Source organism: Pleurodeles waltl, chromosome 1_2 (assembly GCF_031143425.1).
Source record: "Pleurodeles waltl isolate 20211129_DDA chromosome 1_2, aPleWal1.hap1.20221129, whole genome shotgun sequence".
Taxonomy (NCBI): Eukaryota; Metazoa; Chordata; class Amphibia; order Caudata; family Salamandridae; genus Pleurodeles; species Pleurodeles waltl.
In genome coordinates this window covers 1338354102-1338498280 of record NC_090437.1, presented here as the reverse complement: position 1 = coordinate 1338498280, position 144179 = coordinate 1338354102, and the positions used below count along the sequence as shown (strand labels likewise).

Sequence of the window (144179 nt, the reverse complement as noted above, 5' to 3'; positions counted from 1 at the left end):
GGGCCCGAAATCTAGTCCCACTGTGTTCCCGGGCCAAGGGGCTGGCACGGCCAGACCGCCCCCCCTTCAGCATGGGTCTTCCTCTCCTCTGCAGGTCCGAGCGTGCCCTCAGGGGTCTCAAGTCTGCAGGCTGTCCTCAGGTCCTTTAGGTTTAGGGCACCCCCAAAAGGCCAGGCATGGTGGGGAGCCTGGTAAAATCCCTCCCGCAGCTGGGCAGCCACGGGGTCTCCAGTGCCGAATGCGCTTCCAGCACGGGCCACTCACCAGTCCATTGCCCATCCAATCCCCAGGGTGGCCTCTGCCATGGACTCAGGGGTACCGCCGCCCCGGTCGTCGATCTGCAGTCCGTCACCGTCCCTCCAGACAGCTGCGACCGACCAGGCCAACGCCAGTCCACTCCTGCGCCGTGCTTCGGCTTCCCGCGCCAGCACACAATCTGGCCGCTGTCCGCCACGGCAGGGGTCCGCCTCCCAGGCGCCCACGAACTAAAACAGATTTTAATGATGGAAAAAACAATATTTCTCCCCACTATATTACTGAAACAACATTAAAAATATCAATATTATTAAAAACTATACTTACCTAAAAAAACAACATTCTTATCAACAATACTTATGCATCACAATATTTGTGTATCACAAATTTGATTTTCCAATATTGTTTCCTCCAATATTTTGTACAAATATTGTCAAAAGCACCCAAAGCAGTATGTCCAGCACTAGACAAAATACTAGTATTATTGTGACTTAGATGCTTACAATCCTATAAAAGCACTTACAGCACCCTTAGGTACAGTTGGCTCACGTATAGTAAGGGTAATAGAACAAGAGCGATGGAAGCCTTTAGCATCTATGAAAAACCAAGATGTGAGAAGTTGCATCAAAGAGTTTGCATGCTGAGGAAAGTCTTTCTTGTAACAATTCATTTGTGGGAGAAACGATGGACTGAGCCCACGATTAGCTACCGATTCCCTATTTATATAGATGTGGCTCACCAGACATATGTTGCGATCCTCGGGCCAGATGGACGATGCTCGTGATCCTTCCATTCATCATAGTTCACATTCTGAGATTTGGCAGGGTTCAGTTTCAGATGGTTCCTCAGCATCCACTGGTGGACAGCTTAGGGGTAGTGGTGTCTAGATCTGTGTGAAGTCAGCAGTTGTAGCTACGGATGTTGAAGGACTTGATGAGATTCCATAGGGGCACTAGAGATTCCATAGGTTGGCACTAAAGAGGACAGAGTGGATGATTGACCCTTTGTAGGAAGCTGGCCTGGCTTGTAGTGGGTACCAGAGGTACTTACACCTTGTGCCAGGTCCAGTTATCCCTTATTAGTGTAGAAGAGGTGTTTCTAGCGGCTTAGACTGATAGAAGGTAGCTATGGCAAAGCAGCTTAGGCTGAACTAGGAGACATGCAAAGCTCCTACAGTACCACTGGTGTCATATGCACAATATCATAAGAAAACACAATACACAGAAGTACTAAAAATAAAGGTACTTTATTTTTATGACAATATGCCAAAAGTATCTCAGTGAGTACCCTCAGTATGAGGATAAGTTATATACACAAGATATATGTACACAAACCAAAATTAGGTAAGTAATAGCAAGGAAAGTAATGCAAGCAGTGTAGAATTACAGTAGATTGCAATAGGAGCACATAGGTATAGGGGCAACACAAACCATATACTCCAAAAGTGGAATGCGAACCACGAATGGACCCCAAACCTATGTGAGCTTGTAGAGGGTCGCTCGGACTGTAAGAAAACAGTGAGGGTTAGAAAAATAGCCCACCCCAAGACCCTGAAAGGTAGGTGTAAAGTGCACCTACTACCCCCAGAGAGCACAGAAGTCGTGATAGGGGGATTCTGCAGGAAGAACAAACACCAGCAGTGCACTGACAACGGATTTCCAGACCTGAGTACCTGTAAGACAAGGGGACCAAGTCCAATAGTCGCGACAGTGTCGAGAGTGGGCAGGAGCCCAGGAAATGCCAGCTGAGGGTGCAAGGAAGCTGCCACCGGATGGAAGAAGTTTGGAGTTCTGCAAGAAAGAAGAAAGCTAGGGACTTCTCCTTTGGAAGACAGATGTCCCACGTCGTGATGAAGCTTGCAGAGGTGTTCCCACACAGAAAGACCGCAAAGAAGCCTTGCTAGCTGCAAGGCTCACGGTAGAGGTTTTTGGGTGCTGCTGTGGCCCAGGAGGGACCAGGATGTCGCCACTTGGAGGAGGAGACAGAGGGGGTGCCCAGCAATTCAGGGAGCCCTCACAGAGCAGGCAGCACACGCAAAAGTACCTGAACAGGCACTTGGAAGGAAAGTGAACCGGAGTCCATGCGAAGTCACAAAAGGGAGTCCCACGACGCCGGAGGACAACTCAGAAGGTTGTGCACTGCAGGAAGGAGTGTTGGGGACCTAGGCTCAGCTGTGCACGAAGGAAATCCTGGAAGAGTGCACAGGAACCAGAGCAGCTGCAAATCTCGCGGTACCCAGAAATGCAGTCTAGCGTGGGGAGGCAAGGACTTACCTCCACCAAAATTGGACTGAAGAGTCACTGGACCGTGGGAGCAACTTGGACAGTGTTGCTGAGTTTCAGGGACCACGCTCGTCAGGATGAGAGGGGACCTAGAGGACCAGTGTTGCAGTCTTTTGGTGCCTGCGTTAGCAGGGGGAAGATTCCGTCGACCCACAGGTGATTTCTTCAGAGCTCCTGGTGCAGGGTGAAGGCAGGCTACCCCCAGAGCATGCACCACCTGGAAACAGTCGAGAAAGCCGGCAGGATGAGGCGATACAAGGTTGCTAGTAGTTGTCTTGCTACTTTGTTGCGGTTTTGCAGGCGTCCTGAGCAGTCAACGGTCGATCCTTTGGTAGAAGGTGAAGAGGGAGATGCAGAGGAACTCTGGTGAGCTCTTGCATTCGTTATTTAAAGAATTCCCCAAAGCAGAGGCCCTAAATAGCCAGAAAAGGAGGTTTGGCTACCAGGTTAGGAGGATTGGCTACCAAGAGAGGTAAGAGCCTATCAGAAGGAGCCTCTGACGTCACCTGCTGGCACTGGCCATTCAGAGCAGTCCAGTGTGCCCCCAACACCTCTGTTTCCAAGATGGCAGAGGTCTGGTACACACTGGAGGAGCTCTGGGCACCTCCCCTGGGAGGTGCAGGTCAGGGGAGTGGTCACTCCCCATTCGTTTGTCCAGTTTCGCGCCAGAGCAGGGCTAGGGATCCCTGAACTGGTGTAGACTGGCTTATGCAGAGATGGGCACCATCTGTGCCCATCAAAGCATTTCCAGAGGCTGTGGGAGGCTACTCCTCCCCAGCCTTCACACCTATTTCCAAAGGGAGAGGGTGTAACACCCTCTCTCAGAGGAAATCCTTTGTTCTGTCTTCCTGGGCCAGGGCTGCCTGGACCCCAGGAGAGCAGAAACCTGTCTGAGGGGTTGGCAGCAGCAGCAGCTGCAGTGGAGACCCCAGAAAGGCAGTTTGGTAGTACCCGGGTACTGTGCTAGAGACCCAGGGGATCATGGAATTGTCCCCCCAATACCTGAATCGTATTGGGATGACAATTCCATGATCTTAGACATGGCCATGTTCGGAGTTACCATTGTGAAGCTATACATATGTCGTGACATATGTATAGTGCACGCGTGTAATGGTGTCCCTGCACTCAGAAAGTCCGGGGAATTTGCCCTGAACGATGTGGGGGCACCTTGGCTAGTGCCAGGGTGCCCACACACTAAGTAACTTTGCACCTAACCTTTACCAGGTAAAGGTTAGACATATAGGTGACTTATAAGTTACTTAAGTGCAGTGTAAAATGGCTGTGAAATAACGTGGATGTTATTTCACTCAGGCTGCAGTGGCAGGCCTGTGTAAGAATTGTCAGAGCTCCCTATGGGTGGCAAAAGAAATGCTGCAGCCCATAGGGATCTCCTGGAACCCCAATACCCTGGGTACCTCAGTACCATATACTAGGGAATTATAAGGGTGTTCCAGTAAGCCAATGTAAATTGGTAAAATGGTCACTAGCCTGTTAGTGACAATTTGGAAAGAAATGAGAGAGCATAACCACTGAGGTTCTGATTAGCAGAGCCTCAGTGAGACAGTTAGTCACTACACAGGTAACACATTCAGGCACACTTATGAGCACTGGGGCCCTGGGTTACCAGGGTCCCAGTGACACATACAACTAAAACAACATATATACAGTGAAATATGGGGGTAACATGCCAGGCAAGATGGTACTTTCCTACACCCTTGAGGAATGTCAAAGTTGCTGGTGGGGGGTGATATGAAAGGAAGTGATGCTGGATCTGTCAGCAAGGTAGACAAAATCCAGTCTACAATGGCTACTTTGCTGCTAAGCCCCTCCAGCCTCAGTATGAGGGTATAGCAGCGGTCGGGGTCAAAGGCGGCACAGAAGCCCATTAGTATTATTGAAGCCACATCCTTCTGTTGGCATCCGGTCTTCACAATTTGAGATCAGGAAAGAGTCGGTACCTCTGCTGTGGGGGAAACCCATTTGATGGTAGATGAGGAGATTTTTTTTCTTACATGAAGTTGCAAATCTGAGTTCAATCCGTTTTCCTAAAGATATGCCATTTAAGATCTGGTGCTTTCTGGCCAGGTGGATGTGGGGCTTTTACTTGATGGATGGCCTAATGTTTTGAGGATGGAGGGGACGTTCTCTGAAGTTAATTGATTCATAAGCATAATTCTTTCTGGTGTGGCACCAGTAGTTGTGAGTGGGATGCTGGTGGGGGTTGGTGCTGGATACAGGTTTGACAAGGAGACAACTGGGAAGCTAGCCTTAACCAGTTTGGTATATTCAGACTTGGAATGTTGACCTAAGGAGGTCAACATCTGGTGTCTCTCTGTGGAACTAATCTAGTACATCTTGGTGTAAGTACTTTGGCTGTTGAACATCATGATTCCAAGGTGTTGTTCCAGGGTCTCTGCTTTTGAGGAAAGTCAAAGAGTAAACAGATCATGGAAGGATTAGGAGTGCAAGATCTTGTCCAACGTGCTCTTTCTGTGAATATCTGAAGTTGTGCTAGAAGGACATGTATCTTTGGAGATCTCCTGCCATCCTAATGGTTGATTTGTAGATGCTTTTATAGTACTGCAGACATAGTTTATAATTTATCTTTCTTCCACTGTTGAATGTTAAAAAGCGACCACTCCACAGACTGTTGAGGTGAGGGGGCCACGAGGAACCTGTGATTAGTTAGACAGGGTATCCAACGGAAAGAAAGTGTTATCATAGGTAAGTAATTTATTCTTTTGATGAAGACTTCTAACCATAAATTACTCAGCTTAGAACACATACCAAAGCAGCATCTCCCCAAGGTGGTGGGTCTGTAAACTTGGCTCAGACTAAAAGGTCCTGCAGACCCGAGCAGAGAAAGTGCCCTTCCCACCAGACCCGGCTGACAAGGCAGTACGAGTGCTTTGTGAATGTGTGCACTGATGCCCATTTCACAGCCTGGCAATCACACATAGGAAAGTAACATTGTCCTCCCAGAGGAGAACCAGGTATAAGAATGTTCCGTTGTACAGGACCATGAGAGTCGAACCTGAGAACTAAACATGGGAATGTACCATTATACCGTACCATCAGATCCAAACAAGAAAAGTGAACGTGGGATCGTACCACTGTGCTCTTTCATGAACTGAACATGGGATCTAAACATGGGAGTATACCACTGTATTTTGAACATAGAACAGTGGAATCTATCTTTGTGCTCTACAATAAGTCTCCATCATGGGACTGCGCTAGCGTCAACCATGAGACGTGATCATGGGAACATATCCTTGGAAGCTATGTTGAGAACTGAGCATAGGCATGTACCACTGTACTCCACCAATAGAATCAACATGGGAATGTACCATTGTATTGTACTAAAAGAAACAGGTAAGGGGATGCACCACTGTGCGGTACCCTGACATGCACATGGACGTACCATTGTACAATCAAACAAGCATTTACAATGCAAAATTAAACCTGGGAAGAGGCCATTGCACTGTAGACGAAATTCAAACATGGAACTGTACCGCTGTACTGTATCATACGAATAGAACATTTAGGGCCAGATGTATAAAAATATTTTGCACTCGCAAACGGTAAAATTGGCCGTTTGCGAGTGCAAAATAGTGGTCTGGAATGCATGAAAGGCATTCGCAGACCACAAAGTAGAAATCGTAAAAATTTCGATTTTTAGCGTTGCGACCTGGATTTTGCGAATCGCAATTTGCGATTCGCAAAATCCAGGTCGCAAGGCAATGCTGCAAAAAATCGCAAATTGCGATTTTTCGCAGAATGGTATTTTGCACATGCAAAATACCATGATCTGCAACCAGGTGGTAACCTGGTGCAAAATTTAAAAATGCAGTAAAACTGCATTTTTAAATTGAACATGTAAAGCACACATGCCCTTTTGGCATGTGTGTACCTTACATGTTAAAAAAAAAAAATTGGGGTGCAGGAGAGCGGGCCTTAGGCCCCCAGCACCCTGGCCTTTTGCATTTCCAAAATTGCGATTTCTGGTTCAGAAATCGCAATTTTGGAAATGCAAAAAATTCGCAGCTATGGGCCAACAGGCCCATAGCTGCGAATGGGGCCGGTATCGCAATTTGCGATTCGGTAATAGCATTTGCGATTTTTAGGAAATTGCTATTACCGATTCGCAAATGTGATACATGGCCCTTTGCGAGTCGTTAGTAGCGATTTCTTAAAAATCGCTATTACTGAATCGCAGTGGGCCGTGATGGTACATCTGGCCCTTAGTCCCAGATTTACAAGAATTAGGCGCATCAATACTGATGTGCCAGATTTATTTCAACCCCCCCACCGCCACCTAATGACAATACGTATTTACAATACGGTGCACCATGGCGCACGTTGGGCCAATAGCGTCCACATTTTTGATGCTACTGGGGCACTTTGCTCCACTAGTGTCAAACGATTTGACACTAGTGGAGCAAAGTGCAAGGAGGCGCATTGATTTCTATGGGTGCGTCCTCTTAATGCATGCTTTAAGGAGGCGTTACAAAGGAAGCCAAAAATGGCGCAATGAAATCTTGTAGATATCATTCCGCCATTTTTGTGAGCTTCCTAACACCGGATTGCCCCCCTTGCATACATTATACCTGGTGCAGGGGGCTACAAAGCATTGCGCCACTTTGTAAATATGGCACAGTGATCTTCGCCTTGTTGAGCCACATTAGCGTAAAATAATGACGCTAATGTGGCGCACGCTAGCGCTAGGCCTTGTAAATCTGGCCCTTAATGTATAGATGTAGTGTTCCAGAAGACACACATACATGTAGCATTGTACTGTACCATGGCAATTTATATACGAATGTACCATTGTACTTCAGCATCATTTCCAGACATGGGACTGTGAGTAGCACAGAGGGATGCACAGGTGTGCTGCACCATTGTACTGTATGAGGGATGTACAGGTGTGCTGTACCATTGTACAGGCGTGCTGCACCATTGTACAGTACGATAAGAATAGCACAGAGGGATGTACAGGCGTGCTGCACCACTGTACCGTACGATGAGAACAGCACAGAGGGATGTACAGGCGTGCTGTACCACTGTACTGTGTGATGAGAATAGCACAGAGGGATGTACAGGCGTGCTGTACCACTGTACTGTGTGATGAGAATAGCACAGAGGGATGTACAGGCGTGCTGCACCATTGTACTGTACGATGAGAATAGCACAGAGGGTTGTACAGGCGTGCTGCATCATTGTACTGTATGATGAGAATAGCACAGAGGGATGTACAGGCGTGCTGCACCATTGTACTGTCTGAGGGATGTACAGGAGTGCTGTACCATTGTACAGGTGTGCTGCACCACTGTACTGTACGATGAGAATAGCACAGAGGGATGTACAGGCGTGCTGTACCACTGTACTGTGTGATGAGAATAGCACAGAGGGATGTACAGGTGTGCTGCACCATTGTACAGGTGTGCTGCACCATTGTACTGTACGATGAGAATAGCACAGAGGGATGTACAGGTGTGCTGCACCATTGTACTGTATGAGGGATGCACAGGTGTGCTGCACCACTGTACTGTATGTGAATAGCACAGAGGGATGTACAGGCGTGCTGCACCAGGATGTACAGGTGTGCTGCACCATTGTACTGTATGATGAGAATAGCACAGAGGGATGTACAGGTGTGCTGCACCAGGATGTACAGGTGTGCTGCACCATTGTACTGTATGATGAGAAGAGCACAGAGGGATGTACAGGCGTGCTGCACCACTGTACTCTACGATGAGAACAGCACAGAGGGATGTACAGGTGTGCTGCACCATTGTACTGTACGATGAGAATAGCACAGAGGGATGTACAGGCGTGCTGCACCACTGTACTGTACGATGAGAATAGCACAGAGGGATGTACAGGTGTGCTGCACCATTGTACTGTACGATGAGAATAGCACAGAGGGATGTACAGGCGTGCTGCACCATTGTACTGTGTGATGAGAATAGCACAGAGGGATGTACAGGCGTGCTGCACCATTGTACTGTGTGATGAGAATAGCACAGAGGGATGTACAGGCGTGCTGCACCACTGTACGATGAGAATAGCACAGAGGGATGTACAGGTGTGCTGCACCACTGTACTGTACGATGAGAATAGCACAGAGGGATGTACAGGCGTGCTGCACCACTGTACCGTACGATGAGAATAGCACAGAGGCATGTACAGGTGTGCTGCGCCATTGTACTGTACGATGAGAATAGCACAGAGGGATGTACAGGTGTGCTGCACCACTGTACTGTACGATGAGAATAGCACAGAGGGATGTACAGGCGTGCTGCACCACTGTACCGTACGATGAGAATAGCACAGAGGGATGTACAGGCGTGCTGCACCACTGTACTGTATGATGAGAATAGCACAGAGGGATGTACAGGCGTGCTGCACCATTGTACTGATTAGAATAGCACAGAGGGATGTACAGGTGCACTGCACCACTCTACTCTATGATGAGAATAGCACAGAGGGATGTACAGGTGTGCTGCACCAGGATGTACAGGTGTGCTGCACCATTGTACTGTATGATGAGAAGAGCACAGAGGGATGTACAGGCGTGCTGCACCACTGTACTCTACGATGAGAACAGCACAGAGGGATGTACAGGTGTGCTGCACCATTGTACTGTACGATGAGAATAGCACAGAGGGATGTACAGGTGTGCTGCACCACTGTACTGTACGATGAGAATAGCACAGAGGGATGTACAGGCGTGCTGCACCACTGTACCGTACGATGAGAATAGCACAGAGGGATGTACAGGTGTGCTGCGCCATTGTACTGTACGATGAGAATAGCACAGAGGGATGTACAGGCGTGCTGCACCACTGTACGATGAGAATAGCACAGAGGGATGTACAAGCGTGCTGTACCATTGTACAGGTGTGCTGCACCATTGTACTGTATGATGAGAATAGCACAGAGGGATGTACAGGTGTGCTGCACCATTGTACTGTACGATGAGAATAGCACAGAGGGATGTACAGGTGTGCTGCACCACTGTACGATGAGAATAGCACAGAGGGATGTACAGGCGTGCTGCACCATTGTACTGTGTGATGAGAATAGCACAGAGGGATGTACAGGCGTGCTGCACCAGGATGTACAGGTGTGCTGCACCACTGTACTGTATGATGAGAATAGCACAGAGGGATGTACAGGCGTGCTGCACCATTGTACTGATTAGAATAGCACAGAGGGATGTACAGGTGCACTGCACCACTCTACTCTATGATGAGAATAGCACAGAGGGATGTACAGGTGTGCTGCACCAGGATGTACAGGTGTGCTGCACCATTGTACTGTATGATGAGAATAGCACAGAGGGATGTACAGGTGTGCTGCACCAGGATGTACAGGTGTGCTGCACCATTGAACTGTATGATGAGAAGAGCACAGAGGGATGTACAGGTGTGCTGCACCACTGTACTCTACGATGAGAACAGCACAGAGGGATGTACAGGTGTGCTGCACCATTGTACTGTACGATGAGAATAGCACAGAGGGATGTACAGGCGTGCTGCACCACTGTACTGTACGATGAGAATAGCACAGAGGGATGTACAGGTGTGCTGCACCACTGTACTGTACGATGAGAATAGCACAGAGGGATGTACAGGCGTGCTGCACCACTGTACCGTACGATGAGAATAGCACAGAGGGATGTACAGGTGTGCTGCGCCATTGTACCGTACGATGAGAATAGCACAGAGGGATGTACAGGCGTGCTGTACCACTGTACTGTGTGATAAGAACAGCACAGAGGGATGTACAGGCGTGCTGTACCACTGTACTGTGTGATGAGAATAGCACAGAGGGATGTACAGGCGTGCTGCGCCATTGTACTGTACGATGAGAATAGCACAGAGGGATGTACAGGCGTGCTGCACCACTGTACGATGAGAATAGCACAGAGGGATGTACAGGTGTGCTGTACCATTGTACAGGTGTGCTGCACCATTGTACTGTATGATGAGAATAGCACAGAGGGATGTACAGGTGTGCTGCACCATTGTACTGTGTGATGAGAATAGCACAGAGGGATGTACAGGCGTGCTGCACCACTGTACTGTGTGATGAGAACAGCACAGAGGGATGTACAGGCGTGCTGTACCACTGTACTGTGTGATGAGAACAGCACAGAGGGATGTACAGGCGTGCTGCACCACTGTACTGTGTGATGAGAACAGCACAGAGGGATGTACAGGCGTGCTGCACCACTGTACTGTACGATGAGAACAGCACAGAGGGATGTACAGGCGTGCTGCACCACTGTACTGTACGATGAGAATAGCACAGAGGGATGTACAGGCGTGCTGCACCATTATACTGTACGATAAGAATAGCACAGAGGGATGTACAGGCGTGCTGTACCATTGTACTGTACGATGAGAATAGCACAGAGGGATGTACAGGCGAGCTGCACCACTGTACGATGAGAATAGCACAGAGGGATGTACAGGTGTGCTGCACCATTGTACTGTACGATGAGAATAGCACAGAGGGATGTACTGGTGTGCTGCACCACTGTACCGTATGATGAGGATAGCACAGAGGGATGTACAGGCGTGCTGCACCATTGTACCGTACGATGAGAATAGCACAGAGGGATGTACAGGTGTGCTGTACCATTGTACAGGTGTGCTGCACCATTGTACCGTACGATGAGAATAGCACAGAGGGATGTACAGGAGTGCTGCACCATTGTACTGTACGATGAGAATAGCACAGAGGGTTGTACAGGTGTGCTGTACCAGGATGTACAGGCGTGCTGCACCACTGTACTGAACGATGAGAATAGCACAGAGGGATGTACAGGTGTGCTGCACCATTGTACTGTATGAGGGATGTACAGGCGTGCTGTACCACTGTACAGGTGTGCTGCACCACTGTACTGTGTGATGAGAACAGCACCAGCTCAGCCCCGAGTGCTCCTTGAAGCCTCAAGCGCTGCATGAAGAACCGTTCTGCTGCGGCTTGAGGTACATCTCTCCCCCCGATGCAAGGGGCACGGGGCCCGGGGCACGTCAGGGCAGCCGGCAGAACATGGCACACCCGAGCGGCCTTTTCCCACCAGGTCATGGAAAGCTTGGCTGCGGAGGCCCCTGACTGCGCCAGCTCTGCCAACCCTGGCATGGAGGGAGCCGGGCAGTGCCAGGCTGGAAGGGAAGCCATGCGCAGCCAGTGTTGACACTTTTACTGCTTTTCTGGGAACTGGGCTCTTGTTTGGAAAGGGCCTGAATGCGCCCCCATCGCATCCAGGTGTGAGCGCCGCCTCATGGCGCTGCCATTCCAGCTGGAGCCCGCTCCCGTGTCAACAAGGGTCGAGCATTCCCCACCGCCCTCCACACGCCCCTTATTAAGTGAAATTTTTTATGAGCTGCTGAACTCATCATAAAAGCTTGCCATGAGGTCATTTTTCCAGTGTGAGTCTGACTGTGGGTTCCTCATTGGAGGAACATGGGGGGCTGTGGTTCTTGACCGCAGCCCTGGAAGCGTTGCCAAGGTGGGCATGCCACAGGTCCACGAACAAGGAAACCTTTATTTCACTGGTCCCACTTTAAACCTGACACCTGTACAGAGCCAGCACTCCAAAAATAGGCTGCAGCTGAAGGTGCCAGAGGTGGGGGAAGATTTCGCTCTTTTTTTAAAAATGGCACCATGTCATGAAACTACATAAAAAGCAATGGTAAAATAGGTTATATGTTGGGAACATGGAATCCCAGAGGCACGACATGGACACTTACAAGACAAGATTGTGAAGATTCCCAGGGAAGTTAAGAAAACACACAACTGAAAATATATTTCCTTCTAGTTTCCAAACTAAGGGCCACATTATGACTTTGGCAGTCCCACCACGGGACTGCCAAACTTAAAGGGGGGATGCCACAACCATGACGGTGACCCTCCCCCCGAGCGTATTACAATGTTCCCGCTGGGCTGCCCGGCGGACACGGTGTTAGAATATTGGCCTTTAAGGGAGACGAGGCCAATATCCTAACACTCCAGCACCCTCGGAATGGGCACTGTCTGCAAAGCAAAGCAAACAGTGCCCATTCTGAGGGTGCTGGGCAGGGGGGCCCTGCACTGGCTTTCCACCAGCCTTTTCATGATGGGCTACCCACCGCAGGAAGGGTTGTAAGCACCCAGGCAGTGCAGAGTTAAGTGCCGCCATGGCTGTTTACAAGCCCAACCGTCATCACCCCGTTGGCATCTTTAATCCTGGTGGAGACGACGGTCTTTAGGCCGGTCCGCCTTCCAATCTTGTAATGTGGCGGTAGGACCGCCACGCCCACAGCGGTAGGACCGCCACAGCGGTCCAACCGCCATCACGGGCCTGGCGGTCCTAGGATCGCCAGCCTCGTAATGAGGCCATAAGTGGATGATTTTGATTTTGGAGGGAGGAGGTTACTCCATTGGGATGATGGAAGACTTGGCTTCCTGCCGATCTTGAGGAACCTCTGCCTACCAAATCTGAGGTTGTTCACCAATCGGACAACTCTAAACAATTGGCAGGAACCTCTGTGATGGTGGTTCCTGTCAATGCTGTAAATGTTTGATCGCCAGGTCTGTCAAGCAACACACTTGCCTATCAAACTTTTATAAAGTTCTTCATTTTTCAAAAACAAACCCCAAAGGTGGGGTAAGTTTTGGAAAAACACACAAATCATTACCCTCACACCATGGGAGTTTTCTCCCATGGTGTTGGGCTCATTATTTTTTGTTTTACTGACTAACTGTAGGAGGCTGGCCTGGCTTATAGTGGGCACCTGATGGTACTTACACCTTGTGCCAGGTCCAGTTATCCCTTATTAGTAGATTGGTAGTGTTCCAGCAGCTTAGACTGATAGAGGTAGCTATAGCAGAGCAGTTTAGGCTGAACTAGGAGACATGCAAAGCTCCTACTATACCACTTATATCATATAGCACTATATCATTAGAATCACAATACTCAGTGTTACCAAAATTAAAGGTACTTTATTTTAGTGACAATGTGCCAAAAATATCTCAGAGGATATACTCCCTTAGGAGGTAAGTAAAATACACAAAATATACACACAAACCAAAATCAGGTAAGTAAACAGTTAGAAAAGTAGTGCAAACACTGTAGAATACAATAGGATGCAATAGGCCTAAGAGCAACACAAACCACATACTAAGAAAGTGGAATGCGAACCACTTAGGGACCCCAGGCCTAGTGTAGTGTATAGAGGGTCGATGGGAGTGTAAGAAAACACTAAGGGTGTCTGTCCAACATACCCCAACCCAGGACCCTGAAAAGTAGAAGTAAACTTACCCTACTTCCCTAGAAACACACTAAAGTCGTGATAGGAGATTCTGCAAAGACCACAACAGACTGCAAAGCACTGAAGACGGATTCCTGGACCTGAGGAGCTGCAAAGGAAGGGGACCAAGTCCAAGAGTCACAAAAGTGTCCGGGGGGGCAGGAGCCCACTAAACCCCGGATGAAGGTGCAAAAGGGCTGCCTCCGGGTGGAAGAAGCTGAAGATTCTGCAACAATGGAAGATGCCAGGAACTTCTCCTTCGCACAGAAGATGTCCCAGGGTGTGCTGGAGGATACAGAGTTGTTTCCATGCAGAAAGACCGCATACAAACCTTGCTAGCTGCAAAGCTCGCAGTTGAAGGAAATGGGTGCTGCCCAGGCCCAGGAAGGACCAGGAGGTCGCCCCTTGGAGGAGGAGACAGAGGGGGCGCTCAGCAACACAGAGAGCCCACGAGAAAGCAGGCAGCACCCACAGAAGCACTTGAACACGGGTTCAAGAAAACTGAGCATGGCAGTCGTCTCAACACTACAAAGGAGGGTCCCATGAAGCCGGTGGTCAACTCAGTGAGTTGAGCAATGCAGGACGGAGTGCTGGGGACCTGGGCTGTGCTGTGCACAAAGGATTCCAAAAGTGCACAGAAGCCCTAGCAACTGCAGTTCACGCAGTACACAGGATTACTGTCTGGCGTGGGGAGGCAAGGACTTAACTCCACCAAATTTGGACAGTCTGGGTCACTTGGATCCAGCTCCTGTGTTCCAGGGACCACGCTCGTCACGATGAGAGCGGACCCAGAGGACCGGTGAAGCAAAAGTTTGGTGCCTGCATTAGCAGGGGGAAGATTCCGTCAACCCACAGGAGATTTCTTCTTGGCTTCCAGTGCAGGATGGAGGCAGACAGCTCCCAGAGCATGCACCACCTGGAAACAGCCGAGAAAGGCGGCAGGATTAGACGCTACAATGTTGCTGGTAGTCTTCTTGCTACTTTGTTGCAGTTTTGCAGGCATCCTGGAGCAGTCAGCGGTCGATCCTTGGCAGAAGTCGAAGAGGGAGATGCAGAGGAACTCTGGTGAGCTCTTGCATTCGTTATCTGAAGAGAAGCCCACAGGAGAGACCCTAAATAGCCCTCAGAGGAGGATTGGCCACCTAGTCAGGTAAGCACCTATCAGGAGGGGTCTCTGATGTAACCTGCTAGCACTGGCCACTCAGAGGCCTCCTTTGTGCCCTCACACCTCTGCATTCATGATGGCGGAGGTCTGGGACACACTGGAGGAGCTCTGGGCACCACCCCTGGGGTGGTGATGGACAGGGGGGTGGTCACTCCCGTTTCCTTTGTCCAGTTTCGGCCCAGAGCAGGGGCTGGCGGATCCCTGAACAGGTGTAGGCTGGCTTATGCAGAGATGGGCACCATCTGTGCCCTTCAAAACATTTCCAGAGGCTGGGGGAGGCTACTCCTCTCCAGTCCTTAACACCTATTACCAAAGAGAGAGGGTGTAACACCCTCTCTCAGAGGAAATTCTTTGTTCTGCCTTCCTGGGACTGGGCTGCCCAGACATCAGGAGGGCAGAAGCCTGCCTGTGGGTTGGCAGCAGCAGTAGCTGCAGTGAAATCCCCAGAGAGCTGGTTTGGCAGTACCCGGGGTCCATGCTGGAGCCCCGGGATGCATGGGATTGGCACCCCAATACCAGATTTGGCATGGGGGGGACAATTCCATGATCTTAGACATGTTACATGTCCATATTTGGAGTTACCATTGTGAAGCTACATATAGGTATTTACCTATATGTAGTGCACGCGTGTAATGGTGTCCCCGCACTCACAAAGTCCAGGGAAATTGCCCTGAACTATGTGGGGGCACCTTGGCTAGTGCCAGGGTGCCCTCACTCTTAGTTACTTTGCACCTAACCTTCACTAAGTGAGGGTTAGATATATAGGTGACTTATAAGTTACTTAAGAGCAATGTAAAATGGCTGTGAAATAACGTGGACGTTATTTCACTCAGGCTGCAGTGGCAGTCCTGTGTAAGAATTGTCTGAGCTCCCTATGGATGGCAAAAGAAATGCTGCAGCCCATAGGGATCTCCCGGAACCCCAATACCCTGGGTACCTAGGTACCATATACTAGGGAATTGTAAGTGTGTTCCAGTGTGCCAATACGAATTGGTAAAAATGGTCACCAGCCTGCAGTGAAAATTTTAAAGACAGAGAGAGCATAAGCACTGAGGTTCTGATTAGCAGAGCCTCAGTGACACAGTTAGGCACCACACAGGGAACACATTCAGGCCACAACTATGAGCACTGGGGTCCTGGCTAACAGGATCCCAGTGAGACAGGCAAAAACAAACTGGCACACAAGTAAAAATGGGGGTAACATGCCAGGCAAGATGGTACTTTCCTACACTAACAGCAAAAAAACAAAAAAAAAACATAACTCAGTTCACTGTAAATAGGGCAGATGATGTTGTGTTAACCACTGATGGCCACATTCCACAGGACTGTCAGGAGAGTTTGTCAGCAACTGAGCTGGAGTAGACTCCGTCATCGACACTCTTAAGGTTCATCCATCTCTAAGTCAGGGGGGTGGACCTGGCGTTTGTCCGAGAGGGGACTCTATCTCTGTTGCACCGGAGTGCCATCTTGGCCACCCCCTCAATGCTGTTGAAGCTATAGAAGAACTGAGCAGCAGATGTGGTAAGCAGCAGCGGATCTGACCTTAGCATACATTGAAAAGGCTACAGAAGGCTGCTTCTCTTAGGCCTTTATACTTTTTGATGCTGAACTGCGCTAACGCAGTTCAGAGTCAAAAAGTTTACCGCCGGCTAGCGCCATACCAAGACGCCGGTCGGGTGACATATTTATGGTATGACGATAGCCGCGATAAGGTCCGGCTAGCGTCATAGAAAAGGATGCTAGCCGGGTACGGGAGGCATAGGTGGAACGGCGGTTTAGCGTCAAAGGATGACGCTAGTACGGGCAGAGGCAAAAAAATGCCTCTGCCCAGACTAGTGTCATTTTTTTACGTTAAAACCCCATGGACATGACTCCTGTCTCAGGTACGACAGGAGACATGCGCCCCAGCCCAATGGCCATGCCGAGGGAAATTATGTCCCCTGGGCATGGCCATTGGGCACAGTGCCATGTAGGGGGGATCAAGTTAGCTCCCCCCCCATGGCACTTTGAAAAAAAATAAAAAATACTTACCTGGGATGGGTCCCCCAATCCTTAGGTGTCCTCCAGGTGTGGGTGCAGGTGGGTGGGTGTGTCCCTGGGGGCAGGGAAGGGCACCTGTGGGCTGTTTCCATGGTCTCTGACCATGGAAAAAGGCCCACAGGTCCCCTAATGCCTGGCCCTACCCAGGTGTTAAATAATGGCACTAAGCAGGCTTAGTGCCATTATTTAAGGCCCTCCTCCTCCTGTGCGTGATTTTTGTATGGGAGGATAAATAAGGCGCTAAGCCTTAGAGTCGTTTTTTGCCTGGTAACGCCTACCTTGCATCTCATCAATGTGAGGTAGTTTTCGGCAGGCAAAAAATTACTTTAACTCCAATATTTTGGAGCTAGACATGTCTAGCGCCAAAATATAAATATGGAGTTAAGTTTGCGCCGGATTTGAGTAAAAAATAAATGATGCAAATCCGGCGCAAACAGAGTGCAAATATGTCCCTTAGTATCTCCATGGAATGAGGGATGGCTTTCTTTTGGGCACCTGTGAATATGACTCTGTTTGGAAAAAAACAGCCCACAATCAGCGTTTTTAAAGTTCATCTTGAGACCACGAGTCTGATTTGGAGTCTGGCGAATGGGGTTACTCTGTCACAAAAGTGACGGATATCCCATCCGCTGTATTACAATTCCATTATATCCTCTGGACATTGTGAAATTGTGAAATCAGGCCCTAAGTGTCTGTCTCCTTGTGAGGCTCTACAGGGCTCACCCAGTGGTAGGTACCATATCAATTTAAGATACAGGGGCTTTCTCTTTGTCTTCCAGTAACAGCTGGCATAGCATTTTTTGTATAATTTGAAAGGAAGCACATTCAAAAGTGGGGGTGTCTTCAGCATGCGCTCTGGTGACCCCATCCCCTAGCATCCCATCACATGCAGATGCAGAGAAAACCTTGCCAGCCTTCTCTGTTGTAGTGTATTATGTGAGGACCATTACATTTTAAACTCAGACCAGATATCTTTGAGGGGGCAAAGTTTGCCTAAGGAGCCCTCCATTTCCTTCATCGATCAATCAAACAAGCAATCAATCAATCAGGATTTGTAAAGCGCGACTAATCACCTGACGGTGTAGCCAGGTGCTTGCAGGTCCTGAAGAAAGCAGTGAAAATGAAGGAAAAGCATGGGAAGGGCTCACAAAAAAGGGGGGAAACGCAAGGAGGAACCAGTGAAAATGAGGGAAAAGCAAGGAGAAGGCACACAAAAAACGGTGGAAAAAGCAGGGAGAAGACAGAAGCAAGAGCAATGCAGCAGCACAGGGGGAGCTGGGCCGGGGATGTGTGGTGCGTGTTACTCTATCTTTAAGAAGAATAAAATGGAAAGATGCAGCTGTATCCTTTGAAAAGTCCTCGCACTCCTCTGGATCGACCAGAGCTAACCCTGGTCCTTGCATGTGTTGTTTACTGAAATACTATGTATTCTGTGCCTTCCAAAGAGACTAACTGCCAAAGTCCAAAGGCTCCAGAACCAGACAGCCAGGCGTTACCTAAACCCCTATAAGTGGGACAACATCAAACCCGCCCTTGTGGCTCTCCACTAGTCCCCTCTTGATGCCAGGATTGCACGTAAGATCTTGGGCTCCCACCATAGAGCACACTGAGTCAAAGACCCTCCATATCTACAGAAAGTTGCACTGTGTAACCCCAACCAGAGCTGTTCATTCAGTGTCCACCTGTTTGATGAATCGAGGGCCATTCAAGCAATCACGGAGGAAGATCATTGGGCGTATACCTAATCTGGAATGGCCTTAGTCCAAACCTGAGATCCCGTCCCAACTACATTCAGTTCACAAACTGTATCTTTAAAAAGAGATGGCCACTGAAGAAGGTCAGATGACATTACCTACCCGTGTGTCTAGACTCCACCTGCTTCCACTACATTGAGCATCTTCCACCAATCTCTCAAGTGCTCGGAAGGAACAGACTTATAGGCCTTTAGAAAACTCCTTAGTAAATAAATACAGACAGGAAACTGTGGAAGTGGCGGCTAGCCCGCCAGGGGTAGTCTGTGCAGCGGAGCAGCACCTAGTGCAGTGCTAGCAGCAACTGTGATGACCACATGTACCCTTCTGACACCAGGTTGGATCATGTCTTGGGTGACTGTGAGAAAAGGCCTCTTTTGTCATGGTTAGCCCCCACTTCTTGCCTGGTATTTGATGTAGTCTCAAAGTTGTTAGTGCCCAGAACCCCTTCTAACCAGGTGCCCTGGGCCAGATCTCTTTCCTAAAACTGTTGTGATCCATTGGAACAATTGGCAATAACCTTTAGCTGCCACTATAAGTCTCTAGTAAATGGTAGTTAGGTACCCAGGGCATAGGGTACTAAGGGTAGGCCCTTGAGGGCAGCAGCACAGATTGTGCCACCCTCTAGGGCCATGCATCCAGATGCACCCAGCACTGCCATTGCAAGCTGAGTGTCCTGGTGCAATCCTAAAATACAAACTCGACATTGCACACTCCCTGTGTGCCCTGACCACCCTACACTGCATATGTTATGGGTAAGTCACCCCTCTGGCAGCCTTTCCAACCCTAAGGCAGGGTGCACTATACTGTATGTGTAGGCATAGCTGCATGAGCAATGTGCCCCTACTGTGTCCTTGCCAAACCTGGGACATAGTAAGTGAACAGGGCAGCCATTTGAATGCATGTGATAGACAATGGTCAGTATGAGTTTCACAGCCACGTGATGGCCACTCTAAACCATGGGTTGTCTGGTATTAAACAACTCAGAATGATAAACTCAAACTGGCTTAGTATTGGATTTATTACCAAATGTACCCAGGGGTCACCTTAGAGGTGCCCCCTGCAAAAGCTAACTACCCTGGCATGGTTGCTGGCTGGTCACAACCAGCCTGCCATGCCAGACAAGATTTTGAAACCCTGGGGTGGGAGATCCTGCTCTCTAGGTCCCAGAACAAAGCCCTTCCTGGGTGAAGGTGCAAACACCCCCTCCCTCAGGAATATGTACTGCCCTGCTAGCGAGCTTCAAAGGGCTTACCGCCCTTGAAACTCGACCCCCAAGCCTGCTGCTAGCAGCAGATGACCACCCCCATTGCAATCCCCCATTTTTGGCAGGAGCAACGGCGGGAAAACATACAAAGGACAGGAGGAGTGGTCAGCCCCAGCTTGCACCACCCCTAAGGTGTTGCATGTGAGGTGACCCCTCCATTTAATTTTCCTCCATCTTGCATGGAAGGAAAAAGGCCTATCACATGTAGGGAAGTGACTGCTGCCCACAGGAACTGGTCACTTAGTGGGGGTTGCCACCCTGAGGTATTTGACCCATTGGTCACTACTAGGCACTCCCTTAAACGCAACAAAGAAGACCCAAAGCTTGAGAACTGAAGTCCTTCTGCACCAAGAAAAGGCGCCAAACCCTGCCTACTTCACCCAGGACTCGACAATCACTGCTGAGGGGTCGCTTGGACACTGGACAGACTCTACAAACCCCCAGAGAACCTCCACACTTCGACACTCACCAAAAGATCTCCCTCCAAAGTGAAGGCATCACTCTCCTGCAAACAAGACCAAAGACCCAGTGAAGGCCTCTTTACTGACCGGCTGTTGACCAAGGAACGGGATGCTGCAGCAACACCAAACTCCACCCAACGGACTGTGAGGACAAACCATGTATGTGTGCCAAGTTCGGTGGCACAGCACCCTCCAGCGGCCAAACCGCACCTTTGCGTACAGCTCCTGGCTCACCGATTCGCTCTGCACTCGGCTGCCCTGTGCGCTGCACCGAAGAACCAGCTGTGCCATAAGGGTCCCCCACCCCTTGCGACCTCGAAACTCCAAGGGAACCCACTGAAATTACCCTTAAGTCCACCTGTTCCTTGCTTTTCTAAGTGGACTCCGGCAGTGGCCTGGCACCAGCTCCAACAACTTTCTGCAGCTGCCCCAGCCGAAACTGGGAATGGCCTGAACTTCTCCAGCTGGTCCATAGTGCCCACCGACGACATTGACATACCTGCAAACTGAGACACTGGTAAACGCAATGCTTGATTTTATAAGCATTTTAAAGTATTTCTCTATTGTTTCCTTAGGTGCGTGATTATGCACAAAAAGACTATTTTTGCTGAACTTTAAAAATTAAATAACTTAAAAACTGCTAACCCAATTTTGATGATCTTGATCTTAAAAATGTTATAAAAAATGTGAAGTATTTCTGTACATTGGTCTCGAGTTATTCTTTTGAGTGTGTGTCTTGCTTTATTGATAAGGAGTACAAAAATGCTTAGCACATCTCCAACATTAGCCTAACTGCTCGACCAAGCTACCATACAAATCAGAGTATTCAGTGGTCTAGCTTTTACCTCTGTAAACCCACGTGTTGTTGTCCAAGCAAGGACAAAAGACAGACTGAAATCGCTGAATTATTGAGTTTTGAGACCCTTTTTAAATGCAAGATGAACGAGTTACTTACCTTCGGTAACGACTTTTCTGGTGGATACATTAGCTACCTGTGGATTCCTCACCTAATGAATACTCCCATGGCGCCGGCATTCGACGGAATACTCCCATGGCGCCAGCATTCGACGGAAATCTTCTTACTAGTCTCTGCACGTCGACGAGGACGTCACTCTAGCCCACGCGACGCCGTCTGACGTCATACAGGCAATAAGAGGTCCTCGACGACGTGCGGACGTCAGTACCAATCATTTTTTACGTGCATGAGAACAACCAGGCAATGCAATGAAAGAGCAAGGCAGCATCCCATTACATTGTAAAAATACACAACATTGCATGAATAACTGTAAATCTTTTATATATATATATAACTCTCTCTTTTTAAAAAAAAATATATACACATCAAGTATATACACAAAGATATATACATATATATAAATATAATATATACAACATCTATTGCACCCTCAAAGACCAAGAGGAGCGTACTCAAGGATTACTTGGTAAGACCAGAAAGGCAACGGGGAGGCGGGTGGGACCGTGAGGAATCCACAGGTAGCTAATGTATCCACCAGAAAAGTCGTTACCGAAGGTAAGTAACTCGTTCTTCTGATGGATACAACTACCTGTGGATTCCTCACCTAATGAATAGAGTCCCAAAGCAGTACCACGCCCGGCGGTGGGTGCCTAAATGGTCAAACCAAGAAATCCTGCAGCACTGACCGTGCAAAATGGCCGTCCCTTCTAACCTCAGAATCCAAACAGTAATGTTTTGCAAAAGTGTGAAGGGACGACCAAGTTGCGGCCTTGCAGATGTTGACCACAGGAACACCTCTGGCCAAGGCCGAAGTGGCCGACTTAGCTCTGGTGGAATGAGCTCTAATGCCCTCAGGAGGATCCTTCTTTGCCAAAGAGTAACAGATTTTAATGCAAAGAACAACCCACCTGGATAGTGTTCTCTTGTGGACTGCCTTTCCTCTCCTCTTGCCCACGTATCCAATAAACAGCTGATCCTCCAGCCTGAAATCCTTTGTTCTATCAATAAAGAAGCTCAACGCTCTCTTTGGGTCCAGACGGTGCAGTCTTTCTTCCTCTTTGGAAGGATGAGGCGGAGGATAGAACGTGGACAAAGTAATTGCCTGAGCCAAATGGAAGGGTGAAACAACCTTCGGGAGGAAAGCAGCCTTGGTCCTCAACACCACCTTATCCCCATAAAAAGTTGTATAAGGGGGCTTTACTGATAAGGCCTGCAACTCACTCACTCTCCTTGCTGATGTTATAGCTATCAGGAAGACTGTTTTTAAAACCAAATACCTTAAGGGGCAAGAATGCATAGGTTCAAAAGGGGACCCCATAAGGAAAGTCAGGACCAAGGACAAATCCCATTGCGGCATAACGAATGGCTTTGGAGGATATTTATTTAGAAGACCTTTCAAGAATCTGATAACAATAGGGGATTTAAATAAAGATGGTTGGTCTGGAAGACATATGAAGGCTGACAAGGCCGATAAATAACCCTTAATGGTAGCCACTGCACAACCTTTCTGCGCTAGAGACAGAGCAAAAGACAAGACGTCCGATAGATGAGAATGCAAAGGATCAATCTGCCTCTCTCCACACCACGCAACAAATTTAGACCATCTATTAGCGTAGATAGATTTAGTGGAGTGTCGCCTGGCCACTAATATAACATCCACTACCTCAGGCGGGAGAGAGAAGGAACTCAGGTTGCCCCGTTCAATCTCCAGGCATGTAGGTGCAGACTCTGGAGGTTGGGGTGTAGAACCTGCCCCTGCGACTGCGAGAGGAGGTCTGCCCTGAAAGGGAGACGGAACGGAGGGCACATTGAGAGTTGGAGAAGGTCGGAGTACCATACCCTCCTTGGCCAATCCGGAGCTATTAGGATGACTAGAGCCCGGTCCTGGCGAATCTTCCTCAATACTCGAGGAATCAAGGGTATGGGAGGAAACGCGTAAAGCAACTGGCCGCACCAAGTTATTTGAAACGCGTCCCCCAACGCTCCCTGCATCGGATACTGGAGGCTGCAGAACAACGGACAATGCGCGTTCTCTCGAGTGGCAAACAGATCTACCCGAGGAAACCCCCACCTCTGGAAGATTAAACGGACTTGATCTGGATGGAGACGCCACTCGTGGTCTGCCGAGAAATGGCGACTGAGACTGTCCGCACGCACGTTCAAGACTCCGGCCAGATGATTTGCTATCAAGCAAATCTGATGGTCCTTTGCCCAGGACCATAGTCGAAGAGCTTCTCTGCAGAGAAGGTACGACCCCACTCCTCCCTGCTTGTTTATGTACCACATCGTGGTAGTATTGTCCGTTAGGACCTGTACCGACTGACCACGAAGGGAAGGGAGGAAGGCCTTGAGAGCCAGACGTACAGCCCGTAACTCTAACAGATTGATGTGAAACATCTGTTCCTCTGGAGACCAAAGACCTTTGATCTCCAGGTCCCCCAGATGAGCTCCCCACCCTAGAGTGGAAGCATCCGTTATGACTGTGGCCACTGGTGGCGACTGCTGGAACGGCTTTCCTTGCGAAAGATTGTTGCTTGCAATCCACCATCTCAAATCCACAGCAGCATCTCTGGAGATCTTGACAGTACCCTCTAGATCCCCTTTGTGTTGAGACCACTGCCTTCGAAGGCAACACTGAAGAGCCCTCATGTGCCAGCGAGCATGCGTGACCAACAGAATGCAGGAGGCAAAAAGACCGAGTAGACGAAGGACCTTGAGAACTGGAACTACCGCTCCATTTTGAAACATTGGAACCAAATCCTGAATATCTTGAATCCGCTGAAGCGGAGGAAAGGCCCGACCCAATGTTGTATCCAGTACTGCCCCTATGAACAGGAGGCGCTGAGAGGGCTCTAGGTGAGATTTGGGCTCGTTCACCGAAAAACCCAGGTCGAACAACAACTGGGTTGTTGACTGCAGATGATGCGACACAAGCTCCGGGGACTTGGCTTTGATCAACCAGTCATCCAAGTAAGGGAATACTGCTATCCCCTTCCTTCTGAGTTCTGCCGCAACCACCGACATCACCTTCGTGAAGACTCGAGGTGCTGAAGTAAGACCAAACGGAAGGACCGCAAACTGATAGTGTTGCGATCCCACCACAAACCGGAGATACTTCCTGTGTGACTTGAGTATCGGGATATGAAAGTAAGCATCCTGCAAGTTGACAGACACCATCCAGTCTTCCTTGTTCAACGCCAAAAGCCCCTGTGCTAGGGTCAGCATCTTGAATTTTTCCTGCTTGAGGAACCAATTCAAGATTCTCAGGTCCAGGATTGGTCTCAAACGACCATCCTTCTTGGGAATCAGGAAATACCTTGAGTAACATCCTCGACCCCTTTCCTGCTCTGGGACCAACTCCACCGCGCCCTTGGAAAGGAGGGCTTGTACTGCCTGTTCTAGCAACAGGAGGTGTTCTTCTGAACAATAAGAAGGGCGGGGCGGGATGAGGGGCGGGAATTCCCGAAAGGGAAGGGTGTAGCCTTTTCCCACAATACTGAGAACCCAAGTGTCCGTTGTAACAGTCTTCCATTTGGTGAGAAAATGCTGTAATCTTCCCCCTACAGGAGAGGAGTGAGTGGGAAATGGTGGAAGCCTAAGGCTGCTTTCCCTGCTGCACCCCGCCAGAGGATGAGGAAGAGGCAGAGTGCTGCTGAGAGGCTCCTCTGGTGCGGACCCTACCTCTCCCCCTGAAAGATCTATAGGGATGGGAAGAGGCAGGTTGCTGATATCTTCCCCGAAAGGAAGAGGAGGAAGAGCCACGCCCAAATCCACGAAACCTCCTAAAAAATCTGGAAGAGGCCATGGAAGAAGGAGCTTGGAGCCCCAACGACTTAGCCGTGGCCCTGCTTTCCTTAAAACGTTCCAAGGCCGAATCAGCCTTGGCTCCAAACAGTTTGTCCCCATCAAACGGGAGATCCAACAATGTGGACTGTACATCTGCAGAAAAGCCCGAGTTACGGAGCCAGGCCTGTCTCCTTGCCACCACAGTTGTGCCCATTGCTCTGGCTACCGAGTCGGTGGTATCCAGTCCCGTCTGGATAATCTGGGTCGCAGCAGCCTGGGCATTTGAGACAAGATCCAAAAGACCCTGGGGAAGCTCTGTAAACGATGAGGAAATGTCATCCATCAGAGCATGAATATACCTCCCCAGGATACAGGTTGCATTGGTAGCTTTTAACGCCAGACTGCAGGACGAAAAAATCTTCTTCGACTGCGCCTCTAGCTTCTTTGAATCTCTGTCCCCAGGCACCGTCGGGAAAGAACCAGGCGCTGACTTGGATGAACAGGAGGCCTGCACCACCAAGCTCTCCGGCGTAGGGTGCCTAGATAGAAACCCAGGGTCAGTCGGAGCCGCCCGATACCTCCTGGCCACGGCTCTGTGAACTGCTGGGGAAGATGCCGGCCTCTTCCACACCTCTATCACCGGATCCAGCAGAGCGTCATTAAATGGCAACAGAGGCTCCGCCGCAGCTGAGGCCGGATGTAGCACCTCTGTTAAAAGGTTTTGTTTAGCCTCCACCACCGGCAAAGGCAGGTCCAAAAAACTAGCTGCCTTCCGTACCACTGCATGAAAGGAAGCAGCCTCCTCAGTATATTCCCCCGGGGACGAAAGATCCCACTGGCCGACTCCAGTCCACGCAGCCCATCACCCGAGTCCTCTAGCTCTCCTTCCTCCAGGGCTCGTTGGTACTCCTGCTCTTCTAATACACGGAGAGCACGTCTCCTGGAATGAAGTCGCTGTTCAATACGCGGAGTCGACAATGCCTCCGCCGAAGTCGAAGATCGGCGCCGATCTTCAGAAGCCACCGACGCCGCGTCTGGCGCCACAGGTAACTTCGGCGCCGAAAAAAGAGCAGCTGAAGCAGATGGACCCACCGGAGTCACAGGCCGAAATCCCGACTTCGACGTCGACGGGATGGAAATCCCCGGGGCCAATCCTTCTGAAGCCACCGGAGCGGCCACCGGCGCCGACACTGGCGCCGAGCCCACGTTCCCAAAAGGGAGAAAGGGCATAAAGGGTGCCGGCCGAAGAGGCGCAGGATCACCCAAAGAAAAGGCCAAAGGCCCAGCCGGAGCACCCCCTGGAGCCATCTGTTGGAAGATGGCATACATCGCATTCAAGAATGCGGAACTATCGGCTCCAGGGGTGGGAAAAGCCGGATACTGAGGTGCCTGTCTCGGAGGCGACCCCGACGCCGGCCTCGGCGTCTGCGCCGGAGAAAACACCTGAGGCTCCAATACCTCAATCACCGACGCCTGTCCAGGTGAAGTTGGAGACGCCGGAGAGGGCAACGGCGTCGAAGGATGCGGCGTAACCGTGGGACTGATCTCCCATGTCCTTCGGCGCCGATCCGAAGACCTGGAACGAGTCTCCTTCGAATGACGCCGAGAATCTCTACGGCGCCGGGAGTCTCGATGACGCCGATGTCTTGGAGAAGAAGACTTCTTGTGATGCTTCTCCTTCGATTTAGCCATAAACAGCTTCGCCTCACGTTCCTTGAGGGCCTTTGGATTCATGTGCTGGCATGAATCACAAGTCGAGACGTCGTGGTCGGAGCTCAGACACCAAAGGCAATCGGAATGAGGATCCGTCACCGACATCTTGCCTCCACACTCACGACAAGGCTTAAATCCAGACTTTCTCTGCGACATTATTACCACAGCGAAAGACTACGCAGCAAAAATACACTGTAACCAAAAAAGTAACAGTTGCTCCCTCGAAGATAACCGTTTCGAATGCACGGAAAAAAGGGAACTGACGTCCGCACGTCGTCGAGTACCTCTTATTGCCTGTATGACGTCAGACGGCGTCGCGTGGGCTAGAGTGACGTCCTCGTCGACGTGCAGAGACTAGTAAGAAGATTTCCGTCGAATGCTGGCGCCATGGGAGTATTCCGTCGAATGCTGGTGCCATGGGAGTATTCATTAGGTGAGGAATCCACAGGTAGTTGTATCCATCAGAAGGTTGTGCATACTGCACAATGGTACAGGAAGTTCATTCAGCCTATTTGGGCTGAGATGGCTAAGCTGGTGCTTTCTTTTCAGACAGCACAGCTCAGAAACAGAAAGAGGTAAACCCTGCCCACTGTTTCCGAGCTTTACTATCTGAAAATAGAACACTAATTAAAAACAATGGGTCAAATAAATTCATTTTATGACCTGTGACCCCATAAAGCAGGCCCTTGGCTCTCTGCAGCATCAAAAAAGTCCATCTTAATATGGCCCCTGGTGGTAGTACAACTGTGGAGACTGCCTTTATGGTTGGACTGTTCACACCCACTAAATATCCTATGTGTCAAGCTTAGGACCTTAAATAGAACGCTCTGCCTGATAGGAATCCAATGTAGGTGCCTTCTAGCCACACAGATGAGGTACACATTTCCTCAGACCTGTGTCTTTCCTCGCAGCAGAGTTTTGGAAAGGCTGCATTTCGGCCCCATTGCAATAGTCTATGCGAGCGAGCACACCATCAGAGACAACCTTGGAGTGGTTTTCTCTATGCAACAATCTACAGGAGAAAGTGCACAAGAAGAGACTGCAACAGAATGGTATTCTATCTGAAATAGCCTATACGAGAGAATGCAGAACAAAGATGACCCCAGCATGAGGTTCTCTACGCCGTAGTCTATACGAGGCCGCACACAAGCAGAGTTGGCTCTGGTGCAGTGACCTCCATTTCCATAGTCTATATGAGAGAGCACGCTGTTATGAGGTTCCTACTTTGGCAATAAGACTGCATGTTTAGGACGGCAGAACAACAAAGTGTGGGAGACTGAGTCTACCCATGCATTACTCCTGGCTAGCTCACAGTGCCTGAATTCCAGCCTCCACACCCACCGGGGTAAAAGGTGACTGCGGCAACCTGAACATGGCACTCCGACTCCCCAGGGAAGTCGTGGAAACAGATCATAACCCCTTTTGTGATGTCACGCATGTATGCCAAGGCAGGACACAAAAGATGGGAGATTAAGTTGAAAATACATTAATTGACATTTTCGCAATATAGCATATAAGGAGTGAGCTGCGCTTTTTAGGCAGGTGGAAGAAAGCAAAGTAATCAGCATTAGTGCATTACAGTCATGGTAAATAAGATAAACAACCCCATCATAATGAATGTGGTTTTAGATGTTCTAGAGGTTCCTATCTAACCCTACTGTTTGCAGCCCGACAACAGCATGTGAACATATTGTTGGTAGCATCCTTGCCCCTCCTTTGGGGCAGGACATGTAAAACAAAATAGGCAAATTAGCCTTTCCAATTATGGGAAGCTCCAGGCCTGAGAAATGCATATTCTGTGCTTGTTTAGTTGCATCCTAGCACCATGGTAGTTCCTTTGCATTCGCTTCAATCTTGGGATCGTGGGCACCCAGGTGCTGGTAGTTATGGTGGAGGCAGCATGGGGAGCCCACGCCTGGCTACCCTGCTGCCTCCTAGCCCGTGCACGCACCTCGGGTGCAGTGCATGGCAGTCGGCGGTTCTTTGGCTGCTAACGCAGTGGGAGCAGCTTGACGCCTGCTCCCACCTGCAGCAGGAGCAGCATAGTGTGGTTAGGAGCGTCTGCCTCCCCCCAGAAAACAGAGGGGGGTGCCAACTTACCATGCAAGTGTGTCCTTGCCTACAGAGATAGGGTCCTTGAGACAAAAAAAAAGAATGTCTGCCCTGGCCCCCAGGGGATGGGAGTATAACTTAGTATGCAGAGAGGGCCCCATGCACACCCCTCCCCAAAAGAGAATAATGTTGAAACAATACCTATGTTGCGTCGACCCCCGGGTCCTAGCCCACCCTGGGGTAATGCTTGGAAGTACGGCAGAGTGCCAAGTGCTTGGGTTTCTTTATTTTTCTGTTTTGGGAAAAGCACATTTTTACATCCACATATCTCTGGCCCCACTTGGCCGATTTTCTTTGTTTCTGGCTCATCTTTCCCCTGGTGGACAGGCCTGATCACCATCATCACTTTCACCAGGTCTTTTGGTTTCTGAAGGGGTCATTTTGTGTGGACCCAGGTTTTCTAGTTCTGAGTCAGCCTTCTCCTCTGCCTGGCTTTTGGTGCGTCTCTCATGCAGCCCCTTCACGACCAGCCAATAAAGCACCCTTCTGCCTACACTTCCCGGCCCCAGTGCCTCCTAGCTGTCCTGCAGAGCTCTCTGGGGGCAGTAGAGTCCAGGTCCTTTCTCTAACTGATCCTCATGGAGCTTATGGGGGTCTGAGCTGCAGGCCCTGGAGAGACCCAACCTAGTCCTGGAGGTCAGCTGGTGACAAAGTCCTTTGTCAATCTTTGCAGGATTCAGGTGGCTTCCTTAACCAGCTGAGCTCCTTTCTGCTGTTATTGCCTCCCAGGTCCAGGGTCTTCTCAACCGTCTTTCCCTTGTGCAGGGGTTTCCAAGTTGTGGTGAAAAGTTTTAGATGCCAGGCATGCCTGGCCAATTCTAGGATGCCACATTATCCCTCCATCCATGTCCCAACCCTCCTGTACAGCATTCTGGATCACTCAATCAGGGTGATGTCACCCTTTCTCTGGAACAATGTCCTCTGAGTACCTCTGCTTTGTCCTAGCTAAAATAACTGCCAGACAACTTCCCAGCAAAACTTCAAAGGCAAACCCCTTCTGTGTTGACTCCAGAGGACTGGGTTCTTCCTTTGTCCAGTGGGCCTGGGCTGACCAAGCCCAAGTGCAGTTTGCAACCTAATTATGAGATGCAGATTTACCCCACACTCCTTTCCTCTTCCATGAACTGGGTCATTTACAGCTATTTGCTCCTTTTGCGAGGAGCCCACTGTTAGAGCAGAGTAATTAACGTGGCCCAGTACAAACATCTGAAATCTGCTTATCAGCGAACTAGTGAAATATGACAATTCTTGAAGTCCCACAAGATATGGATGTGTGTTATTGGAAATTGCAAATTCAAACTCTGCATGCATACTGTACCCCAGTTTGATACATTATTGGACCTTGTAGGCCTAGGTTGAGCAAAACTGTACTTTGGGGCAGATTTTGTCTCTATACAACTAATACAGTGAGCCCTGCAGACCTATTAATGAATGCCCACTGATATTATAAGGCCTACCCAAGGTCAGCACCAGTCTTGCAGATTCCCCTTGGGGCGAGGCTACCTGTGCACAATTAAAGGCTGCTCAGGACGGTAGATTCACATGCACAACCCACACTAATGTTGATTAGTAATCACCTGAGTTCCCATTCCCTTAGCTGTGCCACAGTGGCATTATCTTAAAAGGCGGACACTGTTGGTAAACACGCTCAGCCCAATTGCTGAGAATTTACCGTGGGATAGAGGCTCAGGTACTGACACTTACTTATAGTAAAAGTCCAAAAACTAGGTAGTCAAAAGGAAAAAATCCTGGTGGAACACCCTGCTATCGGCACTATGTATTCATACGCAGCTTCTACAGGAGGCTTTATCAACCATGGGCATGGAGTCTCTGGAGAAAGAGGTGGATTCCCACATCTTTGCTGCAGGAACATCTTCTTGGTTGAGCCATGTGTGGGGACACAATTATATGTGATGAGTTTGGCTAATAATCTGGGGAAAGAAAGATGTGCTCTGCTGACTTGAACCCCCTACTCACTGCAGTCATCAGAGCTCACTGCTCCTTCCCACCCCCGTCAAACCTTGCCATGGTTGGCCCCATTCAGAAGAACCTAGGAGTCCACCAACAGATGTTGTGACAACTATATTTAGTTTGCCCCATGACCTTGAAGCACAGCGAGGTTGTGACGGGTGTCTTCATGGGGGTGGGAGGCGTCTACTCTTAAGAAAAGGGAAATGTATATTTTCGAAAAAGACAAGTGAGTGACTTATCAAAGAATCATACAGTCAAGTGTCCTGGTTTCACCTGTTTACCAAACTGTTTGGATCTTCTAACCTCCCTACACATGAAGCAGGTGTAAAAATGCTGTGCCGCCGATACAGAGCTCTAAAATAAATTGTACATTTGACCAGAGTGAGCCATAGTTGGTCCATGTCGTTTATTAGCACCAGCTGCTGACCGTGATGAAAAGATATACAGAAAGAATCCAATACACATTGCACTGAGCATAGGTTTCTAGTCGGAGGAATGTCTGAAGACCCAAAGGTCTGTAATATTCGTATGATGGACACCGAGACACCTCAAGGAAAAAGACAACCCATATACGCTGACTTTAACAAGTGTGCTGCTTATTTCCAATAAACCACAGATCATTGCAAAGAATAAGGGTTGTACATCTCACTGGAGGTTTTGGAGTAAGCCTTGAAGGAAATGCTCCAGGAAATGTGGCTTCCTAAGCGAGAATTGCTGACGTTCCTCCTAAGCTTCAGATCGCCTTGAAGAAATGCATCAGAAGAGTTTGCAACACTTATCTGTTATGCAGAATATTAGGCTACTGTCTCATTAAAACATTGATCAACGGAACATTGAGGTCAGGCAGTATGGAAGAACGTGGCCGACATCACAATGGTGATAACCAATGGTATCAGATGTTCACTGAAGTGCTTTGATGGGATCAACAAGGAATAATAAGTAAACGTCACTGTAGAAGGACAGAGCATGGAGTGATCACACATCCTGCAAGGGGTAGGACACGGAAGATGCTTGAGGAGCAATTCACAGAACAGAGCATTTTTCTTCATGTTGGGCATGTTCACGTTCAGGCACAGGGTTGCGAGGCGGTAGACGGTTTGTAGGAGCTTATACATTGGGGTGAGTATCCTTGCTACAGGACATAAATGAGTTCATATATGTGAGTATAAGCTTGATGAAGGTGAGATGGGGGAAAGATTTTGAAGATGGGTTTTGGAAGTTTTGCACATGAGGTAAACTCCCCTAAAATGGGGTAATTTCAGGGTGAGCTGCATATATTTCAGGGTGGGTTGCTGATAGTCATCTGTCAGGGACAAAGAAAGACAAATTTAAATGAAAATATATTCAGTGACAGTCTGACTGCCAATGTGGAAATAAATGAAAGACACTTTAAGATGCACCTGTAACTAAGTAGATCTCCCTCTGTGCTCTTATGTTCAAATAGTGTTGACTTCTTGGTTGACTTGGTTCAAGAGGGATATAAGGGGTCAGGCTGTTGGATGTTCTGGACAGATTCTCCAGGGTGCATGGTGTTGGTTCATCCAAGTATCCATTGACAGGTGTAGATTAGGCGGAACTGTAGAGGTCAGGCTGCTGGATGCTCTGGACAGATTCTCCAGGGTGTAGGACTTGGGTTCATCCATGTATCCACTGACGGTTGTAGATTAGGATGAGCTGTAGAGGTCAGGCTGTGGGAAGCTCTGGACAGATTCTTCAAGGTATAGGACTTTGGTTCATCCATTAATTCACTGACAGGGGAGAGTTAGGATGGGTTCTGAGGATCAAGAAGTTCTTGTTTCTAGGTTGGGGTAGTTGTCCAGTGTATAAGGAAGTGGCTTATCCATGTCTTCTGTAATGGGCAAGTGTCAGGAGAGGCTGTGGAGATCAGGAAAATCAGGCTTGCAGGTGGGGGTAATCCTTAAGGGTGTGGGACTTTGGTTCATGCATGTACTCACTGATGGGTGAGGGATGAAAGGTGCTCAGAGGATCAGGGAGTTCATGTTTATAGGTGGAAACAATCCTCATGGGTGTAGGGCATAGGTTCATCCATGTTGTCACTGATAGGCGTGGGTTGAGAGGTGCTCTGAGGATCAGGAAGCACTGGTTTATAGGTTGGGGTAATCCTCAAGGGTGTAGTAGGGCATAAGTTTATCCATTGATTCAATGATGGGTGTGGGTTATGAGGTGCTCAGAGGATCAGGAAGGTCATGTTTATAGGTTGGGGTAATTCTCCATTGTGTAGGGCATAGGTTCATCCATGTATTCACTGATGGGCGTGCTGAAGGTTGCAGACTTCTTAAAGGGAGTGTCTCTTGTCCTGATCGCTGAAACTCCCTGTAAAAAAAAGAGAGAATCGCGTGTCACTGAAAGAGGAGAAAGATGATTACTGCACATCAGGAACAATTTGGACTCATGAGCTAAACATTGCAACTGGTGCAGGTGCCAGGCATGTGGGTACAGAGGACACAACTATCTCTTCCTTCCACCAGCCAAGAGCACAGACGGACATAAAGACAAATCCTACTAAGGACACATTGGCACCAAGACAGACTCCCCCACAAAAAGTTGTGGTGAAGGTCTTGTGATGGAGAACAGAGAATGAGCACCTTGTAGAAAACACCTATGATACGTTCTCGAAGAATGGGAACTGGGAAATTTAAACCTGCGGCTGCTATGGGTTTGTTAGTGTCACTCAAGAGCTTACCCCACCCCCGCTCTACATTGTGCCCTCACCCGAGGAGTGGGAGTAGGGCTTCCATGACAGGGTTTGATGCTTCTGTTTTTCTAGGTGTATGTTAGGTGTGTGGGACATTACCTAGAAACATACATTTTTCATGATCCTTCATTTTTTTAATTTACTTTTATGAATGATCAATCTGCTGTAATGAGGTGGGCAACATGTTCACTACAAAATTACTACAATCAACCTTAAGCATTAGTATACACGCGTCCTTATTGAGTGCGGGGGGAAGTCAGGGGAGTAGTCCGTGGGGGGCAGAGGATGTGGCATCATAGGAGGAGGCCTTCAGGTCACAGGCTGATGTCATTGTTCTGAGCCTATCAGGCTGTGGCTGGGGCTGACGTACTCAGAGTAACCTATCAGAATAAGGCAGGAGTGACGTCGCAAGAGAATCCAATATGGAGACGATGTCAACAGAGGAACCTGTCAGAGGGGAGGGGGATAGTGTCTGGGTGGGGGTTGGCGAGTGACGTCATGGGAGGAGACCATCAGAGTAGATGCATCTCTCTGAGATCCCCACTCTTAGAGGGTAGCAAACCATGCTTCATTAGCACTGCTGCCAACTGTCCTCAAAAGGAGAGGGAGAGGGGGGGGCAGTGAGAAGTAGAAAGACATAGAAATAAAGAGAAAGGGTCAGAGAGGCAGAGAGAAATACAGAGGGTGAGGGAGAAAGGAAGAGAGAGACAGAAAGAGGGTGTGTCTGTCTGTCCCTTCCCTCTGCTCTGGATATCCGTGTGTTGCAGCCACTAGGTTAGCAACTAATGAAATTGGAATTACTAATTTCTCACTAGCCCAATATATATATGCTTGGGAAGTCCACAAAATATGAGAAAGGTGTAGATACACTTCTCTCAGGTAGACTGAAGAGCATGGATGTGAAAAATACAACACTTTCATTGGTCACACTTCCACTCTTGGCAACCAGTTTGATAAATACTGTCTTCCTAGAGCCAGTATATGATACATCAATTGGAACTCCAGAGCAAAGACATTACCAGGAATGAAACCTCGGCTGGTTCAGTTCTACTCAGGGTTGGGGTGACTCCTGGAAGAAGCTTTGCTGATGTGACCTGTTGCAGGAAGAGAGCCAGGCTTTGCGTGCAAAACTGCATCTGGAGCACAAAAGAAAGGACAGGGGCTTTTCTGATGCTGGCTAGTTCTGCACAAGACCCATCGGACTCAGGTTACTGGGGCTGCCCAGGACCGACAAGATCACAAAATCCCAAGGCAAAGAGTTGCTCATATCATGGAGACGTTCAAGTCACCACAATCTCCTTATGCTTAAGGTGCCCACCATGATCAGGAGGCCTGTGGTTTACACAATGTGGTTTCAGTCCCACGGACTGGGGAAGGTCATCTTGATTCTCGAGCCATCTGACTCATCTCTTGTGCTCCTACAAGACCACAAATATCATCATCGTGAATGCAGATGGCCACTAACCCTGAAACAGGAACTAATGAAGCCTCAGGTCAATGGGTACACTAGTCCTGTGAGGGCTCCAAGCACTGAAAACTTCCCACTACAACTGGTAGTTTCATACATAACATCCCCTAAAGTTAGCTGCTTCTGGAGTCCTTGGAATACCACACTGACCACAATCTGCGGGGCCATTATGGCTCTGGGTGTTGAGGTTCTTGGTTTAAAGTGCTTTTATACACTGAGTGGGCTTTGGGTCGGCCTAGTCAACAATTGGTTTATTTGGATCCACCTTGTTCCACCACTGCTTAAGACAGGGTCCATCAAATTGTTTATAAGTCCAGAGCATAACTGCTCTCTTACCTCATGCTTTTGGCTGTTGCTGGGTATCCTTTCACCTCTTGTGGAGTGCTTGCACTGGAGCGCACAAGGGACTATTTCACATCTAAAATGTGAGTTCTCGGTCTCACTCATGCCTTGTATTCACAAAACAACCTTTTTTAGCCCTTTTACCGGAAGCTTTTCAAGTTCAAGCCTGACCCTAGCATGGCCTCATTAAAAAGTGTTTTGTTTGTGGCATCAAGATGGCCATCTTGGACTCAGGCTGCCTCAATATGATGACATATATACAATTGTCTTCGTTACATAAAAAAACAGAAGCAGGGCTGTAATAAGGGGTCTCATGCTCTCCAGAGTCACAGAGAGGACTATAATGGCGTCTTCATTATATTCCTTTAGGAAAAAGAGGTACCCTTTTAGGTTTGAAACATGTACTCCCTCTGGAGAGATGCTCTCTCATAGAGCGAGGCTAATATTTAAAGAGCAGTTAAGGGGTTTACTGCTTCAGATGCCGGGCTACGGAGGAGGAGGGACATTTCTATGACTGCCTCTAGGTATGAGAAACTGATGGTTCATTTGAAAAAATATATAAATGGTAAACCCTTTCAACATGCTGTTGCTGGCTCTAAATTCTGGACTTGAGTAGGTTTACTTTTCTTGGCGTTCAGCCTCTTTCCATCTAAACGTAGAGCTAGTCAGCTCATAGACATGACCCTGTTTGCATAATTGCAAATCTCCTTTTAAACACAGCTGCTTTTCTCCCGTAGAAGCGGCACTCTACACCTTGCATCATTTTAAAACCACCACATGTAAAACTATGTAAGTTAAACAAGCGAGCCCAAGTGTTTGTGTAACAGGCTGAGAAGAAGAGGCCTGGTCAGAGGCTGCTACAGGTTAACAGCAAACAGCTTCTCCCAAACAGCAAAGCGATGGGTCTACCCAGACGAAAGGCCTGATTTAGAGTCTGGTGGATAGGTTACTCTGTCACACGTGACGGATATCCAGTCGGCCGTATTATGATTTTCATAGACTATAATGTTTATGATGGAGTCACCCCCTCTGCCAAACTCTAAATAAGGCCCAAAATAACAACGCCCTCCACAACAGTGCTAAACGATATTACTATGCCATTGAACTGTATCATAGCACTACACGTGGCTTGCACCACAGTGACAAACCACAGCACTGCACCTCAGCATGGCTGTGGGGCACCTCACTATAGCACTGGAATATAGTACTGCCCCACACTCCTGCACAGACGCTTGGAAACACTCATTCTGCATGCCTGCCCTTGCATGCTTTGTCACATTAAACCCTGACCTATTGGCTTTGCCAATGCTTGTAATTATTTTTTGAACAACTGAAAGGTAAGCAGCTGGATTATCAGCCCAACGTGTATTGTGGTCCTGCGGCCAGGGTGAGAGTCTCTGAAACTGATGGCCCAACATATAACAGTGTGATTACTACCATGCTTCGTTAGGTCGAAGCCTACAAGACAGCACAGCTGTCTGGTTTGCCAACGACATCTTGGGGACATTTGGGAAGCTTTTGTGGGAATGCATTCCCCCCATTGCTTACCACTGGCTTTGTAGTTTGTAACTCACATATGTTTGCTTCCTATTTGCTGGTGGTTTGTAACTCAATTTTGTTTGCTTCCTATTTTCTGGCTGTATTTGTTTTAGGCTGTCCATTTTGAGTTTGTCCCTTCCCTTGCCCAAACTCTATGTACTGAATTTCTCCACCAGTAATGGATTTCTGTAAACAGGCCTTTAAATCTTGTTCTTATCCTGTAACATTCACTGTGCATTCAAAGACAGAGGTCAAATGTCAGGCTCTGTCTTTAAGGTGTTTACTTTTCTTCCTCTGACGTCAAAGTGAAATGATTCATGTGACAATTATGCTGGCTAATGGCTACTGGGGGAGTGCTTGAGGTACGCGCCAGGATGTTTTATTTTCTAGCACATCAAATTTAGATATCTGTAAATGAACTGTGCAGATATTTCAGAAAATTTGTGAATTAGAAAAGCACAAATAAAGCTAATTTTTTGGTAATCCTGAAGTGTGAGGAAAGTAAATATTTTAATACGATCAAAGCAAATCAAAATAGGTGATGATATTTCCACACATTATTGTTTGTGCATTGTGTACTTTTATTAGTAAAACTGTATGTCTGTACAAGCGTGATGGTCATTTCAATTGAAGATGTATTGTCTGTAGTGGAAGAAAGCCACCACACCACACCATGCATACTTCACTTTACCCCCACTTTACTCTGCACCACTCCACACCATGCAACTCCACTGAAAGCCACTCCACGTCACTGCACTCTACCCTGTCCCACTCCACTTCAAGCCTCGCTACTCTACACCACGCCACACCATGCAACTCCACTGAAAGCCACTCCACGTCACTGCACTCTACCCTGTCCCACTCCACTTCAAGCCTCGCTACTCTACACCACGCCACACCATGCAACTCCACTGAAAGCCACTCCACGTCACTGCACTCTACCCTGTCCCACTCCACTTCAAGCCTCGCTACTCTACACCACGCCACACCATGCAACTCCACTGAAAGCCACTCCACGTCACTGCACTCTACCCTGTCCCACTCCACTTCAAGCCTCGCTACTCTGCACCACTCCACACCATGCAACTCCACTGAAAGCCACTCCACGTCACTGCACTCTACCCTGTCCCACTCCACTTCAAGCCTCGCTACTCTACACCACGCCACACCATGCAACTCCACTGAAAGCCACTCCACGTCACTGCACTCTACCCTGTCCCACTCCACTTCAAGCCTCGCTACTCTGCACCACTCCACACCATGCAACTCTACTGAAAGCCACTCCACGTCACTGCACTCTACCCTGTCCCACTCCACTTCAAGCCTCGCTACTCTACACCACACCACTCTATGCCAATGCATTCTACTCCACACTACTCTAATGTGCACCACTGCATTCTGCACCACTCCACTCTATCCCACACCACTCTGCAACACTGCACTCTATGCCACTGCACTTTACACCACTTTAGTCAAAGCCAAAGCATTCTACGTTACTGCACTCTACGTAAATCTACTCTGTACCACTTTGCTTTATACCAGTTCACTCTAGGTCACTCTACAACACTACAAGCCACAATACTCCACTCTATGATGCTCTACTCCATTAAACTCGGCTCCATTCTATGACACTCTACTCCACTCAAAGTCACTCTATGCCACTCCACTCTATAACACTTTATGCCACTCCATTTTATGCCACTCAACAACATTCTACCCACTCTATGCCATCCACTCTTCTACACTACTCCATTCTACAACATTCTACTCCACTCTACGCAACACCCTCTATGCCGCTCCACTCTGCTCTACACAACTCCATGACACTCTATGCCATTTCCCTCTACTCTATGACACGCTACTCCCTCCACACCACTCCACACCACTCCATGACACTCCAAGCCACTCTATACCTCTCCACTTTATGCCACTTTAGGCCACTCCACTCTATGCCACTCCACTCTATGCCACTTTATGCCACTCCATTCTATGCCACTCAACAACATTCTACCCACTGCATCCCATCCACTCTCCTACACTACTCCACTCTATGCCACTCCACTCTACTCTACAACATTCTACTTCACTCTGCGCAACACCATCTACGTCACTTAATTCTGCTCTACACAACTTCCCTCTACTCTACGACACGCTACTCCCTCCACACCACTCCATGACACTACACAACACTTTATGCCTCTCCGCTTTATGCCACTTTAGGCCACTCCACTCTATGCCAAGCAACAACATTCCACCCACTCTATGTCACTCCACTCTACAACATTCTACTCCACTCTACGCAACACCCTGTGTATTACTACACTCTGCTTTACACAACTCAATGACACTCTATGCCATTTCCCTCTACTCTACGACACTCTACTCCCTCCATTCTACTCCAAGCCACTCTATGCCACTCCACTCTACAGCATTCTACTCCACTCTACGCAACACCCTCTATACCACTCCACTCTATGCCACTCCATTCTATGCCACGCAACAACATTCCACCCACTCTATGACATCCACTCTCCTACACTACTCCACTCTACGACATTCTGCTCCACTCTATGCAACACCCTGTATAGCGCTCCACTCTGCTTTACACAACTACATGACACTCTGTGCCACTTCCCTCTACTCTACGACACTCTACTCCCTCCATTCTACTCCAAGCAACTCTATGCCACTCCACTCTATGCCACTCAACAACATTCTACTGCCACTTTATGCCACTCAAAAACATTCTACCCACTCTATGCCATCAACTCTACAATACTCCACTCTACAATAATATATTCCACTATACAACACTCTACTCCACTCTAAGCAACACTTTCTATGTCACTTCACTCTGCTCTACACAACTCCACAAGGTAATGTATCATGGTGCACACTTACAGTCAACATACAAGTGGGAGAGGCAGATAGTTCACTTGCAGCCACTACAAAGCTAGGATAGGCAGATAGTTCACATGAGAAATGCAGAGCAGCGCACTTATGGCACAGCACACAGGAGGGAGGCAGGATAGAGCTGTAGGGCACTGCTTGCAGGAGAAACTACAGATACTGAACTTGCAGTAATTGCACAGATAGAAAGGCAGAGCAGTGCACTCACAGTGACTGCACACAATTGAAAGGCAGAAATGTGCATTTCCAGATGTGGCACATACAGGAAAGGCAGAGCAGTGCACGTCCTGTCACTACAGGCGTAGGAAAGACCGGATCATGCACTTACCGTCACTTCGTGCTTGTGCTCGCTCCAGAAGGTTGCTGGTTGTTCTTTGCGGTAATCGTGGTCCTGGAAAGGAAGAGGTAATCAATGTGTATGTTTCATCATTTTCGAGAAAGATATTTCAAGCAACAGCCAATAAATACAGAGGACGTGCCCGTCCCAACATCATCAAGAGTGATGCTCATTTCTCTAGACCACTCCATGTACTAGCTGAAATACGTGCTGGCAGAAGCACTTGTTCCCTTTTCACCAAAACCAAAAGAAATGATAAAAAAGGTCTTCAGATCTAAGACCTAGTTTACCAACAGGTGGAGCTTAGAATAGAGGCCCACCTAAGAGGTCCCCTCAGTGTATTAATCTGGTGGGGGGTTAGTGGAAAGTGGCACCACCCTTCCACCTCAAGAGCCCCAACAGTGTCCGTCTCTCACGCAGAAAGTGACGACTTCCTGTGTCAGTGAGAGAGCCCTCACCCCAACTACCCATCAAACTAAGGACTCTTTCATGATTGGGCCACCTGGTGGCATGAAAACGTCTACTTCAGATTGTGGTATGCAGTGTAGGTAGGGTGGTAGGTTTAGTTCCCTTAACAAGGTGCGGATAACAAACTTCTGGACCTTTAGGGATATCCAGCATGTTGAAAATGGTAAACCGCTCTCAAAGCCAAAGCCTGGTTTCAGGGTGACATCAGCTTTGAGTGAGACAAACAACTAATGGCAACAGATATGTAAGCACAGCTCCACCAGGCTGTCTGGACAGTGTTATGTAGTTATGCAGACATGTTGCAATAGCTAAGAGGTCTCCTACTGCTGGCTCACCACCAGCCAGGCAATATACACAGGCACAATGACCATCTTCAAAGCACCACACACACAACTATTCCAAGCTGAGGTGGAGCCGGAGTGGTGCTTGCATCTCTTTTTACTCTATCTCGAAAGGAAGGTTTTCTGTAATGGGGTCTCTGTAAATTACTGGACAACGGCCTGTCCCTCTGCTTCTGGTCAGTATGCAAAGGTCGTTTATGAAGGACTGTGCACTTAAAGGAGTCAGCCTGTGGTAGAGTGCCTGTCTTAATTAGCCTGTGTGTGGGAAGCTGGCCTGGTGTGTGGTGGGTACCCAAGGTACTTACAGCTTATACCAGGTTCTGGTATCCCCTCTTAGTGAGGTGTAGGCTAGAAGCCAGGATCTCCACAGGTAGCTGTGGATGAGCAGCCAAGACTTATCTAGGAGACATGCAAAGCTCATGCAATACCACTGTAGTCCTACAGCACTTACACGCATGAAAGAAAAACATGGTGTTACAAAAATAAAGGTACTTTATTTTAGTGACACAATACCAAAATTACTAAAAAGGCAATACTTCCTTAGGAGGTAAGTAAACAGACTAATTACGTACACTAGTAATCGGAAATAGGCATAGAAATGGTTAAAGACAGTGCAAATAGCAAAAGGAAAAAGTGACCCTAGGGGAAGCCCAAACCATAGACTACAAAAATGGAATGCGAACACAGGACCCCCACCTAGGTAAGTGGAATGTGTAGAAGGGAGCTGGGGGTACTAGAGAACCACAGAGGAAAGTAACACAGCGCCCCCACCCCCTGCGGCCAAGAAAGCAGGAGTAAATTGCTGGAATTTCCCCAAACCACCCAAAAGGAAGAAAAAGAAGACACCCAGACAAGACTGCAAGAAACCAGCGGTGGATTCCTGGAGAAGAAGTCCTGTGGGGAGAGGGGACCAAGTCCAAAAGTGTCAGCAGAGTACAGGAGAAGTAGGAGCTACTACCCACCCAGCTGTACTTGCAGGAGTTAATCGATGGTGAGGAAGAACAGGTCAGCACTGCAGCCCTGGAACCAGGGAAGAGTTCCTGATGGATGCAGAAGATGTCCCACGCTGGAGTGCAGATTGCAGATGGGTGTCGGTGCGGAAATTTCAGCAACAGGCCTCGGCAAAGGCAAACTCTCGGTTAGTGGAAAAGTGGTGCTGCTGGGGACCAGCAAGGCCCAGAAGGACTCAACCCAGGAGGGGGAGTCACAGGGGACCCTCGGCATTGCAGAGAGTCCACAGGAGCAGAGACAGCACCCATAGGCACTCCACAGGACGGGGACACAGAAGTTGTAGATGGAGGCCACGCAGCACTACAGGAAGGGATCCCACGACTCAGGAGAACCACGCAGAGGACTAACTGTAGCAGGAAGGCTTTCTGAGGACTGGAGCTACATGTCTCCTGAAGATCCTTTGGAAGAGATGCAAACAAGCCTTGGCAGCTGCAAGAGATGCGGTGCAGGGGGTACTGTCCTGCGTGGGAAGGCAAAGGCTCACCTCCATCAATGTTGGACAGCTGGCAGAGAGGACCAAGAGGACTACTCCGGACCACCACCCGTGATGCTGGATCCACGCAAATGAGGGGAGGTCCATTCAGCCGGTCGACGTTGTAGCAGGTGCCTGTGGATGCAGGGGAGTGACTCCTTCACTCCAAGGGAGATTCCTTCTCCTGGTGCATGCTGAAGAGCTGTTGTCTTCTGAGGATGCACAGCCAGGGAAATGTTGCAAAGCTGGCAGGAGCAGTGGAAACAAAGTTGCAGAAGAGTCTTCTTTGTGGATTGCAACGTTGTCGGTTCCTGGAGGGTCCAGTCGCAGTTCCAGTGGCCAGACGTCAAAGTGGAGGTTGCAGAGGAATCCTGCTGGAGTCTTGCAAGCCGAATCTGAGGCCCCACCCAAGAGAGAGACCCTAAAGAGGGATTGGTCACCTAGCCAGGTAAGCACCTATCAGTTGCGGGCTCTGACGTCACCTGCCTGGTCTGGCCACTCATATGCTCCCAGAGTTCCCTGCCAACCTTGGAAACAAGATGGCAGAACACAGGGACCCTTTGGAGGAGCTCGGAGCACCACCCCTGGGGTGGTGATGGACACTAGAGTGGTCACTCCCCTTTCCACTGTCCAGTTTCGCGCCAGAGCAGGGAATAGGGGTCCCCGAACCGGCATGGACTGGTTTATGCATGGAGGACACCAAATGTGCCCTTCAAAGCATACCAGTGGCTTGGGGAGGCTTACCCTCCCAAGCCACTCACACCAACTTCCAAAGGGTGTTACCTCCCTCTCCCAAAGGAAATCCTTTTTTCTGCTTTCCTGGGTTTATTCAGATCAAGCAGCAGGAGGGTAGAAACCTGATTGAGGGGTGGCAGCAGCTTGGGCTGCTCAGAAAACCCTGTAAGACTGGTGTAGCAATACTGGGGTCCTCTAATGAGCCCCCAGAGTGCATGGAATCATACTTCCAATACTTGCAACAGTTTTGGGGTATGATTCTAACATGTTTGATACCAAACATGCCCAGGTTCGGAGTTGCCAATATGTAGCTGGACATAGGTAGTGACCTATGTCCAGTACACGTGTAAAATGTCATCCTCGCACTCACAAAATCCAGGAAAATGGACGTGGAGTGTGTGGGGTGCCCTTACACACAAGAACCTGCATCCTGCCCACTGGGCTGAGAGGGCCTACCATAGGGGTGACTTATAGTGACCTGGTGCAGTGACCTGTAGTGCAAACGTGCGCATGCACCCAGAGAGCTTACCTAAGTTGGTCTACAGTAGGGCACTTACATAAGTCTGTCTATAGCAGAGAGCTTACCTAGGTTGGTCTACGGCAGGACACTCACTTTAGTCAGTCTACAGTAGACAGCTTACCTTGGTTGGTCTACAGTAGGGCACATACTTTAGTCAGTCTATAGCAGACAGCTTACCTAGGTTGGCCTACAGCAGGGCACTTACTTTAGTCAGTCTATAGTGGACAGCTTACCTTGGTTGGTCTACGGCAGGACACTCACTTTAGTCAGAATATAGCAGAGAGTTTACCTTGGTTGGTCTACGTCAGGACACTCACTTTAGTCAGCCTATAGCAGAGAGCTTACCTAGGTTGGTCTATGACAGGACACTCACTTTAGTCAGTCTATAGCAGACAGCTTACCTAGGTTGGCCTACAGCAGGGCACTTACTTTAGTCAGTCTATAGTGGACAGCTTACCTTGGTTGGTCTACGGCAGGACACTCACTTTAGTCAGAATATAGCAGAGAGTTTACCTTGGTTGGTCTACGTCAGGACACTCACTTTAGTCAGCCTATAGCAGAGAGCTTACCTAGGTTGGTCTATGACAGGACACTCACTTTAGTCAGACTATAGCAGAGAGCTTACCTAGGTTAGTCTACAGCAGGACACTCACTTTAGTCAGTCTATAGCAGAGAGCTTACCTTGGTTGGTCTACGGAAGGACACTTACTTTAGTCAGTCTATAGCAGAGAGCTTACCTTGGTTGGTCTACGGGAGGACACTCACTTTAGTCAGTCTATAGCAGAGAGCTTGCCTAGGTTGGTCTACGGCAGGGCACTCACTTTAGTCAGTCTATAGCAGGGAGCTTACCTAGGTTGGTCTACGGCAGGACACTTACTTTAGTCAGTCTATAGCAGGGTGCTTGCCTAGGTTGGTCTACGGCCGGACACTTTCTTTAGTCAGTCTATAGCAGGGAGCTTACCTAGGTTAGTCTACGGCCGGACACTTACTTTAGTCAGTCTATAGCAGGGTGCTTGCCTAGGTTGGTCTACGGCCGGACACTTACTTTAGTCAGTCTATAGCAGAGAGCTTCCCTAGGTTGGTCTATGGCCGGACACTTACTTTAGTCAGTCTATAGCAGGGAGCTTGCCTAGGTTGGTCTACGGCAGGACACTTACTTTAGTCAGTCTATAGCAGAGAGCTTCCCTAGGTTAGTCTACGGCCGGACACTTACTTTAGTCAGTCTAAAGCAGGGAGCTTGCCTAGGTTGGTCTACGGCCGGACACTTACTTTAGTCAGTCTATAGCAGGGAGCTTCCCTAGGTTAGTCTACAGCAGGACACTTGCTTTAGTCAGCCTATAGCAGACAGCTTACCTAGGTTGGTCTACGGCATGACACTCACTTTAGTCAGTCTATAGCAGAGAGCTTACCTAGGTTAGTCTACGGCCGGACACTTACTTTAGTCAGTCTATAGCAGAGAGCTTACCTTGGTTGGTCTACAGGAGGACACTTACTTTAGTCAGTCTATAGCAGGGTGCTTGCCTAGGTTGGTCTACGGCAGGACACTTACTTTAGTCAGTCTATAGCAGGGAGCTTCCCTAGGTTAGTCTACGGCCGGACACTTACTTTAGTCAGTCTATAGCAGGGAGCTTCCCTAGGTTAGTCTACGGCCGGACACTTACTTTAGTCAGTCTATAGCAGGGAGCTTGCCTAGGTTGGTCTACGGCAGGACACTTACTTTAGTCAGTCTATAGCAGGGAGCTTACCTAGGTTAGTCTATAACAGGACACTTACTTTAGTCAGTCTATATTAGAGAGTTTACCTAGGTTGGTCTACGGCAGGGCACTCACTTTAGTCAGTCTATAGCAGGGAGCTTCCCTAGGTTGGTCTACGGCAGGACACTTACTTTAGTCAGTCTATAGCAGAGAGCTTACCTTGGTTGGTCTACGGCAGGACACTTACTTTAGTCAGTCTATAGCAGGGTGCTTACCTAGGTTGGTCTACGGCAGGACACTTACTGGAGTCATTCTATAGCAGGGTGCTTACCTAGGTTAGTCTACGGCTGGACACTTACTTTAGTCAGTCTATAGCAGAGAGCTTACCTAGGTTAGTCTACGGCCGGACACTTACTTTAGTCAGTCTATAGCAGAGAGCTTACCTTGGTTGGTCTACCGGAGGACACTTACTTTAGTCAGTCTATAGCAGGGTGCTTGCCTAGGTTGGTCTACGGCAGGACACTTACTTTAGTCAGTCTATAGCAGGGAGCTTGCCTAGGTTGGTCTACGGCAGGACACTTACTTTAGTCAGTCTATAGCAGGGAGCTTACCTAGGTTAGTCTATAGCAGGACACTTACTTTAGTCAGTCTATAGTAGAGAGTTTACCTAGGTTGGTCTACGGCAGGGCACTCACTTTAGTCAGTCTATAGCAGGGAGCTTCCCTAGGTTGGTCTACGGCAGGACACTTACTTTAGTCAGTCTATAGCAGAGAGCTTACCTTGGTTGGTCTACGGCAGGACACTTACTTTAGTCAGTCTATAGCAGGGTGCTTACCTAGGTTGGTCTACGGCAGGACACTTACTGGAGTCATTCTATAGCAGGGTGCTTACCTAGGTTGGTCTACAGCAAGGCACTTACTTTAGTCAGTCTATAGCAGAGAGCTTACTTAGGTTGGTCTACAGCAAGGCACTTACTTTAGTCAGTCTATACCAGAGAGCTTACTTAGGTTGGTCTACAGCAAAGCACTTACTTAAGTCTGTCTAGAGCAGAGCACTTACTGGAGTAAGTCTGTAGCAGATCACTTACTTTAGTCGGCAGCCAAGGGGTGGGCTTGAAGCACTCTGCATTGTAGTCCCTGTGCGTGGTGGATGTTTTCACTGGTTCGGGTGGAGGTGGGTTCAGTTCATCAAATGATTCCTCACTGAAAGGAAAAAAGCACAAGACATGAACAAGAGGGCCAGTACTGAGAAAGCCACAAAGCCTGGAAGGAGGCAACACACTGGGCAACTTTCATGTATTTTATTTATTTCATTGCCACTTTGAAGCCCTAGACACAGGTTGGTTCCTGACCATAACATCCAGTTTTCAGTTGGAACAGGTGGGGCCCAGTGACGACTACGAGTCCCATGCGTCCCCACCACTCTTGTCTACGCATCGTGATTTCAGAGACACAGACACTTATTGTTTGGGGACTTTCGCAGCGCTTAGCTTGAGCAGATTTTCGCCAGGGCTCAGCAGAGAAACTCAATGTAGATCGCCAGAACTCAACATTCATGATCGTCCTCACAGGGCAGTAGGCAGACCATTCTATATGTTGTATTAAGAAGCCTTTGCTGCTGTAAAACCTTTGTTAATTGGGAGTGATCATCACACATTTGCATTGAGAATGGCACTGATACCACAGCAAAGTGGTAATGATGCAAGTGGCAGTCAAGGCATCTCTCAGTACCCCGCAGACCTCAAAGCATGGACAGGCACTGGCTTGCTTCCTGCCACAGCGGGCCTGGCCATGCTCTCCTTTCTGCACACTTCTCGATGAATTATTCATCGGTGTGGGGCCAGCATGTTGCTCTGGAGTTTTTGTGTGTTCCCATTTAAATACATGTTCAAAAAGGCAGCCAATGCATGCAAGAGCTCTCAGGCTCCAGGCGTGGGGCCTGATTTAGATCTTGGAGGATGAGTTACACCATCACAACGGTGACGGATATCCCATCCACCGAAATATAAACCCCATCATATCCTATAGGATTTATATATTGGAAGACAGGATATCTGTCACAGATGTGACAGAATAACTCATCCGCCAAGATCTAAATCAGGCCCATATTTTTCTCATTGAATTCTGGTACTTGTAGGACAGTTTGTTCTGTACTATAACTGCAAGACTACAAGTGACAAAAGGAAAAGAAAACCTGCATAAGCTAGTCAGACCAGACAGGGGCCAAACTCCGGATCTTTCCATCTGCGCATAAATGGGAAACACTGCTAATTTGAAACGTACAAATTCAATGTATACATTACAATTTCTATAGTATTATGCATCCTGGGTAGGTATTGATTGGTCGCTGAGTGAGGACCTGTAGAAAGCAATGTATTCCAGAGCAGTGAACAAAACAGAAAGGTGATTAGGGGGGTCATTCCATAGCTGCAAGTTACGAGCTGCATGTTGAAAAGCTTGAAGGCATGGCCTCCAAGCTACATCCGCCTATACAGTGGAACAGTAGAAAGAGGAATGGCTCTTGTATGCAACAAGCTGCATGTTGTGGCCTAGCCTCCAACCCACACCTGCCTGTACTGTGGAAAAAACAAAAATAGGAATGGCTCTTGTATGCAACGAGCTGTATGTTGAAGATCTCAAAGGCCTGGCCTCCATGCTACAGCCGTCTGTACAGTGCAACAGCAGAAAGAGGAAGGGCTCTTGAATGTAACAAGCAGCAGGGAGCATCCCCTCTCTTGTCGATAAAGTTAAGTCGTGTCCACAAAGAGCTCGATGAGTCAAACAAAAAGCCTTGTACCAGGTCAGTCAACAAGCAGGAAGCCAGCAAAGCCGGAGCTTCACCCCCGATGCATGGTTGATTTTACGCAGATTAAATACCAGCCTCTCTGCCATGCCCTAGTCAACTGGTAATTTAAGAATAGTGCCAGAAGAGAGCCACAAATACATGTCATCAACATAATCTAGCCACAATAAAACCTCTGCTACCACAAGTGTGGTTCGGCATTGTTGAGACACAAAAATAGACTCTCTTATATCATTATCATCCACTAAAAATAAGAGACCACATTGAATTCACCCGTCATCCACTAAATACTTCTTCACCACTGGAGCAGTGGGGATGCCCTATGAGTTAGTCAGAAAACATTGTCCACTGATTGTCCTGGCCACAATGAAGGCTGACACAAGAACTCCAGCTAGTAAGGGGCGGCACCAATACTAGACTCACCGGACATCTATGGGAGATGGCACGTACTCTTGTATAGGTGAACCACTGGTCTTTAGGGGATGATTCCCAACACATCTGTCCCTTAATAAAAACTCATCTACATAAAGAATTTAGCAGTGCTTCCTACACCTTGTACAGTGACTCTCCGATAGTTCACTGTACTTCACACCAAGACCATTGCCACCCTAAAAGGGGCACCACTGACTTTGTACGAGGGAAGGTATGTGAGACGCCCTTATTGTTTGGTTGGTGGGTTTTTGGGTGAAGGGATGTTTCTGTTTCTCCTCAGCAGTTGGGGCTTCAGGGTTCTCAGTTGTCCAGGTTTGTACCCACTGACACAGAGGGCCAGTAGTAGCAGGAATACACACAGCAGGGCCCGTATGGGAATGACACAGTGGTGTGTAGCTACAGTGTGCCTTCAGCAGGTGCAGAACGCATCAGGGCACACACCTCTGGGGCCAAGATAACACAATGTGTACACAGAACATGGTGATTCCCTGAACCCCTCCCATAGGAAAATGAGGGAGGGTAACTTTTACAGAAAAATCATTCCAAATAAAGTTATTTATTGTCAGACCCCAGGTAACATTAAGTGCACAAATGGAAGGGGAGGTCTTGTTGTTTTTTTAAATTAATGTAGTCAATAATAAGAGTGGTTGACACTCATGATGCAAGGATTGGGATGAGGGTGATGGCCAAAGTAGTAAAGCATGAGATGCTACTGGCACCCGCTGTAGTGATTGTCTAAGTGCAAGTAGGATGCCGGTTGGGTGGTTGACTTTGGAGTCTTTGGCAACATCCTACACAAGCAAAGTCAGAAGAGAGAATAAAGGACTTGGGTATTTCACAGATTTCAAACTCAAAATACAAATCTGAAGCAAACCAGAAATCAAAATAGTGAATTATCAGTCACGAAATATGCAACAAAACGAAGCTTTATCTAGTTGATAAAGAGCGGTCACCAGTGAAAAGAAGCTAAGGAAGTCAAACATCGGGACAGGAGTGAATATAGCGAACAAGAGAGGAAGGGAACTCCAGAAGAGGTTACAGCAAGACAGAGAGTACAGATGACCAGCGACTGCCAGAGAAGGAAGTTATGGAAGCCATTGCTGGGAGTGGGAGTCAACATAAGGAACAATGCAGGAAGGGAACGCCAGAAGAGGTTACAGCAAGACACAGACAAGAGACGGCCAGCGGCTGCCAGAGAAGGAAGTTATGGAAGCCATTGCTGGGAGTGGGAGTCAACACAAGGAACAATGCAGAAAGGGAACGCCAGAAGAGGTTACAGCAAGACAGAGACAAGAGATGACCAGCGGCTGCCAGAGAAGGAAGTTATGGAAGCCATTGCTGGGAGTGGGAGTCAACACAAGGAACAATGCAGGAAGGGAACGCCAGAAGAGGTTACAGCAAGACAGAGACAAGAGACGACCAGCGGCTGCCAGAGAAGGAAGTTATGGAAGCCATTGCTGGGAGTGGGAGTCAACACAAGGAACAATGCAGGAAGGGAACGCCAGAAGAGGTTACAGCAAGACAGAGACAAGAGATGACCAGCGGCTGCCAGAGAAGGAAGTTATGGAAGCCATTGCTGGGAGTGGGAGTCAACACAAGGAACAATACAGGAAGGGAACGCCAGAAGAGGTTACAGCAAGACAGAGACAAGAGACGACCAGCGGCTGCCAGAGAAGGAAGTTATGGAAGCCATTGCTGGGAGTGGGAGTCAACATAAGGAACAATACAGGAAGGGAACGCCAGAAGAGGTTACAGCAAGACAGAGACAAGAGACGACCAGCGGCTGCCAGAGAAGGAAGTTCTCGGAAGCCATTGCTGGGAGTGGGAGTCAACACAAGGAACAATGCAGGAAGGGAACGCCAGAAGAGGTTACAGCAAGACAGAGACAAGAGACGACCAGCGGCTGCCAGAGAAGGAAGTTATGGAAGCCATTGCTGGGAGTGGGAGTCAACACAAGGAACAATACAGGAAGGGAACGCCAGAAGAGGTGACAGCAAGACAGAGACAAGAGACGACCAGCGGCTGCCAGAGAAGGAAGTTATGGAAGCCATTGCTGGGAGTGGGAGTCAACATAAGGAACAATGCAGGAAGGGAACGCCAGAAGAGGTTACAGCAAGACAGAGACAAGAGACGACCAGCGACTGCCAGAGAAGGAAGTTATGGAAGCCATTGCTGGGAGTGGGAGTCAACACAAGGAACAATACAGGAAGGGAACGCCAGAAGAGGTTACAGCAAGACAGAGACAAGAGACGGCCAGCGGCTGCCAGAGAAGGAAGTTATGGAAGCCATTGCTGGGAGTGGGAGTCAACATAAGGAACAATACAGGAAGGGAACGCCAGAAGAGGTTACAGCAAGACAGAGACAAGAGACGGCCAGCGGCTGCCAGAGAAGGAAGTTATGGAAGCCATTGCTGGGAGTGGGAGTCAACATAAGGAACAATACAGGAAGGGAACGCCAGAAGAGGTTACAGCAAGACAGAGACAAGAGACGGCCAGCGGCTGCCAGAGAAGGAAGTTATGGAAGCCATTGCTGGGAGTGGGAGTCAACATAAGGAACAATACAGGAAGGGAACGCCAGAAGAGGTTACAGCAAGACAGAGACAAGAGACGACCAGCGGCTGCCAGAGAAGGAAGTTATGGAAGCCATTGCTGGGAGTGGTGTAGGAAAGTACCATCTTGCCTGGCATGTTACCCCCATTTTTCACTGTATATATGTTGTTTTAGTTGTATGTGTCACTGGGACCCTGGTAACCCAGGGCCCCAGTGCTCATAAGTGTGCCTGAATGTGTTACCTGTGTAGTGACTAACTGTCTCACTGAGGCTCTGCTAATCAGAACCTCAGTGGTTATGCTCTCTCATTTCTTTCCAAATTGTCACTGACAGGCTAGTGACCATTTTTACCAATTTACATTGGCTTACTGGAACACCCTTATAATTCCCTAGTATATGGTACTGAGGTACCCAGGGTATTGGGGTTCCAGGAGATCCCTATGGGCTGCAGCATTTCTTTTGCCACCCATAGGGAGCTCTGACAATTCTTACACAGGCCTGCCACTGCAGCCTGAGTGAAATAACGTCCACGTTATTTCACAGCCATTTTACACTGCACTTAAGTAACTTATAAGTCACCTATATGTCTAACCTTTACCTGGTAAAGGTTAGGTGCAAAGTTACTTAGTGTGAGGGCACCCTGGCACTAGCCAAGGTGCCCCCACATTGTTCAGAGCCAATTCACTGAACTTTGTGAGTGCGGGGACACCATTACACGCGTGCACTACATATAGGTCACTACCTATATGTAGCTTCACCATGGTAACTCCGAATATGGCCATGTAACATGTCTATGATCATGGAATTGCCCCCTCTATGCCATCCTGGCATTGTTGGTACAATTCCATGATCCCAGTGGTCTGTAGCACAGACCCTGGTACTGCCAGACTGCCCTTCCTGGGGTTTCACTGCAGCTGCTGCTGCTGCCAACCCCTCAGACAGGCAGCTGCCCTCCTGGGGTCCAGCCAGGCCTGGCCCAGGATGGCAGAACAAAGAACTTCCTCTGAGAGAGGTTATGACACCCTCTCCCTTTGGAAAATGGTGTGAAGGCAGGGGAGGAGTAGCCTCCCCCAGCCTCTGGAAATGCTTTGTTGGGCACAGATGTGCCCAATTCTGCATAAGCCAGTCTACACCGGTTCAGGGACTCCTTAGCCCCTGCTCTGGCGCGAAACTGGACAAAGGAAAGGGGAGTGACCACTCCCCTGACCTGCACCTCCCCTGGGAGGTGTCCAGAGCTCCTCCAGTGTGCTCCAGACCTCTGCCATCTTGGAAACAGAGGTGCTGCTGGCACACTGGACTGCTCTGAGTGGCAAGTGCCACCAGGTGACGTCAGAGACTCCTGCTGATAGGCTCCTTCAGGTGTTAGTAGCCTTTCCTCTCTCCTAGGTAGCCAAACCCTCTTTTCTGGCTATTTAGGGTCTCTGTCTCTGGGGAAACTTCAGATAACGAATGCATGAGCTCAGCCGAGTTCCTCTGCATCTCCCTCTTCACCTTCTGATAAGGAATCGACCGCTGACCGCGCTGGAAGCCTGCAAACCTGCAACATAGTAGCAAAGACGACTACTGCAACTCTGTAACGCTGATCCTGCCGCCTTCTCGACTGTTTTCCTGCTTGTGCATGCTGTGGGGGTAGTCTGCCTCCTCTCTGCACCAGAAGCTCCGAAGAAATCTCCCGTGGGTCGACGGAATCTTCCCCCTGCAACCGCAGGCACCAAAAAGCTGCATTACCGGTCCCTTGGGTCTCCTCTCAGCACGACGAGCGAGGTCCCTCGAATCCAGCGACACCGTCCAAGTGACCCCCACAGTCCAGTGACTCTTCAGCCCAAGTTTGGTGGAGGTAAGTCCTTGCCTCACCTCGCTGGGCTGCATTGCTGGGAACCGCGACTTTGCAAGCTACTCCGGCCCCTGTGCACTTCCGGCGGAAATCCTTCGTGCACAGCCAAGCCTGGGTCCACGGCACTCTAACCTGCATTGCACGACTTTCTAAGTTGGTCTCCGGCGACGTGGGACTCCTTTGTGCAACTTCGGCGAGCACCGTTTCACGCATCCTCGTAGTGCCTGTTTCTGGCACTTCTCCGGGTGCTACCTGCTTCAGTGAGGGCTCTTTGTCTTGCTCGACGTTCCCTCTCTCTGCAGGTCCAATTTGTGACCTCCTGGTCCCTCCTGGGCCCCAGCAGCGTCCAAAAACGCCAAACGCACGATTTGCGTGTAGCAAGGCTTGTTGGCGTCCATCCAGCGGGAAAACACTTCTGCACGACTCTCCAAGGCGTGGGGGATCCATCCTCCAAAGGGGAAGTCTCTAGCCCTTGTCGTTCCTGCAGTATTCACAGTTCTTCAGCCTAGTAAGAGCTTCTTTGCACCAACCGCTGGCATTTCTTGGGCATCTGCCCATCTCCGAGCTGCTTGTGACTTTTGGACTTGGTCCCCTTGTTCCACAGGTACCCTTAGACAGGAATCCATCGTTGTTGCATTGCTGATTTGTGTTTTCCTTGCATTCTCCCTCTAACACGACTATTTTGTCCTTAGGGGAACTTTAGTGCACTTTGCACTCACTTTTCAGGGTCTTGGGGAGGGTTATTTTTCTAACTCTCACTATTTTCTAATAGTCCCAGCGACCCTCTACAAGGTCACATAGGTTTGGGGTCCATTCGTGGTTCGCATTCCACTTCTGGAGTATATGGTTTGTGTTGCCCCTATCCCTATGTTTCCCCATTGCATCCTATTGTAACTATACATTGTTTGCACTGTTTTCTAAGACTATACTGCATATTTTTGCTATTGTGTATATATATCTTGTGTATATTTCCTATCCTCTCACTGAGGGTACACTCTAAGATACTTTGGCATATTGTCATAAAAATAAAGTACCTTTATTTTTAGTATAACTGTGTATTGTGTTTTCTTATGATATTGTGCATATGACACTAAGTGGTACTGTAGTAGCTTCACACGTCTCCTAGTTCAGCCTGAGCTGCTCTGCTAAGCTACCATTATCTATCAGCCTAAGCTGCTAGACACCCTATACACTAATAAGGGATAACTGGGCCTGGTGCAAGGTACAAGTACCCCTTGGTACTCACTACAAGCCAGTCCAGCCTCCTACATTGGTTGTGCAGCGGTGGGATAAGTGCTTTGAGACTACTTACCACTCTTGTCATTGTACTTTTCATAAGAGAAAAATATACAAAACAAGGTCAATGTATATACACATAGACAAAAAGTTTTGCATTTCCTCTTTTCACTCTTTTCTAAGTGCTGAAAAGTACTTCTAAACTTTCAAAAAGTTCTTAAAAGTTTAAAAAAGTTTTTTCTGTCTTTCCAAAAAGTTCTGAAAACTTTTTTCTCTTTGTCTATCACTTTAACTCTCTCTAAAAAATGTCTGGCACAGGCCAAAAAGTTGAACTGTCCAAACTTGCATATGATCACCTTAGCTGGAAAGGAGCAAGGAGTCTCTGCATAGAGAGAGGTTTGAGTGTAGGGAAGAATCCTTCCTTAGAACTGTTAATTAATATGCTTAGAGTACAAGATAAGGCCATAAGTGCCCAATCTGTAGAAAAAGTAGCTAATGGTTCTCAATCTGATCCAGGGACTCCCCCAGGAAAAGGTTCAGGAAAGAAACTTCTCAGCCTGCCCATTACTAGACAGTCTAGCATAGTTGGTACAGAGGTTGAATCACATCATACTGATGATGTGCTCTCACATTATGCTGGTAGCCAAGCTGTTAGGGTGCCCTCTGTAAGGGACAGGTCTCCTTCTGTTCATTCCCATCATACCTCTGTATCTAGAAATGTCCCTCCCACCCACCCTGATGACAGATTGTTAGAAAGGGAGCTCAATAGATTGAGAGTGGAGCAAACCAGACTGAAGCTCAAGAAGCAACAGCTGGATTTGGATAGACAGTCTTTAGAAATAGAGAGGGAAAGACAGAAGATGGGTTTAGATACCCATGGTGGCAGCAGCAGTATTCCACATAGTCATCCTGCAAAAGAGCATGATTCCAGGAATCTGCATAAGATAGTTCCCCCTTACAAGGAGGGGGATGACATTAACAAGTGGTTTGCTGCACTTGAGAGGGCCTGTGCTGTACAGGATGTCCCTCAAAAGCAGTGGGCTGCTATCCTATGGCTATTATTTACTGGAAAAGGTAGGGATAGGCTCCTTACTGTAAAAGAAAATGATGCTAACAATTTCCAAGTTCTTAAGAATGCACTCCTGGATGGTTATGGCTTAACCACTGAACAGTACAGGATAAAGTTCAGAGATACCAAAAAGGAGTCTTCACAAGACTGGGTTGATTTCATTGACCAGGCAGTGAAGGCCTTGGAGGGGTGGTTACATGGCAGTAAAGTTACTGATTATGACAGCCTGTATAACTTGATCCTGAGAGAGCATATTCTTAATAATTGTGTGTCTGATTTGTTGCACCAGTACTTGGTGGACTCTGATCTGACCTCTCCCCAAGAATTGGGAAAGAAGGCAGACAAATGGGTCAGAACAAGAGTGAACAGAAAAGTTCATACAGGGGGTGGCAAAGATGGCAACAAAAAGAAGGATGGTAAGTCTTCTGACAAGGGTGGGGACAAATCTAAAAATGAGTCTTCATCAGGCCCACAAAAACACTCTGGTGGGGGTGGTGGGCCCAAATCCTCCTTTAATCAGAACAAGGAAAAGAAACCATGGTGCTATTTATGTAAAATAAAAGGCCATTGGACAACAGATCCCAGTTGTCCAAAGAAAGGCACCACAGCTCCTACCACTACAACCCCTACTGCTACACCTAGTGTCCCTACTAATAGCAGTGGTGGTGGGAGCAAACCTACTAATAGCCAATCCAAGGGAGTAGCTGGGCTCACTTTTGGTAATTTAGTTGGGGTTGGTCTGATTAGGGAGACCACAGAGGCTACTTTAGTCTCTGAAGGGGCTATTGACTTAGCCACTTTGGTTGCTTGCCCCCATAACTTGGAGAAGTACAAGCAACTAACCCTAATAAATGGTGTTGAGGTCCAGGCCTACAGGGACACAGGTGCCAGTGTCACAATGGTGATTGAGAAACTGGTGCACCCTGAACAACACATACTTGGACACCAGTACCAAGTAACCGATGCTCACAACATAACACAAAGCCACCCCATGGCTGTTGTAAATCTCAACTGGGGGGGGGTATCTGGTCCAAAGAAAGTTGTGGTAGCTTCAGATTTACCTGTAGACTGTCTATTAGGGAATGATTTGGAGACATCAGCTTGGTCAGATGTGGAGTTGGAGGCCCATGCAGCAATGCTGGGCATCCCAGGGCATATTTTTGCTTTGACAAGGGCTCAGGCCAAAAAGCAAAAAGGACAGGGAAGCTTGGATCCTGGAACAATGGACCAAGTGCTCCCTAAAGCTAGGGCTAGTAGAAGCAAACCACTTCCTACTATCCCTCCCTCTACAGTGGATTCTACTTCTGAGGAAGAAGAATTCCCTCCCTGTGCAGAACCTACACCAGAGGAGCTGGAAGCAGACACTGCTGAGCTTTTGGGTGAAGGGGGGCCTGCCAGAGAGGAGCTGAGTGTGGCACAGCAAACCTGTCCCACATTAGAGGGTCTCAGACAGCAAGCTGTCAAACAGGCTAATGGGGATGTCAGTGACTCACACAGAGTTTACTGGGAGGACAACCTCTTGTACACTGAGCATAGGGATCCTAAACCTGGAGCTGCCAGGAGATTAGTGATTCCTCAGGAGTACAGAAAGTTCCTCCTAACACTGGCACATGACATTCCCTTAGCTGGGCACCTGGGTCAAATGAAAACTTGGGACAGATTGGTACCATTGTTTCATTGGCCTAGGATGTCTGAGGACACAAAGGAATTTTGTAAGTCCTGTGAAACCTGTCAAGCCAGTGGCAAGACAGGTGGCACGCCAAAGGCACCCCTTATCCCACTGCCTGTGGTTGGGGTTCCCTTTGAAAGGGTAGGGGTTGACATAGTTGGCCCCCTTGACCCTCCTACTGCTTCAGGCAATAGGTTTATCTTAGTGGTAGTGGACCATGCCACAAGATATCCTGAAGCTATTCCTTTAAGGACCACTACAGCTCCTGCAGTGGCAAAGGCCCTCCTGGGAATATTTTCCAGGGTGGGCTTCCCAAAGGAAGTAGTATCAGACAGAGGAAGCAATTTCATGTCTGCATACTTAAAGGCCATGTGGAAGGAGTGTGGTGTAACTTACAAGTTCACAACACCCTATCATCCACAAACAAATGGACTGGTGGAGAGATTTAATAAAACTCTCAAAGGCATGATTATGGGACTCCCTGAAAAACTCCGCAGGAGATGGGATATCCTTCTACCATGCCTCCTTTTTGCCTACAGGGAGGTACCCCAGAAAGGAGTGGGCTTCAGCCCCTTTGAACTTCTTTTTGGACACCCTGTTAGGGGTCCACTCACACTTGTAAAGGAGGGTTGGGAACAACCTTTAAAAGCTCCTAAGCAGGATATTGTGGATTATGTACTTGGCCTCAGATCAAGGATGGCTGAGTACATGAAAAAGGCCAGTAAAAACCTTCAGGCCAGCCAAGAGCTCCAGAAGCAATGGCATGATCAGAAGGCTGTTTTGGTTCAGTACCAACCAGGGCAGAAAGTGTGGGTCTTGGAGCCTGTGGCCCCAAGAGCACTCCAAGATAAATGGAGTGGACCCCACACAATTGTTGAAAAGAAGGGTGAAGTCACCTACTTGGTTGACTTAGGCACTGCCAGGAGTCCCCTTAGGGTGCTCCATGTCAACCGCCTGAAACCCTACTATGACAGGGCTGATCTCACCCTGCTCATGGCAACAGATGAGGGACAGGAAGAAGACAGTGATCCTCTACCTGATCTCTTCTCTTCCACAGAACAAGATGCTCTTGTGGAAGGTGTAGTTTTGGCTGATTGTCTTACTGCTGAGCAGAAAGATAATTGCATAAATCTCCTAGGACAATTTTCAGAACTCTTCTCCATTGTGCCAGGCACCACTTCTTGGTGTGAGCACACTATAGATACTGGAGACAGTTTACCTGTCAAAAGTAAGATCTATAGGCAGCCTGACCATGTCAGGGACTGCATAAAGCAAGAAGTTCAGAAGATGTTGGAACTAGGAGTGGTTGAGCACTCTGACAGTCCATGGGCTTCTCCTGTGGTACTGGTACCAAAACCCAATTCTAAAGATGGGAAGAAGGAAATGAGGTTTTGTGTAGACTATAGAGGTCTCAACTTGGTAACCAAAACTGATGCTCACCCTATACCCAGGGCAGATGAGCTAATAGATACACTGGCATCTGCCAAGTATCTAAGCACTTTTGATTTGACTGCAGGGTATTGGCAGATCAAAATGTCAGAAGATGCTAAACCTAAGACTGCATTTTCTACCATTGGAGGACATTACCAGTTTACTGTAATGCCTTTTGGTTTGAAAAATGCACCTGCCACTTTTCAGAGGTTGGTGAACACAGTCCTGCAAGGGCTGGAAGCTTTCAGTGCAGCATATTTGGATGATATAGCTGTCTTTAGCTCCAGCTGGGATGATCACCTGGTCCACCTTTGGAAAGTTTTGGAGGCCCTGCAAAAGGCAGGCCTCACTATCAAGGCTTCAAAGTGCCAGATAGGGCAGGGTAAGGTGGTTTATCTGGGACACCTTGTTGGTGGGGAACAGATTGCACCACTTCAGGGGAAAATCCAAACTATTATTGATTGGGTTCCCCCTACCACTCAGACTCAGGTGAGAGCCTTCCTAGGCCTCACTGGGTATTACAGGAGGTTCATTAAGAACTATGGCTCCATTGCAGCCCCTCTTAATGACCTCACATCCAAGAAAATGCCTAAAAAGGTATTATGGACAGCAAACTGTCAGAAAGCTTTTGAGGAGCTGAAGCAGGCCATGTGCTCTGCACCTGTCCTGAAAAGCCCTTGTTACTCTAAAAAATTCTATGTCCAAACTGATGCATCTGAATTAGGAGTAGGGGCAGTCCTATCACAACTTAATTCTGAGGGCCAGGATCAACCTGTTGCTTTTATTAGTAGAAGGTTGACCCCTAGAGAAAAGCGTTGGTCTGCCATTGAGAGGGAGGCCTTTGCTGTGGTCTGGGCTCTGAAGAAGTTGAGGCCATACCTGTTTGGCACTCACTTCATTGTTCAGACAGACCACAAACCTCTACTTTGGCTAAAACAAATGAAAGGTGAAAATCCTAAATTGTTGAGGTGGTCCATATCCCTACAGGGAATGGACTATACAGTGGAACATAGACCTGGGAGTAGCCACTCCAATGCAGATGGACTCTCCAGATATTTCCACTTAGACAATGAAGACTCATCAGGTAATGGCTAGTCTTATTGTCCTTCGTTTGGGGGGGGGGTTGTGTAGGAAAGTACCATCTTGCCTGGCATGTTACCCCCATTTTTCACTGTATATATGTTGTTTTAGTTGTATGTGTCACTGGGACCCTGGTAACCCAGGGCCCCAGTGCTCATAAGTGTGCCTGAATGTGTTACCTGTGTAGTGACTAACTGTCTCACTGAGGCTCTGCTAATCAGAACCTCAGTGGTTATGCTCTCTCATTTCTTTCCAAATTGTCACTGACAGGCTAGTGACCATTTTTACCAATTTACATTGGCTTACTGGAACACCCTTATAATTCCCTAGTATATGGTACTGAGGTACCCAGGGTATTGGGGTTCCAGGAGATCCCTATGGGCTGCAGCATTTCTTTTGCCACCCATAGGGAGCTCTGACAATTCTTACACAGGCCTGCCACTGCAGCCTGAGTGAAATAACGTCCACGTTATTTCACAGCCATTTTACACTGCACTTAAGTAACTTATAAGTCACCTATATGTCTAACCTTTACCTGGTAAAGGTTAGGTGCAAAGTTACTTAGTGTGAGGGCACCCTGGCACTAGCCAAGGTGCCCCCACATTGTTCAGAGCCAATTCACTGAACTTTGTGAGTGCGGGGACACCATTACACGCGTGCACTACATATAGGTCACTACCTATATGTAGCTTCACCATGGTAACTCCGAATATGGCCATGTAACATGTCTATGATCATGGAATTGCCCCCTCTATGCCATCCTGGCATTGTTAGTACAATTCCATGATCCCAGTGGTCTGTAGCACAGACCCTGGTACTGCCAGACTGCCCTTCCTGGGGTTTCACTGCAGCTGCTGCTGCTGCCAACCCCTCAGACAGGCAGCTGCCCTCCTGGGGTCCAGCCAGGCCTGGCCCAGGATGGCAGAACAAAGAACTTCCTCTGAGAGAGGGTATGACACCCTCTCCCTTTGGAAAATGGTGTGAAGGCAGGGGAGGAGTAGCCTCCCCCAGCCTCTGGAAATGCTTTGTTGGGCACAGATGTGCCCAATTCTGCATAAGCCAGTCTACACCGGTTCAGGGACCCCTTAGCCCCTGCTCTGGCGCGAAACTGGACAAAGGAAAGGGGAGTGACCACTCCCCTGACCTGCACCTCCCCTGGGAGGTGTCCAGAGCTCCTCCAGTGTGCTCCAGACCTCTGCCATCTTGGAAACAGAGGTGCTGCTGGCACACTGGACTGCTCTGAGTGGCCAGTGCCACCAGGTGACGTCAGAGACTCCTGCTGATAGGCTCCTTCAGGTGTTAGTAGCCTTTCCTCTCTCCTAGGTAGCCAAACCCTCTTTTCTGGCTATTTAGGGTCTCTGTCTCTGGGGAAACTTCAGATAACGAATGCATGAGCTCAGCCGAGTTCCTCTGCATCTCCCTCTTCACCTTCTGATAAGGAATCGACCGCTGACCGCGCTGGAAGCCTGCAAACCTGCAACATAGTAGCAAAGACGACTACTGCAACTCTGTAACGCTGATCCTGCCGCCTTCTCGACTGTTTTCCTGCTTGTGCATGCTGTGGGGGTAGTCTGCCTCCTCTCTGCACCAGAAGCTCCGAAGAAATCTCCCGTGGGTCGACGGAATCTTCCCCCTGCAACCGCAGGCACCAAAAAGCTGCATTACCGGTCCCTTGGGTCTCCTCTCAGCACGACGAGCGAGGTCCCTCGACTCCAGCGACACCGTCCAAGTGACCCCCACAGTCCAGTGACTCTTCAGCCCAAGTTTGGTGGAGGTAAGTCCTTGCCTCACCTCGCTGGGCTGCATTGCTGGGAACCGCGACTTTGCAAGCTACTCCGGCCCCTGTGCACTTCCGGCGGAAATCCTTCGTGCACAGCCAAGCCTGGGTCCACGGCACTCTAACCTGCATTGCACGACTTTCTAAGTTGGTCTCCGGCGACGTGGGACTCCTTTGTGCAACTTCGGCGAGCACCGTTTCACGCATCCTCGTAGTGCCTGTTTCTGGCACTTCTCCGGGTGCTACCTGCTTCAGTGAGGGCTCTTTGTCTTGCTCGACGTTCCCTCTCTCTGCAGGTCCAATTTGTGACCTCCTGGTCCCTCCTGGGCCCCAGCAGCGTCCAAAAACGCCAAACGCACGATTTGCGTGTAGCAAGGCTTGTTGGCGTCCATCCGGCGGGAAAACACTTCTGCACGACTCTCCAAGGCGTGGGGGATCCATCCTCCAAAGGGGAAGTCTCTAGCCCTTGTCGTTCCTGCAGTATTCACAGTTCTTCAGCCTAGTAAGAGCTTCTTTGCACCAACCGCTGGCATTTCTTGGGCATCTGCCCATCTCCGAGCTGCTTGTGACTTTTGGACTTGGTCCCCTTGTTCCACAGGTACCCTTAGACAGGAATCCATCGTTGTTGCATTGCTGATTTGTGTTTTCCTTGCATTCTCCCTCTAACACGACTATTTTGTCCTTAGGGGAACTTTAGTGCACTTTGCACTCACTTTTCAGGGTCTTGGGGAGGGTTATTTTTCTAACTCTCACTATTTTCTAATAGTCCCAGCGACCCTCTACAAGGTCACATAGGTTTGGGGTCCATTCGTGGTTCGCATTCCACTTCTGGAGTATATGGTTTGTGTTGCCCCTATCCCTATGTTTCCCCATTGCATCCTATTGTAACTATACATTGTTTGCACTGTTTTCTAAGACTATACTGCATATTTTTGCTATTGTGTATATATATCTTGTGTATATTTCCTATCCTCTCACTGAGGGTACACTCTAAGATACTTTGGCATATTGTCATAAAAATAAAGTACCTTTATTTTTAGTATAACTGTGTATTGTGTTTTCTTATGATATTGTGCATATGACACTAAGTGGTACTGTAGTAGCTTCACACGTCTCCTAGTTCAGCCTGAGCTGCTCTGCTAAGCTACCATTATCTATCAGCCTAAGCTGCTAGACACCCTATACACTAATAAGGGATAACTGGGCCTGGTGCAAGGTGCAAGTACCCCTTGGTACTCACTACAAGCCAGTCCAGCCTCCTACAAGTGGGAGTCAACATAAGGAACAATACAGGAAGGGAACGCCAGAAGAGGTTACAGCAAGACAGAGACAAGAGACGACCAGCGGCTGCCAGAGAAGGAAGTTCTCGGAAGCCATTGCTGGGAGTGGGAGTCAACACAAGGAACAATGCAGGAAGGGAACGCCAGAAGAGGTTACAGCAAGACAGAGACAAGAGACGACCAGCGGCTGCCAGAGAAGGAAGTTATGGAAGCCATTGCTGGGAGTGGGAGTCAACACAAGGAACAATACAGGAAGGGAACGCCAGAAGAGGTGACAGCAAGACAGAGACAAGAGACGACCAGCGGCTGCCAGAGAAGGAAGTTATGGAAGCCATTGCTGGGAGTGGGAGTCAACATAAGGAACAATACAGGAAGGGAACGCCAGAAGAGGTTACAGCAAGACAGAGACAAGAGACGACCAGCGGCTGCCAGAGAAGGAAGTTATGGAAGCCATTGCTGGGAGTGGGAGTCAACATAAGGAACAATACAGGAAGGGAACGCCAGAAGAGGTTACAGCAAGACAGAGACAAGAGACGACCAGCGGCTGCCAGAGAAGGAAGTTCTCGGAAGCCATTGCTGGGAGTGGGAGTCAACACAAGGAACAATGCAGGAAGGGAACGCCAGAAGAGGTTACAGCAAGACAGAGACAAGAGACGACCAGCGGCTGCCAGAGAAGGAAGTTATGGAAGCCATTGCTGGGAGTGGGAGTCAACACAAGGAACAATACAGGAAGGGAACGCCAGAAGAGGTTACAGCAAGACAGAGACAAGAGACGGCCAGCGGCTGCCAGAGAAGGAAGTTATGGAAGCCATTGCTGGGAGTGGGAGTCAACATAAGGAACAATACAGGAAGGGAACTTCGGCAGAGGTCTTATCAAGACAAAGCGACATCGTATGGAATCCGCAGAAACACAGTAATTGTATCCTATTATGTCACCATTGGTGCAGGTGTCTGAAGCGAGAGGACACTGAGACTGCTGCCACCTGCTCGATCGCGCAGCACATCCGCTACGAGTCACTTGGCTTTCACAGTAGCACATTGTCGGTGCTCGATCACCTCTGGAGCACATTTTCTTATTTGCATTGTGATGCTGTCCTTGGAGGGAACATGAGTGCTTTTCACAATGAAAAGAAAACAAGCCCTACAGCTTGGGGGCTTAGGGAAACCACCAGCAGTGGCAGGTTCATTGCAGTCGTGATGACATGCTTGAGACTGAGAATTGCTTAACTAGTCAGCATGCGGGTACAGACCAGGGCCCTCCCATGTGGGGTGCGCTCCTTGGATTACTGATAGGTAAGTCCTCCTAGGCTGCACCTGTGATGTGATGGCGAGCTCCAAGTGAGGATTCCGCTACCACAAGGAAGTCATTCAACCCTCTATGCTAAGGCAGGCTAGCAGCCATGCACACTACTACATGATCTCAAGACGTTATCTCTGCTATGGCCCAACCTAACTTCTTTTAACAATGTGTAAGATCACAAGAAGTTGGGAATTAAGAGATGGACTCACAGATGAATCTGCAAAAAAAAAAAAAATCTATGTTCCTGTCTACAAATAGACTGCATTTAAAACATATAGGGACCAATTCACAAAGGTCAAGTTAGACCAAAAATCTAACTTAGACCAAAAGTCTAAATTTGCTTCTGGTCAAGTTTGACTTTGGATCTAACTTTACCTTTGTGAATACCGAAAAGTACTAAAGTTAGACTTTTGGTCTAAGTTAGACTTTTGGTCTAACTTTCTCTGTCGATGAATGATTTTTGGGTTTGTGTGTGGGTGTGTGTTGTAATGGTTAGGGTTGTTTAGCATGTGTGTAGCCCGAATTCTTTATGGGGTATATCCCACCTCCGAGCACCACTATGTGCATTTCCTCGTGAGAAGTATGTGCTTGTGGTAACTGAGATGATGGCATGTTATTAGGTTCCACAGTATCCCTTTAAGCCAGGCCAGCTATGGGCTGTTGGACAGGTTTTGGGTAGTGTGCTACAGCAGCTATGAGGAGTGGAGTGCTGAGGTCAGATCAGTGATGTCCAACCACATACACACTGCCACTGGGCTGTGCGTTGTTCTGAATAACATCTTCTGAGGGGCTGAGGGGTTGTAGCTGTTTGTTTATTGTTGTGGTTGGTTCTGTTGTGACCTTGGTGATAGCCAAGAGGGATCTCCATGTTGTGGTGAGTCTGTGATCTGTCTAGTGTTCTGCTGAATGTTGTGTGCCCAACAATCAAATGTTGGGGCGCAAGCAGGTACAAGGTGGTCAATGCGGGAGGTTCTTATATCCCTAAAATTGACATTTTCACTGCTGACCATGTTCACACCATTTTTTTGCAGTTTTATATAGCGCAAGCTCCAAGGTGTTGGAGCGCTTTATGTGAGCCCCAGTTACATTACACAAGGACGCATTCATGAGGTCGAGCATAAGCGTACAACCTCTTGTTTACTTTTATGTATACTTCTTCTGTGGGCTTCCAGCTATTTCATTTGTTAGTTTCAGTGTCATTTAAAAATCCTTACTTGTTAGTGGTCAGTCCTGCCTCTTTGTCTCTCCTTCTTCTGTGTGGGAGCAGGGACCAACTACTGTATAATTAAGCTTTGTCCTGTTTATCTGGTCTGTGGGGCACTTTTTTTACTGTGTTTCCTGTTCCTGTCCAGGGAGGCTTCCCTTTTTATTTGCAGAGCATTCTTCCCTTGAGCTTAGTTGTAAACAAGGCTATAAATCAGGCTGTTATCTTGGTCACATTTGGTCTTCTTGGGCTCTCTGCACCCTCTCTCAGCTGCCTGGCTCCCGCCCTTTTTTGGCTTTGATTTTCTTTACCAAGTGTGCCTGCCTGTCCCAAGGGCAGAGGATTGCTTGTAACTGCTTATAACCTCTTAACCTAGCTTTATCCGCAATCCTTAGAGACAGTGCCAACTTCTGCTCCATACTGGGATATCACTCGCAGCTCCATCAGTGCACCTCAGTTCACACACCCCAAGTCTTCAGCAGTGGCAGTGGTAGGAACGCTACACCCGCTGTCTGTCAGAGCACCTCAGTTCTTGCAGTCAGTACACTCTGCTGCTCCAGTAGAGGGACTTCAGGAACAGCTCCATCAGTGACCTGCAGTTCACACACTCCAGGCCTTCAGCCGTGCAGGTGCCAGGAACCTTACACGTGCTGTCTGCCGGAGCACCTCAGTTGTTATAGTCAGTACACACTGCTGCTCCAGTAGTGGGACCTCGGGTGCAGCTCTATCAGTGACCTGCAGTTCACACACTCCAAGCCTTCAGCCATGCCAGTGCCAGGAACCCCACACACGCTGTCTGCCAGGCCCTTCAGTTCCTGCAGTCATTGCACTCTACTGATCAAGTACTGGGACCTCGAGTGCAGCCTCATTAGTGCACTGCAGTTCACACACTCCAAGCCCTCAGCTGTGCTAGTTACCCCACACACGCTGTCTGCCAGAGCACCTCTCAGTTTTTGCAGTCAGTAATCTCTGCTGCTCCAGTGAAGGGGACCTCGGGTGCAGCTCCATCAGTGCACCTCAGATCCCACACTCCAAGCCCTCAGCCGTTCCACAACCCGACACACGCTGTCTGCGAGATCACCTCAGTTCTTACAGTCTAATATTCAGTCCCACTGACAAGCCAAAACTGGACCCAAAACAGCAAAACACAGCTCAGCCAGTGCACCTCAAGTCTAACATCCAACGCCACTGTTGATGGGAACCACCACAGCTCTGCCAGAAACCATCAATTCTAACATTCAGTGCACATTTTTTCTCAGTACTAAGGCTCACACACACACACGCCCTTCAGAACTCCTCGCTTCTGTGGTTCAGAGACAATGCTACTCCCTTACTGGGCCCCACTCGCAGCTTCACCAGGGCATCTCTAGGCTAACACTCTGCAACACTGGCAGGCCAATACTAGGTTCCACACATAGCTCTATTAACCTATCTGGCTTCTGAGCGTGTGTGCCTGTTACTATTCCAGTACTGCAGCCCACATACAACTCTGTCAGTGCACCTCAACCCTAACCTGCAGCGCCCCATTATTCCAATACCAGGAATAACACGGCTCTCCGTTTCTCACCTGCTGCCTTTCTGTTATTCCAGCACTGGGCCGAGACACAGCTCTGTCTATACCCCCAATCCTGATCTGAAGCGCCCTAATATTGTTGTATTGGGGTTCACATACAACTCTGCTAATGCACCTCCTGCTGTTCTTCAGTGTCCCCTGCTGTTCCACAATCTGATGTCTGTTTGAGGACGTGGGGGAGCCAATTAAATCTATTCTTAGCTGCCTTCTTTATTTGGGAGGGTCTGTTTTACCTATCTCACTCCGTTCTTTTCTTTACTCTGTTTACTCACAATGTTTTCTTTCTCCCCCACTTTTATCTTTCCAGCCTCTTAAAATTCACACATTATCAGTTTTGCTCTTTCTTTCAACTGTTTATTTCTGCTCCTCTCCCTTTTTGTTATTTCCCTCTTCCTCTTACTACCTCCTCTTTCAAACTCGCAAAAACTTGGTTATTTCTTTCCTTGTTACGTTCCTTTTTTCTTCATCAGGCGTTCATTCTTTCACTATTTTTTTCTTCCCTTCATTCTTTCTTTGTCTTTTTTATTTGCTCTTTCCTTTGACTCTGTATGCGTCCTTTTTCTTTTTTTTTTAGATCTTTGTTTCTTCCTTTCTCTGGTGTTTTTCTTATCTTTATGTGTCAATTCATGTTTTACTATAAATCCCTCTTTTTCCAATCTTTATGTGGAAACCACAAGTTACTTGTCGAGACCCAATGTTTCAAAGTGGTTTTCCCATTCTGTGTCTGTGGGAAATGTGTCAGTACATATATTCCCTGGTTATTTCGTTGCTTGTTTCTCTCACCACCTCTCTTTTCTCTCGAATGTTAATTTTTCTCTTTCTTTTCACAATTCTTTCATTTTTTTCCTCTTTATCATTCATTCCCTTCCCTTTTTTCTTTTGTCTCAGACATTTGCTCTAATTCTGCTCTTCACTGTCTTTTCATTTTCTTGTTCTTTCCTTCCCTTCTTTCTTTTCTTTGTAACCCTACCCTTTCTTCCTCTTATGTGTTGTATTCCTTTCACTTCTGTTTTTCTGCCCCATCTGCTTTCTCTCCTGAGGCCTAGTTATCAATGCAGCAACAGGTGCAGTGGCACCGGGGCCCATTAACTTATGGACCTCACTCAACTCTAATTACTGCTGTATTCTCCTACCGTTGCAGTCAACCATTTTCCTTTCTTACTCCAGGACCTCTGACACCGTTACTATGCCACTTGTCCCCTCCATCTTTACTCCCGACTCCCTCTTTCCTTTCACCCACCTCAATTCGTTACAAATTATATTTTTGCTATGGTGTTTTGAGCATTACACTCTAATGCCAAATGTTTATTTCTGATAAAGGTTTATATGATAGTTATGTATGTTTTAAGTTAGAGGAAGAAGGTAAATGGAAGTGCTTTAGATAAATGCTGGGCCACTGGAATTATATGGCAGGAAAAGATGAAATTATGAAGCAGGATTGACCAATTTATGTGGCAAGAAAAGTCTAGTTATGAATTTACAATGCCAATAGGTCTAACTCAAGCAAATGCGAGACCTATTGCATTGCAAATGCTTGTTTTTAGTAAGCATGGGGAGATGAAGTGATTCATCCAGAATCACAGGATGCTGAGGCGACGTTGAGACTCAAACCTGGTTCCCCAGGATTCCCTGACAAATCTTCTTGTTATATGCTGTAATCTGACATACAAACAGCCTGGAGTCCTGCCGTCACAGTACATGAAGTTTTGCTGTGTCCTGTTCCCGCCTTTCAGAGAAGCTTCCCCTCTACCAGGCATTTCTGCAAAGAAGAACAATTTCACCAGCAAACCTGACCGTGCAGTACTCTTCAGCTTAGAGCTAGATGTGGCCAATTCTCAAAGCAGAGACATTTGAATGTCTGGAGGAGGCTGCAGTTCTGCCCCCACATATAGAAAGCCCTTCTTGGGCAGAGGAAGGTCGGTTAGAAACTAACCGTAACAACACCACATGTACAGACGGATGCAGAATGGATTGCACTGAAAGGTAAACATGGTAGAGAGTGCAAAGAAAACACATGCACAAACGTCCTAACCTCTTCATGTGGGACACTAAACCAGACAGGAGTGGCTGTATCTCCGAGCCATAGCTACGCAGTGGTCCCAACCCACCGACCACATCAGCTGCTGGCGCGTTATCATAAAACTTGATCAGTCACTGGCCACTCACACATGGGACCGTGTCAGTCAATGGCCCATCTACACAGGTGACCCTGTCAGCGGCTGCCCCATCCACACAGGTGATCCTGTCAGCCGCTGGCCCATCCACACAGGTGACCCTGTCAGCCACTGGCCCATCCATACAAGTGACCCCGTCGGCAGCTGGCTCATCCACGCAGGTGACCCTGTCAGCTCTGGCCCAACCACACAGGTGACCCTGTCAGTCACTGGCCCATCCACACAGGTGACCCTTTCAGCCGCTCGCCCAACCACACAGGTGACCCTGTCAGTCACTGGCCCATCCACACAGGTGACCCTGTCAGCTGCTGGCCCATCCACACAGGTGACCCTGTCAGTCACTGGCCCATCCACACAGGTGACCCTGTCAGTCACTGGCCCATCCACACAGGTGACCCTTTCAGCCGCTGGCCCATCCACACAGGTGACCCTGTCAGTCACTGGCCCATCCACAGAGGTGACCCCGTCAGTCGCTGGCTCATCCACACACGTGACCCTGTCAGCCGCTGGCCCATCCACACAGGTAGCCGTGTCAGCCACCAGCCCATCCACACAGGTAACCCTGTCAGCAGCTGGCATATCCACACAGGTTACCCTGTCAGCCGCTGGTCCAACCACAGAGGTGACCCTGTCAGCCGCTGGCCCAACCACACATGTGACCCTGTCAGTCACTGGCCCATCCACACATGACCCTGTCAGCCGCTAGGCCATCCACACAGGTGACCATGTCAGCCGCTGGCCCATCCACACAGGTGAACATGTCAGTCCATGGCCCAACCACACAGGTGACCCTGTCAGTCACTGGCCCACCCACACAGATGACCCTGTAAGCCGCTCGCCCAACTACACAGGTGACCCTGGCAGTCACTGGCCCATCCACACAGGTGACCCTGTCAGCCGCTGGCCCATCCACACAGGTGACTCTGTCAGCCCCTGGCCCAACCACAGAGGTGACCCTGTCAGCTGCTGGCCCAACCCCACAGGTGACCCTGGCCTATCCACACAGGTGACCCTGTCAGCTGCTGGCCCATCCACACAGGTGACCCTGTCAGTCACTGGCCCATCCACACAGGTGACCCTGTCTGCCGCTGGCCCATCAACACAGGTGACCCTGTCAGCGGCTGGCCCATCCACACAGGTGACGCTGTCAGCGGCTGGCCCATGCACAGAGGTGACCCTGTCAGTCGCTGGCTCATCCACACACGTGACACTGTCAGCCGCTAGCCCATCCACACAGGTGACCGTGTCAGCCGCCAGCCCATCCACACAGGTAACCGTGTCAGCAGCTGGCATATCCACACAGGTTACCCTGTCAGCTGCTGGTCCAACCACAGAGGTGACTCAGTCAACCACTGGCCCAACCACACATGTGACCCTGTCAGTCACTGGCCCATCCACACATGACCCTGTCAACCGCTAGGCCATCCACACAGGTGACCCTGTCAGCCGCTGGCCCATCCACACAGGTGAACATGTCAGTCCATGGCCCAACCACACAGCTGACCCTGTCAGTCACTGGCCCATCCTTACAAGTGACCCTGTCAGTTGCTGGCCTAACCACACAGGTGACCCTGTCAGCCGCTGGCCCATCCACACAAGTGACCCTGTCAGCCGCTGGCCCATCCACACAGGTGACCCTGTCAGACTCTGGCCCATCCACACAGGTGACCTGGCCGGCAGTTTGCTTATCCACACACATGACCCTGTCAGTCCATGACGCAACCATACAGGTGACCATGTCAGTCACTGGCCCATCCATACAAGTGACCCTGTCAGTTGCTGGCCTAAACACACAGGTGACCCTGTCAGCTGCTGGCCCAACCACACAGGTGACCCTGTCAGCTCTGGTTCATCCAGACAGGTGACCTTGTCAGCTGGTGACCCTGTCAGCCTTTGGCACATCCACACACGTGACCCTGTCAGCCACTGACCCATCCACACAGGTGACCCTGTCAGACTCTGGCCCATCCACACAGGTGACCTGGCCGGCAGTTTGCTTATCCACACACATGACCCTGTCAGCTGCTGGACCAGCCACACAGCTGATTCTGTCAGCCGCTGGCCCAACCACACTTCCACACAGGTGACCCTGTCAGTCGCTGGCCCAACCACACAGCTGATTCTGTCAGCCGCTGGCCCAACCACACTTCCACACAGGTGACCCTGCCAGCCGCTGACCCATCCACACAGGTGACCCTGTCAGCTGCTGGCCCAACAAACACAGGTGACCCTATCAGCAGCTGGCTCATCCACACACGTGACCCTGTCAGCCGTTGGCCCAACCACACAGGTGACCCTGTCAGCCAATGGCCCATCCACACAGGTGACCCTGTCAGCTGCTGGCCCATCCACAACTGACCCTGTCAGTTGCTGGCCCAACCACACAGTTGACCCTGTCAGCAGCTGGCCCAACCACACAGGTGACCCTGTCAGTCGCTGGCCCATCCACACAGGTGACCCTGTCAGTCGCTGGCCCATCCACACAGGTGATCCTGTCAGCGGCTTGCCCATCCACACAGGTGATCGTGTCAGCGGCTTGCCCATCCACACAGGTGATCCTGTCAGCCGCTGGCACATCCACACACGTGACCCTGTCAGCCGCTTAGCCATCCACATAGGTGACCCTGTCAGCCGCTGGCCCATCCACACAAGTGACCCTGTCAGCCACTGGCCCATCTACACAGGTGATCCTGTCAGTCCCAGGCGCAACCACACAGGTGACCATGTCAGTCACTGGCCCATCCATACAAGTGACCCTGTCAGTTGCTGGCCTAACCACACAGGTGACCCTGTCAGCCGCTGACCCAACCACACAGGTGACCCTGTCAGCTCTGGTTCATCCAGACAGGTGACCTTGTCAGCTGGTGACCCTGTTAGCCGTTGGCCCATCCACACATGTGACCCTGTCAGCCATTGACTCATCCACACAGGTGACCCTGTCAGCCTCTGGCCCATCCACACAGGTGACCTGGCCGGCAGTTTGCTCATCCACACATGTGACCCTGTCAGCTGCTGGACCAACCACACAGGTGACCCTGTCAGTCACTGGCCCATCCACACAGGTGACCCTGTCAGTCACTGGCCCATCCACACAGGTGACCCTTTCAGCCGCTGGCCCATCCACACAGGTGACCCTGTCAGTCACTGGCCCATCCACAGAGGTGACCCCGTCAGTCGCTGGCTCATCCACACACGTGACCCTGTCAGCCACTGGCCCATCCACACAGGTAGCCGTGTCAGCCACCAGCCCATCCACACAGGTAACCCTGTCAGCAGCTGGCATATCCACACAGGTTACCCTGTCAGCCACTGGTCCAACCACAGAGGTGACCCTGTCAGCCGCTGGCCCAACCACACATGTGACCCTGTCAGTCACTGGCCCATCCACACATGACCCTGTCAGCCGCTAGGCCATCCACACAGGTGACCATGTCAGCCGCTGGCCCATCCACACAGGTGAACATGTCAGTCCATGGCCCAACCACACAGGTGACCCTGTCAGTCACTGGCCCACCCACACAGGTGACCCTGTAAGCCGCTCGCCCAACTACACAGGTGACCCTGGCAGTCACTGGCCCATCCACACAGGTGACCCTGTCAGCCGCTGGCCCATCCACACAGGTGACTCTGTCAGCCCCTGGCCCAACCACAGAGGTGACCCTGTCAGCCGCTGGCCCAACCCCACAGGTGACCCTGGCCTATCCACACAGGTGACCCTGTCAGCTGCTGGCCCATCCACACAGGTGACCCTGTCAGTCACTGGCCCATCCACACAGGTGACCCTGTCTGCCGCTGGCCCATCAACACAGGTGACCCTGTCAGCGGCTGGCCCATCCACACAGGTGACGCTGTCAGCGGCTGGCCCATGCACAGAGGTGACCCTGTCAGTCGCTGGCTCATCCACACACGTGACACTGTCAGCCGCTAGCCCATCCACACAGGTGACCGTGTCAGCCGCCAGCCCATCCACACAGGTAACCGTGTCAGCAGCTGGCATATCCACACAGGTTACCCTGTCAGCTGCTGGTCCAACCACAGAGGTGACCCAGTCAACCACTGGCCCAACCACACATGTGACCCTGTCAGTCACTGGCCCATCCACACATGACCCTGTCAACCGCTAGGCCATCCACACAGGTGACCCTGTCAGCCGCTGGCCCATCCACACAGGTGAACATGTCAGTCCATGGCCCAACCACACAGCTGACCCTGTCAGTCACTGGCCCATCCTTACAAGTGACCCTGTCAGTTGCTGGCCTAACCACACAGGTGACCCTGTCAGCCGCTGGCCCATCCACACAAGTGACCCTGTCAGCCGCTGGCCCATCCACACAGGTGACCCTGTCAGACTCTGGCCCATCCACACAGGTGACCTGGCCGGCAGTTTGCTTATCCACACACATGACCCTGTCAGTCCCTGACGCAACCATACAGGTGACCATGTCAGTCACTGGCCCATCCATACAAGTGACCCTGTCAGTTGCTGGCCTAAACACACAGGTGACCCTGTCAGCTGCTGGCCCAACCACACAGGTGACCCTGTCAGCTCTGGTTCATCCAGACAGGTGACCTTGTCAGCTGGTGACCCTGTCAGCCTTTGGCACATCCACACACGTGACCCTGTCAGCCACTGACCCATCCACACAGGTGACCCTGTCAGACTCTGGCCCATCCACACAGGTGACCTGGCCGGCAGTTTGCTTATCCACACACATGACCCTGTCAGCTGCTGGACCAGCCACACAGCTGATTCTGTCAGCCGCTGGCCCAACCACACTTCCACACAGGTGACCCTGTCAGTCGCTGGCCCAACCACACAGCTGATTCTGTCAGCCGCTGGCCCAACCACACTTCCACACAGGTGACCCTGCCAGCCGCTGACCCATCCACACAGGTGACCCTGTCAGCTGCTGGCCCAACAAACACAGGTGACCCTATCAGCAGCTGGCTCATCCACACACGTGACCCTGTCAGCCGTTGGCCCAACCACACAGGTGACCCTGTCAGCCGATGGTCCATCCCCACAGGTGACCCTGTCAGCTGCTGGCCCATCCACAACTGACCCTGTCAGTTGCTGGCCCAACCACACAGTTGACCCTGTCAGCAGCTGGCCCAACCACACAGGTGACCCTGTCAGTCGCTGGCCCATCCACACAGGTGACCCTGTCAGTCGCTGGCCCATCCACACAGGTGATCCTGTCAGCGGCTTGCCCATCCACACAGGTGATCCTGTCAGCGGCTTGCCCATCCACACAGGTGATCCTGTCAGCCGCTGGCACATCCACACATGTGACCCTGTCAGCCGCTGGGCCATCCACATAGGTGACCCTGTCAGCCGCTGGCCCATCCACACAAGTGACCCTGTCAGCCACTGGCCCATCTACACAGGTGATCCTGTCAGTCCCAGGCGCAACCACACAGGTGACCATGTCAGTCACTGGCCCATCCATACAAGTGACCCTGTCAGCTGCTGGCCCAACCACACAGGTGACCCTGTCAGCTCTGGTTCATCCAGACAGGTGACCTTGTCAGCTGGTGACCCTGTCAGCCTTTGGCACATCCACACACGTGACCCTGTCAGCCACTGACCCATCCACACAGGTGACCCTGTCAGACTCTGGCCCATCCACACAGGTGACCTGGCCGGCAGTTTGCTTATCCACACTCATGACCCTGTCAGCTGCTGGACCAGCCACACAGCTGATTCTGTCAGCCGCTGGCCCAACCACACTTCCACATAGGTGACCCTGTCAGTCGCTGGCCCAACCACACAGCTGATTCTGTCAGCCGCTGGCCCAACCACACTTCCACACAGGTGACCCTGCCAGCCGCTGACCCATCCACACAGGTGACCCTGTCAGCTGCTGGCCCAACAAACACAGGTGACCCTATCAGCAGCTGGCTCATCCACACACGTGACCCTGTCAGCCGTTGGCCCAACCACACAGGTGACCCTGTCAGCCGATGGCCCATCCCCACAGGTGACCCTGTCAGCTGCTGGCCCATCCACAACTGACCCTGTCAGTTGCTGGCCCAACCACACAGTTGACCCTGTCAGCAGCTGGCCCAACCACACAGGTGACCCTGTCAGTCGCTGGCCCATCCACACAGGTGACCCTGTCAGTCGCTGGCCCATCCACACAGGTGATCCTGTCAGCGGCTTGCCCATCCACACAGGTGATCCTGTCAGCGGCTTGCCCATCCACACAGGTGATCCTGTCAGCCGCTGGCACATCCACACACGTGACCCTGTCAGCCGCTGGGCCATCCACATAGGTGACCCTGTCAGCCGCTGGCCCATCCACACAAGTGACCCTGTCAGCCACTGGCCCATCTACACAGGTGATCCTGTCAGTCCCAGGCGCAACCACACAGGTGACCATGTCAGTCACTGGCCCATCCATACAAGTGACACTGTCAGTTGCTGGCCTAACCACACAGGTGACCCTGTCAGCCGCTGACCCAACCACACAGGTGACCCTGTCAGCTCTGGTTCATCCAGACAGGTGACCTTGTCAGCTGGTGACCCTGTTAGCCGTTGGCCCATCCACACATGTGACCCTGTCAGCCATTGACTCATCCACACAGGTGACCCTGTCAGCCTCTGGCCCATCCACACAGGTGACCTGGCCGGCAGTTTGCTCATCCACACATGTGACCCTGTCAGCTGCTGGACCAACCACACAGGTGACCCTGTCAGTCGTGGCCCATCCACGTAGGTGACCCTGTCAGCCGTTGGCCCAACCACACAGATGACCCTGTCAGTCGATGGCCCACCCACACAGGTGAGCCTGCCAGCCGCTGGCCCATCCACAAGTGACCCTGTCAGTTGCTGGCCCAACCACAAAGGTGACCCTGTCAGCAGCTGGCCCAACCACACAGGTGACCCTGTCAGTCGCTGGCCCATCCACACAGGTGACCCTGCCAGTCGCTGGCCCATCCACACAGGTGACCCTGTCAGCGGCTTGCCCATCCACACAGGTGACCCTGTCAGCTGCTGACCCATGCACGCAGGTGACCCTGTCAGCCACTGGCCCATCCACGCAGGTGACCCGGTCAGCCGCTGGTACATCCACACACGTGACCCTGTCAGCAGCTGGCTCATCCACACACATGACCTTGTCGGCCGCTGGCCCAACCACACAGGTGACCCTGTCAGCCACTGGCCCAACCACACAGGTGACCCTGTCAGCCGCTGGCCCCTCCACACAGGTGACCCTGTCAGCCGCTGGCCCATCCACACAGGTGACCCTGTCAGTCCCTGGCCCATCCACACAAGTGACCCTGTCAGTCCCTGGCCCATCCACACAAGTGACCCTGTCAGCCTCTGGCCCATCCACACAGGTGACCTGGCCGGCAGTTTGCTCATCCACACATGTGACCCTGTCAGCTGCTGGACCAACCACACAGGTGACCCTGTCAGTCGTGGCCCATCCACGTAGGTGACCCTGTCAGCCGTTGGCCCAACCACACAGATGACCCTGTCAGTCGATGGCCCACCCACACAGGTGAGCCTGCCAGCCGCTGGCCCATCCACAAGTGACCCTGTCAGTTGCTGGCCCAACCACAAAGGTGACCCTGTCAGCAGCTGGCCCAACCACACAGGTGACCCTGTCAGTCGCTGGCCCATCCACACAGGTGACCCTGCCAGTCGCTGGCCCATCCACACAGGTGACCCTGTCAGCGGCTTGCCCATCCACACAGGTGACCCTGTCAGCTGCTGACCCATGCACGCAGGTGACCCTGTCAGCCACTGGCCCATCCACGCAGGTGACCCGGTCAGCCGCTGGTACATGCACACACGTGACCCTGTCAGCAGCTGGCTCATCCACACACATGACCTTGTCGGCCGCTGGCCCAACCACACAGGTGACCCTGTCAGCCACTGGCCCAACCACACAGGTGACCCTGTCAGCCGCTGGCCCCTCCACACAGGTGACCCTGTCAGCCGCTGGCCCATCCACACAGGTGACCCTGTCAGTCCCTGGCCCATCCACACAAGTGACCCTGTCAGTCCCTGGCCCATCCACACAAGTGACCCTGTCAGTCCCTGGCCCAATCACACAGGTGACTCTGACAGCTGCAGGCCTATCCACGCAGGTAACCTTGTCAGTCACTTACCCGTCCACACAGGTGACCCTGTCAGCTGCTGGCTCATCCACGCAGGTGACCCTGTCAGCTGCTGGCCCATCCATGGAGGTGACCCTGTGAGCCGCTGGCCCATCCACACAGGTGTTCTTGTCAACTCTGACCCATCCACAAAGGTGACCCTGTCAGCTGCTGGCCCATCCACACAGGTGATCCTGTCAGCTGGTGACCCTGTCAGCTGTTGGTCCAGTCACAGAGGTGATCATGTTAGCTGCTGGCCCATTTATGCCGGTGGCCCTGTCAGCTGCTTGCCAATACACAGAGATGACCATGTCAGTGACTGGCCCATCCACACAGGTGATCCTGTCATCTGCTGGCCCATCCATACCGGTGACCCTGTCAGCTCTGTCCCATGCACAAAGGGGCCCCTGTCAGCCGGTGGCCTGTCCACACAGGTGACCCTGACAGCCTCTGGTCCATCCATGGAGGTGACCCTGTCAGTTACTTGCCCAACCACACAGGTGACCCTGTGAGCTGCTGGCACATCTACATAGGTGACACTGTCATCTCTGGCCCATCCACACAAGTGACCCTGTCTGCAGTATTTTCTTTACGGAAAATGAGGCTGATACTTCCTTTTCTCTGGCCAGTCATGAGGTCACTTCCACTTCTCTGGCCAATGTCTAACCAGCTAGGTTTCTTTCTCACTTTGTACTCAACCTGGCATCCTTGAGGTTTTCCTGTGCTGCGTGCACACAATACTGTCGAAAGCAGTCTCATTCACTAGAAGTCCTGGCTACAACTGCCTTGGGGACGTTCTGAAAGCCGCCCTAATGGACTGAGCGTGACCTCGTTGAATTGGCACTGACGGGAAACTGCATGTCGACTCATTAATGGATGCTGAGTCAAATACCAGTTCGAAGCTGACCCTTTAACATGGTGTTCACAAAGGCCTGGTTGGATCAGCAGGGATTTGTCTCATTAGCTCTCTCACTGGTCTACATGTCTTGTCACTCAAAGACAGGAAGTCAAGGGAGCGTCCATCGGGTCGAGGTGTCATACAGTGATGCTGATGTCTACCATCGTTTAGGGCAGGGTGAGAACAGAAAGCTTTGATCATGAGGCAGCAAGCTCCAATTCTCTTGAGGGTTTCTCAAATAAGTTCTCCTACTCCATTTGCAATCAGTCTCAAAAGGAGAACCACAGCTTGATGCACGCAGGGCAGGAGGCCAATTACGATGAAGTCAAAGCATTCAATCAACCTACATGTGAAAGTTGTTGAGAAGCGCAATACACGATGACTCCGTTCTGGGAGGAAGAACCTGGGGAATTCATCAATCACCAGTCAGAAAGACCTCCCCCATCCAGGCTGATGTGGTCCACGCTTTCCATCTTCATTAGCACCTGTTACCATGGCTACGTCAGGTTTCTGTAAGATTTTGATCTGCTTGAAAGTGCATCACTGATGGGTCCTCTTGGCCGCCCAATTACAGATGAGGCTTCGAAGTGGCTCTTAATACCTGGAATGTGATAATGTGCTGTCCCTTTGATGGCGCATCACGGGCATGGTAAGTCCGGTCTCCAACTGATGGGAGATTTGTCCGCCCACTAAGAGTTGTTCACTGATACAATGAGGCACAGCCATAACTTTATGAAGTACAGCAGAGTGCAGGCTCGGGTACTCACCAACATCTAGAAAGCATCAACTATGGCTTCTCCACAGCTGCTTGCTGTGGAGCAGAACCTGAGGTATCCCATAAATGAAAGCACAAGATTAAACGAACAGTGTAGAACAGAAAAGAAAAAAAACAGAGCAATATTAAAAACATGAAAAATGTACTAAAAAGAAACATACCAAGAAATACGGCCAATCAAGAATCCCAGCTCAGCCTCAGCCTCGGATATTTATCTGCCTGCTGAAGAAAAGACCAGAGGCCCTGCTTCAACTGTGCTCCTTCTAGAGAAGATTGCAGACCAGAAGTACCATCAAGACCTCCAAGGGCACCTAATTTTACCAACCCTGGATGAAAGGGGGGCTTGGAGGGAGGCATGAAGGCATCAGGATCAAGAGAGGCTGCCGGGGCACCAGACACCAAAGTCTGTGTTGCCTCTACAGGCTCATCCCACCGTTCTTAAAGAACCATTCACTGACCCATGAGCTGGCATAATCTTACAGCTTGTGTCAAGGACTCTTCAATGTATGCATGTATGTATATGGCGTTTCTATAGCGCAAACCTAGCTAAGGGGCAGTGGAGTGCAATACAGTGTCAAAGATAAGCATAAAGGCAAGGAGTGTTAGGAGAGGTAGCTGGGTTGTGGATGGTTAATGCATTGTGATGTAGTGTCCTTGAAGTGAATCTTCAACTCTTTCCTAAATTGAAGTAAAGTTAGTGGGTGTCCTGATGGATACGGGGGAGTTATTCCAGCTCCTTGGTGTAGAGACGGAATAGGCCTGCTGCCTTGATTTTTCTTTTTTCACACTTCTTAATCTGGAGTCTGATGGTGTCCTAGCTCCAGGCGTGCCGAGAACCACCAGAGATGGAGAACGTGTCTGCAAGAGAAGCGGGGGTGCTGGTCAAGATAACTTTGTAAATGATGCGGCTGGTTTTGAAGATGGTGCAGGTCAACATGCTGAGGCGTGTAGGATGCTCCTAATGGGTGTCAGTGTGGCGTCTGGGAGGCAATAGAACAGGGTGTTGGCACTATCCAGATCCACATGTACAAGGGCTTCACAGCAGTTATAAATTCACTTTCTTGAAGAAACATTTTCACTTTCTTTAGAAGAGAGAGATGGTACCAGGAGGCCTTTGTTGATTACTAAGTTGTTCCTTGAGGGTGAGATTGGTGTCAAGGTGAATCCAAGTGACTTGGCATTTGGTGAAAGTTCAGGTTCAACGCCGTCAAGTTTCACATCATTGAGCCAGGTTTGCACTGTTTATTGTTTTTTGTTCTTGGCAAATAAGAGGAATTCTGTCTTGGTTGGGCTGAGCTTCAGGTAGGCGTTGCGCATCCAGGTCTGGAGGATAAACAGGAAGTGTTTTAGGATTTGGATGTCTGAAAAAGAGGAGACTATCAAGTAGAGTTGTTTATCATCGTAATACTGGTAAATCTGGATTTTGTTTATCATCATAATATTGGTAAATCTGAATGTTGTCTGTGAACTGAGCACCATGCACCACCGTGTAGAGGCTGAAGACAACAGGAGACAGTATGGAACCCTAGGGGACTGTGCAAGTGATGAGATATTATGAGACCTTTAGGTGCCCATGTGACCAAACTGATATAGGATGGAAAGGTACGAGGAGAACCAGTGAAGGGGCCATGCCGTTGAATCCCATTTGAGACTCATGGGTGCATAAGATGGAGGGATGGTCGACTGTGTTGGAGGCAGGCGAGAGGACCAGCAATATCAGGAAACATGGAATCTTCACCTGTAGACAAGGCAGCATTGTCTATAATGTGTGAGGTAGCAATATCTATGCTGCTGAATGACCTGAAGCTAGACTGGAGATGATTAGCATCTTGGAGTTGAACAAAGACCGCTTTTTCAATGATCTTGCCTCTGAATGGTAGGTGGGTGATGGGCCTGTAGATGGTTCGGTCATCAGAGTCTAGTGTAGGTTTCTTTAGGAGTGGGAGGACCTGGTCGGTCTTCATACAGTGACCAAAGTCTTATACAATATGACTGATAATGCACAAATCTTTTCCTGTCTTGAACTAAGAACACTACAGGGTCACCATCATTCCGGTGTCTATCCATGATACAGCTCTCAAACATTAGAAGGAACTGCTCCTTAGTCAGAGATTCGAGATTTCTTCAGGAGCATAGATTATCATTTGATTAAGGCGCAGAGCCAGCAGGGCTCAGGTGTATGTCTTAATGCATCCCAAATAAGGCAACATTTTAGTAATGCCGAGGAGTATGGGGCACTTTTTTGTTCCTAGGCTTACAGCCCGTGGGACCCTCAATATAATACTGGATTCGTTGGTGATGCTAGAGCCAGCTACAGCCTTTGACAGAGTTGACCACTGCATTTTAGAACCATCTACAGCCTTTGATAGAGTAGACCACTGTGTCCCAGACCCATCTACACACTTCCATAGAGTAGATCACTGAGTCCTAGACCTATCGATGGCCCTAGAAAGAGTGGATCACTGCATCCTCCTCGTTGTATGAAAGACTGAACAGGGATTGATGTTACAACAGTGCAGTGGTTTGCTTAATGTCCCTCTGAAATCGCCCACCTCATGAAACGAGGACCCTTCATCTCCTTGGCCATCACAAGCATGTGTTGAGCGCTGTGACCAGACTTAGCATGGATCCTCTTCATCATCCTTATGACCCCACAGGCACAACCCAGCTGCGCTCCAAACTTCTGAAGGATATTTGCGGTTGTTAAATGATTGCTTAGAGGCACCTGGTTATCCCGGCCTGAATGAATGAAAATGGCTGTCTCTGCAGGCCTCCAAGAGGGATGTCATACTCCAAGGACAGCGACTCTAGACCCCATCTTCACACTGCCTCTTCCACAGAACTTTCTCCAGTCCATGAGGAAAGTGCCTGCCATCCAGGTGTAACTACAGATGCTTGCCTGTTCTTTGTGCGTGAGTGACTCTGACAACAAAGCCACCAACTACCATCTGAGGAAACTGCTTGGGATCCGTCCGTTCCTACAGATGCCTTACAGAATTGCCATCCTGTGAGAAAGCCCATCACTGCTTGAATGTGTCAATGATATCAACACCGCACACCAGGATCAAAGTCTAAACACCCTGCAGCATGACAGCACTGAGCTGCACCCCTCTACCCCAAACTTCAGCTTATAAAGGAGAGACCACCACACCCAGGCCATGCACATTATTCTGGTTGGCGAGGCTGACGCCCTACAAATAATGTATTCCTATATCCAGCCACATAGATTTAGCATGGGACTTCTAACCCCACCACCACCACACCCAGGCGCACAGTATTACTGTTAGCACATACATACCACAGAGCCCACCGCTCTCCTTGCATTAACCGTTAGCCATAATTCTCAATCTTTTTGTGATTTTCTATATGGTCAAAGTGCACTGCTATTTCTACGCTTTAAACCCATTTAACATATACCCAGGGCCTGAATGCGATCTTGGCGGATGGAATACTCCATCACAAACATGAAGGCTACATCCATCCGCTGTATTACAAGCTCCATAGAATATAATTGAAGTGTAATTCGGGGGACAGGATATCTGTCACGCACGGAGTAACCCCGTCCGCCCAGGTTGTAATCAGGCCTTCTGTTTGTGGGACCTGAGCACATATATTGTGTAGTATATTAATGATAAACACAGGGACTGTCTGAGCTTCTATCCCCATTGGTAACGAATAAGTGCTTCAGCGCTGCGTTCTAAAAAAATGTTTTTCTACCCAGCGGTCAAAATGCATTTAAATAAAGCATGGGAACTGTGATCCAGAGCGCAATGGGACAGGAGTTAGCGAGTTTGGGGACAGAAGTCGGTGAGTTGGGGTGAATCCTAAAGTTGGATAAAAAAAAACTTTTGTGTAACTATTTTATTGGTCTTTCACTTTCAGGTAACTGAATATAAAATAAGGCTCACAAGTTAAATGAACAACAAACACAAATTAGACTAATCAGTGGGAAATGCATTATTTTACGTCACAAAACCTCCATTGGTTAATGTCATCACTGTAGATTTCTGCGTGTGTAACCAGAGAGCCAGAACTGAATCCTGACTCATGCAATGGTGAATATTAAAGTGTGTATTTTTAGTGCTATGAGGTCCTTGCAAGAGGTTAAAAGCACTGTGAATATACGCAGCATAAAATAGACTGTCGCTCTATTGCAAACATAAGTGTCAAATAAAAGCACAGCACTCCAGACCTCAGCTGGCAACACCCTCACATTACCTCTCAGAAAGAGTAAATCTGTCTCATCAGAAAGCTTCAAGTGGCTCCATTATTTGAAGCACATAATGGCTCAGAAGCAGCCTTTTACATGTGCAGATTGACCAGCCGTGCACACTTACATCTCTTTCAGGTAGCAGTCACCCTGCTGAGAAGGCTTGTTTCTTAGCTCTCTGCCGCTCTCTTCCGCCCTGGGCTGTGGGGCTGTCTGTCTGTCCCTCCCTTGGCTCCACAGCACAGGAGAATCCCTCTCTTTCCCTTTCAGTGCAGGCATCTCATCTGTCCCTATTACGTTGTTCTTTTCAGGTAACTGTTTTTGCTAAATTAAGTATGGGCACAGGGATTCTTCACAGTCCCTTCGACCTTTGTTTACAGTACAGTCAAGGGCAGGCCCCTCTGCTATGGCGGAGGAGCATTCTCCTGACTACTGTTTCACAATCTACCAGTCTGCTCTAAAATGTTGGCATCTATGCAATGGTTGCCGGCCCACCATGCCTTAGGGGCTCGATAGAATGGCTGGAATTGTTTTAATTCTTCAAAGACTAACTCTCAAAAATGTTAAAAATGTATAATCAGTGCCCAGATACAGAGGGACGTTTCCCTCAGAGCTCTGGACACATTGATCGATGCCATGTCCAAGACAAGGAAACAGCAGCCAAAGCTTCTTACCCAAGGATTTTAAAGGGGAGGACTTTTGACACCATGGCCCTCATTACGACCCTGACGGTCGGCGGTAATTTGGGGCAAGGTACTGCCAAAAGCTGGCGGTACCTTTTCCTAAATTATGACATTAGCGGTTTGGCTCAAGCCAATCCGCCAATGTACCGTTCCGTCCACCAGGGTGGTAATGGCCGCTTGGCTGAAGACTTTGGTCTCCAGCCCGGTGGCCGCCACAATCCCACCCTCGGGATTATGACCCCGCCTACCACCATGGTTTTCGTGGCAAGTGTACCATCATGAAAACCATGGCGGTAGGCACTGTCAGTGCCAGGGAATTCCTGGTACTGCCAACAGGCTCGCGGTACCTTTTCCCAAATTATAACATTGGCAGTTTGGCTCAAGCCAATCCGCCAATGTACAGTTCCGTCCACCAGGGTGGTACTGGCCGCTTGGCTGAAGACTTTGGTCTCCAGCCTGGCGGCCGCCACAATCCCACCCCCGGGATTATGACCCCGCCTACCACCATGGTTTTCGTGGCAAGTGTACCATCATGAAAACCATGGCGGTAGGCACTGTCAGTGCCAGGGAATTCCTGGTACTGGCAACAGGCTCGCGGTACCTTTTCCCAAATTATAACATTGGCAGTTTGGCTCAAGCCAATCCGCCAATGTACAGTTCCGTCCACCAGGGTGGTACTGGCCGCTTGGCTGAAGACTTTGGTCTCCAGCCTGGCGGCCGCCACAATCCCACCCCCGGGATTATGACCCCGCCTACCACCATGGTTTTCGTGGCAAGCGTACCATCACGAAAACCATGGCGGTAGGCACTGTCAGTGCCAGGGAATTCCTTCCCTGGCACTGATAGGGGTCTTCCCCACCTCCCTCCCCCTCCCCAGATTCCTCCCACACCCTCCCCCTCCCTCGACTGCCCCCGCACATTTACACAACCACACACGCATACATACACAATCATACACACATGCATACCCACATCCACCCACGCATGCACACATACACACCCACACACCGCAACACACACCAACATTCATTGTCGCACAAATGCATTCACAACTCACAACATACATGTACACTCACATTCAGTCATTCACGCACGCATTCAACGCGACTCACACCCGCGTGCACGCATACAAAAACAGACACACACACCCACACACACACAACACCCCCACACACGCACACACCATCCCCCACCCCTATCTCCTGTCGGAGAACCCGGCTTACCTGCTTGCAGGGGGTCCTCCGGCAGGAGACAGGACGCAGCGCTGCTGCCACCAGCAGCGTCTGCCAGCAAAACACCGCCAGGCCGTATCATTGCTCATGATACGGTAAGCGGTGTTTTTGCTGGCGTGGCGCTGCTGCTGGCAGCAGCACCACCTTACCGCCGTCCGCCGCCATGACCGTCGACAGTATTCCGCCAGCCTGCTGGCGGAATTCCATTGAGGGTCATAATGCGGGTGGGCGGCTGGTAGCCACGGCAAAGGTATGTTGGGGGCCGTCGCCGTGGCGGTAGGCATCAGTTACCGCCAAAGTTATAATGAGGGACCATGTCTGCAGCTGGGAGTAAGCAGTAGCCACAGAGCAATGGCAGAGCAGGTGCAACCCTGACCTATAAATGAGTCAAGGGATGTAGGAAAGTACCATCTTGCCTGGCATGTTACCCCCATTTTTCACTGTATATATGTTGTTTTAGTTGTATGTGTCACTGGGACCCTGCCAGCCAGGGCCCCAGTGCTCATAAGAGTGCCTGAATGTGTTACCTGTGTGATGACTAACTGTCTCACTGAGGCTCTGCTAATCAGAACCTCAGTGGTTATGCTCTCTCATTTCTTTCAAATTGTCACTAACAGGCTAGTGACTAATTTTACCAATTTACATTGGCTTATTGGAACACCCTTATAATTCCCTAGTATATGGTACTGAGGTACCCAGGGTATTGGGGTTCCAGGAGATCCCTATGGGCTGCAGCATTTCTTTTGCCACCCATAGGGAGCTCTAACAATTCTTACACAGGCCTGCCACTGCAGCCTGAGTGAAATAACGTCCACGTTATTTCACAGCCATTTTACACTGCACTTAAGTAACTTATAAGTCACCTATATGTCTAACCTTTACCTGTTAAAGGTTAGGTGCAAAGTTACTTAGTGTGAGGGCACCCTGGCACTAGCCAAGGTGCCCCCACATTGTTCAGGGCCAATTCCCCGGACTTTGTGAGTGCGGGGACACCATTAGACGCGTGCACTACATATAGGTCACTACCTATATGTAGCTTCACAATGGTAACTCCGAATATGGCCATGTAACATGTCTATGATCATGGAATTGCCCCCTCTATGCCATCCTGGCATAGTTGGCACAATCCCATGATCCCAGTGGTCTGTAGCACAGACCCTGGTACTGCCAAACTGCCTTTCCCGGGGTTTCACTGCAGCTGCTGCTGCTGCCAACCCCTCAGACAGGTTTCTGCCCTCCTGGGGTCCAGCCAGGCCTGGCCCAGGATGGCAGAACAAAGGACTTCCTCTGAGAGAGGGTGTTACACCCTCTCCCTTTGGAAAATGGTGTGAAGGCAGGGGAGGAGTAGCCTCCCCCAGCCTCTGGAAATGCTTTCATGGGCACACATGGTGCCCATTTCTGCAAAAAGCCAGTCTACACCGGTTCAGGGACCCCTCAGCCCTGCTCTGGCGCGAAACTGGACAAAGGAAAGTGGAGTGACCACTCCCCTGACCTGCACCTCCCCTGGGAGGTGCCCAGAGCTCCTCCAGTGTGCTCCAGACCTCTGCCATCTTGGAAACATAGGTGCTGCTGGCACACTGGACTGCTCTGGGTGGCCAGTGCCAGCAGGTGACGTCAGAGACTCCTTCTGATAGGCTCCTTCAGGTGTTGCTAGCCTATCTTCTCTCCTAAGTAGCCAAACCCTCTTTTCTGGCTATTTAGGGTCTCTGCTTTGGGGATTTCCTTAGATAACGAATGCAATAGCTCATCCGAGTTCATCTGCATCTCTCTCTTCACCTTCTGCCAAGGAATCGACTGCTGACCGCGCTGGAAGCCTGCAAAACTGCAACAAAGTAGCGAAGACGACTACTGCAACTCTGTAACACTGATCCTGCCGCCTTCTCGACTGTTTTCCTGGTGGTGCATGCTGTGGGGGTAGTCTGCCTCCTCTCTGCACTAGAAGCTCCGAAGAAATCTCCCGTGGGTCGACGGAATCGTCCCCCTGCAACCGCAGGCACCAAAGAACTGCATCACCGGTACCCTGGGTCTCCTCTCAGCACGACGAGCGAGGTCCCTTGAATCCAGCAACTCTGTCCAAGTGACTCCCACAGTCCAGTGACTCTTCAGTCCAAGTTTGGTGGAGGTAAGTCCTTGCCTCCCCACGCCAGACTGCATTGCTGGGAACCGCGACTTTTGCAGCTACTCCGGCCTCCGTGCACTTCCGGCGGAAATCCTTTGTGCACAGTCCAGCCTGGGTCCACGGCACTCTAACCTGCATTGCACGACCTCCTAAGTTGTTCTCCGGCGACGTGGGACTTCTTTGTGTAACTTCGGGTGAGCAGCGTTTCACGCATCCTCGTAGTGCCTGTTTCTGCCACTTCTCCGGGTGCTACCTGCTGCTAACAGGGCTCCTTGTTTTGCTCGACGTCCCCTCTACCTCCTGGTCCAATTTGCGACCTCCTGGTCCCTCCTGGGCCACAGCAGCGTCCAAAAACGCTAACAGCACGATTTGCAGCTAGCAAGGCTTGTTGGCGTTCTTTCAGCGGGGAAAACACTTCTGCACGACTCTCCACGGCGAGAGGGATCCGTCCACCAAAGGGGAAGTCTCTAGCCCTTTTCGTTCCTGCAGAAACCTCAGCTTCTTCTGTCCAGTAGAAGCTTCTTTGCACCCACAGCTGGCATTTCCTGGGCATCTGCCCATCTCCGACTTGCTTGTGACTTTTGGACTTGGTCCCCTTGTTCCACAGGTACCCAAGATTGGAAATCCATCGTTGTTGCATTGTTGGTTTGTGTCTTTCCTGCATTATTCCTCTAACACGACTTCTTTGTCCTTAGGGGAACTTTAGTGCACTTTGCACTCACTTTTCAGGGTCTTGGGGAGGGTTATTTTTCTAACTCTCACTATTTTCTAATAGTCCCAGCGACCCTCTACAAGGTCACATAGGTTTGGGGTCCATTTGTGGTTCGCATTCCACTTTTGGAGTATATGGTTTGTGTTGCCCCTATCCCTATGTGTCCCCATTGCATCCTATTGTAACTATACATTGTTTGCACTGTTTTCTAAGACTATACTGCATATTTTTGCTATTGTGAATATATATCTTGTGTATATTTCCTATCCTCTCACTGAGGGTACACTCTGAGATACTTTGGCATATTGTCATAAAAATAAAGTACCTTTATTTTTAGTATAACTGTGTATTGTGTTTTCTTATGATATTGTGCATATGACACTAGGTGGTACTGTAGTAGCTTCACACGTCTCCTAGTTCAGCCTAAGCTGCTCTGCTAAGCTACCATTATCTTTCAGCCTAAGCTGCTAGACACCCTATACACTAATAAGGGATAACTGGGCCTGGTGCAAGGTGCAAGTACCCCTTGGTACTCACTACAAGCCAGTCCAGCCTCCTACATTGGTTGTGCAGCGGTGGGACAAGTGCTTTGAGACTACTTACCACTCTTGTCATTGTACTTTTCATAAGAGAAAAATATACAAAACAAGTTCAGTGTATATACACATAGCCAAAAAGTTTTCCATTTCCTCTTTTCACTCTTTTCTAAGTGCTGAAAAGTACTTCTAACTTTCTAAAAAGTTCTAAAAAGTTTAAAAAGTTTTTTTCTCTGTCTTTCTAAAAGCTCTGACAAACTTTTTTTTTTTTCTTTTTCTATCACTTTAACTCTCTCTAAAAATGCCTGGCACAGGCCAAAATGTTGATCTGTCCAAACTTGCATATGATCACCTTAGCTGGAAAGGAGCAAGGAGTCTCTGCATAGAGAGAGGTTTGAGTGTAGGGAAGAATCCTTCCTTGGAATTGTTACTTAACATGCTTAGAGAACAAGATAAGGCAAGAAGTGCCCCATCTGTTGAAAAAGCAGCTAATGGTTCCCAATCTGATCCAGGGACTCCCCCAGGAAAAGATTCAGGAAAGAAACTTCCTAGCCTGCCCATTACTAGACAGTCTAGCATAGTTGGTAATGATGGAGAGCCACACCATACAAATAGTGTTGTCTCACATCATAGCAAAAGCATTTATTCACACCACAGTGGTACTGATGTTTCTGTTAGCCAAGCTGTTAGGGTGCCCTCTGTAAGGGACAGGTCTCCTTCTGTCCATTCTCACCATACTTCTGTTTCAAGGCATGTCCCTCCCACCCACCGTGATGACAGATTGTTAGAAAGGGAGCTCAATAGATTGAGAGTGGAACAAACCAGACTGAAGCTCAAGAAGCAACAGCTGGATTTGGATAGACAGACTTTAGAAGTAGAGAAGGAGAGACAGAAACTGGGTTTAGAAACCCATGGTGGCAGCAGCAGTATTCCCCATAGTCATCCTGCAAAAGAGCATGATTCCAGGAATCTGCATAAGATAGTTCCCCCTTATAAGGAGGGGGATGACATTAACAAGTGGTTTGCTGCACTTGAGTGGGCCTGTGTTGTACAGGATGTCCCTCAAAGGCAGTGGGCTGCTATCCTATGGCTATCATTTAGTGGAAAAGGTAGGGATAGGCTCCTTACTGTGAAAGAAAGTGATGCCAATAATTTTACAGTTCTTAAGAATGCACTCCTGGATGGTTATGGCTTAACCACTGAACAATACAGGATAAAGTTCAGAGAAACCAAAAAGGAGTCTTCACAAGACTGGGTTGATTTCATTGACCATTCAGTGAAGGCCTTGGAGGGGTGGTTACATGGCAGTAAAGTTACTGATTATGACAGCCTGTATAACTTGATCCTGAGAGAGCATATTCTTAATAATTGTGTGTATGATTTGTTGCACCAGTACTTGGTGGACTCTGATCTGACCTCTCCCCAAGAATTGGGAAAGAAGGCAGACAAATGGGTCAGAACAAGGGTGAACAGAAAAGTTCATACGGGGGTGACAAAGATGGCAACAAAAAGAAGGATGGTAAGTCTTCTGACAAGGGTGGGGACAAATCTAAAAATGAGTCTTCATCAGGCCCCCAAAAACACTCTGGTGGGGGTGGTGGGTCCAAATCCTCCTTTAATCAAAACAAAGAAAATAAACCATGGTGCTATTTATGTAAAGTAAAAGGCCATTGGACAACAGATCCCAGTTGTCCAAAGAAAAGCACCAAGCCTCCTACCACTACAACCCCTACTGCTACCCCTAGTGTCCCTACTAATAGCAGTGGTGGTGGGAGCAAACCTACTAATAGCCAATCCAAGGGAGTAGCTGGGCTCACTATTGGTAACTTAGTTGGGGTTGGCCTTGTTAGGGAGGCCACAGAGGCTGTGTTAGTCTCTGAGGGGGCTATTGATTTAGCCACCTTAGTTGCTTGTCCCCTTAATATGGATAAGTACAAGCAGCTACCCCTAATAAATGGTGTTGAGGTTCAGGCCTACAGGGACACTGGAGCCAGTGTGACTATGGTCATAGAGAAACTGGTCCACCCTGAACAACACCTACTTGGTCACCAGTACCAAGTAACCGATGCTCAAAACAACAAACTTAGCCACCCCATGGCTGTTGTTAATCTCAACTGGGGGGGGTGGGTTACTGGTCCAAAGAAAGTTGTGGTAGCCACAGATTTACCTGTAGACTGTCTACTAGGAAATGATTTGGAGACATCAGCTTGGTCAGATGTGGAGTTGGAGGCCCATGCAGCAATGCTGGGCATCCCAGGGCATATTTTTGCTTTGACAAGGGCTCAGGCCAAAAAGCAAAAAGGACAGGGAAGCTTGGATCCTGGAACAATGGACCAAGTGCTCCCTAAAGCTAGGGCTAGTAGAAGCAAACCACTTCCTACTATCTCTCCCTCTACAGTGGATTCAACTTCTGAGGAAGAAGAATTCCCTCCCTGTGCAGAACCTACACCAGAGGAGCTTGAAGCAGACACTGCTGAGCTTTTGGGTGAAGGGGGGCCTGCCAGGGAGGAGCTGAGTGTGGCACAGCAAACCTGTCCCACATTAGAGGGTCTAAGACAGCAAGCTGTCAAACAAGCTAATGGGGATGTCAGTGACTCTCACAGAGTTTACTGGGAGGACAACCTCTTGTACACTGAGCATAGGGATCCTAAACCTGGAGCTGCCAGGAGATTAGTGATTCCTCAGGAGTACAGAAAGTTCCTCCTAACTCTTGCCCACGACATTCCCCTAGCAGGACATCTGGGACAAATGAAAACTTGGGACAGGCTTGTTCCCTTGTTTCATTGGCCTAGGATGTCTGAGGACACAAAAGAGTTTTGTAAGTCCTGTGAAACCTGTCAAGCCAGTGGCAAGACAGGTGGCACCTCAAAGGCACCCCTTATCCCACTGCCTGTGGTTGGGGTTCCCTTTGAAAGGGTAGGGGTTGACATAGTTGGCCCCCTTGACCCTCCTACTGCTTCAGGCAATAGGTTTATCTTGGTGGTAGTGGACCATGCCACAAGATACCCTGAAGCAATTCCTTTAAGGACCACTACAGCACCTGCAGTGGCAAAGGCCCTCCTGGGAATATTTTCTATGGTGGGCTTCCCAAAGGAAGTAGTATCAGACAGGGGAAGCAATTTCATGTCTGCATACTTAAAGGCCATGTGGAAGGAGTGTGGTGTAACTTACAAGTTCACAACACCCTATCATCCACAAACAAATGGACTGGTGGAGAGATTTAATAAAACTCTCAAAGGCATGATTATGGGTCTCCCTGAAAAACTCCGCAGGAGATGGGATATCCTTCTACCATGCCTCCTTTTTGCCTACAGGGAGGTACCCCAGAAAGGAGTGGGCTTCAGCCCCTTTGAACTTCTTTTTGGACACCCTGTTAGGGGTCCACTCACACTTGTAAAGGAGGGTTGGGAACAACCTTTAAAAGCTCCTAAGCAGGATATTGTGGATTATGTACTTGGCCTCAGATCAAGGATGGCTGAGTACATGAAAAAGGCCAGCAAAAACCTTCAGGCCAGCCAAGAGCTCCAGAAGCAATGGCATGATCGGCTGTTTTGGTTCAGTACCAACCAGGGCAGAAAGTGTGGGTCTTGGAGCCTGTGGCCCCAAGAGCACTCCAAGATAAATGGAGTGGACCCCACACAATTGTTGAATAGAAGGGAGAAGTCACCTATTTAGTTGACTTAGGCACTGCCAGGAGTCCCCTTAGGGTGCTCCATGTCAACTGCCTGAAACCCTACTATGACAGGGCTGATCTCACCCTGCTCATGGCAACTGATGAGGGACAGGAAGAAGACAGTGATCCTCTACCTGATCTCTTCTCTTCCACAGAACAAGATGCTCTTGTGGAAGGTGTAGTTTTGGCTGATTGTCTTACTGCTGAGCAGAAAGACCATTGCATAAATCTCCTAGATCAATTCTCTGAACTCTTCTCTACTGTGCCAGGTACCACTTCTTGGTGTGAGCACACTATAGATACTGGAGACAGTTTACCTGTCAAAAGTAAGATCTATAGGCAGCCTGACCATGTCAGGGACTGCATAAAGCAAGAGGTGCAGAAAATGTTAGAACTAGGAGTGGTTGAGCACTCTGAAAGTCCATGGGCTTCTCCTGTGGTACTTGTACCAAAGCCCCATTCCAAAGATGAAAAGAAGGAAATTCGGTTTTGTGTAGACTATAGAGGTCTCAACCTGGTAACCAAAACTGATGCTCACCCTATACCCATGGCACATGAGCTCATAGATACACTGGCATCTGCCAAGTATCTAAGCACTTTTGATTTGACTGCAGGGTATTGGCAGATCAAATTGTCAGAAGATGCTAAACCTAAAACTGCATTTTCAACCATTGGAGGCCATTACCAGTTTACTGTAATGCCTTTTGGATTGAAAAATGCACCTGCCACTTTTCAGAGGTTGGTGAACACAGTCCTGCAAGGGCTGGAAGCTTTCAGTGCAGCATATTTGGACGATATAGCTGTCTTTAGCTCCAGCTGGGATGATCACCTGGTCCACCTATGGAAAGTTTTGGAGGCCCTGCAAAAGGCAGGCCTCACTATCAAGGCTTCAAAGTGCCAGATAGGGCAGGGTAAGGTGGTTTATCTGGGACACCTTGTTGGTGGGGAACAGATTGCACCACTTCAGGGGAAAATCCAAACAATTATTGATTGGATTCCCCCTACCACTCAGACTCAGGTGAGAGCCTTCCTAGGCCTCATTGGGTATTACAGGAGGTTCATTAAGAACTATGGCTCCATTGCAGCCCCTCTTAATGACCTCACATCCAAGAAAATGCCTAAAAAGGTATTATGGACAGCAAGCTGTCAGAAAGCTTTTGAGGAGCTGAAGCAGGCTATGTGCTCTGCACCTGTCCTGAAAAGCCCTTGTTACCCTAAAAAATTCTATGTCCAAACTGATGCATCTGAATTAGGAGTAGGGGCAGTCCTATCACAACTTAATTCTGAGGGCCAGGATCAACCTGTTGCTTTTATTAGTAGGAGGTTGACCCCTAGAGAAAAGCGTTGGTCTGCCATAGAGAGGGAGGCCTTTGCTGTGGTCTGGGCTCTGAAGAAGTTGAGGCCATACCTGTTTGGCACTCACTTCGTTGTTCAGACAGACCACAAACCTCTACTTTGGCTAAAACAAATGAAAGGTGAAAATCCTAAATTGTTGAGGTGGTCCATATCCCTACAGGGAATGGACTATACAGTGGAACATAGACCTGGGAGTAGCCACTCCAATGCAGATGGACTCTCCAGATATTTCCACTTAGACAATGAAGACTCATCAGGTCATGGCTAGTCTTATTGTCCTTCGTTTGGGGGGGGGTTGTGTAGGAAAGTACCATCTTGCCTGGCATGTTACCCTTATTTTTCCCTGTATATATGTTGTTTTAGTTGTATGTGTCACTGGGACCCTGGTGACCCAGGGCCCCAGTGCTCATAAGTGTGCCTGAATGTGTTACCTGTGTAGTGACTAACTGTCTCACTGAGGCTCTGCTAATCAGAACCTCAGTGGTTATGCTCTCTCATTTCTTTCCAAATTGTCACTAACAGGCTAGTGACCAATTTTACCAATTCACATTGGCTTACTGGAACACCCTTATAATTCCCTAGTATATGGTACTGAGGTACCCAGGGTATTGGGGTTCCAGGAGATCCCTATGGGCTGCAGCATTTCTTTTGCCACCCATAGGGAGCTCTGACAATTCTTACACAGGCCTGCCACTGCAGCCTGAGTGGAATAACGTCTACGTTATTTCACAGCCATTTTACACTGCACTTAAGTAACTTATAAGTCACCTATATGTCTAACCTTTACCTGTTAAAGGTTAGGTGCAAAGTTACTTAGTGTGAGGTCACCCTGGCACTAGCCAAGGTGCCCCCACATTGTTCAGGGCCAATTCCCCGGACTTTGTGAGTGCGGGGACACCATTACACGCGTGCACTACATATAGGTCACTACCTATATGTAGCTTCACAATGGTAACTCCGAATATGGCCATGTAACATGTCTATGATCATGGAATTGCCCCCTCTATACCATCCTGGCATAGTTGGCACAATCCCATGATCCCAGTGGTCAGTAGCACAGACCCTGGTACTGCCAAACTGCCTTTCCCGGGGTTTCACTGCAGCTGCTGCTGCTGCCAACCCCTCAGACAGGCATCTGCCCTCCTGGGGTCCAGCCAGGCCTGGCCCAGGATGGCAGAACAAAGGACTTCCTCTGAGAGAGGGTGTTACACCCTCTCCCTTTGGAAAATGGTGTGAAGGCAGGGGAGGAGTAGCCTCCCCCAGCCTCTGGAAATGTTTTCTTGGGCACAGATGTGCCCAATTCTGCATAAGCCAGTCTACACCGGTTCAGGGGACCCCTTAGCCCTGCTCTGGCGCGAAACTGGACAAAGGAAAGGGGAGTGACCACTCCCCTGACCTGCACCTCCCCTGGGAGGTGTCCAGAGCTCCTCCAGTGTGCTCCAGACCTCTGCCATCTTGGAAACAGAGGTGCTGCTGGCACACTGGACTGCTCTGAGTGGCCAGTGCCACCAGGTGACGTCAGAGACTCCTTGTGATAGGCTCCTTCAGGTGTTGCTAGCCTATCCTCTCTCCTAGGTAGCCAAACCCTCTTTTCTGGCTATTTAGGGTCTCTGTCTCTTGGGATTCCTTAGATAACGAATGCAAGAGCTCATCCGAGTTCCTCTGCATCTCTCTCTTCACCTTCTGCCAAGGAATCGACTGCTGACCGCGCTGGAAGCCTGCAAAACTGCAACATAGTAGCAAAGACGACTACTGCAACTCTGTAACGCTGATCCTGTCGCCTTCTCGACTGTTTTCCTGGTGGTGCATGCTGTGGGGGTAGTCTGCCTCCTCTCTGCACTAGAAGCTCAGAAGAAATCTCCCGTGGGTCGACGGAATCTTCCCCCTGCAACCGCAGGCACCAAAAAGCTGCATTACCGGTCCCTTGGGTCTCCTCTCAGCACGACGAGCGAGGTCTCTCGAATCCAGCAACTCTGTCCAAGAGACTCCCACAGTCCAGTGACTCTTCAGTCCAAGTTTGGTGGAGGTAAGTCCTTGCCTCACCTCGCTAGACTGCATTGCTGGGAACCGCGACTTTTGCAGCTACTCCGGCCTCCGTGCACTTCCGGCGGAAATCCTTTGTGCACAGTCCAGCCTGGGTCCACGGCACTCTAACCTGCATTGCACGACCTCCTAAGTTGTTCTCCGGCGACGTGGGACTTCTTTGTGTAACTTCGGGTGAGCACCGTTTCGCGCATCCTCGTAGTGCCTGTTTCTGGCACTTCTCCGGGTGCTACCTGCTGCTAAGAGGTCTCCTTGTCTTGCTCGACGTCCCCTCTACCTCCTGGTCCAATTTGCGACCTCCTGGTCCCTCCTGGGCCACAGCAGCGTCCAAAAACGCTAACCGCACGATTTGCAGCTAGCAAGGCTTGTTGGCGTTCTTTCAGCGGGAAAACACTTCTGCACGACTCTCCACGGCGAGAGGGATCCGTCCACCAAAGGGGAAGTCTCTAGCCCTTTTCATTCCTGCAGAAACCTCAGCTTCTTCTGTCCAGTAGAAGCTTCTTTGCACCCACAGCTGGCATTTCCTGGGCATCTGCCCATCTCCGACTTGCTTGTGACTTTTGGACTTGGTCCCCTTGTTCCACAGGTACCCAAGATTGGAAATCCATCGTTGTTGCATTGTTGGTTTGTGTCTTTCCTGCATTATTCCTCTAACACGACTTCTATGTCCTTTGGGGAACTTTAGTGCACTTTGCACTCACTTTTCAGGGTCTTGGGGTGGGCTATTTTTCTAACCCTTACTATTTTCTAATAGTCCCAGCGACCCTCTACAAGGTCACATAGGTTTGGGGTCCATTCGTGGTTCGCATTCCACTTTTGGAGTATATGGTTTGTGTTGACCCTATCCCTATGTGTCCCCATTGCATCCTATTGTAACTATACATTGTTTTCACTGTTTTCTAATACTATTACTGCATATTTTGGTATTGTGTACATATATCTTGTGTATATTTGCTATCCTCATACTGAGGGTACTCACTGAGATACTTTTGGCATATTGTCATAAAAATAAAGTACCTTTATTTTTAGTATATCTGTGTACTGTGTTTTCTTATGATATTGTGCATATGACACTAGTGGTACTGTAGGAGCTTCACTCGTCTCCTAGTTCAGCCTAAGCTGCTCTGCTAAGCTACCATTATCTATCAGCCTATGCTGCTAGACACCCTATACACTAATAAGGGATAACTGGGCCTGGTGCAAGGTGTAAGTACCCCTTGGTACTCACTACAAGCCAGTCCAGCCTCCTACAAGGGATGCAAGAGATTCACAGACAGATACCCCAGACAGACAGACAGATTCACCACCAACCTCTAAATAAGGCCCACAGTGTGTGTGGTAGGGGGAACAAACACAAGAAGGAAGTGAAAAGAAAGAAACAAAGAAACTAGATTGACAACAAAGTCATTAAATGGAAGCAGTAAGCGGGCTCCAAGCCCACTGTGAGTTCTTGGGAGAGCTTACAAGCGGACTTTCGATAGCTATCGCTGTCGAGTAGGCTAGACCTAAGAAACGAGGCAGTAAAGGTGTCTTTAATATTGTACTGTACTAGTGAGATAGGTGCCCATATCTAGTCGGGGAACAGCAACTCATTGGGCATTGACATTCACAGAGAGGACGTCTGAATCTCAAGAGTCCAAACACATAACCTTTTTTCAACATCATCCTGTCCGACCGATATCCATTCGCTTCCTTGGTGCCATGTGTGGGTTCAAGTCAGCACTCTCTTGGGTGCGCTAGCCTTCTTTATGTGGGTTCAAGCCAGCACTCTCTTGGGTACATTAGCTGTCTACATGCGGGTTCAAGTCAGCACTCTCTTGGGTGCGCTAGCCGTCTACATGTGGGATCAAGCCAGGACTCTCTTGGGTGCGCTAGCCATCTACGTCCGGGTTCAAGTCAGCAGTCTCTTGGGTGCGCTAGCCATCTACATGAGGGTTCAAGCCAGAACTCTCTTGGGTGCGCTAGCTGTCTATGTGAGGGTTCAAGTCAGCACTCTTGGGTGCGCTAGCAATCTACGTGCGGGTTCAAGTCAGCACTCTCTTGAGTGCACTAGCCGCGTGCGTGAGGGTTCAAGCCAGCACTCTCTTGGGTGCACTAGCAATGTACGTGGGGGTTCAAGTCAGCACTCTCTTGGGTGCACTAGCAATCTATGCATGGGGTCAAGTCAGCACTCTCTTGCGTGCACTAGCCGTATGCGTGCGGGTTCAAGCCTGCACTCTCTTGGGTGCGCTAGCATTGTAAGTGGGGGTTCAAGTCAGCACTCTCTTGTGTGCACTAGCAATTTACATGCGGGTTCAAGTCAGCACTCTCTTGTGTCAGCTAGCCTTCTATGTGCGGGTTCAAGCCAGCACTCTCGTGTGTGCGCTAGCAATCTACGTGCGGGGTCAAGTCAGCACTCTCTTGGGTGCACTAGCCGTGTGCGTTTGGGTTCAAGCCAGCACTCTCCTGGGTGCGCTAGCCGTCTACATGGGGGTTCAAGCCAGCACTCTCTTGGGTGTGCTAGCTGTCTACGTGTGGGTTCAAGTCAGCACTCTCTTGGGTGCGCAAGCTATCTACGTGTGGGTTCAAGTCAGCACTCTCTTGTGTGCGCTAGCCATATAAGTGCGGGTTCAAGCCACCACTCTCTTGGGTGTACTAGCCATCTACGTGCGGGTTCAAGCCAGCACTCTCTTGGGTGTGCTAGAATCTACGTGCGGGTTCAAGTCAGCACTTTCTTGGGTACACTAGCTGTCTACGTGCGGGTTCAAGTCAGCACTCTCTTGGGTGTGCTAGCCATATAAGTGCGGGTTCAAGCCACCACTCTCTTGGGTGTGCTAGCCATCTACGTGCGGGTTCAAGTCAGCACTCTCTTGGGTGTGCTAGAATCTACGTGCGGGTTCAAGTCAGCACTTTCTTGGGTACACTAGCTGTCTACGTGCGGGTTCAAGTCAGCACTCTCTTGGGTGTGCTTGCCGTCTACGTGCGGGTTCAAGCCAGCACTCTTTTGGGTGCACTAGCCATCTACATGGTGGTTCAAGCCAGCACTCTCATGGTTGCGCTAGCTGTCTACGTGTGGGTTCAAGTCAGCATTCTTGGGTGCGCTAGCAATCGATGTGCGAGTTCAAGCCAGCACTCTCTTGGGTGCACTAGCCGTGTGCGTGCGGGTTCAAGCCAGCACCCTCTTGGGTGCGCTAGCAATCTACGTGGGGGTTCAAGTCAGCACTTTCTTGGGTGCACTAGCCGTGTACATGCGGGTTCAAGTCAGCACTCTCTTGTGTCGGCTAGCCTTCTACGTGTGGGTTCAAGCCAGCACTCTTGGGTGCGCTAGCAATCTACGTGCGGGTCAAGTCAGCACTCTCTTGGGTGCACTAGCCGTGTACGTTTCAGTTCAAGTCAGCACACTGTTGGGTGCGCTAGCCGTCTACGTGGGGGTTGCAGTCAGTACTCTCTTGGGTGCGCTAGCCATGTAGTGCAGGTTCAAGTCAGCACTTTCTTTAGTGCGCTAGCTATGTGTGGAATCAAATCAGCACTTTTTGGGGGTACGCTTAGCTCCAGGTGTGCTAGCTGTCTACGTGCGGATTCAAGTCAGCATTCTCTTGGTATGCTCAGCTCGGGGTGCGCTAGCCCTCTACGTGCGGGTTCAAGCCAGCACTATCTTGGGTGTGCTAGCCATATACGTGCGGGTTCAAGTCAGCATTCTCTTCGGTACGTGCAGCTGCGGGTGTGCTAGACGTCTACGTGCGGGTTCAAGTCAGTACTCTTTTGGGTACGCGCAGCTCCGCGTGCTCTAGCTGTCTATGTGTGGGTTCAAGTCAGCACTATCTTGGGTGTGCTAGCCATGGACGTTGGGTACACGCAGCTTCAGGTGCGCTAGCCGTCTTAATTCTACAAGTCATTCTTCTAGAATAGCTGCTGCCCGGTGAGCTACGACCTGGTCTAATGAATGGAAGTTCCATGCATAGCTACATGACCAGCCAGATGTTATTATTACAAGTCTGTGTATAGGGATCATGCTCTCCCAAATGTAGCAGAAGAAGCGAAAGTATACCCAGACCTGAGGGAAAATCTGTCTCCTTCCTGCAGCCTGTGAAGTTTTCTTGTCCTGCTAAGGCGGAGGAGATATAAACAGACAGACAAGGCACCATTGTCCGCAGCTAAGGACAAGCAGCTGCTGGAGGGGAATGCATCTCAGCTGGATCCACAAGGGATCCATTGTGTGGCCCTGCAGAACCCCAGGGAGACCTCCCCACCCAAAACTACACTTCAGGTTCTAAGGTTTGCTGGAACTCAGCAGATCCAGTGCAGGCACGTACAGATGGAGGTTTCACACGACCCTTTGCATCATCGTCCTTGAAGAACCCTCACACAGAGTGCACTTCTGATGGAAAACTTCAAACCCCGTAGAGATAAGTACACCCCGGTTTACACGGCTCTCTAGGTTATGTCCCTAGAAGATGATCCCCACTGAAGTGCAAGTTTCATGGCCTACTGCCAATCCTGAAGAGAGATACACACACTAGTGTCATGTGTCCCTGTAACTCATGTACTCATGGCACCATCTTTACCCAAAATTCTATTTCAGCTGGAATAACGCAGATGCTGCAGAGATGCAGACACGTGTGTTGTGCATCCCTTTGCGTCATGTTCATCGAAGAGAGTCATGACCCACTGAGTACTTCTGCTGGACAGCTGCAGATTCTACAGCGGTAGGAACACACCAGGTGTGCACAACGTGGTACCTCTGGCCTCTTGGAGACTGTCTACAGGGAAAAAGGAAGGGATGACTCCTGCCTGTTCTTGTCCCATTTGTATGCGGAGAGGCTTGTTCTGAGCACATTTGTCACAACTGCAGCCTGTATCTTCTGTATGTGTGTGTGCCGTGCTGATGCTTGTATATTACAAACCACACAGGGTAACACATTAGAAACCCGAAGGATCTGGGTACATCATTTTACGAAACAAAATTGATCCATCAGGAAAGCTGAATCAATATTAATATCCTACAACATAGAACTAAACCATCATTGGAAATCAATCCTTTATTTCATATACAAAATATAGGGGGTTATTCTAACTTTGGAGGAGTGTTAATCCGTCCCAAAAGTGACGGTAAAGTGACGGATATACCACCAGCCGTATTACGAGTTCCATAGGATATAATGGACTCGTAATACGGCTGGTGGTAAATCCGTCACTTTTCCGTCACTTTTGGGACGGATTAACACCTCCTCCAAAGTTAGAATAACCCCCATAATCTCTAAACATCATCAGCATTCATAAAAAAAAAACCTATCATAAACATGAATAAAAAGAAGGACAAAAGAAGTGCAAAGAAATCAAGTGCTTGTGATTAGACAGAAAGAATAGAGACAAACTGAATCTCACATCTAATCAATAAAACTAAACTTAAGAAACAGCCTGTTGGTTAACCCTTTTTCCCATTGAATCAATATTTATTTATAACAGGATTCAATTCCCCCCTTTCAGTCCTTCATTTCATTTCCAACGAAAAACCAAATCCAGGCTAAAGCATCATCGTCGATGTTTCGCCCTCTCTCGCTCTGGCCAATTCAGAGCTCCAACGTGGGACTTCCTCAGGACTAGTAGACCGGGGACATCAAGCCTTATCTCAACCTCGTGCCTCAGTAATCTTCTCCATTATCCTTTCAATTTTCAAATCCAACATGTACGAGATTTATTGCTACGTTAGTCATGTATCCTTGTTTTTTCAATTCAATCCCTCAATACAAAGGTGCACAAGTCACCTCCGTCCGACGCCGCTGCTCGCATCTAGAAAGAGGTGAGATGTAAGCAGCGGCGTCGCAATGGAGGGCGAGAGGGGGCGAAACGTCGACGATGATACTTTAGCCTGGATTTGGTTTCTTGTTGGAAATGAAGTGAAGGACTGAAAGGGGGAATTGAATCCTGTTATAAATAAATATTGATTCAATGGGAAAAAGGGTTAACCAACAGGCTGCTTTTTAAGTTTAGTTTTATTGATTAGATGTGAGATTCAATTTGTCTCTGTTCTTTCTGTCTAATCACGAGCACTTGATTTCTTTGCACTTCTTTTGTCCTTCTTTTTATTTATGTTTATGATAGGTTTTTTTTAATGAATGCTGATGATGTTTAGAGATTATATTTTGTATATGAAATAAAGGATTGATTTCCAATGATGGTTTAGTTCTATGCTGTAGGATATTAATAAGGGTTTAGCTTTCCTGATGGCTCAATGTTGTTTCGTAAAGTGCTGATGTCTGTGGCACATCTATTCTGTGTGCACGGCTACTATCATTGTTACACCTGATCTGTGTGTGAAGGGCCCTTGCTCTACTGCTGCCTGTATCTTCTGTTTGTGCGTGTGCCATGTGCCCTGCTGATGCTTGGGCACATGTGCCCTGCTGATGTCTGTAGCACATCTACTCTGTGTGCACGGCTACTTTCACTCCTGCACCTGATCTGTGTGTGAAGGGCCCTTGCTCTACTGCTGCCTGTATCTTCTGTATGTGCGTGTGCCATGTGCCCTGCTGATGCTTGGGCACATCTATTCTGTGTGCACGGCTATCACTATTGCTCCTGATCTGTGTGTGAAGGGCCCTTGCTCTGCTGCCTGTATCTTCTGTATGTGTGTATGTCCTGCTGATGCTTGCGGCACATCTATTCTGTGTGCACGGCTACTTTCACTACTGCCCCTGATCTGTGTGTGAAGGGCCCTTACTCTAATGCCTGATTCTTCTGTATGTGTGTATGTCCTGCTGATGCTTGTGGCACATCTATTCTGTGCACGGCTATCACTACTGAGCCTGATCTGTGAGTCATGGGCCCTTGCTCTGCTGCCTGTATCTTCTGTATGTGCGTGTGCCGTGTGCCCTGCTGATGCTTGCAGCACATCTACTCTGTGCACGGCTATCACTACTGAGCCTGATCTGCGTGTGAAGGGCCCTTGCTCTGCTCCCTGTATCTTCTGTATGTGCGTGTGCCGTGCTGATACTTGTAGCACATCTATTCTGTGTGCACGGCTACTATCATTGTTACACCTGATCTGTGTGTGAAGGGCCCTTGTTCTACTGCTGGTTGTTGTGTGCCATGTGCCCTGCTGATGTCTGTGGCACATCTATTCTGTGTGCACGGCTGCTATTACTACTGCTCCTGATCTGTGTGTGAAGGGCCCTTGCTCTGCTGCCTGTATCTTCTGTATGTGCGTGTGCCATGTGCCCTGCTGATGTCTGTGGCACATCTATTCTGTGTGCACGGCTGCTATCACTATTACACCTGATCTGTGTGTGAAGGACCCTTGCTCTACTGCTGGTTGTATCTTCTGTATGTGCGTGTGCCCTTCTGATGTCTATGGCACATCTATTCTGTCTGCACGGCTGCTATCACTATTGCTCCTGATCTGTGTGTGAAGGGCCCTTGCTCTGCTGCCTCTATCTTCGGTATGTGCGTGTGCCATGTGCCCTGCTGATGTCTGTGGCACATCTATTCTCTGTGCACGGCTACTATCACTATTGCACCTGATCTGTGAGTCAAGGGCCTTTGATCTACTGCTGGTTGTATCTTCAGTATGTGCCTGTGCCCTTCTGATGTCTGTGGCACATCTATTCTGTGTGCACGGCTGCTATCACTATTGCACCTGATCTGTGAGTCAAGGGCCCTTGCTCTGCTGCATGTATCTTCTGTATGTGCGTGTGCCCTGCTGATGTCTGTGGCACATCTATTCTGTGTGCACAGCTACTATCACTATTGCACCTGATCTATGTGTGAAGGGCCCTTGCTCTGCAGCCTGTATCTTCTGTATGTGCGTGTGCCGTGTGCCCTGCTGATGTCTGTGGCACATCTACTCTGTGTGCACAGGTACTATCACTATTGCACCTGATCTGTGTGTGAAGGACCCTTGCTCTACTGCTGGTTGTATCTTCTGTATGTGCGTGTGCCCTGCTGATGTCTGTGGCACATCTATTCTGTGTGCACGGCTACTATCACTATTGCACCTGATCTGTGTGTGAAGGGCCCTTGCTCTGCTGCCTGTATCTTCTGTATGTGCGTGTGCCGTGTGCCCTGCTGATGTCTGTGGCACATCTACTCTGTGTGCACAGCTACTATCACTATTGCACCTGATCTGTGTGTGAATGGCCCTTGCTCTGCAGCCTGTATCTTCTGTATGTATGTCTGCTGTTGTGATGCTTGAGAGTACATTGGTCAAGGACCAGGCAAATGGGTACATTGTGAAGTACCAGGCGCATGGGTACACTTGTGAATGATCAGGCGCATGGGTACACTTGTGAAGGATCATGCGCATGGGTACACTTGTGAAGGATCAGGCACATGGGTACACTTGTGAAGGATCAGGTGCATGTGTACACTTGTGAAGGATAAGGCACATGGGTACACTTGTGAAGGATCAGGTGCATGTGTACACTTGTGAAGGATACGTCGCGTGGGTACACTTGTGAAGGATCAGGTGCATGGGTACACTTGTGAAGGATCAGGTGCATGGGTACACTTGTGAAGGATAAGTCACGTGGGTACACTTGTTAAGGATTAGACCCATGGGTACACGTGTGAAGGATCAGGCGCATGGGAACACTTGTGAAGGATGTCACTTGGGTACACTTGTGAAGGATCAGGCGCATGGGTACACTTGTGAAGGATCAGGCGCATGGGTACACTTGTGAAGGATAAGTCAGGTGGGTACATTTGTGAAGGATCAGGCGCATGGGTACACTTGTGAAGGATCAGGCGCATGGGTACACTTGTGAAGGATCAGGTGCATGTGTACACTTTTGAAGGATCAGGCACATGGGATCACTTGTGAAGGATCAGGTGCATGGGTACACCTGTGAAGGATCAGGCACATGGGTACACTTGGAAGCATCAGGTGCATTGGTACACTTGTGAAGGATAAGTCACGTGGGTACACTTGTGAAGGATCAGGCGCATGGGTACACTTGTGAAGGATCAGGCGCAAGGGCACACTTGTGAAGGATCAGGTGCATGTGTACACTTGTGAAGGATCAGGCACATGGGTTCACTTGTGAAGGATCAAGCGTATGGGTACACTTGTGAAGGATCAGGTCCATGGGTACACTTGTGAAGGATCAGTCACGTGGGTACACTTGTGAGGGATAAGTCACGTGGGTACACTTGTGAAGGATCAATTGCATGGGTACACTTCTGAGGGATCAGGCGCATGGGTACACTTGTGAAGGATAAGTCACGTGGGTACACTTGTGAAGGATCAGGTGCCTGGATACACTTGTAAAGGATCAGGCGTATGGGTACACTTGTGAAGGATTAGGCGCATGGGCACACTTGTGAAGGATCAGCCGCATGGGTACACTTGTAAAGGATCAGGGGCATGGGTTAAATTGTGAAGGATCAGTCATGTGGGTACACTTGTGAAGGATCAGGTGCCTGGGTACACTTGTGAAGGATCAGGCGTATGGGTACTCTTGTGAAGGATCAGTTGCATGTGTACACTTGTGAAGCACAGGCACGTGGGTACACTTGTGAAGGATCAGGCGCATGTGTACACTTGTGAAGGATAAGTCACATGGGTACACTTGTGAAGGATAAGTCATGTGGGTACACTTGTGAAGGATCAGGCGCATGGGTACATTTTAAAAGGATCAGGCGCGTGGGTACACTTGGGAAGGATCAGGCACATGGGTACACTTGTGAAGGATAAGTCAAGTGGGTACACTTATGAAGGATCAGGCGCATGAGTACACTTGGAAGGATCAGGTGCATGGGTACACTTGTGAAGGATCAGTCACGTGGGTACACTTGTGAAGGATAAGTCACGTGGGTACACTTGTGAAGGATCAATTGCATGGGTACACTTGTGAGGAATCAGGCACATGGGTACACTTGTGAAGGATCAGGCGCATAGGTACACTTATGAAGGATCAGGTGCATGTGTACACTTGTGAAGGATCAGGCGCATGGGTATACTTGTGAAGGATCAGGTGAATGGGTACACTTGTGAAGGATCAGGCGCATGGGTACACTTGTGAAGAATTAGGCGCATGGGCACATTTGTGAAGGATCAGGCGCATGAGTACACTTGTGAAGGATAAGTCACATGGGTACACTTGTGAAGGAACAGGCACATGGGTACACTTGTGAAGGATCAGGAGCATGGCTACACTTGTAAAGGATCAGGTGCATGGGTTCAATTCTGAAGGATCAGTCATGTGGGTACAATTGTGAAGGATCAGGTGCCTGTGTGCACTTGTGAACGATCGGGAGCATTGGGTACACTTGTGAGGGATCAGTTGCATGTGTATACTTGTGAAGCGCAGGAGCTTGGGTACACTTGTGAAGGATCAGGCGCATGTGTACACTTGTAAAGGCGCAGGCGCGTGGGTACACTTGTGAAGGATCAGACGCATGTGTACACTTGTGAAGGATCAGGTGCATGGGTACACTTGTGAAGGATCAGACGGATGTGTACACTTGTGAAGGATCAGGTGCATGTGTACACTTGGGAAGGCGCAGGCCCGTGGGTACACTTGTGAAGGATCAGGCGCATGTGTACACTTGTGAATGATCAGGTGCATGGGTACACAGGAAGAATCACACACACCATCAGACATGCAGGTACACTTTTAAAGAGTCAGACACAAGAGTACACTTATGGAGGATAAGGCAAGTGTGTACATTGGTCAAGGATGACCTGTGTAGGGTGAGGCACGCATATACACTTGTGAAGGATCAGACACACAGGTCCACTTGTGAAGGATCAGACACACAGGTCCACTTGTGAAGGATCAGACAAGCAGGTCCACTTGTGAAGGATCAGACACACAGGTCCACTTGTGAAGGATCAGACACACAGGTCCACTTGTGAAGGATCAGACAGGCAGGTCCACTTGTGAATGACCAAACATGCAGTTACGCTTGTGAGGGTCCTGGCGGTGCGTGGAGTTGTCCCCTTCTACTCTATGCCCCCACCTCAGCTTGTCAATATAATCAGCTCTGGAATCACCAGGCGACTTTATTGCCACTCTGACCAAGTGCATCCAGTTCATAAAATTATATTCAGAAATTAGAATAAAGATAGGAAATATATTTAGGAATTAAATAGCCTAGAAGAGCAGTTCAGAAGTACAAATATTGTTCACATGAACTAGTGGACACACAGTACCGAAGGTGTAGAAGATGCTGGTAGCTGTGGGAGATATGAGGGGCAGGAAGGCCAGGGATGGTGCATAAGACACCATGCCCCAGCACCTGGCGCTTCTGGTCTACTGGCAGAGAGTATGGGAGTCCGTCTACCCAAAGTAGAGCAGGCCTGATTTCGAGTTTGGCAGATGGGTTTCTCCGTCACAACACTGACGGATATCCTGTCCACCAAAGTCTAAATCTCTTACGATATAATGGTGTTTATATTTTGGCAGACGGGATGTCCATCACCGTTGTGATGGAGTAACCCCTCCGACAAACTCTTAATCAGGCCCAGAGACTTATAAAACATAATGGTCTGCCTCCCCCCACTTCACGCTCTGAACCCGCCATTTTCCAATGACGTGTTGTCATAACGACTAATGTTGTCAATGTAGCTCATCCCTGGCTCCCTATTTGATGTAATGACCGGTTGCCATGACTGCAAAATGCAGACATTACTTTCAATCATTACACATTTCCACCGTCCGTGTTGGCCTTTCAAGAGAGCAAATCTTGGGTACGCTACTGCTTGTGGCTCGAAGTGGGAAATGCTAAATTCATAGAGTGAAAAGCAATCTTCCAATCCACTGGTTAAGTAGAAGAAAGCGTCAGAGAGGCCACAGGAAATTAAGGATAATACCTTCAGCTTGAGTACTTGGGTGGGCAGGAGTTCTTGTCAGTCCTAAAACACCTCCTGCGCATCAGCTCATGTCAGGGTGTTACACTGACTTGGCCAACATCACAAAACTGAGTTATAACATTTGGGCTTTTACCCTGCTTGGTAGGGTGATTCAGTGATGGTTATTGTCATAGAGTGACTTTCAAGCCAAGAGTATCACAAGATGGCAGGATCGGGAGGTCCTCTACGACTGCCAATCCCCATCAGTATGGCTGCAACCCTTCTACTGTACAAGAGGGAACTGCAGACCCTTCTCTCCAGAGCTCGCTACAATCTTATACAACAGGAACCAAAGTATAACTTGCCTCTGTATGTGACCATCAAATGTGCTCCAGTTTCCTGTGCAGCACTCCTTAGGTCTCCAGCTATGGTCACACTATAGAAACCCATGATATACATACACACAGTTTAAGGAGAGATTCCCCCAAAAACCATCTCCACCCTCATGTTGTGCGTATTGAGGCCCTTTCTCCCAAGAAAAAGATCTGCTTCGAGGCTGGGTAAGTAGTGACCTAGAAGATAACATATCTGTTTCAAGGATGGCTCTCTACTGAGCCAGCGGAACAAAGATCTGCTTTCAGATTGATATGTACTGACCTACAAGACAAATACCTGTTTCAAGGTTGGGTATGTGCTGACCCAGAAGAAAAAAAGGTCTGCCTCCAGGTAGGCTATGTATTGACCTATAAGAAATTGATCTGCTTCAAAGTTGGATTTATACTGGCCAACAGAAAATAGATCTTCACTGGTTGGGTATGTACTGACTTACAGGAAATACATCTGCTTAGTGCTTGGTGTAACACCTGGCATCCTTGGTGTGGCCTTCTGACACTTCTGGGCACTTTACTACTGCTGACCAGGGCTAAAGTGCATATGCTCTTTCCCTAAAACAAGGTAACATTGGCTTATCCACAATTAGCAAATTTAGTTTACTTATACGTCCCTGGTAACGTGAACTACCTATGCCTAGGGCCTGTAAATTAAATGTGGCTAGTTCGCCTGCAGCACTGAGTGTTCCACCCACTGCAGTAGCCCTTCAAACACGTCCCAGACCTGCCATTGCAGAGCCTGTGTGTGCAGTTTTAAACTAATATGTCGACCTGGCAAGTTAACCCTTTTTCGAAGCACAGCCCTTCCTTTTTATTACATATGTCACCCTTTCAGGTAGGCCTTCGGCTCGGGCCTTTAACGCGGGAGCGGGCCTTTAATGGCCGGTAGAGCCCGCTACGGCGGCTTCTAAGGCTATAATAAAATGATGTCAGGTATAAAACTAATCTCATGCTCCCTGGGCTATACTTATGTTCCTAGTGTACCATTCTTTACTTACTTTACCCTTAGGGACCCCTGTTTCTCAAAGCCCTTTCAGAAAGTTGGCATTTTCTTACTTTATATCCTCCAGTGGCCTCTGCCTGTCTCTGAATACATTTCTGAGTGTGTGAGAGCTGGGCTCTTGCACATTCCTTCCAGACAGCCACACACAAAGGGAGCTTACGTGTGACTGATTACCCATCGACATCCTGGTGGACCATCCTTGGCAGGATGGGAGGGAGGGGCTGACACTAATGCCTGAATGGGCTGTGTCCTGAGCCCTCACAAAGGACTGTATAACCCCCCCCCCCTAGTGTGCCTGGAGCCAGGGCAAGAAGGACAGGGACTTTGTGCACTTCAAAACCCTCTCTTTGAAGTCTCCCTCACTTCAAAGCGCCACTGGGTATAAGAACTGGACTTCTGATCCCACCAAATCAGTACACGATTGGACCTGAGGACCTTTTACCAGGAAGAAGGACTGCTGTGGTGCTGACTGGACTACCCCTCTGTTGGGCTCAGCTGGACTTTGCTGGAATCCTACTCTGCTATGCCTGCTGATGCCCTCCTTGCCTGGAGTCAGAAGGACTGGACCTGCATCTCTACATCACTAGAACCAAAGTGACTCCAAGGGCTTGCTGACTTGCCTCCTGTTCTGAAGTTTCAAGGACATCAAAGACTTCACTCAACCCTGCTACAGCCTCTGGACTCTACCAACTGTCAGTCCTACCCTGCCAAGAGGTGGCAATCCAGTCCTGGGCCCTAGAAAGTGGGCTCTTCAGCTGGTTTCTACAAAAACCCACACATTGATGTTGTTGCCCCGGTCGAAAGCGACCCATCCCCTTCAACACCGCCACATACTACCAAAGGTGACATCGCATCGCCGGCTGCGCGGTTCGACATCGATTCATCACATGCATCTAAGGGGTTCAACAGTGATGAATCTCCAACTGCGCAGCTTAGACCCGAGGCATCACCTACAACACCAGGATAGACTACAACACATCAACCGTGCTGCTCCTTGCATCGCTCCTCAAGGTTAACGCAACCCCCAACCAAGGTTGTGATTTCAGAGGGACAAGATTGGTCCCTGTATCCGAGCCGCACTCCATTGCGGTTGGCTTAACTTTTCTGATTTGACCCGATCTAGCACGACCAGATAGGCCCAGTTGGCGCTATATGCTTCTAAGCAGTATATTTACAGATCATCTTTTAAAACTCATATCTCAACTTCATTTTTGTTTTGGTCTTGTTTTGTTCATTAAATAAGTTCTATTTTTCTAATCTGGAGTGGAGTATTACTGTTTTAAATGTTGCACAAATACTTTATATATTGCTTTCTAAGTTAAGCCTGCCTGCTTAGTGCCAAGCTACTGGCTGCTGAAATTGCTCTGCATTCCTCAGATGCATGCAAATGTTTAAAGTTCTACATTACCAGCAGATAATCAAGTCTACTCAAATATATTCACAGTATTTATTCTGAGTTGACTAGTCTGTTCACAAATTAATAACAATTATTTAAAAACAAAGTGTTTTGGAAAGCTGATAACAACGTTTCTTATATGTTGTTATTGTTCAAAGAACACAGTCTTGCCGAATGAAATAAGTGATATACCACACCGTTTTATGCTACTTGTTTACTTTGAAAGATTCAACAACTAAAAAATGTTTTATAAGGTCAGCACAGAGTGTGAAGGGTTAGAGAGGGACTTTGAGCAGAGACGACACTAGCAGACCTTGCTATTATAATGAACATAAACTCTTCTTGTTCGAACAGGTATGTGGGTGTGAACCATCTGGAACTCAAATTAGTTCTTCTTTTGGTGCTAAGATTAGCTTAGAAAGTACAAAAAAGGAGGGTGGGATTGTTATTTAACACATTTTCAATATGATAGATTATTTATTGTTGTTCATGCTTTTAGTGAATGTTGCAATTACCATTCTCTTGGTCTTTATTTTAGCTCTGATTCATACCGTGTGCACTAGAATAGGATTTCGATGATAAAATAATCAAAATACATCCATTGTTTCCTAGTGTTACTGAGTGTGCCTTTCCTTAATGAAAGAGGGTCTGGGTTCCACCAATTATCCATGTCATTTCTCATAGGATTCATTGTTACCTGAAACAAGGCACATTAACCAAATGCTTAGTTCCTGAGAGTCTAGAAAACCAAATTCTGGCCTGTGATTTAGAGCATAATCTAGAATATGTATCAGAATCTTGGTATTGGTGCTGCAGAACCTTAGCCTAGGTACTGCAGACTATTAGCGCAGGTATCAAAGACTCTTAGCACAGGTACCATGAACTGTTTGCACTGGTACCATAGACAGGTACCGAGGTACCGTGGACTCTTAGGGCAGATACCTCAGGCTCATAGCACAGCTGCTGCAGGCTTGTGGCACAGGTGCCAGGTATACATCGCCTAAGTATTCTAACTCATAACACTGTGGACTCTTAATACAGGTACCACAGACACTTAGTACAGGTACTGTAGACTCTTAGTACAGGTACTGCATACTCTTAGTACAAGTACCTCAAGCTCATACCATTGACAATGTGGGCTCATAGAACAAGTACCACAGGATCAGAATACAGGTGCTGCTGGACCATTACACAGGTGCTGTGTATTCCTAACTCAGGTACTGTGGACTCTTAGAGTGAGTATTACAGGTTCTACAGACTTTTAACACAAGTACCACAAGCTCACAGTACAGGGGCTACAGGTGGGTAACACAGGCTCATAGTACAGGCACTGGGGACTCTTAGCACAGGTACCACAGGTTCATAGTACAGAGATGGAGGCAGGTCGTACAGACTCATGGCACAAGCACTACAGGTTCATAGTACAGGGACCACAGATTCTTAACACAAGTACTGTGGACTCATAGCAGTTCCACAGGCTCATAGTAGAGGTACCACAGACTCATAGCACAGGTACTGTAGCCTCATAGCACAAGTATCACAGGCACATAGTACAGGTACCACAGGCTCATAGCACAGGTACTGTGGACTCATAGCGCAAGTACCACAGGCTCATAGTACAGGTACCACAGCGCAAGTATCACAGGCTTATAGTACAGAGCTGAAGACTGCTAGCACAGGTACTGCAGACTCATTGCCCAAGTACCACAGGCTCACAGTACAGGTACTGCGGACTCTTAGCACAAGTACAACAGGCTCATAGAACAGGTACTGCGGACTCTTAGCACAAGTACCATAGGCTCATAGCACAGGTACTGCAGGTTTTTAGTGCATGTATCACAGGTTCATAGTACAGGTACCGTGGACTCTTAGCACAGGTACCAAAGGCTCATAGTACAGGAGCTGGACGGTCATAGCACAGGTGCTACAGACTCATAGCACAGGTACTGCAGACCCATAGCACAAGTACTATAGGCTCATAGTACATGTACCACAGGCTTATAGTACACGTACCACAGGCTTATAGTACACGTACCACAGGCTCATAGCACAGGTACTGTGAACGCATAGCACAAGTACCACAGACTCCTAAAACAGGTACTGTTGACTCATAGCAAAGGTACTGAAGACCAATAGCACAAGTACTACAGGCTCATAGTATAGGTACCACAGGCTCATAGTACAAGTACCACAGGCTCATAGTATAGGTACCACAGGCTCATAGTACAAGTACCACTGGCTCATAGTATAGGTACCACAGGCTCTTAGTACAGGTACCACAGGCTCTTAGTACAGGTACTGTGGACTTACGGCACAAGTTCCAAAGGCTCATAGTACAGGTATCACATACTGTAGGAGGCTGGCCTGGCTTATAGTGTGTACCTTGTGGTACTTCCACGTTGTGCCAGGTCCAGTTATCCCTTATTAGTAGAATAGAGGTGTTTCTAGCAGCTTAGGCTGATAGAGGTAGCTATGGCAGAGTAGCTTAGGCTGAACTAGGAGACATGCAAAGCTCCTATTGTACCACTTATATCATTTAGCAGTATATCATAAGAAAACACAATACTCAGAGTTACAAAAAATAAAGGTACTTTATTTTTGTGACAATATGCCAAAAGTATCTGAGAGGATTTACTCCCTTAGGAGGTAAGTAATATACACCAAATATATACACACAAACCAAAATCAGGTAACAGTTAGGAAAGTAGTGCAAACAATGTAGAATCACAACAGAATGCAATAGGGAGAAATAGGCCTAGGGGCAACACAAACCATATACTCCAAAAGTTGAATGCGAACCACGAATGGACCCCAGGCCTAGTGTAGTGTGTAGAGGGTCGCTGGGAGCGTAAGAAAACACTAAGGGTGTCCAGGATACCCCACCCCAAGACCCTGAAAAGTAGGAGTAAAGTTACCCTACTACCCCAGAAAGACAGTAAAGTCGAGATAGGGGATTCTGCTTTGCATATGGCTGGGTCCAAACTGGGGTGGCATGGTGAGCAAAAGAACGATGGATTAAACCCAGATCTGTGACTGGGGGTGAGTGTTTGCATTGTACAGCACTCCGCCCATCATCCTTTTGTTTTGCTAAAGTTGCCCTGAGTGGGAAGGGTATGCCCAGACGTGGGTCCCTTGCTCACTGTGCCACTGGATTCAAGCTAGCCTGGCTGATGAAGGGTGAAACCCTGAAACCAGTCCCAGGTTGCTTGTTTCCGGTCCAGGGAGGACCTGGCTTGGCAGTTCGGGCTGGACTGTTCCCATAAGGAACAGGGTCAAGACTGATTTGCATATGGCTGGGTCCAAACTGGGGTGGCATGGTGAGCAAAAGAACGATGGATTAAACCCAGATCTGTGACTGGGGGGTGAGTGTTTGCATTGTTCAGCACTCCGTCCATCATCCTTTTGTTTTGCTAAAGTTGCCCTAAGTGGGAAGGGTATGCCCAGACGTGGGTCCCTCGCTCACTGTGCCACTGGATTCAAGCTAGCCTGGCTGATGAAGGGTGAAACTCTGAAACTGGTCCCAGGATGCTTGTTCCTGGTCCAGGGACGACCTAGCTTGGCAGTTCGGGCTGGACTGTTCCCATAAGGAACAGGGTCAAGACTGATTTGCATATGGATGGGTCCAAACTGGGGTGGCATGGTGAGCAAAAGAACGATGGATTAAACCCAGATCTGTGACTGGGGGTGAGTGTTTGCATTGTTCAGCACTCCGTCCATCATCCTTTTGTTTTGCTAACGTTGCCCTAAGTGGGAAGGGTATGCCCAGACGTGGGTCCCTTGCTCACTGTGCCACTGGATTCAAGCTAGCCTGGCTGATGAAGGGTGAAACCCTGAAACCGGTCCCAGGATGCTTGTTTCCGCTTGGCAGTTCGGGCTGGACTGTTCCCATAAGGAACAGGATCAAGACTGATTTGCATATGGCTGGGTCCAAACTGGGGTGGCATGGTGAGCAAAAGAACGATGGATTAAACCCAGATCTGTGACTGGGGGTGGGTGTTTGCATTGTTCAGCACTCCTTCCATCATCCTTTTGTTTTGCTAAAGATTCTGCAAGGACAACAACTGACTGCAAAACACTGAAGACGGATTCCTGGACCTGAGGACCTCTAAAGGAAGGGGACCAAGTCCAAGAGTCACGCAAGTGTCCAGGGGGGGGGGGGGGCAGGAGCCCACTAAACCCCGGATGAAGGTGCAAAAGGGCTACCTCCGGGTGGAAGAAGCCGAAGATTCTGCAACAACGGAAGGTGGCAGGAAGTTCTCCTTTGGTCAGAAGATGTCCCACGGCGTGCTGGAGGATGCAGAGTTCTTTCCACGCAGAAAGACTGCAAACAAGCCTTGCTAGCTGCAAGAGTCGCGGTTGAGGATCTTGGGTGCTGCTAGGGCCCAGGAAGGACCAGGAGGTCGCCCCTTTGGAGGAGGAGACAGAGGGGGTGCTCAGCAACACAGAGAGCCCACGCAGAAGCAGGCAGCACCCGCAGACGCACCTGAACAGGCACTTAGAAGATCTGAGGACAACGGTCGAGTCAGAGTCACAAAGGAGGGTCCCACGACGTCGAAGTCCAACTCAGCGAGTTGGGCAATGCAGGACGGAGTGCTGGGGACCTGGGCTACGCTGTGCACGAAGGAAGTCTTGCAAAAGTGCACAGAAGCCAGAGCAGCTGCAGTTCACGGAGTACACAGGATTACTGTCTGGCGTGGGGAGGCAAGGACTTACCTCCACCAAATTTGGACAGAAGGGCCACTTGGACTGTCGAAGACACTTGGACCCAGCTCCTGTGTTCCAGGGACCACGATCGTCAGGATGAGAGGGGACCCAGAGGACCGGTGATGCAGATATTTGGTGCCTGCGTTGGCAGGGGGAAAATTCCGTCGACCCACTGGAGATTTCTTCTTGGCTTCCAGTGCAGGGTGAAGGCAGGCAGCCCTCAGAGCATGCACCACTAGGAAACAGTAGAGAAAGCTGGCAGGATGAGGCACTACAATGTTGCTGGTAGTCTTCTTGCTACTTTGTTGCGATTTTGCAGGCGTCCTGGAGCAGTCAGCAGTCGATCCTTGGCAGAAGTCGAAGAGGGAAGTGCAGAGGAACTCTGGCGAGCTCTTGGATTTGTTATCTGGTGAGATACCCACAGGAGAGACCCTAAATATCCCTGAGAGGATGATTGGCTACAGAAAGAGGTAAGCATCTATCAGGAGGGGTCTCTGACGTCACCTGCTGGCACTGGCCACTCAGAGCTGTCCATTGTGCCCTCACACCTCTGCATCCAAGATGGCAGAGGTCTGGGACACACTGGAGGAGCTCTGGGCACCTCCCCTGGGAGGTGCTGGTCAGGGGAGTGGTCACTCCCCTTTCCTTTGTCCAGTTTCGCGCCAGAGCAGGGCTGGGGGATCCCTGAACCGGTGTAGACTGGCTTATGCAGAGATGGGCACCATCTGTGCCCATCAAAGCATTTCCAGAGGCTGGGGGAGGCTACTCCTCCCAAGCCCTGACACCTTTTTCCAAAGGGAGAGGGTGAAACACCCTCTCTCAGAGGAAATCCTTTGTTCTGCCTTCCTGGGCCAGGGCTGCCTGGACCCCAGGAAGGCAGAAACCTGTCTGAGGGGTTGGAAGCAGGAGAAGCTTCAGTGGAGACCCTGGAAAGTTAGTTTGGCAGTACTCAGGCTCTATGCTGGAGACCCAGGGATGCATGGAATTGTCCCCCAATACCAGAATGATATTGGGGTGACAATTCCATGATCCTAGACATGTTACATGGCCATGTTCGGAGTTACCATAGTGACGCTACATATAGGTATTGACCTATATGTAGTGCACGCGTGTAATGGTGTCCCCGCACTCACAAAGTCCGGGGAATTCGCCCTGAACAATGTGGGGGCACCTTGGCTAGTGCCAGGGTGCCCACACACTAAGTAACTTTGCACCTAACCTTCACCAAGTGAGGGTTAGACATATAAGTGACTTATAAGTTACTTAAGTGCAGTGAAAAATGGCTGTGAAATAACGTGGATGTTATTTTACTCAGGCTGCACTGGCAGGCCTGTGTAAGAATTGTCAGATCTCCCTATGAGTGGCAAAAGAAATGCTGCAGCCCATAGGGATCTCCTGGAACCCCAATACCCTGGGTACCTAGGTACCATATACTAGGGAATTATAAAGGTGTTCCAGTATGCCAATCAGAGTTGGTAAAATTAGTCACTAGCCTGCAGTGACAATTTTAAAAGCAGAGAGAGCATAAACACTGAGGTTCTGGTTAGCAGAGCCTCAGTGATACAGTTAGGCACCACACAGGGAACACATATAGGCCACACACCTATGAGCACTGGGGTCCTGGCTAGCAGGATCCAAGTGACACATATCAAACACACTGACAACATAGGGTTTTCACTATGAGCACTGGGCCCTGACTACCAGGATCCCAGAGAGACAGTGAAAACACCCTGACATATACTCACAAACAGGCCAAAAGTGGGGGTAGCAAGGCTAGAAAGAGGCTACCTTCCTACACATACTCTTAACACAAGTACTGTGGACTCATAGCACAAGTACCACAGGTTCATAGTACAGGTACAGTGGACTCTTAACACAGGTACCACAGGCTCATATCACTGGTACTGCAGACCCATAGCACATGTATTACAGGCTCATAGTACAGGTACTACAGACTCATAGTACAGGTACTACAGACTCATATCACAGGTGCTGCAGACCCATAGCACAAGTATTACAGGCTCATAGTACAGGTACTACAGACTCATACCACAGGTACTACAGACTCATATCACAGGTACTGCAGACCCATAGCACAAGTATTACAGGCTCATAATACAGGTACTGCAGACTCATATTACAGGTACTACAGACTCATATCACAGGTGCTGCAGACCCATAGCACAAGTATTACAGGCTCATAGTACAGGTACTACAGACTCATAGTACAGGTACTACAGACTCATATCACAGGTGCTGCAGATCCATAGCACAAGTATTACAGGCTCATAGTACAGATACTACAGACTCATAGCACAGGTACTACAGACTCATATCACAGGTACTGCAGACGCATAGCACAAGTATTAGAGGCTCATAGTACAGGTACTACAGACTCATAGCACAGGTACTACAGACTCATATCACAGGTGCTGCAGACCCATAGCACAAGTATTACAGGCTCATAGTACAGGTACTACAGACTCATAGCACAGGTACTACAGACTCATATCACAGGTACTGCAGACCCAAAGCACAAGTATTACAGGCTCATAGTACAGGTACTACAGACTCATAGCACAGGTACTACAGACTCATATCACTGGTACTGCAGACCCATAGCACACGTATTAGAGGCTCATAGTACAGGTACTACAGACTCATAGCACAGGTACTACAGACTCATATCACAGGTGCAGGAGACGCATAGCACAAGTATTACAGGCTCATAGTACAGGTACTACAGGCTCATAGCACAGGTACTACAGACTCATAGCACAGGTACTACAGACTCGTCGTACAGGTACCACAGACTCATATCACAGGTGCTTCAGACCCATAGCACAAGTACTACAGGCTCATAGTACAGGTACCACAGGCACATAGCACAGGTACTATGAACTCTTAGCACAAGTACCACAGACTCAAAGCACAGGTACTGTGGACTCATAGCGAAGGTACTGAAGACCCATTGCACAAGTACTACAGGCTCACAGTACAGGTACCACAGGCTCATAGTACACATACCACAGGCTCATAGTACAGGTACCACAGACTCTTAGCACAGGTACTGAAGACCCATAGCACAAGTACTACAGGCTCATAGTACAGGTACTACAGACTCATAGCGCAGATACTACAGACTCATATCACAGGTGCTGCAGGCCCATAGCACATGTATTACAGGCTCATAGTACAGGTGCTACACACACCCATAGCACAGGTACTACAGACTCATATCACAGGTGCTGCAGACCCATAGCACAAGTATTAGAGGCTCATAGGACGTGTACTACAGACTCATAGCACTGGTACTACAGACTCATAGTACAGGTACTACAGACTCATATCACAGGTGCTGCAGACCCATAGCACAAGTATTACAGGCTCATAGTACAGGTACTACAGACTCATAGCACAGGTACTACAGACTCATATCACAGGTGCTGCAGACCCATAGCACAAGTATTACAGGCTCATAGTACAGGTACTACAGACTCATAGTACAGGTACTACAGACTCATATCACAGGTACTGCAGATCCATAGCACAAGTATTACAGGCTCATAGTACAGGTTCTACAGACTCATAGCACAGGTACTACAGACTCATATCATAGGTACTGCAGACCCATAGCACAAGTATTACAGGCTCATAGTACGTGTACTAAAGACTCATAGTACAGGTACTACAGACTCATATCACAGGTGCTGCAGACCCATAGCACAAGTATTACAGGCTCATAATACAGGTACTACAGACTCATAGTACAGGTATATCACAGGTGCTGCAGACCCATAGCGCAAATATTACAGGCTCATAATACAGGTACTACAGACTCATATCACAGGTACTGCAGACCCATAGCACAAGTATTACAGGCTCATAGTACGTGTACAACAGACTCATAGTACAGGTACTACAGACTCATATCAAAGGTGTTGCAGACCCATAGAACAAGTATTACAGGCTCATAATACAGGTACAACAGACTCATAGTACAGGTACTACAGAATCATATCACAGGTGCTGCAGACCCATAGCACAAGTATTACAGGCTCATAATACAGGTACTACAGACTCATAGCACAGGTACTACAGACTCATATCACAGGTGCTGCAGACCCACAGCACAAGTATTACAGGCTCATAATACAGGTACTGCAGACTCATAGCACTGGTACTACAGACTCATATCACAGGTGCTTCAGACCCATAGCACAGGTACTGCAGACCCATAGCACAAGTATGTCAGGCTCATAGTACTTGTACTACAGACTCACAGTACAGGTACTAAAGACTCATATCATAGGTGCTGCAGACCCATAGCACAAGTATTACAGGCTCATAGTACAGATACTACAGACTTATAGCACAGGTACTACAGACTCATATCACAGGTACTGCAGACCCATAGCACAAGTATTACAGGCTCATAGTACAGATACTACAGACTTATAGCACAGGTACTACAGACTCATATCACAGGTACTGCAGACCCATAGCACAAGTATTACAGGCTCATAGTACAGGTACTACAGACTCATAGCACTGGTACTACAGACTCATATCACAGGTGCTGCAGACCCATAGCACAAGTATTACAGGCTCATAATACAGGTACTACAGACTCATAGTACAGGTATATCACAGGTGCTGCAGACCCATAGCGGAAGTATTACAGGCTCATAATACAGGTACTACAGACTCATAGTACAGGTACTACAGACCCATATCACAGGTGCTGCTGACCCATAGCACAAGTAGAACAGGCTCATAATACAGGTACTACAGACTCATAGTACAGGTACTACAGACTCATATCACAGGTGCTGCAGACCCATAGCACACGTATTAGAGTCTCATAGTACAGGTACTACAGACTCATAGCACAGGTACTACAGACTCATAGCACAGGTGCTGCAGACCCATAGCACAGCTCATAGTACAGGTACTACAGTCTCATAGCACAGGTACTACAGACAAATAGCACAAGTACTACAGACTCATATCACAGGTACTGCAGACCCATAGCACATGTATTACATGCTCATAGTACAGGTACTACAGACTCATAGCACAGGTACTGCAGACCCATAGCACAAGTATTTCAGGCTCATAGTACGTGTACTACGGACTCACAGTACAGGTACTAAAGACTCATATCATAGGTGCTGCAGACCCATAGCACAAGTATTACAGGCTCATAGTACAGGTACTACAGACTCATAGTACAGGTACTGCAGACCCATAGCACAAGTATTACTGTCTTATAATACAGGTACTACAGACTCTTAGTACAGGTACTACAGACTCATTTCACAGGTGCTGCTGGCCCAAAGCACAAGTATTACAGGCTCATAATACAGGTACTACAGACTCATATCACAGGTACTGCAGACCCATAGCACAAGTATTACTGTCTTATAATACAGGTACTACAGACTCTTAGTACAGGTACTACAGACTCATTTCACAGGTGCTGCAGACCCATAGCACAAGTATTACAGGCTCATAGTACAGGTACTACAGACTCATAGTACAGGTACTACAGACTCATATCACAGGTGCTGCAGACCCATAGCACAAGTATTACAGGCTCATAATACAGGTACTACAGACTCATAGCACAGGTACTACAGACTCATATCACTGGTACTGCAGACTGATATCACAGGTACTGCAGACCCATAGCACAAGTATTACAGGCTCATTGTACTGGTAACACAGGCTCATAGTACAGGTACCACAGCCTCTTAGCACAGGTGCTGTGGATTCATTGTGCAAGTACCACAGGCTCATAGTAATGCAACTGAGGGCTCACAGCACAGGTACTGTGGACTCACAGCACAAGTACGGGACGGGGTCGCTCGGGCAGCAGCAGGAGGGACAGAGCGCAGGGGAAAGAAGTGCAAAAGAGTGGGGTCAAGGAAAAGAAAGAAGAGACGATACGAAAAAATACAATTAAAAATTTAACACTATAAATACATCACAAATATGACAGGGGGTTGGTATACGAAATATCCATTCACAAAAAACAACCTGTGTAATAGGCTGGTTCACAAAATTCGGAATCATAGTGGGTGCCAATCAGAACATTGATGAGACTGGTCATAAATCGTAACTCCATATGGTTGGATGCCACCACAGGGATGGTGACATACTGGGGTCTACAGACCACCAGATCTATGATCCAGTGGCATAACAGACCCTTGCAGCCCCTGTGGTGCAGGGGAGGGGGGGCAAAAGCTTCAGGGGGCCCCCTCAGCACAGTACCCGGAACTAAGAGCTCCTGAGTAAGTCTGGAGGGACGGCCCCTCCATCTACTTTGCAGGGGGGGCCTCAAGTTTCCTTACGCCACTGCTATGATCGGATTTATATAACGTCAACTTGTTATTTTAATTGCAACCCTTTTTTGAAGGAAAATGTGGCTACATTTAAAAAGAAAAGGATTTTTTTTGTTCCATTGTCGGAGAGTTGGCAGTGATCCTGGGGACCACTGCCTGCTCCCCAACAAACATTTTTAAATGTTCACTAAGGATAGGAGCACTCCTCATCTGTGAATGGGTTAATACCTCCTTTGAGCTGTCTGTAACATTTCATAGTTTTGTAACCAGGCTTCGGGTGCAAAATATTTATACATACCTTTTAAAAAAATGCTGTTTTGGAGATGCCGTAACCACTCCAGTCCCAATAGCAACTCGTTATGGATTTCAAAACCCATTTTGCAACGCAGTAATGTGTTACTGAATCAGAAAATGAGTTTAGTACATATAAAAGCCTTTGTTTTTGTGAAAGACAGGCTTTGAGACTGTAAAATAACTTTGTACATGAGGCCCCAAGTGTTGTATTCCATCATGACAAGGCCTTACATCTGAGGATTGACAACTGGGTATATCTCCTTCATATGAAATGAAATCTAATTATCTCTATCACGGAGAACCGCTTAACTAGTTCTATATCTACGAACCCGTTCCTAGATGTCTGTGTTTTTTTAGGTATAAGTAAGGAGTATTCTTCAGCGCTGGCAGGTCAAATCCTTCCCTCAAATTTCAAGTTTGTGGTACTAACATGGTCATGAGAGTTCTTATGGGTTTGGGTACCTCACCAGTGGAGCAAGAGGAGTGCTGAGGACTTAACATCCAATTGTGATATTTCCCATATTACCATCTCTGGACACTGCCATGCAATATGGAGAAAGGCTGCATGTGGCGTCCTGCAACAGGTGCACCCATGATCCTTCCAGGTGCATCTCATGGAGTCTAGCAGGAGTGGCATATACTCTACGCGGTATTTTGGGTCTGTAGTTTGTATACATTTGCACTGTTTGTGAACAGCAGTAAACTTATTTTTTCCCGTGGCAAATGACTGACCCTGTCCCTCCCACCTCCACTGAGGTATATCTGTGCACGCACACACCTACAGCTGGTGCTCTTAACGGCCGTAGAGAGGGTATGTCAACAAGGAAAGAAGGTCTGTTCAGCACAACAAAGTGACAGATGAGAGCTGAGGGGCTGAAAGCATTGCATATTGGGCCTCCTTTAGGAGCTAGAGGCCGATTGTACGACCGTTTTGTATTGTGACTCACAATTTGTGATTGTTTGCGAATTGCAAATTGCGAGTCGCAAAACAAAATGTACAACAGTATCAACCACACTGTTTGTGATTCGCAAATGGGTCGCAAGGGACCTGCCTCATCAATATTCATGAGGCAGGTTGCAAACTGCGACCCATTTGTGAATGGCAACAGTCACAGGGATGGAGGACTGCTGGGTAGAGCAGCTCACCATGTCTGTGATTGCTTTGTCAACAAAGCGGCCTGTTTTCCTTACAGGAAAATGTGATGCATTTAAAAAACAAAAATGAAAAGTTGCTCTGGGACCACTGCCTGCTCTGAGAAAATGTTTGCAGTAACATTCACAAGGGGAAAAGGGTCCCTAGGGGACACCTTCCCGTTTGTAATTGGTGGTAACTGCAATTATTTTGAGACCACGCTCACGGTCACAAAACAATCATACATGGGCCTGTGAGTCACAGTTAGGAAAGGACGCCCTTGGAACACCCCTTTCTAATTACGAATCGCAATGCCTATTTTGTGAGTCGGTAACAGGATACCGACTCGCAAAATAGGGATAGTACATCCAACAAGATCACTTTGCAATCACAAAAGGTGATTTTCGCAGTTTGCAACTGCAAAATTGCGTCGTACATCTGGCCCTAGATGAATATGTACAGGAGAAGTGCTCACCTGAACTTCTTGTAGAGAAACTCCTGCAGCATCTGCTCCCGCTTTCCTGTAAGGAACGAAGAGACATCCACGTTAACTCTTACCATATGTACTGACCTCGCTCATGGCGGCTTTGCTCTTTTTATGTTTCCTTTCTGTGGTTCTCTCTCTCCTCCCTATGGAGTACCTTGCTTCCTATGGTTCTCTCTCCTTTCTATAGTTCTCCCTTTTCTTTCTATGGCTTTCCCTTGCCTTCAAATGGTTTGACATCTTCTTCCTATCTTTCTTTATTTACCTCCTGTTTCATCCCTTCCTTCTGAGACTCTCTCTCTTTTTCCTGTGGTTCACCCTCTCCTAAACTGGTTCTTTCTTGCCTTCCTATAGTCTCCCCTTTCATCCTATGGTCTACTTTCCTCTTTCTATGATTCTGTCTCTTCTTTCTATAATTCTCAATTTCATCCCTATGGTTCTCCCTCTCCTCCCTATGGATCTTCATCTCCTTACAGTTGCACTGCTGCTACCGATGGTACCATCTCTCCTTTCAATGGTTTTTCGTCTCTTCCTATGGTCTTCGCTTTCTTTCCTTTGAGCCGATTTCTCTGTTTCCTATAGGCTTTCCTCTTTTTTATGTTTCTCCCTGCCGTTCCTGTGGTTTCCTCTTTTTAACTATGGGGTATCCTCTTCTTCCTCTGATTCCCTGTCTCCTTTATATATAGGGTTCCCTCTCTTTTCTATAGGGTTACCTCTCCTTTCTATGTTTCACTCTCTCCTTTCTTGTGAGGTTATTTTAGTAGCTTTTTAAGGGCATGTTATTATAGCCATAGGCCGGCAGCTTGTGGCCGTTAGCCTAGTAATAATTCATTTTAATTCATTTTATTTTCTGAGCAGAAGCTTCACTCTGAGGTGATATTTTTATTGCTTTTATCTATTACATTTTTAGTCTAGAAACTGTTTTCATTCTTTTTTAGTCTGACATTTTCATTCTGTGCTTGCTCAAGGCTGTAGAGGATAATGTTGTTGATACAAAGTGGAACACCACAATATATGCCGCTCCAAGGAAACATATGTGTTCTTCCATTAGGGCAGTTCTCTTAGAACACCAGCTGTTTTATTATAAAACATCTCTCTGCCCCCATATGTTAGAGGGAAAATTCCATCCAGAAGCTGCCACTGCATGCTGTTGCTTCATTACAGCTTTCTGCTGAGTTTAGACATCTTTTCCGCCTACCTGAGAGAGGACTCTAAGTAGACCAACAGCCCTCTTCACTGCTACCATATTCAGGTATGGGGGATGTGGTCTTCCTAGGAATCGTGAAGGGTGGATTAGGGCTAACACTGCTGTGATCTAGTAGTACTTTAGTGGCATAGGTAGGAATTCCATCACTTAGCATTGCAACACTATGGTGGGACTTTTCTTATGTTTAACTTTCTTTGTCAACGCTCTGTTAATGTTCTGTTTCATTATCCTAATAATTGCAGTACATGCCATTTTATCTAGAATGTAGTTGATTCAATAAAATATATTGAACCAATTCCTGCTTCTGTTTCTCTTTGCATTTGTGAGACTAATGTGACTGAGAGAAAAGGATGGGATCTGTTCCACCACGATCTCCCCTGAGAAATCAGAATGTCATGTGCACGGCTGCCACAAATTACCACCACTTTCAGGTGCTGGTGAGGTACTGCTAGCTGGCCGGGAGGGTTAGGCCGACAGTTGTCCTGGTGGTGCTGCCGCCCAAATCCAGCAGTCTCATTGGTACAACGAGAGCCAACAAGACACCTTCATATACTTCTCTCTCACATTCATATAGTTCTCATATAGGTTCCCTCTTCTTTCTATGATTCTCTTTCTCCTTCATACTGTTCTATTTTTGTTTTCATGTTTCATTATCCATCTTCTTCCTCTGGTTCCCTTTCCTCTTCCTATGATTCCCCCTTTTCTTCTAATGGTTCTTCATCTTCTTTCTATGGTTCTTCATTTCCTTCCTATGCCGCTCCCTCTTATTCCTATGGTTCCCTTTCTTCTTCGTGTAGTTCTCCCTTTCCTTCCTATGGATCTCCATCTCCTTCCCATGGTTCTCCCTCTCACTCCTATGGTTGTCCATCTCCTTCCTATGGTTCCCTTGCCTCCCCTGTGGTTCTCCCTCTCTTTCCTATGGTTCTCCCTCTCCTTCCTATTGTTCTCCATCTAATTCCTATGGTTCTCATTCTCCTTCCTATGGATCTCCCTCTCCTTCCTATGGTTCTCCCTCTCACTCATATGGTTGTCCATCTCCTTCCTATGGTTCTCCCTCTCATTCCTATGGTTCCCTTGCCTCTCCCTATGGCTCTCCCTCTCCTTCCTATGGTTCTCCATCTAATCCCTATGGTTCTCCCTCTCCTTCCTATGGTTCTCCATCTCCTTCCTATGGCTCTCCCTCTCTTTCATATAGTTCTCCCTCTCCTTCTTATGGTTCTCCATCTCCTTCCTATGGTTCTTCATCTCCTTCCTAGGCTCTCCCTCCCATTCTATGGCTCCCTTAGCGCTTCCTATGGTTCTCCCTCTCAATCCTATGGTTCTCCCTCTCAGTCCTATGGTTCCCTTTCTTCTTCCTATGGTTCTCTTTCTTCTTCCTATGGTTCTCCTTCTCATTCCTATGGTTCCCTTGCCTCTTCCTATAGTTGTTCCTCTCCTTCCTATGGTTCTGTATCTCCTTCCTATGGTTCTCCCTCTCCTTCCTATGGTTGTCCCTCTCCTTCCTATGGCTCTCCATCTCATTCCTATGGATCCCTTCCCTCTTCCTATGCTTCTCCCTTTCCTTCCTATGGTTCTTCATCCCCTACCTACGGTTCTTCATCTCTTTCGTTTGGTTCTCCATCTCCTTCCTATTGTTCTCCCTCTCCTTCCTATGGTCCTCTCTCACCTTTCTATGGCTCTCCCTCTCCTTCCTATGGTTCTACCTCTCCTTCCTATGGCTCTCCTTCTTCTTTCTATGGTTCTCCCTCTCCTTCCTACGGGGTTTCATCTCCTTCCTATGGATCTTCATCTCCTTCCTGTGGTTCTTCATCTCCTTCCCATGGTTTCCCCTCTCCTTCCTGTGGTTCTTCATCTTCTTCTTATGGTTCTACATCTGCTTCCTATGGTTCTACATCTGCTTCCTATAGTTCTTCATCTCATTATCATTCTCCTACTACTACCTATGGTATCCCCTCTCTTTCCTATGGTCATCTCTCTCCTTCCTATGGTTCTCCCTCTCCTTCCTATGGTCCTCTATTACCTTCCTATGGTTCTCCCTCTCCTTCCTATGGCTCTCCCTCTCACTCCTATGGTTCCATTCCCTTTGGAAATAGGTGTGAGGGCTGGGGAGGAGTAGCCTCCCCAGCCTCTGGAAATGCTTTGATGGCCACAGATGGTGCCCATCTCTGCATAAGCCAGTCTACACCGGTTCAGGGATCCCCCAGCCCTGCTCTGGCACGAAACTGGACAAAGGAAAGGGGAGTGACCACTCCCCTGACCTGCACCTCCCAGGGGAGGTGCCCAGAGCTCCTCCAGTGTGTCCCAGACCTCTGCCATCTTGGAAACAGAGATGTTTGTGACACACTGGACTGCTCTGAGTGGCCAGTGCCAGCAGGTGACGTCAGAGGCTCCTTCTGATAGGCTCTTACCTCTCTTGGTAGCCAATCCTCCTTCCTAGGTAGCCAAACCTCCTTTTCTGGCTATTTTGGGTCTCTGCTTTGGGGAATTCTTTAGATAACGAATGCAAGAGCTCACCAGAGTTCCTCTGCATCTCCCTCTTCACCTTCTGCCAAAGGATCGACCGCTGACTGCTCAGGACGCCTGCAAAACCGCAACAAAGTAGCAAGATGACTACTAGCAACCTTGTATCGCTTCATACTACCGGCTTTCTCGACTGTTTCCAGGTGGTGCATGCTCTGGGGATAGCCTGCCTCCTCTCTGCACCAGGAGCTCTGAAGAAATCTCCCGTGGGTCGACGGAATCTTCCCCCTGCAACCGCAGGCACCAAAAGACTGCATCACCGGTCCTCTGGGTGCCCTCTCAGCACGACGAGCGTGGTCCCTGGAACTCAGCAGCTCTGTCCAAGTGACTCCCACAGTCCAGTGACTCTTCAGTCCAAGTTTGGTGGAGGTAAGTCCTTGCCTCCCCACGCTAGATTGCATTGCTGGGTACAGTGTGATTTGCAGCTACTCCGGCTCCTGTGCACTCTTCCAGGATTTCCTTCGTGCACAGCCAAGCCTGGGTCCCCGACACTCTAACCTGCAGTGCACAACCTTTTGAGTTGTCCTCCGGCGTCGTGGGACTCCCTTTTGTGACTTTGCGTGGACTCCGGTTCACTCTTCTTCCAAGTGCCTGTTCAGGTACTTCTGCGGGTGCTGCCTGCTTCTGTGAGGGCTCCCTGAGTTGCTGGGCGCCCCCTCTGTCTCCTCCTCCAAGTGGCGACATCCTGGTCCCTCCTGGGCCACAGCAGCACCCAAAAACCCTAACCCCGACCCTTGCAGCTAGCAAGGCTTGTTTGTGGTCTTTCTTCGTGGGAGCACCTCTGCAAGCTTCATTGCGACGTGGGTCATCCATCTTCCAAAGGGGAAGTTCCTAGTCCTCTTCTTTCTTGCAGAACTCCAAGCTTCTTCCAACAGGTGGCAGCTTCCTTGCACCCTCAGCTGGCATTTCCTGGGCTCCTGCCCACTCTCAACACTGTCGCGACTATTGGACTTGGTCCCCTTGTCTTACAGGTACTCAGGTCCGGAAATCCACTGTTGTTGCATTGCTGGTGTTTGTTCTTCCTGCAGAATCCCCCTATCACGACTTCTGTGCTCTCTGGGGGTAGTAGGTGCACTTTACACCTACCTTTCAGGGTCTTGGGGTGGGCTATTTTTCTAACCCTCACTGTTTTCTTACAGTCCCAGCGACCCTCTACAAGCTCACATAGGTTTGGGGTCCCTTCGTGGTTCGCATTCCACTTTTGGAGTATATGGTTTGTGTTGCCCCTATACCTATGTGTTCCTATTGCAATCTACTCTAACTTTACACTGCTTGCATTACTTTTCTTGCTATTATCTGCATAATTTTGGTTTGTGTACATATATCTTGTGTATATATCTTATCCTCAGACTGATGGTACTCACTGAGATACTTTTGGCATATTGTCATAAAAATAAAGTACCTTTATTTTTAATACTTCTCTGTATTGTGTTTTCTTATGATATTGTGCATATGACACCAGTGGTATAGTAGGAGCTTTACATGTCTCCTAGTTCAGCCTAAGCTGCTTTGCCATAGCTACCTTCTATCAGCCTAAGCTGCTAGAAACACCTCTTCTACACTAATAAGGGATAACTGGACCTGGCAGAATGTGGAAGTACCTCTGGTACCCACTACAAGCCAGGCCAGCCTCCTACACTGCCTCTCCTTCCTACAGTGTTTCATCTCCTTCCTATGGATCTCCCTCCCCTTCCTATGGCTCTCCCTTGCACTCCTATGGATCCCTGTCCTCTTCCTATGGTTCTCCCTCTCCTTCCTATGGTTATTCCTCTCCTTCCTATGGCTCCCTTTCTCTTCCTATAGTTCTCCCTCTCCTTCCTATGGTTCTCCCTCTCAATCCTATGGTTCTATTACCTCTTCCTATGGATCTCCCTGTCCTTCGTATGGTTTTTCACCTCCTTCCTATAGTTCTTCATCTCCTTCCTATGGTTCTCACTCTGAGTCCTATGGTTCTCCCTTTCAGTCCTAATGTTCCCCTTTTCCTTCCTATGGTTCTTCATCTGCTTTCGATGGTTCTTCATCTGCTTCCTATGGTTCTTCATCTGCTTCCTATAGATCCTCATCTCATTACTGTTCCACTGCTACCTATGGTATCCCCCTCTCCTTCCTATGGTTCTCCCTCTCCTTCCTATGGTTCTCCCTCTCCTTCCTATGGTTCTCCACCCCCTTCATATGATTCCCCTCTCCTTCCTATGGTTCTCCCTCTCCTTCCTATGGTTCTCCCTCTCAGTCCTATGGTTCTTCTTCTCCTTCCTATGGTTCTCCTTCTCCTTCCAATGGTTCTCCATCTTCTTCCTATGGTTTTTCACCTCCTTCATATGGTTCTCCCTCTCAGTCGTATGGTTCTCCCTCTCAGTCCTAATGTTCCCCCTTTCCTTCCTATGGTTCTTCATCTGCTTCCTATGGTTCTTCATATTCTTCCTATGGTTCTCCCTCTCCTTCCTATGGTTCTCCCTCTCCTTCCTATGTATCTTCCTCTCCTTCCTATGGCTCCCTTTCTCTTTCTATAGTTCTCCCTCTCCTTCCTATGGTTCTCCCTCTCCTTCCTATGGTTCTCCCTCTCAATCCTATGGTTCTATTACCTCTTCCTATGGATCTCCCTGTCCTTCGTATGGTTTTTCACCTCCTTCCTATAGTTCTTCATCTCCTTCCTATGGTTCTCCCTCTGAGTCCTATGGTTCTCCCTTTCAGTCCTAATGTTCCCCTTTTCCTTCCTATGGTTCTTCATCTGCTTTCGATGGTTCTTCATCTGCTTCCTATGGTTCTTCATCTGCTTCCTATAGATCCTCATCTCATTAATGTTCCACTGCTACCTATGGTATCCCCCTCTCCTTCCTACAGACCTCTCTCTCCTTCCTATGGTTCTCCCTCTCCTTCCTATGGTTCTCCACCCCCTTCATATGATTCCCCTCTCCTTCCTATGGTTCTCCCTCTCCTTCCTATGGTTCTCCTTCTCAGTCCTATGGTTCTTCTTCTCCTACCTATGGTTCTCCTTCTCCTTCCAATGGTTCTCCATCTTCTTCCTATGGTTTTTCACCTCCTTCATATGGTTCTCCCTCTCAGTCGTATGGTTCTCCCTCTCAGTCCTAATGTTCCCCCTTTCCTTCCTATGGTTCTTCATCTGCTTCCTATGGTTCTTCATATTCTTCCTATGGTTCTCCCTCTCCTTCCTATGGTTCTCCCTCTCCTTCCTATGGATCTCCCTCTCCTTCCTATGGATCTCCCTGTCCTACGTATGGTTTTTCACCTCCTTCCTATAGTTCTTCATCTCCTTCCTATGGTTCTTCATCTCCTTCCTATGGTTCTCCCTCTCCTTCCGTTGGTTCCCCCTCTCCTTCCTATGGCTCTCCCTTGCACTCCTATGGATCCCTGTCCTCTTCCTATGGTTCTCCCTCTCCTTCCTATGGTTATTCCTCTCCTTCCTATGGTTCCCTTTCTCTTCCTATAGTTCTCCCTCTCCTTCCTGTGGTTCTCCCTCTCCTTCCTATGGTTCTCACTCTTCTTCCTATGGTTATTCCTCTCCTTCCTATGATTCCCTTTCTCTTCCTATAGTTCTCCCTCTCCTTCCTATGGTTCTCCCTCTCCTTCCTATGGTTCTCCCTCCTCTTCCTATGGTTCTCCCTCTCCTTCCTATGGTACTACCTCTTCTTCCAACGGTTCTTCATCTTCTTCCTATGGTTCTCTATCACCTTACTATGATTCCCCCTCTCCTTGATATGGTTCTACATCTGCTTCCTATGGTTCTTCATCTCAGTGTTGCTCTCCTACTACTACCTATGGTATCCCCTCTCCTTTCTATGGTCCTCTCTCACCTTCCTTTGATTCTCTTTTTCTTTTTCCTATAGGCTTTCCTCTCCTCTTACTGTTCTCCTCCCTGTGGTTTCCTTTTTTAACTATGGGGTAGCCTCTTATTTCTATGGTTCTCCTCTCTCTTCTGTAGGGTTCCCTCTACCTTCTGTAGAGTTCCCTCTCATTTCTATATTTCACTGTCTCCTTCATATGCTTCTCTCTCGCCTTCCTATAGTTCTCCCACTCCTTTCTATTCAGTTCTCTCTTCTTTCTATGATTCTCTCTCTTACTCTCACTCTTTCACTTCTGCTTTACATTCCTTCATCCATCTTCTTCCTATGGTTCCTATTCCTCTTCTTATGGTTCTCCCTCTCCTTCACAATGCTCTCCGTCTCCTTCCTGCTGTTCTGCCCCCTCCTTCACATGATTCTACGTCTTCCTATGTTTCTTCATCTCCTTTCTATGTTTCACCATCTGCCTCCAATGACATGCACTGTCCTTTTCCTATGTTCTCCTTCTTATTGTTTTCCATCTCCTTCTTAAGATTTCCTTTACTTGGTTTCTCGCTGCTTTCTATGCTTCTCTCTTCCTATATCAATATTTATTCCTCGCCACCACATGGTTACACCTCCCCATGTTTCTTAATCTTCTTCGTATGGTTCTCTATCTTTTTCCTGTGGTTCTCCCTCTCCTTCCTACTGTTCTACCTCTAGACCCTATGGTTACACTTCTCCTTTCTCTAGTTCTCTTATCAATTTGTTATAGTTTTCCTCTCTGTGCTATGTTCTTTTTCCTATTGTCTTCCCTCTCCTTTCGATGGCTTTCCCCCTCCATCCTATAGTTCCTCTCCTAAGGCCCTTCCTATCATCCCGACAATTCCTTATGATTCGCTCTGTCTCTTTCCAATACGTTTTCCTCTCCTCCTTACAGTTCAATCTTTTTTTCCTTTGGTGTCATCATTTTCTATCATTTCTATGGTTCTCCCTTCTTCTTCCTATGGTTTTCAGTCTAATTTCTCCTGGCTTCCCTATCTTTTATAGGATTTTCCTTCTCCGTTCTATGGTTTCCATCTTCTTCCTATGGTTCTTCTGCTCAATTATCTGGGTACATCTCTCCTTTCTATGGTTTTATCTGTCTTTTCTATGGGTTTCCCTCTCCTTTATATGGTTTTCAATCTAATTCCCATTTTCCTATATTTTACCTTCTCATTCCTAAGGCTGTCTCTCTTTTCCCTATGATTCTACCTCTCCTTTCTATGTTTATCCGTCTATTTCATAGAGTTCCCTTTCCTTTCTATGTACAACATCTATAAGTAAGCACAAGATGAAACTGTGATTACTACAGGAAAGGGAAATGAGTTTAATTTAACTACAATATTAGGGGCCTCATTACAACATTGGCGGGCGTTGTAACCGCCTTGCGGCACTCACGCGGTGCCCATTTTGACATCAAAAAACAAAGTTTCCGCCCGCCGGCCCAGCGGGGATGTAAAATATTTCTTTTAAGAACATTTAAAAGCACTGACAAACTCTAGGAGGTGGTGTTTGAGATAAGATAGATAGCTGTTGTCCCTAGCTGAGGAAGGGCAGACTTTTTTGAGCTTTACTATCTAGCGGTGAGACTCCAGTTTGTAGATAAGTAGAAGACAAACAAACAAACCTATGAGGTTCTGTTTCTGGAGTGGAACCTTTCACCTGTACCTTTCATCTGGCCCTTTTGAGTCACATCTGGCCGGAGCGCTTTGTTCCAAAGGTGATTAATATAGCTCATCACTGCTAATGGAGGTGCCTCAGATCCATCATTAGAAAGTGTCTAGGTTAGTGAAGGATACAAACAAGATGGTGGGATGCAGGGACTACAAGATGCTAGACCCAGAAACAGATTGATGAAAGGGCACCAGTGGCAGGAAGGGCACTCACCACAAATGGGAGCACCAGTTTGGCAGCAAAAATAAGCATTAGGTGCTTGAGCCTGATATTAGGGGAGTTATCACGCACCATGTGATATAAGCTACCTAGAAGAGTTACAGTCTACATCTCTAATTAGACAAATCAACATGAGCTGAAATGAAGAAACCTTGACCCTTGCATAAAGATAAAAAACGTCATATATATTTAATTAAATTATCATTTTGATTGCTAAACGAATTGGCTTTTCTTTTTTTGTTCCTCGTCCCTCAACACATAGATCATTTGATCAATCTGAATAAGAAACACTGGATAATACCACCAAATAATTTTAGAAGAATTAATCAATAAAAAACATTTTAATATTTAAAAAGACTTTGATCAACAACCTCATTTGTGTCTGTTAATAAATATACTGAGTCGACCTTGAGAGGACCTTGACAACTTCTTGGGGACTTTGTCCCAGTGAGTAGAATTCAACAGCTGCTGTGAAGGTGATTGCCTTACCCTGTAGGGAAATGCTAGTGATGTGGATAATTGCTACACAGATGGATGGTCCAAGGATTGGAGGACTGAGGTCACTTAAGGAGAAAGGGATAAAATATTTCTCCACGCAGCAACAGTATCTCATAGTTCTAGACTGAAACTGATACAATGTCATTATATACCATTGACTTGACTGCAGCTCGACTCTATGGGGCTGGCCTAGACATGGAGCCGGGGTTGAGAATGAGGATTTTTTCACATGATGCCCTGCAAGTGGAGAGCAGGGACTTGGCTCTCCTGAGCACAACAAACGTGAAACGGCTATAGGTGCGCCTGCTCGGTCTACCAAACTGTCCATAATCCATGCAGGAGTGCAGGTTCAGTGGCCTATAGTGCTTACTGGTGAGACGATGGTGAACTATGGCTGGGACATCTACTTGGGACCCTTCCGCTGAAGACTGCTTGAATGACCTCCGCAGATTGGCCTGACAGACTGTACAGTTTCCAACTCTTGCAACCAACCATATGGTGCCTACTGGTCAATAAATGATGAGGCTGTTCTTGTTGAGCTCACTAGGCACACCAATAAAAAACCGCATACTAGACGGTTGGTATCTACGGGCACAGGAGAGCCTCATGAGGTGCAACTCACACTACCAACTCTGCCCTGTACAGATGATAACCCTGGTAGATAGCAGTCGTATACTGACATAGTAAACTTCTTGAGGTGGAGCCAACCACTCCCTACCATGCCCTCACAGGTGATAAACCTCACTGATGGCCAATATTTGCTGATGCTGGAGAACCTTATAAGATGGAGCCTATTACTACTACATACCCTGACCTGCACAGATGTTCCTCTGGCCAGAGGCCATCCTCCTGTACTCTACGTGACGAATGCAGCATGTGACATGATTCAATGTGTACCATGTACAGTGAGAATATGAATATAGTATGAAGGGGAAGCCCTTTGACTACAACTATCTCTCAAAAATGTCCAATGCTCTCACTGTGAATTCAATGAAACAACTTGATTGATGGAATTGGTTGTTGTCAGTGTACATACTGTCTTTTCTTTTTACTGTATGAAAAACACAAATTATGTTTTAAAATAAATAGCTAAGACATTTAGGGTGGATGGCCCTACGGACACTGAATAAACAAGAATGATGAGCCTGGGAGAGGAGTGAAGGCTGTGCGAAGAGAGAGAGGTCTGTGAAGGAGAGAACAGGGTTTACAGCAAGTTACGGACAAAAAGCACCAGGATGGTACAGAGGAGAATGAACCAGCATGAGGGTTTATGAGCTTGCAGAGCACTAAAAAAGAGGTAAGAGAATTCAGGGGTAGGTAGAAGTCAAGTGACATGCATGAAGATGGATAGCCAGAAGTAGCCAGGGTGGACAGAGGCACCTAGGAGGACTCTGCTAGGAAACCGCTGGATGTGAGAAATAAATGAAGCTTACCTTGATGGGGCACTCCGTCGCCTGCTGGCTTGCGGTAAACATCATGTGTTGTTGTCTTGTTGGACATGCAGGAAACAAGATCTACAGAGAGCAGCCCACGATGCCCATGGCGATGGACCTGCCCTTCGCCAAACTTCTCGGTGACTGGTGGCTCACTGTCCAACTCCGCTGTGGCTCTCTGCAAGAAAGTAGGCAAGAATCAAGGAGATGGCTTCCAAAGGGTTGAAATATGGACTTTGTGACAAAGGAAGAATTTGCACAAAGTTCCAGAAGGTTGGAATGACACAGAAGGATGGAGACTGTGCTGACATGTGCTAGGTCTGAAGGCAACTAGGCAGGGTTTCTTTTATTGCTATAAATGTATTCAGTCATGTTTACAAGATATGTTAGTCTAGTTATATAATAAAGCACATTTTCTAATTTTCCTACGGCTAATACATAAACTAACAAAACAATTTACATTTTTAAAGTCTTCAACTTAGGGCTCTCAGAAGTCTACAATCCTTTGCTTCCTTTACCATAAAAACCAAATTGGATGAAGAGGAGTGGGGAAGACTATTGAGGAGGGAAAACTGATATGTGCACACTAAGGTTTGCATTACGAGTTCCTTCTCAATCTCAATATGGCCAATAAATAGGTGTTACCAGGAAAATCAGAATTTGATATCTTGTGAGAACACACATCCTTTGGCTTTCTCCAGCCACATTTTGCCTCAGTAAAGCAAGGAAATCTTTTATGGGAATGTGTCCAGATTGTGGGTAAAACCTAAAGAACAACGTACACATACATGGACTGAAGTTCTTGAAACCATAATTGAGCAGTAATACCTCAGATGGAAGTTACTGCTCCCCATCGTATCAGAGTTTCTCAACACTAAGTTGTAACTTCAGGAGTTGCGTAAAAACTCTTAAAGAAGGCCGAAGTATTTATTGTCCGACCGACCGTCAACCAGGAACCACATCATGACAGTAATAAGCAAACACCTCTTCAGATTGAAACTCCACATAGCACCTCCACTTTCTTAATTTAGGGTTATGTACTGTGCCCAGATCATATGTTTCTTTCACCTACCCTCTCCCCCTCTCAAATTACACTTGGTGTGACGCACCTTGGTGTGTAGGAGGGGTTTTGAAGTTTCTGGGCGCTCATGAGCAAGCAGGAGCCTCTACCACACTGTACTCCTAAGAATGACAGACCAGGCAAAGGACGGGGTTCATGAGTCATGGAGAAAGGAAAATAGTGACCACAAGAGGAAGGGCTGTGCAGCTAAGCATGTCAGAAGTATGTATTACTCACTTCCAAAGATAATGTTTCTACAGAGTGATATCTGGCTAGGCTCAAACCAGAAGACACCTTTGAAGGGAGGACAATACGTGATGCAGTCTATGAAGTTTAGCCTTCTTACATAAACAGTAGTTTATGTGCTGAGCAGAAAGGGATTCTCTACTCCTGTTTAGTTATCACAACACAAGGAACTTCTTACAAGGCATGTGGTCCATCAATCCACTAGGGATGGGCACATTTGAGCTTCTGCTGATCTATCAGGTTTACGATGTAGGACACAGAATAAGTGAAGTCTCCTAGGTTGACAAAAGAATAACGTTGGACAGAATAACAAATGTTCTTCAAGGTTTAGTGAAACACCCTGATCCTAAGAAACGAGTTGGCAGCTACCACCTGCTAAAGGAAGATCAGGCATGATGAGCAGTCTTACACCAACGTAATATGGATGACCCCATCCGGGTCCCACCCCTGGTCTGGACACCGAGTTGTGAGGCTCAGGGACAGACGCTACAGGTTCGCTTCTCAGTTACCTCTTCCAGCCAGTTGTCGAGCAGATGTTTATAGCGAGGAATGACTGCTGGTTTGTGCTGCACCTCCTGGGTCTCCATTCTCATGGAAAGTCTGGTGAAAAAAAGAGAATATTGGTAGAAACACGTCAGGGACTCTGGCAAGGACTGATGGCACAGTAGACAAATTAAACCGAATAATGGGTACAGAGCTGCCCCAGATCCACAGGGAGCCAGATGAGAAAGAGATCCAAATGGGAAGCTCTGCACAAGGGAACAAGAAAGTCAAAGCTCAGAATTAACATGAACGCAAGAGCCGATTTAGCATTCAGACTAATACCCAGGTTAGTTGTACAAGACATACAGGTAAAAACATTAACAATTAAGGGAATGTGGGGTAAAGCACTCTGGAGGTCCACACGGGAAGACTGAAGCTCAGTAAGTTCCTCTTTCACAATTGCTGTTACAGATACTGACTGCAAATACCCACATAGAGGATATACATACAAAGGCAGGGTATGTGGAGCTGATACCTATTGTGATGTTATAGAACAACTCACAGACAACACTCACAGTAGACAAAAAGCACCACCTAGGTTGTCAGCTGTGCCCACAAATCCTGGCAATCAAACAGGAACACGCAAGGCGATAACAGCAAAATGCACAGCCACAATAGACAAGGAGCTAGCAAGGAGGAGAAAACAATGGGCACACTTGGAAGAAAGCAAACGTCAAACCACACAAGGGACCTGGAAGCCAACACAGTAGGAACAGGAAGGTATCAAACTAGAGGGTAAGGGAAAGAAAGGCAGGGACTGAGAGCAAGGTAATTGCAGAAAGGCAGACGGGTCGAGGGTCAAGGACGCACTAAAATAGTGCTGGCTCAGAAATCAAGGAGGCCATTAATGCAGAGCAAGTACAAGGAATAACTAATGTTCAGGAACTCAGGAAATAAGGGGCCAGTCAAACAGGAAGAGACCTTGGATGTCCATCTCTGGACTGAAGTAACTGGGGTTTAAAGGAGCTCACTGTGACCACATGGCAGAGGTGTGCTGAATTCCTCCACTCATCTTTGGCCTGCTGTGGGGGAGATGAAGCCGTGAACAGGGAATTCTAGGTACTGAAGTTTTAGCATACGCAGAATGGCTTCCACAAAACCCAGGATGGATCAGCTATGAACTGCGATTTTCGAATAGTGTCCAAGAGCCTGGAAACCAGTGTGTGGGTATAGTAGGTCTGGAAGCTCACTGGAACACTGGAAAGTTCCATATGTAGACCCCCTGTGGTGTGCACGAAGGCAGAGAGAGAAAATCGTGACAACACAAGCCAAAGATGGCAGATTTTTTTCTTGTGCGTGGCTCACCAAAGGTAAGTTGGGGAGTGTGAATGAGAACTGGTGACTCCTAGAGCGATTTTTAGGCGCTAGATGGACACTTGGCGGGATTTCCTCACCCCGAATGGTCATAGGCGGTCTTGGTCGTCTGTGGTGAGAAAGCTGCAGCTCAGTACAAAATTGGTGCAAGAGTGAGTATGAAACAGCTGGTGAAAGAGAGAGCATGAAACAGCTGGTACAAGAGTGAGTATGAAACAGCTGGTGCAAGAGTGAGTATGAAACAGCTGGTGCATTGGTGAGTATGAAACAGCTGGTGCAAGAGTGAGTATGAAACAGCTGGTGCATTGGTTACTATGAAACAGCTGGTGCATTGGTGACTATGAAACAGCTGGTGCAAGGGTCAGTATGAAACAGCTGGTGCATTGGTGACTATGAAACAGCTGGTGCAAGGGTGAGTATGAAACAGCTGGTGCAAGAGTGAGTATGAAACAGCTGGTGCATTGGTGACTATGAAACAGCTGGTGCAAGGGTGAGTATGAAACAACTGGTGCATTGCTGAGTATGAAACAGCTGGTGCAAGGGTGAGTATGAAACAGCTGGTGCAAGGGTGAGTATGAAACAGCTAGTGCAAGAGTGAGTATGAAACAGCTGGTGCATTGGTGACTATGAAACAGCTGGTGCAAGGGTAAGTATGAAACAGCTGGTGCATTGCTGAGTATGAAACAGCTGGTGCAAGGGTGAGTATGAAACAGCTGGTGCAAGAGTGAGTATGAAACAGCTGGTGCAAGAGCGAGCATGAAACAGCTGGTGCAAGAGCGAGTATGAAACAGCTGGTGAAAGAGTGAGTATGAAACAGATGGTGCATTGGTGAGTATGAAACAGCTGGTGTAAGGGTGAGTATGAAACAGCTAGTGCAAGGGTGAGTATGAAACAGCTGGTGCAAGAGTGAGTATGAAACAGCTGGTGCAATAGTGAGTATGAACAGCTGGTGCATTGGTGACTATGAAACAGATAGTGCAAGGGTGACTATGAAACAGCTAGTGCAAGGGTGACTCTGAAACAGCTGGTGCAAGAGTGAGCATGAAACAGCTGGTGCAAGAGTGAGTATGAAACCTCTAGTGCAAGAGTGAGTATGAAACAGCTAGTGCAAGGGTGAGTATGAAACAGCTGGTGCAAGAGTGAGTATGAAACAGCTAGTGCAAGAGTGAGTATGAAACAGCTAGTGCAAGGGTGAGTATGAAACAGCTGGTACAACAGCGAGCATGAAACAGGTGGTGCAAGGGTGAGTATGAAACAGCTGGTGAAAGAGCGAGTATGAAACAGCTGGTGCATTGCTGACTATGAAACAGCTAGTGCAAGGGTGAGTATGAAACAGCTAGTGCATTGGTGACTATGAAACAGCTGGTGCAAGGGTGAGTATTAAACAACTGGTGCAAGAGTGAGCATGAAACAGCTGGTGCAAGGGTGAGTATGAAACAGCTGGTGAAAGAGCGAGCATGAAACAGCTGGTGCAAGAGCGAGTATGAAACAGCTGGTGCATTGGTGACTATGAAACAGCTGGTGCATTGGTGACTATGAAACAGCTAGTGCAAGGGTGACTATGAAACAGCTGGTGCAAGAGCGAGCATGAAACAGCTGGTGCAAGAGTGTGTATGAAACCGTTAGTGCAAGAGTGAGTATGAAACAGCTAGTGCAAGGGTGAGTATGAAACAGCTGGTGCAAGAGCGAGCATAAAACAGCTGGTGCAAGAGTGAGTATGAAACAGCTAGTGCAAGAGTGAGTATGAAACAGCTAGTGTAAGGGTGAGTATGAAACAGCTGGCGCAAGAGCGAGCATGAAACAGCTGGTGCAAGGGTGAGTATGAAACAGCTGGTGAAAGAGCGAGCATAAAACAGCTGGTGCAAGGGTGAGTATGAAACAGCTGGTGATAGAGCGAGTATGAAACAGCTTGTGCATTACTGACTATGAAACAGCTAGTGCAAGGGTGAGTATGAAATAGCTGGTGTATGCTGACTATGAAACAGCTAGTGCAAGGGTGAGTATGAAACAGCTGGTGTAAGAGTGAGTATGAAACAGCTGGTGCAAGAGCGAGCATGAAACAGCTGGTGCAAGGGTGAGTATGAAACAGCTGGTGAAAGAGCGAGCATGAAACAGCTGGTGCAAGGGTGAGTATGAAACAGCTGGTGCAGGAGTCAGTATGAAACAGCTGGTGTAAGAGCGAGTATGAAACAGCTGTGGTTTCACCCTCTAGATGTATGCTTTAGATGACACAGGTATGTCACAGCAGTGCGCGCTCTCCCTCTCTTTCTGATTAAGCAGATATTGTAGGCCACTGCTTCTAACAGCCATCTCTCCAGTGATATTTAACTTAAATGGTATGGCTATGGACAACAGATTGACAAAATGAACAGATTCTAGCTTCACGGAGCACAGGCAACCCTCAGGTCATGCATAACCTACCAACTTGGGCCTCCAACAGCACAGTTATGGCATAGGTGCAGGGCTCAAGCAAAGGACCTCTTCTGCGGACTACTTACATCAGAATCATTGCTCAACAAGACAAAGGTGACAAAGAACTTGTAGGTTTACACCTCACATAGCAAAGTTACTCACAAGGTCACATAGATCTTGCAGGCATCAGCAAATGCACAGGATCCCACTTTTCACTAATCTTAAGGACTCAGACACAGCAAAGTCTTTGTTCCTAGATAGCATATGCGCACACGTCTGAGTCTACTAAGAATTCAGACTTTTATGGTTTGGATAAAATAATGACACAATGTATAACCACAGATTTCAGGCATGTACAGATCTGACAGAGAAGGATAAGAAAGCAATACCATCATCCAGGGTCCACTACTCTCATTACATTACTTCTTTCTTTCAAATACATTGGGCCCGATTTAGAACTCTGTGGACGGGTTACTCCGTTACAACGCTGAAGGATACCCCCTCTGCCGAAATCTAAATCCCAGTCCATCCTATGAGACTTAGGCCTACGGGGCATCCGTCAGTAGTCACGGAGTAACCCGTTCGATAAGTTCTAAATCAGGCCCTTTATTTGGTTTATATGCATAAAAAAAATATAAAAGCATAACACATAAAAATACCCAGTACACCTACATACAGTGCATATTAAAAGCGAAAAACAGATCAACATAATAAAAAAATAGAAAGACATGACTTCAACATCCACTCAGTATCAGACTACCCATATGATCCAAGCGTTCCCTAATACCTAAGACGTGGCCTAAATAAGTGTAAACGCCAGAACATACTTGAGCGGACAAGTGTCTCCTCAACAGAGACTTGATAAAACTAGCTCTAGGCTAGTCATAAAAATGGCAGAAGCACATTAAATTGAGGTGTACCTTGAGTTGAGAAACTATCCCATGGACATGTGACTAACATTGATGAGCAGTTGTTACAGTGAGGAAATGGCACCAGGTGATGTAACTTGTTGAATCTACATAGTCAGCAAGAGCCTCAGTTGGGAGCCCAGTAGATTTATCAAGTGGGATTGTAAAACCAGTGAGGGAGAGAATTTGAGATACTAGTTGACAGTATTTTTTAAGTTCAGCTTGGTGAGCCTTCTTCCTCCAACAGCTGTAAACACTTGTGTTTAATGTCTCTGATCCAGCTAAAGTTAATAGATCATTGAACAAATCGGGTCTCCCCAGGTTTTGATGTTCTTCAATCATGGAATCAAGACCTGACTGAGGGCTAAACAGTTCATTATGATGGACCCATTAAATCTAACTTCCTCATTCGTCCGGACCCTACGCACAATTAAAGCAGGCTACGTTTTATAAGGTTGTCTATATACTACAAACCTAATTCTCTATGGCCAAACAACGACGCTGTGCTCTTTGGCAGCAACAACATTCTCCCGAGGTAGGCATTTTCACCAATTTGTAACATAGGGGCCTTAACGCCCCCTAATTGCCTGCCCCAAACACAGACACCGAGGTGCATATGGCACAATACATGGCAACCTTTGTTTTAAAGCTATAAGGCCTAATGATCCAAAAAGAGATGTTCACTGCCGCCAGAAATGGGTCACTCCGGCTGTTAATATGTTGTTTCCACCTGTGTTTCTTGTCAAAGTTAACCCCCAGATAACAAAAAATAATGGTATGCTCGAATGACGTTACTGAAAAAAAATCTATAGTAACTGCCCCCACTAGAAACACACGTCATTAACACATGTTTTACACAAATTGATTTAAATCCAAACTTGTTGATGAATAAAGCACGATGATTCAATAACTTTACCAGAGCAGCTGGTGTAGAGCCTAGAAGGGCTGCATCGTCCCCTAGAGCAATGAGGGGATGGGTGGATTACTGATCTGGGGCGCAGCCTTGCACCTCTCCGCCCGTTGGATCACTTAAGTAATTAAACAGAGCACAGATCAACCAGTAGAAATGCCCATAGTACCTTGTTAGCAGAAGCCTCTCCCCTGAGTGTCCCTTCCGCATATTACCCCGCCCTTCCAGTGCTCTAATGGATGCCCCTTCATTAGCTTTCAGTACTCCCGTGACACTTGTAACGGGAAATTTGTTCAGGATTTCGCTGACAAAACGGCGGGGTTGAGAATATTGTTGCGCAAAGGTTGTCATTTTTTGTGGTCAAAAGTGCAGCAAGAATGTTTCGACAACATTAAGCAAGAGGTGTGTACTGCAAAGATTTTAGTACCCTTTGAAACTTCTTCTCCCACTATACTGACTGTAGATGCTAGTGTGTCTGGTGTAGGTGCAGTTCTGTCTCAAGTTCACTGCGGTGAAGAGAGGACGGTAGCTTTTGCTTCACGCTCTCTCACTCTTTATGTCGTCTTCCTCTCCCCCTCCTCTTTCTCTCCTTCTCTCTCTCCCCCTCTCTGACTTCTTCCTCTCCCTCTCGTCCACTCCCCTCTCTCTCCCCCGTCTTCTTCCTCTCCCCCTCTCCCTCCTCTCTCCCCCATCTCTCCCTCTCCTCTTTCCTGCCTGCCCCCTCTCTCTGCCCCTCCCCCTCTCTCTCTCTGTGATCTCCCTCCCTCCTCTCTCTTCTCTCTCCTTCCTCCCTCCATTCTCTCTTTCTTCTTCTCTCCTCCCTATTCCCGACTCTCCCTCTCTCTCTTTCCCTTCTATGCCTCCCCCTCTCTATCTTCCCTCTTTCTCTCCCTCCCTCTTCTCTCTTCTCTCTCCTTCCTCCCTCCATTCTCTCTTTCTTCTCCCTCTCTCTCTTTCCCTTCTATGCCTCCCCCTCTCTATCTTCCCTCTTTCTCTCCCTCCCTCTTCTCTCTCCTTCCTCCCTCCATTCTCTCTTTCTTCTTCTCTCCTCCCTATTCCCGACTCTCCCTCTCTCTCTTTCCCTTCTATGCCTCCCCCTCTCTATCTTCCCTCTTTCTCTCCCTCCCTCTTCTCTTTCCTTTCTCTCCCTCACTCTTCTCTTTCCTTTCTCTCCCTCCCTCTTCTCTTTCCTTTCTCTCCCTCCCTCTTCTCTTTCCTTTCTCTCCCTCCCTCTTCTCTTTCCTTTCTCTCTCTGCTCTTCCTCCTTTCTCTCCCTCTCTCCTCGCCTCCCTCCCCCGGGCCTCCCGGACTCAGATGTCTCTTCCTCGTGCTGTCTCTCATCGCTCTCTCTCTCTGACCTCCCCACCCTCTCTCTACACTCCCTCTCTCTCCTCTCCCTCTTTATTTCTCTCCCCCTGGCCTCCCTGGCTCAGATGTCTCCCATCCTCGCGCTGTCTCTTACCTCTGCTCGCGCTCGGCTCCCTCCGCAGTGCGCCTGCGCACCACCTCCTCCCCCTGTTTCCATAGTAACGGCAAACACAGCGACCAGCTTCTTCCTGCACCCGCGCGTTCGGTTCCCAGGGGAACCGGCACAGCTGAACTGTGATTGGACAGATGTTCTCTAAACCCCGCCCAAGCTCGAGCTGTACCTTGTAGTCTTGCACGCGGGAGGGCGTGGCGCATACGTGACGTCACCCCCATCGCCAGTTGTCCAACGCTATAGGTTGGCGGGAAGGAAACTCTGACGTCACACACGCTCGGCGCGCGCCCCTTCCGGCCGCAGGTGGGCGGAAGCCCCGGACTGCCCCGGAAGAGGCGGGCTCTGGCGAGTGATGGTGGCCCCGGGGTGATCCTCCTCTGCTGAGGCCTCCTCAGTGGGTGACGAGGGCGGGATCCGAGGGGCACGAGGAGCCCAAGCGGCTCTGAAGTAATGCCAACCGCCCCCCGGGGTCCGAGGCGGGGCTGCGTGCCTCAGAGGAGCGTGAGGCCCTGTGTTGTGGACCCGACGGGGCGCAGATAAACAAGCCTCCCTGCCGGGGGGCTGCTGCCTGGCTGAGGTACACCCGTGCACGGCTGCTCCCGCTGCACGCGTGACGGCTGCCTGGAAGCCGGCCCTGGCTTCAACTGAGAGCCCCTGGAAGCGCCCTGCTGACACAGCCTGGCTGGGGTTGGAGTTGTAAAGCAGTCACCCGCTGGCCTGCGAAGGGTGCGCTTGTAGAGGAGGCGTTAACGCCTGCACCAGCTACACTCTGCAGGTTACTCAAATCTATATTTTGGGAGCAGTTCATCTTCAAAATCTTCACAGATTTTTGTAGCAATCTTTCTTACACTGTGTGAAATGCAAGTTTAAAATCATGACTTGCACATTGCTTTCTAGCACAGACTGGAAACTCGTATCAAATAAACCTAAACGCGTTACGATGTTGCATCAACCAGGATTTCATTCGTTAGTGACATATAGCTTACAAATATAATGGGCCTCCTGCTCAAAACTGCATGCAACCTAC

The 144179-nt window shown here is 48.6% G+C and overlaps 1 protein-coding gene across 1 annotated transcript; it reads right to left on the bottom strand.

The window, feature by feature from the left end:
* Nucleotides 1-31469: 31469 nt before the first annotated feature.
* On the bottom strand, nt 31470-143356 carry SPAG8 (sperm associated antigen 8). Its single transcript, XM_069205695.1, has 7 exons — nt 143135-143356; nt 136095-136185; nt 134280-134457; nt 122899-122944; nt 46723-46837; nt 40386-40448; nt 31470-33416 (listed from the first exon to the last, which is right to left on the bottom strand). The coding sequence occupies exons 1-7, from the start codon at nt 143353-143355 to the stop codon at nt 33294-33296; spliced, it is 837 nt and encodes a 278-aa protein (XP_069061796.1). The 5' UTR covers nt 143356; the 3' UTR covers nt 31470-33293.
* Between the last annotated feature and the right edge of the window lie 823 nt (nt 143357-144179).

Bases quoted from the DNA above. Each gene is read 5' to 3' on its own strand.
- SPAG8 (XM_069205695.1), bottom strand. From the start codon at position 143,355: ATGCGCCACGCCCTCCCGCGTGCAAGACTACAAGGTACAGCTCGAGCT. The intron at 134,458-136,094 runs GTAACTGAGAAG...ACTTTCTTGCAG, and splicing joins TCGACAACTGGCTGGAAGAG to AGAGCCACAGCGGAGTTGGA. The intron at 40,449-46,722 runs GTAAGTGATCTG...CTTCCTTTCCAG, and splicing joins CCCCTTGGCTGCCGACTAAA to GACCACGATTACCGCAAAGA.